General features: G+C 38.7%; 1 protein-coding gene across 2 annotated transcripts; it reads right to left on the bottom strand.

Annotated features, from left to right (window-relative positions):
• Positions 1-53,306: 53,306 nt before the first annotated feature.
• On the bottom strand, positions 53,307-130,051 carry TMEM245 (transmembrane protein 245). 2 transcript variants are annotated; one of them, XM_040086389.1, is made up of 18 exons: positions 129,536-130,051; positions 120,075-120,192; positions 118,794-118,895; positions 117,794-117,901; positions 112,503-112,724; positions 108,333-108,502; positions 103,625-103,648; positions 98,039-98,143; positions 96,642-96,724; positions 94,597-94,687; positions 93,668-93,766; positions 91,680-91,811; positions 84,394-84,516; positions 80,475-80,620; positions 64,396-64,496; positions 62,906-63,080; positions 61,257-61,451; positions 53,307-60,234 (listed from the first exon to the last, which is right to left on the bottom strand). In XM_040086389.1, the coding sequence occupies exons 1-18, from the start codon at positions 130,034-130,036 to the stop codon at positions 60,189-60,191; spliced, it is 2,541 nt and encodes an 846-aa protein (XP_039942323.1). In that variant the 5' UTR covers positions 130,037-130,051; the 3' UTR covers positions 53,307-60,188. The 2 variants fall into 2 exon arrangements, with proteins under 2 accessions (XP_039942323.1, XP_039942314.1); XM_040086380.2 differs by lacking the exon at positions 103,625-103,648 and having other exon boundaries at positions 129,536-130,006.
• Between the last annotated feature and the right edge of the window lie 568 nt (positions 130,052-130,619).

Genomic DNA, 130,619 nt, shown 5'->3' with positions numbered 1-130,619 from the left:
GGCATAAACAGAAGAGTTCACTGCCATGTTGCCAGACCTGGGAGTTCAACTAGTTGGCCTGTTCAGACTCCAGTATGATTACCAGCTTCACAGATATCTTCCCAATATTTTCAAGTATCTTTTGCCTTCTTTTTCAATTTCTGTCCTTAACTATTAAGTAGCAATTATGATTTACTCTGGTAGCAACTGAGTATCCATGCTATCCATGCTATCAGTAAATATATATACTTCTATATTATTACATATTACTATGCATTACTCCATTTCCTCCAAAGGAGCTTCTGTGAACCAAGACATGAATTCTTATGAATAAATGCTGATGGATTTTGGGGGTATGTGTGCCCTATATAGAAACGCATGTTTGCATGTACATGTTTCTACATAGGCAGATATACAGATATACACAATGCATATGTCACAAAAAAGTAAATGGGAATAAGCTAGAAAAATTCATCAAGGAAATAAATACTCTGTGAAACACAGAGCTGATACTGCGATAAACAAAAAGAATATCGGGCCTTAACTATCTCTGGTAACCAGGGATTTAACAGTCTCTGTCAACAGGCCACAAAATGTGTGTGAACTCTTGTCACTCCACTTAGTCCATGACTCCATCATATCCCAAGCGAAGGGCACCACATCAAACAAAGCTTCCTTATTTCTGTGTGTTTCAGTGAAATGACTACAGAGAAAAATTCCATACAGGGTGGAGCTTGGGGGACTTGGCAGGAAGCCTGGCTTGCAGTCCATTTTTCCCTGCAGTCAACAAGCTTAAAGCACTTGCACAAAAGGGACTCTTAGTTTTTTCAGCAGCTGTTGCTCCCTAAAATGTTACAGACCTAAAATAAAATACCATTTACTGTTCAGGGAATGAAATTATTAAAAAAAAAACCCTTTTCAGACATTGAGAGAAACCCACTGTGGTGAGGAAAGCATTTTGTTCAAGTGGAACAGGACAACACAAACATTACTGGCTCTCCCATTACAGTTCTGATTTTTGGATATAAGGTTTGAAAACTTATCTTCTAGTTTTCAGCTATTCTTTGTTCACTTGTATGGCAACAGCATGCACTGGCCTTTATTTTGCCATGGAAGAAGACAAGTTGACATTGCTTAAAACAACATTTACCTACACTGTAGGCACCTAAAAGCACCAAAATATACAGACAGACTGAGCTTTAATGGAGCTAAACTGGATATGGATTTAAATTTTAAATTATGTTCTAAGTTGAATCTTGTTTCATAAATTACTTACTGCAGGAAAACTTTTTACATGAGAAGCCTTTCAAGAGAACAGGTTTTCAGTACTTGTGCAAGAAAAAAATGATACCTAGAATAGTTTAGTGGGAATCCAAACAATAAAAAAGATTACAAACATCAAGAGGAGATTATGCTTAATTTGAACTGCCATATGATGAATAAGCTTTCAAGATTTTCAACCACTCAAAGGCTAATTTAATGTATTTTTCTCTGATAAAAAAGAAAATATCTGGTAAAACACTTAAAAATTCTAAACTGCATAAGCAGAGCTTCCTGCAGATTTGACATAACAGAAAAGAGGTTCATTATGTGTGTTTTGTACCACTAAATCAACATGCCACCGAGTATTTTAGACAAGTGAAATAAGGAAACAAAACATAGAAAAAATAAATGGTAAATACTAACACACACAAATTTTGCCTCTTGGATTTGCGTCACTTCCATTACAGAAGTGATAGGCATTGTTCTAGTTTTAACACATCTATATAAATAAAGGGAAATCATGAGAAAAAAAAATCAGTATTGTTATAACATGGGTCAGGTTTCAGTGATCTTTTTAATTAAGTTTAGCAAATGTTTCTCAGTAACTGAAAGATTGTTGGCTCTAAGGTCAATTGTAATGGAGTTTTTAAGGTCAGTTCTCCTCCTTTAGAATTAATCCTAATTTTCACCCACTGAAAAATCATCAGGAAGAAAGCCATTTCCAAACACTTAAGTATATTTATTACTCTCATTTCCACCCTGATTATGCAGATAACTGTCTAGAATAAACCAATTCACTGCATCTTCTAACAAGGGTGCTGTTATTGGCATTCCACTTCAATAGAATGACCTACACTGGCAACCAGCCTGCAAACATCATAAAAGCCAAAAGATTGCTGTGGTCACCTTTTTAGCACAAGGACACGGCCTATGAAAGGTACCAGCCTCAGAATTCATAGCCTAGGAGCCAAATCTCTTTGCAACATTTGGTCCAGGCTTGGCTTGCCAAACACACGTGTTCATTTCCTCTGATTTGTCAACCCCAGTAAGCGCTAAGATTGAACACAGAATCACAGAATAGTTTAGGCTGGAAAAGACCTTTAAGACCATTGAGTACAACTGTTAGCCCAGCACTGCCAAGTTCACGTCTAAACCGTGTCACCAGGTGCCCCACCTACACTTCCCTGGCTAACCTGCGCCAACCCTTTCCACGAAGAAATTGTCCCTGGTATCCTAGCTAAACCCTCATTGGCACAATTTGAGGCTATATTCTCTTGTCCTATCACTTGTTGTATTGGAGAAGAGAGTGACCCCCACCTGGCTACAGCCTCCTTTCAGGGAGTTATAGAGAGGGATAAGGTCCACCCTGGGCCTGCTTCTCTCCAGGGTAAACAACCCTAGCTCCCTCAGCCACTCCTCACCAGGATTGTGCTCCAGACCCTTCACCAGATCCGTTGCCCTTCACTGAAGCACCTCAATGTCTTTCTTGTATTGAGGGACCACAAACTGAACACAGGATTCCAGGTGCAGCCTTATCTCTGCTGAGTACAGCCCATGACATGTGCCCTGGTCCTGCCGGCCACACTATTTCTGATACAGGCCAGGATGCCACTGGCCTCCTTGGCCACCTGGGTACATTCTGGCTTTTCCCTTTGCATGATGAAGGCTCCATTCTTCTCTCTGTCTCTGTCTTCCATCTCAAGAGGAGTGGGTACCCAGACAACAGTTGGTCTTACTGTTAAAGGCTAAGGCAAAAAGGCATTAAGTTCATCAGCTTTTGTCACTGTTTCCCACCACATCCAGGAAAGGATGGGGATTCCCTTTAGTCCTCATTTTGTTGCTGAAGTGTTTAAATAAAAAAAAAGTATTGCCTTTTACAGCAGTAGCCAGATTTTTGTTCTAATAGGGCTTTAGCTCTTCTAATTTTCTCTCTGCATTACTTCACAACATCCATGTAGTCCTCCTGAGTTGCCTGCCCCTTCTTTGAAGAATTTTAAACTCTGCTTTTTTTCCTGAGTTCCATTCAGAAAGAGCACCCAGTTCTTTTCTGCTGCAAAAGTGGGGTTTTCTCTCTGGTTGGTTGGCTTGATCTCAGAACCTTCATTGTGTCACAAGCAGCGAAGAATTAGTTTGACTCAGAAGAAAAAAAGTAATTAGGCAGGTCAGTTCAGAAAACCAAATTATCAAATTCTATTTCAGTGGGATTTGCTGCTTGAAGTAATCATCCCTTCAAGATCTGAACTGGTGCACCCTAATGCATTCAAATTACACCACCTGAGAACCAAGAAAGAAAACTTTACATTTCTTTACTAGAATGATTCAAAAATACTCAAGGTCAGTGACACCTGAAAATGAAGGAAACAAAATTGCATCCATACCTTGCACCTCTAAACATCTCTTATCTTACAAACCAAAGGCTTTTACTAATTATGCACTAAACATAATACCTGTATAAGTTATCAGGGTAAATAGCTAAATAATTCATGTTAGCATAAGCCAAGCCTTCCCAGTCACTGGCGCTGTTACACAAATGGAAGAAGTCAGGAGGGACACTTCATGAAAACACATTGTGATTCTGGGATTCAGCCTCAAACAAAACAGGGAAATGAAAAGCCACTTCAAACTTAATCTCACAACAAGTGTTCCTGGCAATAATTATTTCTACGGTATGTCATGGCAATAGAGCCAGGGAAAAAGTAAATTAAAATGTAGAAATTGTTTGTTCCTGTATGAGGTATGAGAGAATAAAATATTGCACATTTAATGCACATTATTTGTTCAGAATGATTGTTAGAGAAAGCATTAATCAGATCTCTTTCCAGTCCCATCCCATATGAAGTGTTTTATGCACAATTATCATATATTCAAAAGCCAGACACTCCAATAGGACTTTCAAATTTTTAAATTTGCTGTACATCATGATGCAGTATGACAAACTAGTGTATGAATGCTACAAACAGAAATGTTGTATTCACGATCAGCAGCATTATTAGGTAACTGAAACATAAAAACCAGATGAATTCAGAGATTTTGAAGATGAAAAGGGATTGTAACAACATCTAGTCTTAATCATGTACCATTACATGACAAAAATCAAGGTTTTTAGGGTATTAAACAGTTTGACAACATGATTGAAAGGCAACACACATTACACTATAAATAAAGCAGCAGATACTTGTAGAACTTACTAAATTATAAATAAAAGCTACAATAAACTAAAAATAAAATAAGAGATGGTGTGTCACTCATCAAGACAGCCACCTCTTTAAACTAATGGATTTCACTAAAGGTCATCAAAACTAATGAAGCAGAAAGCAAGGCAAAAGTTGATAAAAATAAATAAGAAATCCAGAATAAAGAGTGACAGTACCCAATTTCAACACAATCATAATTGCTTTTGTGTGTGCAACAATTCACTCACAAATGGAAAAATTGAAAAAAAAAAAATAATTTGAAACTAATGGTAAACTCTTTTATGCCTTAATCAGAATGGTGTTTTGGAGCAAAAGATGCAAAAGGATGGAAAAAAAATTTGGGAGTACAATTGCAGAAGAAAAATCTACTGGCCCCCATTTATTCACAAACACTAATGCAACCCATGTGTCGTTCTGATGATTTGCTGCTATCTAGAAAAGGAGCTTCATCTATGCTATCACTACTTGGCTGGTCAAAGACTTCAATTTCCAAGCAAATCAATCCATCTCTTTTTATTAGTCCTAAGGTCTTTAGTCAATAAAGTTGAAATGTTCAACATGTTTTTAAAAAATATCAGCCAAAAAAATTCAGGTATAAGTTAAATTCACCTAGAATATCATGTCAGTAACAACCCCTAGGCTTTCCACAATGTTTATAACTGACTCACTTGCTTAAGTGCGTCTTGCGACCGCTGAATGGCTTCGTTGCACCTCCTCATATTTCAGAGGACCTTGAAGATCCCTGCTCAAGCACACAGGTTGTTTGGGTGCTAGCTGCTGAACCTGGCTCACATGTGCAATTTCAAAGTGAAACAGAACTTACTTCTTAGGTAACCATCGTACATGGGAAACGTAGAAATGAATGACTGTATAGAAAGTAGCTCCAGAGCCCCCCAGAGACAAGTAAATAAGCCAGTGGATTAGCACACTCTTAGTTTTTTCCTTGAAAGCAAAACTCAGATTGTACATTAGTAGTGGAGTTTTCAGCACAACACAAAAGGAGTAACATGATGCTTTGAGGACTGTGTTGTATCGAAAACCCAAAGGTAATTTTCTCCCCTTGCTGTAGAGTGCCCTCCCTTCTAACATGGGTCTTTTTAAGGGAATGGATTTGGCTTGCTCTCTGCTGCCAAAGCAGAGTAATTCCAGTGCAACTGTTTCTCATTCATGGTGTTTTGTGGGGGTTAGAAACAGGCTTTTAATGTTTATTAAGCAATGAAGAATGGCATTACTTGGAGACAGCGCTGTGATATAAATCAGCCCAATTTATGATCTAGAAGCCAGGCTGTTCCAAATCAGAAATTATCTCTGTTCTTGGTCGCAGCTGTGAGAGTCTTACAAGCATAGCGCTTCACAGTAAAGGCTTTTCTTTAACCCATCCTTACTGGAAGGAAATGGTTTCTTCAGAAAGAAGAAGTAACTGCATTCAGCTTCTTCTGAGGCAGAAAGAGGGATTCAGTCCATCTAACATAAACAGCTAAAAGACATGAAAGCATGGACTCTTCCCAAGCCACACCTTGAAGTCAAAGTAGATAAAAAGCCATCTAAAGAAGGATGGTAATTTCATCCTGAAACTGCTTTCAGGAACACCTCTCTGGAGCTTCCAGTTTCTCTCCAATGACAGTAAATGCAGGCCAGGGTAGCTAGAGGCTTACTTGCCACATAGTTTTCAACTATCTAAAGGCAGAAGATATAAATACCACCATAAGTGTCTGAAAGAAAGCCATAAAACTTCTGAGAATAACCACTGAACCACATTACTTTGTAAAGATCAGACAGTGATGGCACCATGCAGAAACAAAGAGCCTGAACAGAAGGATTCTTCTTGCAAGTGCTACTACTTCACAGCATCTCAAAAGATTTCCCTCATAAGGTTTCCATCAAAAGATTTCCATTTTCCCACTATTTTTTCCAACTCTGCTTCAAGGTCTCCACTATGATAAGAGCAGCCAGTTGCTCAAAGCAAATTACATTGATTTTATCATGATGAAAGTCAGTTTTTGTAAGGCTGTTTCTTTTTAAATGTTTTTACATAAAAGTAAAAAAAAAAAATTATATATAGTGCTTCAGAGTCCAGGTGAAGGAGGAAAAATAAGAATGCTCAGCTCAAAACATTCAAACAATGTCTAGTGCTTTAAATGTCTAGTCTAAAAGAAACTTCAACAGTTAGGAAGACTGCTCTTTAACCTTATCACTAAAATATTTTTTTTCTTATTTATTAGAGCACTAGACAAAATATGCCTTAGTTTCAAAGGGAAGATTTGTAAGAAAATAAAATCCTCAACTTGCACTTTGCTATAAAGATTATTTCTCTTTATTTATAATGTCTTCTAATGAGTTTCAAAATATTTCAAAACCAGTAACAGACATAAGGAATGTGCAACATCAGTATTGTATATAATTCCTTTGAAATGTTTATTTTCCTCTTGGTCCTCCACAGCACATTCATGAGTTACACAAGTTCCTATCACTTGGTCTGCTTAGCTGTACACTGTCCTTCCTCTGCCAACTGCAACCCACATGAGACTTAAAACAGAGCCAAAACCAAACAAGTTCAATTTCACAGAAACTAAGCAGGGCATCTAATGCTAATAGGGAATCTTGAGACTAGACCATTTCTAATTTTACCACAATGTTTTAATGGGATTAGGCAGGCCCTTGACAATGCCTACTGCATTTTCTCTACCTAGAAAATTTTGTCTTTTACCTGTACCATTCCCAATCTTCAGCGAAATAAACTAGGTAACAAGGCTGATTAAATAGCATTTCCAGCTCTCATGATGGGCTTTGAGTATTTTTAAATCATCCTCCCTATTAGCTTCTGTACTGTGGCTATTTCTAGAGAATCACATTCCACTTCAGGGCTACAGAGGCCTGGAAAATGTAGTTTTAAAGCTTGTACATGTTCGTGAATATAATTTTTTTTTTTCGTAAGCCTCAAGAAACTGGTTAGATTTTCTGATAGGCTTGCAGCAAAGACTAAAGTGAGTTGTTTAAAATCACATCACAAATCCATGCAAAGTTCTAAAGGCATCTTACTAGTGCTCTAAAAGGAAAATCACTCCAAGATAGGGAACTCAATCTGAATAGTAGTAAGAGTATGAAATTCTGGTCAAAGGATCAACAGAAAGAGGAGACTCTACATTGGATATGTTTTAGGAAGAAAATTTTGAAAAAATGATGGTAGCCCTGGGTCTTTCCATCACAACATGCTCTGTTGAAAATTTGTGACGCTGCTTTTCCCGGTGCCACACGTTGAAGTAGTTTCACAAATAATTAAGTGTACCCTCAACAGCCCTCCTCACAGGCACCTGGATCTATTTATAATTGCCACTTCAAAGAGCATACATTATTATGGCTATACCTAGGCAAGAAAAAAAAAAATTTTGAAAAAGCTAAAACAAATTAGGCATAATGCTGCTAAGCTGTCCCACCAATCGCAAATGATTCCTACAGGATTCCATGAGAACTGACTGACTATATTTCTTCAAAAATTCCCTTTTCATCCTTGTTTTCTTTTTTTTTTTCTGCTGTCTGCAAAAAGACCTTTTAAGAAACAACTTTAAAAATCCCTAACCAATAGACAGAAGATATTCAACCACTTAATATCTACTATGCATTTCTACAGTGATGCAAAAGCATTTTGTCCTATGTTTAAATAGCTAAACACAGAAATGCAAAGACAGAGCTTCACAGTCCCAGATCTTCCTTTTACTTTACGTTCCAACAGTGACCAGCAAGCACTGCCTATAAAAAATGCCTCCAATGACCACTACCTTCTGAGAGGTAGAATGAGCACTTAAGAGAGCTGGAAAGAGGCATCAAGATCTAAAGAGGAGACCATGGTTTGAGTGTCAGTAAGCCGTGTCCTTCACAGCTGTAAACAGTCAGCCAGACTTGTATTTGCCACTGGTTACATGTGCCCTTAAGCAGAATTTTGCAGCTCTTGACCCCCTGATCAGGAAACAAAGAAAATTATGTTCCATTATGTGTATTTAATCTCAGAAACTGCATTTTTTAGTAAAATGAAAGGACAGGCCACAAAATACATCCATAAGAGATGGCAGCCTGTGTGCTTTTATGTGGGGGAGAGAAAGTATAGCAACAACAACCATTCGTGGTGCAATTTTACAAAGACGGCATAAAAATCTCAAAGTCCTGTCTGCCATAACGAGGAGCAATTCAAGTTCGAGAGAGCAGGAATCTCTTCAAGCAAGGATTATTTCTGCTGGTTGATACTGAAGGCAGAAAAGGGCAGTTCATTAGGTCCTGGCATTCCAGTGCAATTATCTAATAGAACCTTAAGGTAGACCCTTCAGAATATTCAAGTCCCATAGATCACATTTAGAGATTGTTTCTTTTACAGCTAACTTGGCAAGTTCTGCTGATCTCTCTGTGATGATGCAGTAGACTTTCTGGAATACTTAACTGATCCAAAAGCCCTGGAACTCAAACCTGCTACGTGCATGTTTTAAAGTTTAAAATGGCTCTCTGTTGTAAAAATTTTGACAATAACTACACTGCCAAAACAACTACTGAAACAAGCCAACATCAGTCCAATACATATTATCCTTTTGTAAACAGAAAAAAAAGCCAGGGGGTTAGGGACTGTAAAATAAAATTAAATCTTGTACCATTCCTTCATTAAATGGTTTCTGAAGTGATCAACTGACTAAGGCAAATAAAAACAATAACCAAACGAACTTTTCCAAAAATCGAACTGACAGAAGTGGAGATAGTGCTCTCAGCACATAAGAACTCTTCCTCAATGCAAGGAAGAATTACTGGTGTCAAATAAGGTTGCTGAAGGTACATGCAACTGAACATAACAAGACTGGATTTCTAGAAATTATGCAGCATGTTTGACTGTAGATGTCAGAGGTTGATCAAGTTGATAAAAAAGGCACTCAGAATATGGTTCCTCCTAAAATATCAGGAATAATTTTATTTATAAATCAATCCCGTTTGAGCCAAGCCCCTTTAAATACGATGACTGAAACCACATAAACTCTAAACAGCCAAATTGACCCAAGACTACAGCAGCCCCAGAAGGACCAGCCCTGTTCTACCCCAGACTGAGGCAAATGCCCCCAACAAACTAATACCAGAAGTTCAGGTTTTGGGGCCTCTGCTCAGAAGTTAATCTCACTGAAAATTAAATTTTTAATTTTTTCTTCTTGTTGTTTGGTTTGTTTGTGGTTGTTGTTTTTTTTTTTTTTTTTTTTTTTTTTTTTTTTTTTTTTTTTTTTTGGTAGGGCTACTTTTTCAACAACATCTACTATCTTTTGCAGGCAGTATTACTGCCAGCTGTGTTTCACTGACAGCCAGACAGGAAACTCCACTGTGTTTCAGAGGAACCACATAAGATAATACCCATACCTGTTAAAACTTCATGACTGCTAAGGAGAAGGGTGGGAATGGGCACTTACCTTTGGCTGAGATGAATTTTACTCTGAAAATTGCTCTTTTCCATTTGCTACAAAAAGATGAGAATGAGCAGCTTAAAAGGTGCTAGCTTAACTTTGAAACCTGTTTGGCAAATGAATAGACAGTGGGATGGTATGTCTCTTTTCTCACAGAATTCTGCTTTGTTGTGCTTCCCAGTTATATTTCAAATACTTTCAGGTTGGATCTATCCATACCTACCTTTTTTATGTGCCCACACTGGGCAGAAGTAAAACATCTGAACAGTTAACATCCAATATGCAAGTTTAAGCTGTTCACCCTCCAACTCCTTTTACAGAAAGTGGAAGGTCTTTACTAAGAAGAAAATAAACCCTCAAAATATATTCAAGCAACCACATGTTTCTTAAAATAAAGGTTGTCATAATGCAAAAACACCCAAAAATAAAAGATCAAAATTACTACTTTGTTCTGATATATAGGAATCAAAAGTGCTCTTTCTAGAGGCTGGGAAAGATTGTCCACAAATGGAAATTGTGATGTAGGTATTTGGTGGGAATTTTTCTAAGGGATGAATGTAAAAGATAAAATGTTTAACAGATTGGGGGACTTCATATTAATGCTAAAATAATAAATATTTGCAGCAAAAATACTCCCCCTGGCTATGGAAAGTAAAATAAAACTGAATTTGACTTGTTAGCCAGATTATGACCAAGCAAGGTCAGATAAAAATAAGCTGTGTTGAATGCAATGGTAGATTCACACAGCTCAAATGCAGGTCAGGCAGTTAAACTACTGGAAATTATCAGTGAAATTTTCAAGGGCACTTTTGAAGCAGACACATGTTCTTCAGTCATTTGCGTGCTTTCATGGCCTGAATATGATGCAGCAACTTTAGGTAGAGACAAGAAAAGCACAAGCCAAAGAGTATTCGGTATAATAAAGACAATACACAAGCCAGCCTACTGTTTCTTTAGAGTAGGCAGGTTTTTGTGAGATGTGCCTAAGGAATTGCTGCAGGACCTGAATTAACCTAGTATTGGAGAGTTTTCAATCAATGTACCCTCTCCAAGTATTCCAAAGCAAACTGTAGAGACCTTTTTAATGTGTTCCTCTGGCATGCCGAAGGAAAGAGAAACCCCAGAGAACTGAAACTAACTGTGAGGCTGCAGAAAATAACAAAATAAATCACAGAATCTCTTTCCTAGAACCTGGAAAATCTCTACAAAACCAACTGCTGATGACTGGAAATAAGAGCAATATAGTTGTTGTGACTCTGTAATGCTGCATTGTTTAGAAAAGACACAGAACCACTGGAAGATGAGGGGAATCCTGAGGGCCAGAGGAACACTGCAGCACTGATAGTGTTGGAGCAGCAAGGCGTGCCTTTGGAGCTCAGAGGCAGAGTAACATCTCTAATCAAATTTACCCTTGACTAGCCATAATTAGATTCTCAATCAGAGACCTGGCTGAGGACAGAAGATGCTGACAAGGAGAAAAATGTTTTGGAAACTTAGACAAAACAGCTATACACATCCATAATCTGAAGGCTGGATCTGATAGAAGCTGACTAGAAGCTGCAATCACCAGCTTCCAGTGCCTGGCTCCCAAAGGGAGAATGAGAGCAGGATGCAGTCTGACAATGGGACTTTACAGCAATCTAAAATCACAGTTCTACACATCCTACCCAGTCTCACAAAATAATTAGTGAACCTGTGACTGCAGTCATATAAAAATTCATTCCCACCACCATCTCATTCGATTTCCAAGCAAAACAGGAAGGCAATGCTACTAACCCCGCACATCATTGTCACTAATTGCACAGACAGAAAGGAGAAAGCAAAAACCTACCAGGACAGAAAGTCAGGAAGCAGAAAACTTTACCACTCTCCAAGCCAAGGGTGTCTCCAGCACAGGAAGCATCATCACCAGCCAGGGCCACAGTCCTATACAGTCCTGTACCTGAGTGCAGCAGGCAGATCCAGATGTTGAACAAGCTCCACTGGCAGCCCCAGGTATGGTGAGGGAGCAAACCAGGTGCGAGGTCTGTCCAGGGGTACAGCCAAAGGCAAAAGATGAAGCAGAGCCAGTTCCCCTCAAGGTAAGAGTGGAAGCCTCCAAGGCAGCTGCCTGCATCCCATGCCTCCTCCTGCTCCTCATTTTTCCTGCATGTGGGCCGAGGGCAGTAACATGGCAGCGGCTCAGGGCAGCCAGGGCCAGGCCTCAGTGCCCCACGGCACAGGCTGCCACCGCTCCCCTGCCCACAGAGCTCACAGGACACCGGGAATCACCAAACCATCGTGCCCAGCAAGATGAAGGATCCACGGGGGCTGGAGAAGAGAGGCCAGGCACACCCCAGGCGCAGGCTCCGCGGAGCAAATCCGCTCTGCCGCAGCACCTGACAGCCTGGAGGAGAAGGAGCCCCAGCAGCAGGAGGCGGAGGAGCAGCTTGCCTCCCTGACATGGCCTTGGTTGCTCAGTGACCAACTCAGGGACAGGATGGCATGGCATGGGACAGGACAGGTTACACAGGAAAGCAGCCAGGTGTATCTGGAATGTCTGCAGAGAGGGAGACTCTATGACCTCATGGCACAGTCCCTTCCAGAGTTCTGCCACCCTCAGTGTGAAGAAGTTTTTCCTCAAGACTTGAAGAACTTCTACAGAAACCCCCCTCTCTTTTCTCATTTGCCAGGTGGACTCATTTCTCAGCCTTGGACAGCCAGAGCTGGCAGGCCTGGAGAGGCTGGAGGCCATCCTGAGCACGTAGAAGGTACTGGAGAGGCTTAAAGTCCCGTGTCCCTGTGAGCCAGGGACCTTGGCCAAGGAGTAGGACCGGAAACAAAATATTGACAAAGGTCTGATCCAAAGAGCTGTTCAAGGAATGTGGAAAGACAGCCTAAAATCTCCAGGGCCCTTGGAGATGTGGGAAGAAAGGCTGGTTTGGATGGAACTCTGAACAACCTGGTCTAGCGAAAGGTATCCCTGGCCATGCAAGGGGACTCAGAACTTGGTAATCTCTAAAGTCCCTTCCAACCCAAACTCTTCTAAGGTTCTGTGATCTACAACAACATTCCCACTCCTTTAATTTATTTTTCTATTTAAAGGAGATGTCCAGGTTTTATAAAATTACTTCCTTTCCAGAAATAACTTGCTTGGAGTGGTTTTATAATATTTATAAATACTTATATTTATATATTTCTCTTTTTCTCCTAGTCTTTTTTCCTTTCTGATTTTTTTGGGTGGTTTTCATTGTTTTCTTTTTAAAAAACTCATGTTTATTAAGAGATCAATGTACAGATTGCCTTTATGTATACATATATGTATAAGGTATATGCAACCGATTCTTGAAAAGAAAAGTAGCGTCGCAAAAGAAAACTGAAGGCATAAATGAATCTGATGGCTGATCTGTATGCACACGCTCCTGAGCAGAAACACACAAATTGTGATCAATAAAACAACAGCTCTCAAAAACACATAATTTAACTCCTGAGAAAATTCTACTGAGTAAAAAATGGAAAAAAGTTTTCTTAATGTGCTTTAGTGAAGGGAGATACATTTAGAAATCACTTTCTTGTTTGTGGATTAAGATTGGAGCTCTCACATTCCAGAGGGGTTTATATCTTATCCTTAAAACTTTTCAGCAGTACAACATTTTGTGTCAAATTACTCCAGACTTCCTTCCCTCCTCCTCTTTAATGCATTTTAGTGCTTTTCTCTGTTGGTTCTGTACTCTGTACATTGTTGTTCCCAGACCTATCGTGTACCAGCGATGGTGAGGTTACTCGCTTCCACCGCTAATTTGTATACGTGAAGAATATCCACAGGATCACCCTTTCTCTGAACCCCACAAGCAGACATGTTTTGCACAGGTACAATCAAAACTAGAGTTGGAGATTTCACAAATCAAGTTTAAATCCACTCCTGTAACTTCCAACATATTTATTCTTTTAGTGGGGTAAGAAACTATAAAGAGGTCCCTCCTGAAAAATAAGCATGACAGCAAAATGCATGTACATTCATATTTTTTTCTCTGTTTAGTGTTAAAAAACTTGCCTGAAGGATGGACTGCACAGTATTATTTCTCTGATATACTCCAATAAAATAAAATAAAATAAAATAAAATAAAATAAAATAAAATAAAATAAAATAAAATAAAATAAAATAATCAAGATGGGTTTTCATGCAGACAGATGACATAAATAATGAACATGGGGATTTAAAACTGGAGAGCGGCACCTTGACCTGGTCAGCAGCATCACATGCAAGCACTGATCATTTTTCCTGAAGAATTGCAACCCATGGAAAGACTAGTGTTGGAGCCAGGGACCAATATGAAGAGGGAGCATCAGACAAATTGTTACGCACTGAGCATAATGCCCCTACCTCTCGAGTTCCCTGCACTATTCAGAGTTGAGGGGAGAGGAGTCGGAAATGCATTGTTGAAATTGAGCCTGTGAAAAAGAAATGGAGAAGGTGTTGTTTTAATGTTTTGATTTTGTTTTTCACTACTCAAATCTGTTTTAATGGGAATTAACGAAAGTAATTTTCCCCAGCTTGAGTCTGTTTTGCCTCCAGCTGTAATCGTAAGCAATCTCCCTTGTCTTTATCTTGACCCCTTAACTTTCTCATCCTATCTTTTCCCCCAGTCTGCTGAGAATGGAGCAGGGAGAGAGCAGATGGATGGACATTTGGCTGCCAGTCAATGCTAGCTCACCATAATACCAAAATTCAACTGCCTCCTTACCTCCTAATGCTTTCTGAATTTACCAGACCTTTTCCCTACATATTACTGTTTATGCAAAGAGCTCAAAGGAGCTAGCTTACACAAAATGATGAGCAAAAGGATGACTCCCTAGGGAAATGGAAAACTAAGTAAAATAAATTTCAATTAATTGAAATAATTATGTAATAACATCTAAAGTATTAATTATAATGAAATTAAGCAACAGGATTAAGAGCTGTGAGTAATGTCTCCTCAAACTAAAGTCTCAAATCCTTTCCTGCAAATGAGATATAGCTACAAGTCAAGAATAAAAGAAAAGAACATTGAGCAAGGATCTTCTTTGGAGAAGTGAGAGAAAGGTGTCACAGTGGGCTACCTTTAATGATTTCCTTCTTAAAACAGTAAGCCCACAAATAGGAGACCTGAGGTCAATGCTTAACTGAGCCTGGCAGGATTCAAATTTATGGTTTTTGCCTCCTCAACACCCACCTTACACGCTTGTTAAGTACAGCTAAATGGGAGAACCTTTCTGGGTACTCTGGGCCAGAGTGCGGAGGAGAGGGTGATAATCAGCCCCTTAAGTCTTGCTGGTGGTCATGAGTTCCGCTTCCTCCTTCTGTGAAGTCACTGAAGCAAAAAAAAGCATAATCCAAATCACAGAGAAGGCCTTAATCACTGCAGTAATGCCCTTCCTTGTGCTCTCTCTCTTTTGATCAAAGAAATGTTCAGTTTTTATACTAGCCCTGTTTACTGGAAGGCAGCCTGACTCAGGCTAGGAAAACGGCTGCCACTCAGCACTTCCTCTACTCTCATAGGTGAGTAACAAAAGGTAAAACTCCTTCAGGCTGACAAAGGAGTTTATCTTGGTCACACATTCTCTCAGATGTGTTCTAGCCAATTAGGCTGTAATACAAAAGATGTGTAGCTGGACCATCACATCATTTTTGCAGCTTTGGAAAGGATTTGTTTCTTATGAAAGATTCTCTACAAGCAAGCATTAACTGAAATCTATTTGATCTGATTAAACTCCTGAAAGCTGCAAGAATGACTGCCCCCTTTATGAACCTTTATTAGAGTCAGCGGACTTTGGTGCTAAGTCAACTAGCTTGGGGAGAGCAAAGTTCAAAACCAAATCTAGGTCCCGAAACCTGTCACATCAATGGAGAACTACCTGTAGGGAAAGGTGCTTAAACTTCTAGCTCTGATGGGCTGTATGTTTGAAAGGACTTTGCCCTTATGATCTGTGCTTCTCCAGCACTGAACTGGATGATCCTGCTCAGTTTTCAGGCTGAAAAAACACAGCTTCACCTCCTTGCCTAGTTTATCAACTAACTTGCTTGCCATTTTATCCAAGCATAGTGATTGCTTATCAGTTTTATTTTCTGTCGTGGACTAACCTTTCTGCCAGGCAGTTTGACTTCCAAAGGTCTTTAAAAAAATGCATAGTTTTCATTCTGAAATTAAATTACACCACAGGAGCATTGATGATAAGCAGTATGCAGACCTGCATGTAAAAAATCCCAGGGTTAAATGAACAGCTCTTTTATGCAAAGGAAAGAAAGAGCAAGGGAAACTTGGAAGGTCCAAATAATGAATCAGATACTTCACTGGCAGGCCAGGCCCCGGCCTTTCCCTCAACATCTGGAAGTCGCTGCTAAGGCCAGAAGGAGCAATTATTTAAATGGCTTCTTTCCTAATTCTATCCCATTGGCCAGGCTTGAAAGAGTCAAATTGCAGGTGGGCCTGTCCCTTGACACAGAATAAGCCCAAACTTTTAAGTATTCTACTACCTATCCCACAGAAGCAGTCACCGCTCTGACTCTGAACAAGACCCTTGTCTGCAGGATGTTCCTAATGATGCAGCAGGATCAAGGACTTCACAGTTACACCAGTCCCCTCATGTCACCCTCCAATTAAAACCCTCTCACTACAGCTTATCAACCACTAAAACACCCTTTTTTAAGGGACACAGGCTTTTAGGCATGCAGAATTACTAGGGATTTTAAATGGTTGTCTCAAAATCTAGGAAAGAAGCATTCCTTAGGTATTTCCAGCAGGTTTTGACCTCTGTCCGTATCCACATAGCACATCATGATGAGACCAGGATGCATATCCTTCCCTCCCACTCCCTGCTATCCCTTGAAAGCCCTCAATTGCATAAGCAAAGAATGTGCCACGTATTCTCCAAGATCTCTCCCCTGATCCCCCGAAGGATGTCTGGGGGTCTGTGTTCATCAACACTCGTACAGTAGAAGACAGTCCAGCACAGTGCATGTAACATGCCTACTGACTTTCAAAGCAAATTCAACCCACTACTTTGGCCTGCGGAAGAACAGAGATCTCTCTACTTAGGTTAGTAATCAAATCCCAGACTTCTACAAACTTCGCTTCCTAAATCAAATAAAGTTTTAACAAGAGTACTCCAAATATTTTCATCCATCGGAATCCTAAGGGACGCCTGGTCCACTCCCACTGCTCCACCAGCTGCTGCTTTCACCTAGTTTCATCTGGAAATCCCATTTATTCTTGTCCATACTCACCATCAAATCTTAATGCTGTTCCCCATAATTTTTCTACTTATATTTTTAAGAAACATTACAGCCAAGTCAATGTATGCTGAGGCTCTTTTTGTCCATATATTTGTCATTATATCCCTTGGAACAGCTGCTGTTCTCTGCACAAGAATTTAGCTTAAACTACCTAGTAGGTTTGCACGTGTCCATGGTCTAGCAAACTAAGGCCAAGTTGCTTGTGAACTAAACTGCTAATTAAAGGTCAGAGCTGGGGTGAATGATGATGTTTCCAGTTTTACCTCACTTCAAGACAGCAAAAATACCTGGAGAGGCTGAGTAATGGGAAACACCAAGAAAAACATGGCACAGACACTTACAGTGGTTGTACACAAAGCCACCTTGTGTTCAAGCCAGTTTGAGCTGGGCATTGACCCTCTTAGACCTGGACTGTCTCCACGAGCCGCAGGGTTGTCTCTGCCCCAGGCTGTTTAGCAGGACCCATTAGTCTATGAATGGTAGCGAATGAGGCCCTTAGCTAACAGGCAAACAAGACAGCCCAGAAGGAAGAAAGATGAGCTCTCTTTTAAGAGACTATGCAAGTAATAAGCAGTTAACCTGGAAAGTAACTCACAAAAATTTTTGGTGGCTTCTGACAGCTGAAGAGATATATCTTGTCTTTTTGCTTTTTATTGTCCCTGGGCTTCCTCTTTTCAATAAATAATTCACTGCTTGGACAGCAGAAATTAGTCTTTAATTAGAGTTTAACAAAATACATTCCTTAAGCTGGCTGGCTGGCCTTCCCTCACCAGTCTAATTATCCTTCCTTAATGGAGTAAACAGCACATCTACAATCTTCAGGAGCAATTTAATATTTTTGCTTTTACTACTAAAGGTGCCTTTATATTCATTTCCGAGCGTGGAATCAAGGCCTGCACCATGAAGACAATGCAACCCTCCTGTAATAAGGTTAGCTGTGCCTGTGATGAAGTACTTTTGGGTCTTAATGATTCTCAGCATGGGGTGTCTTTTCCTCCTGCCTCAATTCTTGGAACATTTGAGTAATTTTTTTCCCTTTCAGCTGATGTCAAATATCACTGGTTTGGATCTTAATTAAAGCACTTATTTGTTGAGCTGATTTTGTTTCATGCTAAGGTGGGACAAGATACTGTTTGCCTATATTATTTTTCTCTTTCTATCTTACATCTTTTAAGAAAGAGCTTTCTCACTGCATTCATTTAACAAGAGCTTTTTCCTACTAGAGGTGAGTTTCTCTTTCTATCACAGACGTTTTTCAGTAATTCCAAACATAATGCCACTAATCTACTATCTGGCACATCTCAATCCTCTCTTCAAATCACTTCAAGTGGGATTCCAAGCAGAATATTCAATTAGGAAGACATGCTGAAAAACAAAAATGAAAAATTAATGATTTAGTTAAAGTCCATGGCTACTTCAGCTAGGTTATCTACAGTTCTGCTTTCGTGAGCCCAGACTGTATTCAATCAAAGCTGTTCTGGTTGTCTTCTATTCATTAGCAAACGCCCCCACCTCCCCCAACAAAAAATCCCACAAAAAACAACAAAACCAAAAGAACAGACACAAAAAAAAATTTCTACAGAAAAAAGAAACAAGAAGAGGGCAAATAAAAAGTGAGATGTCTGATCATTGATCTAGAAGAATATCTCCTGTAGAATCAGCAGATCCAAACGTAAGAAATGACAACGACATGGGGAAGGGGACTTCACATTGATTAGTGCTTATGAGATAAATGAGAGTTAACTCCTCACTTTTCACCGTAGTGGCTCTTCTAAATCAGCTCAAATGAATTGCTCAATAGTCCCCGTCCTAACATGAGTTACTGCATGGATTCCAGCTATGCTTAAGAACACAGGGGACAGAAGCAGATAATCAAAATTAAAACCGATGGACCCCATCTCACAAATTGTTTCTATTTTTTAACCAGCAGCCTCAGAAGATGTAGCACACAGACAAGATGACTGGCTTATCATACAGACAGTAGACTTTCATCTTGCAAGGTGGTTATGATTATCTACTAAATTATACCCTGGCAAGAAATTGGAATGCAGAGCTGTACACCTACAGGGCTTCTGGCAACAGTTCACAATGGGATCACTAGGGCAAATAAAAGCACACAAAACTGGAAGAAGAGAACTTTCTCCCATGAGTAATTACATATTTTATAAATGCCCAGCTGCCATTAGTAGCTATAAATACTACTACCCCAAAAAATAACAGAAAGGTCCAATCCATATAAGAAAAAAATCTTTTCAATATGTTGGTAATTAGAAGACAGACCAAGTCACAAAATTTAATATGAGGGTAAGGGAAAATGCATTAAATGCCTGAGACAGAAAAATCATCAAGGCTGTGCTATGCTTCTGAGGTTTCATGGACAAGGTGGAAAAAATCTTAGCTAAAATAGAGTACCACCAGGGCCTCCCGCCAAATACAACAAACAGTGAAGGCAACAGTGGGAAAATCACTCCTCAACAACAGGATACACGCAAAATGTCCAGGGCATGATACCAAAAAGGCTACAGGCGATCAGGAAAACCACAGGAAGTAAGACAATCTACCTTGCTAGAAGATGTTAAAATATCAGCCTTGACAGAAACTGAAGGACAATTATCATTAAGGCCACAAGAAATTGCCTGACACCAGCTTTCCCACAGTACAAGGAAATTACCTAGCTTACCTTGCTTCTGCATTTTAATCACAGGGGTTATTAAAATGTTATTTAAGGCATTGAAAAGATAAGGGTTAGAGGGTACAACATCGGTACCTATGCCAAGTCCAAAACATCCAATGCATTGCTAGAAGGGCTGTGGGGCCACAATGGGAAGCACTGAAGGTGTAATAGGTAGTGAGAAAGTACAAGTGTATGCCATAAGCACTACGAGTCCTCACGACAGCTCTGGATTATGTAGGCTCACATGAACTCACAGGCAGTTTACATCGAGGAGATGAACTCAATACTGAAAGAGGAATTAGAAAATTAGGCTACAGCAAGCAAGATTTCCTGGAAATCTCTGATTTTAGGACTGCACTGGCAGTTCATAATATATGTGTTACAGCAGAAACAGTTTATAAACTTAGGGACTTATGGATATGATGAAAGCAAAAAGAACCTGACAAAATAAACTCCAAACCTCCATTTTGCTGAGGTGTGATAATGGTGTGATGGACTTCATTAAAAACAAAACAAAACAAAACAAAACAAAAAAAAACCCACAACCAATTAACAACAACAAAAAAAAATGCACACCCAAAAGAAACAATCCAAAACCACAAAACAAAAAGCAACAACAACAAAAAAACAACCAAATAGACAACAATGAGAAGACACACACCCCCCCCCCCCCGCCAAAAAGAAACAAAAAAGACAAACCAAATTATATTTGAATGCTTTATGACTTTTCCATGGGTTTGTGTACATGGACGTAAGACGGCTACATCACTAAATTATAAGAGAGAAATAAAAAAGAATTTGAAGGCTCTGGCACACACCAAAGAAGTCATTTGGGGTCATACATGTTTCTACCAGAATATTACCCATGTTGCAGATAATTTAGTAATTTCTATCTTAAAGTAGAATAGCCAGTCACTGAGTGGGACTATTCCCCAGCAGCTTCAGGCTGCAGCATGAAACAGTGTTTACTATGAATTTGTAATCTTTTGCTACACATATTTTGCCCATTTGGGGTTTTAACCCAAAAAGTGTTATTTAGAAGAGGAAAGCAAAATGGTTTTAAAGCATTCCTTCTGATTGTGGGATGTAGGTTTGGCTGGGAGAGGGGAAGAACTACAGTCTGAGCTCAGTTTCCATGGTGACTTTAAGAACCACAACACAGACAAAACTTGTCCAGGATGATTATAGTTTTGCCTCCCAGCAAGATTTTGTGTTTTCTACCTTAGTAACACTCTGAAATCAGTCATGCCTACAGAGATAAGCCTTTATCATGTAAAGATCTGGAGTAATTCTACTTCCATTAAAACAGATAACTTGAAATATACATTTGACTTTTCTGATTGCAAATTCTGGTTCCGGCTCCTTTTTCCATCTTGCTGCAGACCAAGGAAAGAAAAGTTTCAGCCTGGGTGGAAAAATTCTTCTGATTTCTCTACTTGTGTTCAGAGGGGAGAGGTCATACTGTAATGATAAAAATGTAGGGAGCCAGCTATGCTAGAATTAAATTTGAATTTATTCTCATCCTCTCTGGAACAACCTGACAGCTTTGCTTTTCCTTCATTAGCAGAAGGAGGCTGAGCGGGGAATGTAAGTATGAAATAGAATGATTTAAACAGCAAATCTGAAGAGGAGGGAATGTGATAACCACATGTAATCATAACCAAATGTGACTACATGGAAAATACCAGCACGCAGACATTTTGCTTTCATACATTTCCCTTAAGGAAAACAATATAAAAATTAGATGTTCAGAGATTTTGCAGCCATAGGAAACAAAAGGCCTCTTGGAGTAGTCACTGTGAACAAGTATCACATGACAGCAAAAGTATTCCGACATTAGGTTTCAACTTTTACTCTGCCTGCACTTAAGGAAAATCTGGAAAAATACCAGCAAACTTCCTTCTAACTCACCTACTTAAGAAACCAAGACATACAACACCAGACATCTAAGGAACAGTACCACACATCTATCTAATGGGACCTTATCCATAAGGAAAAGGGTGCATTTCTAGATTATATTTTATTGTGAATGTTGGGCATCTCTGATCCATTTCAGTGCATGATAAGTTGTTTTCTGGGAAAACAGAAGGTTGCTTTCAAATGGAGAAAAATGAGTTTGCACACAGCTCTTAGCATAAAATGGTGAAGCCCAACGAGGAACATATCCTGAAGAAATATTTGGGAGTCTATTAAGAAGGCAACCCACTCAGGCTCCTCACAACCTTCTGGTTCTTCTCTGTAGGGAACTCAGATAGCTGCTGACAAATACAGCCAATCTCACAGATGGAAGCTGAAGGCTTCCTACAAGGCCACTGGAATTTGACCCTCAACTTGCTAAGTGCTGCACAAAAGGCCTTCAGGTCTCTACCCAGCATATGGGCAACAGGGGCTTCTCATTTTGGGATGAGAAGAATAAAATTAAATTTTAAAATGTGACCTGCCACGAGGCTTTTAGGGAAGCAGCTTGTCTGAGGCGAAAATCAGAAATAAAAGGGCAGCCCTTATATGTCCTCCTGCTGTATATGGTCTCTGAGAGGGCAGACCTGTAACTTGTGAAAGGAATAGGGAGAGCTTTCTAAGGTATTATCAGTGTATTCCCATCTGTCACAAGTTTTCAGCACCAGTGATCTAAGGCTAACCAGAGGGATGAGCTACTTCACCAGGGATATTTCCATACACTTTTCAGGTATAAGAATGGATCATTTCCCACTGGAAGCATGGCTACTTCTTTCAGAAATGTCATGGATGTGCAATGTATTGAAACCTCTACTGTAAAAGCTGAATAGCTCTGTTGTGCTCTCTCTCCCTCTCCACAGCCTATGTATACACATACTATACATATATATATATATATACACTACATATTTTTTTATATCATATCTATATATCTTGCTTTGTTGTTGAATAGCTGCAGTTGCTTTAGCCTCATAGTTCTGGACAGCTGACAGGATCATTTTCTGTGTTTTACAATCAAGCTAAACATCTGCTCAGTCTGTGACAGGGCTGAGAACTGAACTCCACACATAATATCATTTTCCTGTTGAAAACAGGAACATTCATTTTTCTAACTCTTAGTGAAGAATAAGTGTTTGACTGATGTAATTTTGATAGATAAGTCTGTGCCATGAATTACATGAAGATTCAGATCCAGGCCAGGACAAATCATGTCCTCTCTGTAACTGTCAGGGTGACAGCAGTCACCTCTGCATTTTAGCAGCAGAGGACCTATGGTAACTCCAAACTCTTTCCTTCAGGAAGTACTTCTCTGCTGGCCTACAGTCACACTGTGATACACTCACTGATCCTGCTCTAAAGTCACTAAGCATGTCCAAATAATGGCAACACTGTTGGAAAACAATTCACAGACCCAACAGCATAGCTCAAATATCCTGCAAACATCTTGGCTGATGCTAAGTACTACATGCATATTTGGGCAGAAACATGTGGGAGTGCCTTTACTGGTAGGAAAGCCTCTGGTCCTTTCCTATGTATGAAATGCCAAGGAAGTTGACAGAAAAGTTACAAGGCTAGTACCCTCTGTAGTCAAAGAAGAGAGACAGTTAGAGTGTCATTTGGAAGTGAGGGCAGACCCTGATGAAATGGAAAAAAAAATTAAAATGTGTAGCAGCACCAGGATATAAAGAGAAGCCATTCCCCAGAGTAACAATATAGATCTAGTACCATTACCAAATCTCCCAGCTCTTTGGATCAAAAGACTACAGCCTTGATGTCTTTCCAAGCTTTATTCTCCTAAAAGACATGGGACAATTTGATAGAAAAACAGAGCCTCAGGTAAATGTGAGGACAGAGGATGGTGGTCGGGACACATCACTAAGTGGTGACTAAGGGGTGCACCATTTCCTCAAAGGATCTCCTTGACCCTGGATCTTGGAGTGCAGATACCTAGTCCAGGAACTGCCCTGTGGTCCATTTCTCATCCCATTACCAGGCACAGCTGCCCAGCAGAGCACAGATCTAAGAGCAACTAGCACAGAGCTGATCTACAATACTGCTCTTGACCTTGCATCAAGGATAAAACAAGACCAGGGCTAACTGTGGGATGCTGATGCTTGTGCACAGCACCTGCCTTATCCAAACCACAGGGTATGGGAGAGGCCTACACCACTGATAGGACAGTTCAGAAAACAGATTTTTAATAATAAACTTTTGTTTCTGACATATTTTTTATTAATAAACTGTTGTATCTGACATTCTCTGACACCCATACAGAGAGGCAGGACTGTGAAAGTACTGCAGAGTAACAGTGATGTTCAAGGCCTGTTATTCTCTAAAAGGAAGTATTTTCCTCTTTTTTTTTTTTTTCTTTTTAAACTAACTGCATTTTTTTCAGCATGGACTTAAAATTCATTTCACTTCTGTTTGACACTTACTGTCAACATAGGGTCAGTCCTTTGTGCACTGGGTTTTCACACAGTTCAGGGAAATGCCTGCATTTGTTTATTTTAAAAAGAGAATATTTTTTCCCCTATCAGGCATAGTATTTTTTACAGCTTATTTACACAAGATGTTAACAATGGGTGAGATTTAAGCTGACAATGTCTCCTTAAGTTAAGGCTAGTTAATTCTACAGTCTAATAAATTTCAACGTTCCTATAAATATATGAACTTCTCCTTCACGCCAGGCCTAGCTTGTCTTTGACAGTCTTTGAGAGAAGGTTATCAGGTCCCTTTATAAAGCTGGTACAAGAATGGGGAGCGACCCAAAAGCTGGACCACATTTTGAAGGGCATCTCACTAATATGGTGAAAAGGAGCTGCTTTCCACCTAGTATCACTATAGCTGTCTCCTTCTCTCTTGCCAATATATTGGCAGTAATACTAATAAAATACAGTTCTTTAAATTGAGATAGTTCAGCTGGTGCACAGGAAAACAATGCTAAACCAGTAAATTAGAAAGTGCCTTAAGAGCAAGTGAAAATATGACTGATTAGGCACACCAAATTACTAAGATACAGTTACTGTTTAAATGTGCCTGGAGAAGAGGGAATAGCTTTTTGTCACTCTAAAGTTAACAGACTCTCTTAGTTTTTTGCCATCATCACTAGGAACTATTGCATTCATCCTTCATCCATGGATCCCTCACAGAGGGAGAATCTTGGACTGATAGGTCATACAAGGCCAGCATCAGCAACATAACCAGCCCAAGTACCTTGCCTCCCCACTCTGTTCTCCATCTGCCTGGTACACTTCATGCCTCAGGTAAGAGCTAAGAGGGGCCTGAATTGGTTACAGGGCAGATTGCCTTTCTTTGCATCCAGTCACGCACAGCAAAAAACTATCACTGCCTGTTACTTCTTGCCAGGTAGATATTGAAACACTATCTGTGGTTATTTGGGCATAAACTCTTTGGGTGATAGTGCCCTTTGGCTGAGTCCTAATGTTTTTTTTGCATTCAAACATGTCATTTCAGTCCAAACCTTATGTGCAGCTGCCTACATCATTATGAATTAATTATTTTAACTTTCCAAAAATAAGTATTCACATCCTTTAAAAACATCTAAGCTGTTTGCACTGCCAAGGTCTTTCCCTGTCTCCTTGACATCTCTTCCTGCATTGGGATGTAAAACAAAATCTTCTGCTCATTAGAAAAATCTGAAAAGGGCTAAAATGCAAGGAGAGGAAAGAGAGTTGCTTCTTGCAGCTTTAAAGGAGTGCCCCCCAAGTGTCTGTAATTTGTCCTCATGTCTGTCCTTGCTCTTTGCTTCCAGTCCCCTCTGGCTTTAGCCAAGCTCAGCTGGAGAGCTTCCAGTCATTTACAGGAATGAAAAGTTTAAAAATAAAATAGGAGCTTTGATCAAGAAAGAAGTTCAGCTAGGAAGGAAAAAGGGAAACACAAGCACTGACAACTCAGGCGAAAACCAAGGCAAAAGCAGGTTCATTATGAGCTGACAGACGTTTCTGTGTCTGCTTGCAAAGCCAAAACCTTCCCTGCTGCTCTTTCTTCTTCAAAATGGTCTGTATTAACAATGAAAATAATGTTCTGTTTTAGCCTCTGGCTTCCCCCCGTGTGCCAGCATTCTTTGCTTTTTCAATTGCAAAGTTATTTTGCAGAAGACGTCAACTGTACTGACCTCTGTGCTTGTGCAAGCGCACGTACGTGTATCCACACAGGTACCCACAATCATCTCTTCTGGGATTCCTATTTATTCGTAGCCAATTTCCCCTTCCCTTCCTTCATTTATTTGTGTCTTAACTTGAAATGTCCGTGTCAGCTGCTGTTAATGGAGAGATCTCCTCACTACTTTTCTGTCATAAAGAAAGCAATAAAGCTGACATGGAAAGTAGCAGGCTCCTCCCAAATTTTTCATTGTAGACACAACCTAGCACATTTTGTACCATATTGCAAAGTCCTCCCCTGAAATTCTAAATATCCAAAGCACCCTCCGCACAAACACCTGCCTTGCTTTAGTGAAAAAGATTGAAAAAAACCTGTTCTGTACATGCAGTCTGCATTGTTTGGGCTTCCAAAACCACCACGGCTCGAGGTGTGCCCTAAAATGCAGACAGGATGAAGAACAAGCCAATTCTGGAGAGTACATTTCCAGTAACTGGGGTAGTTATACTGCATTCGTGACACTGGGGAGCCAATTGGCTGCTGCCAGAAAATTGGTAAATGTCTGCAGAACAGGTCTGATGGTGAAACCTTTGGACAACAGGTAACAGCACTCTGACCAGTATATATTGTTAACAGCGAAAGCAATATCAGGTTATTGCAATCCTAATATTCCTAGTTTCTCAGCTTAAACCAAAAATCTGCAAATGAAGTCTGGGTGCTCCATCTTGAGCTCTTACTTTGTTGTTTTGGGTTTTTTTAAGACTAGAAAATAAAGTAATTGTCACACTAATTAAAACAAAAGTGAGCCAGAGAAAGATTATCCTCAAAGTCATAAAACTACAGGGCTTATTTGACTAATTCTTTTGTTTATTACACTTTGAGATCGTGTTTTGATATTGAAAGGAAAACAAAGGACACATAATCCAAAATGAATACACTCTCTGCCCTTCAGAGTTCCAGTGTTGAGACACTGGAAAAATGCCCTTTCTTCAAACTCAAATACAGGTTTTGACTTGTGATTAATTTTTTTGCTTGACTTTGTTTTGTACTTTATCATGAGAAGCCTAACTTATGATAAAGAAAAATCACAGCAGAAATGTCTAAGTAACTTCAAGTGCTGGAAACCCAGGTGTTTTTGAGTAATATCACATTTCCATTTTGACAATCACCTTTATACCCCAAAGTAATTTTTTTTAATTATTTGTGTAAATTAAATCAATAAAAATTACATGTGTCTGCTTTGTACTATGGATTTTGGAAAAGATGTTAAATATTGTAGAAGTAAAATCTACCTGTACAGTTCAATATTTATTATTTTAAAATTACTGCATGCATACATATGGATGAAGAGACCTGTTATGTGCACAGAATTCTGTGTTTTAAAATCAGAAATTACTGCTAGATAATTTACTTCAATCTGCCGTACAATAAAAACCCGTGAAGCCTGCTTCAACCCAGACATTTATATTTGTCTACAGTATATCTTGCAACAAGCCATCACATTCTTTGTGGAAAACTTCAAGGGCTCATTGGTTTATCCCAACAGTTAACCACTCTCCCTGTTAAAATCATGTCCATTGTCCCTCAAACTCAACAGTTTCCCTTTCAAATTGATTGTGTCTGGCTTTAACTCCTAGCTGTTGTTTCTTGTTGTGCTTCTTTCTGCAAGATAAAAGGGCTTTTTAAGAACCCAGCATTTTCTTCTCATAACAGTACTTGCAAAATTCACTCATCTAGTCACCTTTCTGTGCAATGAAGCTAAACAAATGGAGTTCTGTAAGTCCTTCACTGGAAGATATATCTTACAGTTTCCCAGTCATGCTTTGCAAACCTATCTCCACTTTTTCAATGTCATTCTCAAAGTGTATGCAGGGATCCAAGCATGCCATAACAATCTTCTGAGTACGAAGTCATTACAATCCTCCACAAGGCAATAAACTCCCACCTATATCAAAATTAACAAAATCCAGGCGGTGAAAAGGATTGGCTCAGCCCTTCAAAGAGAAAGTATTAAATCAGGATAAAAATACAAGAATAATTTTGTCACAGACCTGATTCTCATGCTTTATGTCAAGACTAAAATTCTTGCCTCTACTATAGCAGTTCCTGGGTAATGTGCTACGCTGACTCCATTATGTTCAAAAAGGGCCAGTGTCAGACTCTGGGGAACAGAATCTGTTCTCTGTTGGAGAGAACCACCACAGTAAGGGACCTGGAGGTCCTGGTCAATGGCAAATTGAACACGAGCCAGCAGTGCCAGTGAACACGAGGGCAGCCAGGAGGGCCAAGCATGTCCTGGGGTGCATCAGGCACAGCATCGCCAGCTGGGCAAGGGAGGGGATTGTCCTGCTCTGCTCTGAGCTGGGACAGCCTCACCTCCAGGGCTGGGGGCAGTTTGGGTGCCACAATATAAAAAATATATCAAATCATTAGAGAGCATCCAAAGGAGGGCCACATGAGGAGTGACTGAGGTAATTTGGTCTGTTTGGCCTGGAGAAGAGGAGATTGAACAGAGACCTCATTGTGGTCTTCAACATCCTCATGAGGGGAGGTGGAGGAACCAATCGCTTCACTCTTGTGACCAAGGACAGGACTCCAGGAAACGGCATGAAGCTGAATCAAGGGAGATTTGGGCTGGATGTCAGGAAAAAGTTTTTCACCCAGAGGGTGGCTCTTGGGGTATGGCCCTGTGCAGGTCTAAGAGTCGCACTTAATCTTTGTGGGTCCTTTCCAGCTCAGGATAGTCTATGATTTCATGGGCTTCATTATGGACAGTAGTAGAAAAATCACAAAACTCCAAAGTGAATTACTTTCTCTCCTCCTTGCTAAGCTGCCCAAGAGAAAATTGAGAGACTAGGTACAATGGGCTGGAGTTCAGTTAAGCGGTTAAGGTGGTTAATAACAGGAGCTCATTCCGGCCTCCAGCAGGTGCCAGCCCCCAGCCTTCTGCTTTGTTTGCACTGCCGAGAGCCTCAGCACCTCCACCTTTCATGCTCTCCAAAGCAGCACAAGATACAGCAACCTGTCTCACTCTACTTCAGGCCTAGACCCCACCAGTTTCAGTTATCTTTATCTCATCAAGAGACAACCTCAAAATACAGTAAGAACACATCACTTCCAAGAAGATTTAAATGGCAATGATTCAAATTTCACCCTTAACTAGATTTACACAGAGTACCGAGGAAGTTTTCCTAATTAAAAAAAAAAACAACAAAAACAAACCAACAAACAAACAAACAAACAAACAAAAAAAACCCCCACAAACCTCGAACTTCTTAAAATTCAAATATCAGAAAAATACCAATTAGAAGGATGAAATTGTGAATGGGAAACTCCAGCCTAACTAATTATCCATTGTAGATAAAAGTGAAATAGTAATAAAACGCCTCACAGGCTGTCATTAGATTCAACTTGGTCGTGTTTAATTAAGGTTAAGGTTTCAAGGAAACTGCACACATATAGACAGCTGCTTGTAACCCTGTTTACTGCCTGTGTGTCACCATACGAGGCCTGGTGACATTCTTTTTCTATTCAGATTGGACGATTTCCACAGGAGACTGGAGAGCTGCCAGAGGAAGCTCTCTCACAGCTGAGGGATGGCATCCAGCACCTGCACAGAGTTATGGAGAATGGCAGGAGTGCCCCGGTGCAGGAATAGCCAGTATCCACCCACAGCACTGCTGTTATCCGACCATCAAAGAGAGATGCTTACACTGAACAGATATTAGTGGGCAGCTATGTACATATGTGCCAGTTATAATCTATTAATTCCTCAAGATGAACAATCTGAATACTGGGGGTTTGTTCAGTGTTTGATTAATTCCTAAAAGAAAACCAACGCTTGGCCAAGTTTTCATTCCATAACCAACAAAACAAGAATGTACATAATATTCTCACTACCTTTCTGCTACAGGCACACAGCCTGCATTGGTAGTTGTGGTTGTAGTCCAGAAATTGCTTCTACAGTTTAATAACCATCCAGCTCCACGGAGAACCGATAGTCCTTTTTGGTTTAGCCCACCCTGTCCAATTCTTTATTTATAGTGAGAGTAATTGCTGTTCCAAATTGAGAATGAATCTTATCTTCCCTAGATATCTACTCTACCCTTTTCTCCCCAGCCCCCACTCTGGCACACAAACAACATGGTTGAACTCTGCAATTCAGAAAAGCTTATGAAATGGGCTCCAGGGTTTTTTTTGTGGAAGTGGATCTAAAGGATGGAGAAAAGGACATTTAGAAAATCATTAGCTTCCTCTTCCTTTCAGAAGTCACAGGCCCATAAAAAGATACTTGACAGCTCACTGCTTACAACCCAGTGATAGGACCAGTGCTCCAGGACAATGATACACATCTCTGTAAGGCAGGACAAGCCACAGGAAATCCAGACCAGACCTACATGGACCACAGAGATTAAACTAATTTTTCTTTCTAAGAAAATTCCGTAAACTTCCACCTCTCACCAGCTTAGGCATGGTTGCACATTTATGTACAACAGTCACTTTTTCTAGTTAATCTTCTTCCACAGCACTATCAAAATGGCATCTCTTACCAGCACTGTGTCTACACTGTTAAATAGAAAGGGACAAGTGGTGTGTGAGAGAATTATCATTAGTGCAAGAAGGGTATCATCATCTGGTTTTTAGACCATTTCACTCGCTGAGCTGCACAATAGCTGGCAGCCAAATCAATCCAGGAGTGTTACTTGAGGGCTTTCAGTTAAATAAAGAGGTCCTCAAGAGTTTTGAAGGTCTCCCCCAGCATCATCAGAGAAGTGCTGAAGAGATCTGAGCAGCCAGAACCAAAGAAGAAAGGCCATAAGAGGATACAACAGTCAGAAAATATGTCACCTAGTAAAGAAATAATGCTGCAGGTTCACCTTAGCTGCAAAATCACTGCAGACAGCTTTTTAAAAAAACACAGAACCACCCAAACCATGTCATGTGCTGTTTCTTCCATAAGATCAATAAAAGACATGTCACAGCATTGCACATAAAATCGTCTTTCTTTCCAGAAAGTAAGATTTAATAGGGTAAAAAAAAAAAAAAAAAAAAAAAAAAAAAAAAAAAAAAAAAAAAAAAAAAAAAAAAAAAAGATAAACTACAGATTTTAGAAACCATTTCTAAGACCTGTCACATTTTAACTGAATTTATTTATGTGGTCCTTAACTATAAGTTAGACTATCAGCCATCCCAGCAATGATCTTTATTTAGCTTGAAATATTCCTGGAAGACAGGAATATATGGTGGTAGATTTGCATTCAGTTTTAATCTATCAATTAAGCCGCAAGATGGCTGTGAAAACTGAGAAGTTACATCTTGACTTACAAATTGCTTAAACATGTCACAACACTTCCAGTACAATCATAAGTGCTCTCAGGTAGACATCATTTAGAAATCAAGTTCATTCTCTGATTTCCCTTCAAACAAAAGCACGAATGTGGGAAAAAGTAGTGTCCTCATGGATGACTGGTGAATGGTTGTGCAAGGGTTGTTTCAGTTGAATTGCAAAAGCCTAGACTTGAATTTACACATGATAATTGAGAAAGTAAACAATATTGATTGTAGTTCAGTATCTTCTTTCCATCGAAGGCCAGAGAGACGCGGCTTGAAACATTCTAACCAAATCAATTTCATGTAATTACCCTTGAGACATGACTTTACCATCACGATTCCATCATGATAGTGGAAAAATAAGAAATAACCCAAATAAGGAAAATAACCCAAGGCATATTATATAAATAAGGTAGCCATACAATACAGATATTTCCACCACCTCTAGTTACAGCACTCATTCATGCAATTTTTAACAGCCACATTATCCCATCAACCCCCCAATCCTTCCCAGAAGTGTCACAAATAATTTTAGACACAGTACAAAAATATCTACAGAAAACATTTCCAAAAATTGATGCCCCACCTGTCAGATTTGTCAAGCCTCAGAAATATATACTTTTTTACATGCCTTAAAATATGTATATTAAGTCAGAAATCTGTGTCCCTCATTCTGGCCTTGGGAGGAAGCCATTAGTGTCACAGAGCATTATTATTTTTAGGGCAATTAAGCCCTAAATAAATGTGTGTAAGTGACATTCTGGTGGAGCAAGTATTTTTGTCTTTTTCTTTATTCTAAGGAAAACAAAACAAAACAAAACAAAACAAAACAAAACAAACAAAAAAAACCCCACCAACAAAACAAAACAAAAAACACCCAGAAAATTTAAGCCAAACTTGTCAGAGAAAGTTGAAACAAATTATTCCCTGATCATGCCAGATTTTTTGTCTAAATAAAATAGTACCCTAATCTAAACAAAGCGTGAAAAAAAAAAAATAAACAGCTTTTGTATTATCCACCATGTAAGAAGATATACAAGAGTGATGTTTGTGAAGGTGAATTGAGATGGATTTATTTAGTGTTCCTGAAACCTTTTGATAATGATTCTCACAGAAGCTTTATTTGGAAAACTCAGTCAGTCAGACCTCCTCTTATTAGCTCAAAGTAGGGCAAAAAAGCAGGAGACTAACAGAAACCAAACAAGTAAAACTGAACTGGAGCCAAGTCATACAAAGCACAACAGGGTGCTTGCAGGAACAAGTAGTTCATATACTCATTAATGTCTCACAACACCAAAATACATTTTTGGTGACATTAATGTTTTCTAGCTGTTAAACACTGTAAGAAGCTTTGGGAAAAAAAATCTCCCGTGTTAAATTAAAGAACATTTATAATAAATAGAACACTAACAAAGAGCATGCATTCTTCTCACATGTGTTGGTACACTTGGAATTATACGGCAATATTCAAGAGTTGACTGAGACAGCAGTGGTAGGTCAAGAAGAACATTTCAGTAAGAACTGTGGAAAAATTTGCAGCAACTGAACACAAACTCAGTCTGAAAGCCACTGGGATGCTTGGGTTGGATAAATGCACAGTATCAGAAACAGCAACGTTAGCAAGGAAAGGATTGTTACAAATGGTGTTTGGAGGGTTTGTCACATTGAGCTAACCCTCACTAAGAGAATGAGGCAAAACATGGGGTAAATGGCAAAAGTGAACAAGTGCTGGTTTTAACAGTAATGGGCTTACTGAATTAGAACGGGTCCATACCTACATGGTGCACACAGGGCAGGGGCAATGAACAGTCTGAGCAAGTATGTCAGGAGAAAATGAAGCCCCTGACTGAGCGCTGTAAGGTCTGAACATCAGGAAGGATGCTTGCATTGGGACCTGCTGGTGTTGTGTTCAACAGGAAATGTTGTGAGGGACACATTAGGGCTCTACTAATATTCAAGACAAAACAAACAAGCAAGAGAAAATCAAGACACTATAATCTGGAGTCCCAAGAGTTGCCACCAAGTCAGGTAAATGATAAATTATACTCTGTACAACTTGCAGAGGAAACAGCAGTTATTAAAAGAAATTAAAAAAAAAAAAAAAAAAAAAAATCCAGACAACTAGAGTACCCTGTAAAATTGCCATTAAAAGAGACGCGTCTGGAGAATCAGGTGACAGCCCAATATGGGAAACAGAGTATCCTAAGGCTCTAAAAGGTCTTAAAAAAAAAAAAAAAAAAAAAAAAAAAAAAAAAAAAAAAAAAAAAGCAGCAGCCTGATCTTTTGACTTTGTAATCAAAGAGAAGAAAAGAAAGCCTAAATGTTTCATGAAAAAGCATACAAGCTATGTACAGACTAGCTGTCATATGATGGTTAATTTAAGAACTGCTCCCTATAATACAAGATTATATTAATTTCAATGTTTGTAAATTCTCGTTATTATCACTTCTAAGCATAGTTTCAAAACTTTCTTTTCTTTTGAGTTGATGTTTAAAAAAACCCAACAACTGTCACATAACAGTCACAAGAATGGGTAACAACGTCTGCCACAGGAATGGAAGAAGGGCAATTTCTTGTGCTGTTTCTTTCCTTATTGACTTTTTACTTTTACCTTCTATCTGTTACATTCTACTTCCATGACTATCTCTATTTCTGTCAACCCTATTACAGGGCTTTTGTACATACCAGATATTTTTTATTATAAGGTCACAAAATCAATCTGCTTGTGTGACCTCAAAGAACAGATTCACAAACCCTCAAAGGTTTCACTCATCCCAAGCAACTGCTACCTTTGAAAAGGTGTATAAAATGTCATGTCAAAGCATTCCTGTCCTGTGTAAAAATCCAAGGCATCCAAGTCCTGTGTAAAAATGAAAAACTGAGGCACTGACCACATGTGATCGTGGATACAATCCTGCAGCCAAGGACTAACCCAAACTCACGTGACCTTTTCTTCTCCTTCTCCTGTCAGCATCTTTTGTATATTCCAAGTTGGACTGAGTGCTTGTTATTGAATCCACAATACCTTCTCTCCCCTCTTTTTCCCAGCATTGACACAGCTGCATCCAGTCCTCTGTGCTTACTAAAATGCACTTAAATAGAAGAACTGCAAAAGGCAAGTTATTTTTATCAAGATACTTTCTAGTAATGGTCAATTATGTTGTTGACAAAGATATGAGAGAGGTGTATGCCAATCTTATTAGGGAGGCTCCTGTCTCATATCTTTGCCAATAAGATTGGCATATGCCTCTACCCAGACTATTCATGCTTAACTCCTATTTGAAGGCTGACATTTATTATTTCCCTCCAAAACATCAAAGGTAACTGATTTGAAACACGTGGTTCATCTTCCTCTTTTCTCTGTCTTCCTCCTGAAATATTCAGGAACCTGAAAGCTGAGAGATTCACCATTCTGAAACTTGCTGTACACAAAATCTAGTTTTCACTTTATTCAAAAAACATCTGCATGTCACATATGTATCTTTAAAAAATGAAACATTCTATTCTGAAGGACACAAACTTTCCCACAAACTTTCTCTCTGTTTTTCAATTCTAAAGGTAACTCAAAATCTGTATGGAATTACAAAATCCACTTCTTCTCTACTTTTCTACCTCTAACTTCCTTATTTGTGACTTGCCCTGTGTCTGTTTCCTCCTTTCCAGTCTCCACACTGTTCCATTTCTTTCTCATCTGGCTGACACGCTGAAAATAATCACAAATTGTCCCCTGTCACTGCTGCCATATCACCTAATCCCTGAACTCCATTATCAGAGTGCCTCTACAATATGCTGGGCTTTACCTGCTCATTCAAGGCTCTCCAGTTACACCAACAGTGTACCAAAACTCATCTCTCAGAAATCTTCTTACACTCCACTGCATTCACATTTTACTTTCCCCTTTCTGTCACAATTCCCTGGGGTTCTCCTGTCTGTGCTGTTGGGCATTGCTCCCACCAAGCTCCATTTCCCTCAGATCCTACACACTCAGACTCTTTTAACTCATCTTGATCTGAATAGGGGCTCTCTCAGCACCTGGCGCATCAGTAGGTTTGGAATGCAAAGCAAAGGGGAGGAGGGGTGTGGAATTTACCCAAAGAGCCCATGTTCAGGGAACTGAGTATCAGCAAATGAGTACTGAAAGTGGGTGAACTAAAGGAATGCTCCCAGCATAGCTCCATCTCTGCCCTCAGTGACACCATCCTCATCCTTCCCAAATAGAGCATCACCTTATTCCAGCAGCACAGGGAAGACTGCACAGGCCTCATGGACGATGGTTATCATGCATCTGAAAAATGTCAAGCAGGTCTGGACTGCAGCAAAAAGTGGGAGGGGACAAAAAAAAGTTCTATTTTTATTTAGCTCTAATTTAAGTATCACTAGATCAAACTAAAACACTAGTCCAAATAAACACGCATGATAACTTGAGAAGTCACTCTTTTCCATAAGAGAAGTCTGTCTCCGGTCTCTTGTCTTCCTCTCCCTTTGCTAGTACCTCTCCCCCCAGCACACATTTCAAACACGCTTGCTATAGTATTCTGGCATAAATGTAGTGTGCAATGAACCTGATCTCAGTGGCTGATGTGGCAGAATCTGGGGCGCTGAATAAATCTAAACTTGAGCCAAGGTCTGTCCATAACGATTCCTAATTTTTGCCACACATCATCAGAGCAGTGGCAGAGTGGACCTTCAGACTGGAAGGTCTGGAGGTTCTGGAAGAACCTGGCACAGAGCTCCTGTCTCTGGGCATGTCGTCCTGCAGAGCAGCATCCTTGCAGCCCCCACTCCTAGAGGCAGAGTCCTTCTGGGGAGCAGCCTTTGCAGCCCTGGCTTTATACCTGGGCTAACACACCCTGCTTCTTCTCCCAGGGGAGCTCAGGAAGTTCACACACAAACAGCAGCATCTTTCCTCCTGTCAAGGGCAGAATCACCCTGAGAGCAGCAGCGCTTCCAGGCTCCAGGGGAAGTACCCAAACACTTCAGACGTGGCAGCACAAAAAGTCAGAAACACAGCCCATCACAGAAATTGCTGTTTGGCTAAATATCCTCTTTCTTCACATTCACTGCCATGCAAAATCACTTCCCCTGGCTTTAAGCTCTTTTATCAAGTGTTTCCCTAAGGAAATATTTCTTATTATCCAAATCAATATCCACTGAAGTGGATTTAAGAACCTTAAAGGCTGGGATGCCTGCTATTAACATCAACTTAGATAGCTACTCTGTTAAACACTGGCTTTCAGTGGTGATTCATTTGCTAACGTCTATGTGCCATGGGCAGTGAAATGTTTTTTCTGTACCAGCTTCTGGAAGGCATCACTGGATTGCCACACCTTGTGGCAGTGATTTTTTTTATTAGAAAGGAAAATGTTTGCCTGAAAACACTAGGATTCTTCCTCCCATCCTATACCACTACCCCGAGACTCCTATTTACTTGTGAGATGTTGCCATGAGCAAATCATCCCCACTGCCTATTGGATGATCATGAAGCATTCAGAATAGAGAAGAAAGTCACAAATGCTTTACATAAGGTAAATTTCACATTTCGTCACATTTCAAATGAAGAAATACCTCACAGTTTTATGAAAATGCTCAGTTATTTTCTTGGGAACCTTCTGTTCACCAAACAAACTATTTGTGCCTGCATTTTCTCAAAGAGTAAACAACTATGCACACTTACGTAATAACACCCAACATGACCCATACCTACTTCTTAAATGGTTTTGCATCATGTGCATACTCCTTCAACCCATTCATGCCTCTTTCTTCGCTGCTGAGAAGGCCTAGTCAGAGAGGGCTTGACCTCCCGAAAGGAAAACACTCCTGGCTGCTATTGATTGCTCACAGTTGCAGGTGCTCAGCATTTCCCAGGACTGAGAGCTTAAAGCTGTCAGCTTGAATCAATTCCAAGGAAAATATTATCAAAATCAAATCTTATTTCCACCTTCATATATACCTTCTCCTTCATAATGTATAGGGAATCAAGGCTTTAAGACAGTAATTAACCTCACTTCACCTATTTGTTCTGATAAACTAAGTGGTCTGCCATGCTGAATGTATTTAAGTTGATGGACCGCCTCTCTGGTTTTAATCTTTTAGAACTTGCTAAGTAGATGGATTATTTACTTCAATCTTTATACAAATTCTTGTCTGACAAGTACACGTATAGAAGAAACTGAAGTTTCAAAATCAAGGAATCTGATAATCTATCCTACATGAAACATTCCAGATGTGGAACGTGTTCACTGTGTGCCACAGGTGCTGATGCAAGGGAGTTTCTAACTTAGTTAAAAGATGCAGAATTTCACATCCTTATGTTTTACAATAGGGTGGCTGATGGCTTTTTTTGAGGGTGGGAGAGAAGTTTAAATATTTTTTTACATTATTACTTACATCACCTAAATCTCTCAAACTTGTATTTAATGTTTCCTTATTTCCTGAACATTTTAAAATCAAATATGAAATAGTAATTGCACTGTATTTAATTAGGGAAAATGCACCAAATTCTTCTACACTAGAAGAAAAAAATGCCCTTAAAAAGAAAATCTAGTATTTACATAGCCTTAACGATACCTTGCACTTGCATAAAAAACAACCCCTGAAGAAAGTTTAACTCTTCATGAAAGTCATATTTAACAGACTTTTTCTTCTACACCAACTTGTAAAAAATACATTCAATCTATTCACAAAAGTGTGACATGGAATGTTTTCAGATACTTTTATTAGTTTCTTGTTTGGTTTGGTTTTGGGGTCGGGGGTTTTTTTATTACAGTACAGCTTTTGCACAATTTTTCAGACTTAAGAACCTTATGGTTGACATTTCATCAGGCAGCATGTGACTCTGCTATTTCCACTATAGCAAACTGCATTCTTCTGCTCTAAAAACCTCAGCTCTTCATGACACTGATTCAGAGGGATGGTTACAAATAACCGGTGGGAGGCACTAGCTGTGTTCACCGAAATGGAAAAATTTGCAGATGTTTGATAAACACACAGATGTAATTACCACTTCAGATTTTTCAGCTAAAGCTAAATAAATTCTTTACTGTCTCTGCAACGCAGGCACAAATATACAACAACTATGGTAATTTTTGCACACAACCCTCCAGCTGCTTGCTCATCCAATACAAAAAATTACTTTCATCATTATTTTGGATAATCATAATTCATATTTATAGAATGTTTTTGTATTTATTTCACTGCAAAGAATGTAAAAAAAAAAAAAAATCATCTGATAATTGTTGTACTTAGGTCTCTTACAGTAGGAAAGGCAAGAGGAAGCCAAGACAAATTAACATGTAATTCAATTGGGCTCCCCTTTGTCCTGCACCTCAGAACACCCCCTTATAGAAGGACAGGCTGAATTCCATCTTTTCTGAAGCACTGTTGAGGCCTCAAGATTATCCTAGACAAAGGATATACATTATCAGCTCCAAGGCAGATCTCACAGGACGTACCACACAGTTTCTAGATAACAGCATCTAGCCTTCATGGGCTACACTGAAAATAGTATTTAAGCAAGTCAGACTCTGAAACTTCTACACTTTTAAAATATAGCTATTACAAAGTAAATCCAGTGGTTTCTTGGCTTTTCCTGTTAAAACTGAAATTAGATGTCAAGTTTTTCATAAAACATTTATATTTCTGTGCTTTACTACCCATGAAAAAGTTATTTTCCCCCTATATTTTCCAGAGGTGACACGTTAGGGCTTGAACATGCAATTAAGTTACCTGGATCCTATGACCACTAAAAACAGCTGATGGACATGCTCTAATATCAGGGAAAAGACAAAGGTAAGGCAACCCTGCTGAGACTCACCTGATTAAATTAACTTCTCTTGCGTTTTCCCTGGGCTAAGAGCACAAACAGAGACAGCCAGAACTGTTGTAGCTCAGCCCTGAGCCTGAAAGTTTGCCTTGACAGTACGACAGTACGACTATCAGAGAGCTCCGAGTGAGAGACTGAGAATGGCAAATAGCTCTGTCCCTGCACCCTCCACCTAAAACCTCATCATCTGCTGCAACTAGAGCATTTCTCTGCAGCATAAAGTAATTGCTACAGACAAAATCAGAAATCTATAGCCTATGTCTACAGCAAAGGGCCTCACCACCCACCTGCAGAACTAGTCCCCACTACTGCAAAGCTCAAGCCCAGGCCAGGGCTGGGAAAAGCAATGGCTGAAGAGCACTGTTGTCTCACAGGGATCTTTCTTCAAGGATACATATAAACGCACAATCAGCGCTGTCTTTTATATTTCCTTTTCATAAATCCAAATGAATCACATTTAGATGTGTGCAATCATGCTCTGACTTATTTATAGTCTCTGGATTCCTCACTTGTCTTCTTCACGATGCAGCTACGTTCTCCAAAGGTGACCAGGTACTCAAAATGAGACTTTCTTGTACCATTTCAAAAAATGCCTACAAGCAGTGTGTGCCTGCTGTCCTTTCTTTTGGCCAGAGACAAGATAGATGGTATAAAACAAAGGAGTAAAAAGTTACAGCAGCACCTGAAAATCCAGTGAAAACTTCAACAGCAAAGTACCCTTTCCTTGACAGACTTCAGAATGAAACTGGCAGCAGTGTTGTTTTCTATGAAAAATGTGTTCTTGTGGTAGAAATGTTCAGCTGTCTAGGGAATATTTATGTAAAGCTGTATAAGAGTTGCCTAAATATCTGTGAGGTCTATTATATACACAAAAGCTATTAGATTTTAAAAATATTTCAAGGCAAGAAATGAAAAAAAAAATATTGAAATTTTGCATGCCAGCACTATCTGTTAAATGCTGTAGCTTTTCAGTGACTTTTGCTTTCAGATTAATTATGCATCAGACAACACAGCCTTCCAAATTCCTGCTAAGATAAAGCCAATCCACAGATACTTTCCCCAAGAAAAAACAGCCTTACTGTACAACAGTGTAAATCTCTTGACAACACTGCATACAAAATTCTGAAATAATCCACTGGAAGTAGCCATTTCTCCAGAACTGTTAGCTTAAGAATTAGCCAGTAATTGCACCTGATACTAAGCTGTTCCCAGGATGAAACTATTTGCTGACTCTGATGTTGATGGCGTTATTATTATTTATCAAGTGTCAACAAGATAAAACTGTATTATATGCAAATACCACACAACTCTCCCAAGGTATTTACAATACATATTAGAAAGATAATACAATTTATCACACTACAGCGAGTAATTAGATAAATTCCCTGCAAATCAGGATCTCTTCCCTGGGAGCGACTTTTCAACGATGCAGTTGGACCAGGTTTGCAAACCACACTTCTCCTGAACCAAGGAAACTACCTTTATTTTCTAAGGTCACCGCTGAGTGCCTGTTTTACAAAAGCGTTTCGATTATAGAAGGATATCGAGTATATAGTAGACTTGGAAATTTCTAGTTTGGTAAACTACTGCTACAACAAAGACCACATTCTTTCACACTCTAGCCTCCTTTCTTTTCCCAATAATCTATTTCAAAGCTAAGGATAAGATCAGTAGCAATGTCTTTATGCAAACCCACTCCTATTTACAAAGTTTAAAGCTTATTGGTCACTCTGCTGGCTTAATATCTTTTCCCTTCCAAGGATGCTGGTCTCCCCAGCAGCATTGTTCTTTTAAGAAGAAAAATACACCACAGCTGTAAACTCAGGAACAATTTGCCCAGAAAGTGATAATATTGACTGGCAGTAATGATTGTGCAGATTAAACACAAGCCTTCTGAGGATTCTTGTGACATCACTTGTATCTGTTTTTATTTACTGAAGTCTGTGCCTATTTCCCAAACACACATTTCTATAACCAAACACTCTTTCCTATCAACCATTGCACTCAACACCTCGCAAATTTAAAGTAACACATGTAACTATTCATATCTAACTTCTAATTATTGTTTTTAGCTGTTTGCCTGAATGTCTATTTCAGCTGCTGTTCCAGGCTGGTCTAAAAAGGGAGATAGTCTTGAATGAATTTGTGGGTTCACGATAGGTAGGTGTTACTTCCTACTGCTCGCCACATTCCAGACCAGCACATTTTAACTCTTTCTTGACTTGACCACACAGTCCGAATCAAATTTATCCTGGTGGAGTAAAGGAAGCTTAGAGACTTGAAACTTCCTTCTTTCTCCAGAGTCTGCTTTAGACTGCCATTTAATTATGAAACTGCCTGCAGAGCATCTGTCTCTCCCATGGTCCCCAGCCACTGCAGCAATGCTCAGCAAAGCCCTGGGATGGCATTAGGTTTTCAGGAGCGTTCCACAAATGGAATCATTGGAAGAGCACACAAAGTATCTGAAGGTCAACAGACCCAGTGTAATCCCTAGAGTTTCCTTACCAGAAAGGACTTTTCAGAGCAGAATCAATGAGAGTTTTGAATTGCTGCCTCATGAAATGTGAAACAAGAAGCATACTGAAAAACATTCTTCCGCATCTTTTGGCTGTTTTTGAAGATAAAATGAAATTTATATTTTATTCTGGTTTGTCCCAAAACATGACAGCAGTAAATTTTTCTCTGCTGGACTTTTATGGCTATCCTCCCATATCCTCTGAACCTGGGACAACCAAAAATTTTCCATAAGAAATTCACCTCTTAAAAGTTTGTTAACAGATTTTTTTTTTTTTTTTCCTTACAGGAACATGACAATTCTCAGCAAACATTTCAATTAATTGATGATAAATATTCCAATGAAATTTATGGAATCAATGTAAATATTGCCCAGTATTCACCTTGGGTAAGTAATTTGAAATTTGGTCAATGACAATTGAAAGAGACTCTAAATTCAGTTTTCAGGAAAAACACATTTTAAATTTGCCATTTTAGGTGGGGAATGCTTGCATTTCCATTTTGTGCTATTTTCCTACGGTTTCACTTCCTGTTTTAATTACATCTTCATTCTGAAACATCAAAATTCTTTGCAAGATAATAATTTTTCTAAAAAACTGCAGCTCCTAGAAAGAGCATGGTCATCAACACAGCTGCAAAACCTGCTAAACATAAAGATCTTGAGAAATTTCTATAATGTAAGCTGACAAGCAGTTCTTCATTTTTAACTGTGTAGTCTCACCCCAGTCTAGGATGGTTTACTGCTCCATGAAAATGTGGCATAGTACACAGCCAATGCTATGATGTCTTCACTTTTTAGCGAAATGCTTTTCCTTTGAAGAGCAGAGTCTGCATTTCATGAAGTTCTGACCCCAATCGGGAACCTACCAAGCAGATGTTCTGGAAAAGGCAAGTTAAATGGACAAGTCCTACAGAACTCAGAATTGTACCCTTGGGGTTTTTTCCTTCCATTCTCCTCCAACACAGACAGCCATACTCTGAGCGCTGCTTACTGAACATTTATGGCAAAGATGTTTTACATTCATCTGCACTGGTACCTCCGTTGGCATTGTTGGGGCAACATTTTTTGGCTTAGGACTAAAAGCTAAGGACCTTCTGCTAAAAGTATCTTTCTGATGAACAAGAGTAGGGTATCATTCTTTTCTTAACAAGCAGCAAAAGCAGAGACGGTTTCATCCAGCCTGTGTTTTACCCAACTGCTCTGTGTTTGCAAACATGCCTGAGAGGATTCAATACTCTTTTCTGCCTAAGACACTAAAACATTACTCTTCCCTCCTAACTGCTTTCCCCATCTAGAGCTGGAAGGCTGGTGTCTTTGCTTAGTTAAAGCTGTTCAGTTGCACACAGAATATTTAAAAACCTATTAAAACGGAGTGAGCAATAGCCTCTAGACTATATATAAAAATAAATTCACCTACTTAACATGAAGTTGTTACCGTAGCAGCAGCCAGGAATTAGCATCCCATTCCACGCAGACTGCTTTCACGAAGAGGAGTAAGCTGATCTTCCATCCCCAATTAGTGTTTAAACCACCAAGCTAACTTAAAAAAATCCCATATATAATGCTTATGTTGGCCCTGCTTTACTATACAGCATCAGTCACTTCCCTGTTGTGCCAAGAGCACAAATTAAAACATGCAAAATAGGTCAGCTGAGAGTATGTGCAGCTGCTGGAAGCAGAGGAACCACACCTAGTTACAGGTGTGGGAGAGCTCAGGTGTCTGTCTGTTTCTGAACCGCTCAGCTCTGTCAAACTCTGCCAAGATTCATCTAAAAACAGCTTTTGTGGAACACAATAATAAAAACAGTAATCCTACAAACTTTAGTTTCCTTGAGGATTAAGATGAACTCAATCACACAGCAATTGTGATACTGGGCATACAAATCCCAATTCCATTTCCCCGACTTTGTGTCTCTGAATGGATATTGAGCAACATTCAAGTAACAGCTTCCCTTGCTTGTCTATATTTTATACTAGCTGGCAAAGAGAAGAAATGGGTTGCCTGGAAAGAAAAAGAAGAATGAAACTCAAAAAACACTGACACTGTCAGTGGTCAGAATGAGAGTTCAAGACTTTAACTCTGACACAGCCTGAGGAAACCCTGACACAGCAACACTGCCAGAACCATAAGCAGAGCCATGATTGCTTTTTAGTCTTGCAGCAGTGAAAAGGCAGCTGTAAATCCTCAGCAGGGAAAAGGCAGCTGTAAATCCAATCTGCAGAGGGCAACAAGAAGATTCAATAGTTTACAACTGGAGTGAACTTTAAACAAGTTCACAGAAGTTAATAAGGGTGCCCACTGAGCCAAAAGAAGGCTTCTGACCAGGTCCAGGAGCGGGGGTGCCCACTTCCCACAGGTTGCTCCTGCCTCAAAGGGCAGAATGCCAATAGGAAACAGGCAGCCAGGAGGCAGCCACATGCCCTCAGCCCACAGGCAGCCTCACCCCTTCCTTTGGACCCCAGCTGGGGCACTGGCTCTTCTAGTTACACCTGAAGGGCTCTTTCCCCTTTGCAACCCCTCTACCCACATCACTCAGCTTCACCTTTACAAAACCCCATGTTGGCTCCTGGTGAGGTAGCAAGCCCAAATCTGTTTCAGATAAAGCAGCTTTGGTGGTAGCAGCCACGTGGTGTAGTCTGTATACAGGTAGGACACATAGGAAAACAGAATCCTGATCTCTTCTACTGCTGTCCCCCTGGCTTTCTCCATCTTCAAAGTGAATTCTGCAGAGTGGGATTTTTCAAAATCACTCAGTGCATGGGTTTAACTCTGGTGCCTCTGAAGTGTCTGATTAAACTCCTGCTGTTTGTAATGAAAGCAGTGACATCAACATTGTTTATCCCACAAAGAATTTCCCACTACCTCATTTTATCTGTGAATAATAAACATTTAAAAACAGCCTCCTGCTTCTCAGTAGGCTGAGATCTGCTGTTAACAAGTTACCCAAATACCCTAATCTGGAAAGAGCTAAAGAAAAAAGAGCTGTCTGGCAGTAGGAATATCCATTCTTTTTCCACAAAGGACTCCATGTATCAGCAAAAATGTTCCACTAGTTTTTTGCTTTGGGTTTTTGGTTTGGTTTTTTTTTTTTTTTTGATTATGAGGGGAAAAATGGTTTTAAAGATAAAACTTAGTCATGAGCAAACAGTACATGAAAAGGGTCTGTCTCTTTACAAAACTTGCACCACTGCCTCAGTATCACTTAACTGTGATAAAGAGGCTGCCGCCAACAACAGTTTGCCCAGTTCATCTTCTGAATTGGATTTCATAAGGATTAAAAAGCAAAGCCAATGGAAAAAACAGTGTAGTAGTACTTTTCTATACTTTTACCAACTCAGCAAACCTACAAGGTCGTTCCTGTGTACCCTAGGGCACTATGGATTATGGATATGCTCCTCCACTAGGGAGCAATTAATACTTGGAGGATAAGTAGTAACTCCAGGCCATTCCAGAAAACATACTGACTCTGAGGAAAATGAGGCAGTGCCTAAGCAAACCAGAAAACTTGACAATGTTTTCCAGCACCTCAAGCAGCAAATGTTGCTGTTAAGAGAGATCAAGGCAAGGCATCATTTTTTGAAAATGACAGAAAATACAGAATGTTTTTTCATTCAACATCACAGGTATTTATTTGGAAAACATGAAAGTCAACAAGCTAACATCAAAGTAGTACTATACAGAGCTGAAAAATTTATCTGGCTTCAGCATGACTCATGAAACCATTTCCATTCCTAAATCCCCAGTAAAAATGCCCTTGTGCAGCCACCATTTTTGTGCTATAGTAAAAAACTTTCAGATGCTGATCTTGCAGCTGCCAAGGCAGCAAGCCTCGCTTATCTCTTCAGACAAATATGGATGCTTTAAATACAAGAGGGAATTTAACTGAATGAAACATTCCCTATTCTAAGCATTCACAGAATTCTGTGAAAAAGAGATTCTTCTAGGCTTTCTTTTTCAGCCTACAAAACAGAGGCAATAGGACTTTGTTAATTCAGAAACTGAGTTGTCCTAGACAGTGCAATGAACGATTTTAAATCCTCAGGGATGATTAATACCTTCATCAGTGAGACTTTTCCATTGGTTAATTAGTGTTAAAACATGTGCCTTAACTCGAGTCCATATTTGTTTGGAATCAACTTCCAGCTGATAGTGACATTTTTTCCTACTTGAAAGGAGGCCCCTTTGATTTTTCAATTTGCTTTTCCTGAGACTTTGATCAATCCAATGTCAATGACCTCTTTCTTTGCAAAACACCAAAATGAAGTTTTTTTAATCTCACATTAGAAGAAAAAATTGTCAGGACCGAATCACCTTTTTCTGATTTCAGAACTTTTTTACAGTCCAACATCCTTTCCAGTGCATGAGCATCATGACTAGCCTGAATATTTTCTTAGTTCCATTATTGCCAAAGACAGATACAGTGCTATCTTTTTTACACATCCAAGGATCGTATTTCACACACTCAATTAGGTTGGACAAGCCCTTTGAGATCATTGAGTCCATCATATGATCCAACATCACCATATCCACTAGACCATGGCACTGAGTGCCGTGTCCAGTCTTTCCTCAAACACCTGCAGGGATGGTGACTCCACCATGTCCCTGGGCAGTCCATTCCAATGTCTAATCAACTCTTCTGTGCAGCAATTCTTCCTCATACTCAACTTTAACCTCCCCTGGTGCAGTTAAAGACTGTGTCCTCTTGTCCTGTTCTTTCTTACTGAGAGAAGAGGCTGATGCCCACCGGGCTACACCCTCCCTTCAGGCAGTTGTGGAGAGCAGTAAGTTCTCCTCTTGTCCAGCCCCCTCAGCTGCTCTGGGCCTGGTCATCCAGCCTGTTCCTAACCCAGCAAATGTCCCACCTGTCCAAGCCATGGGCTGCCAGTTTTTCCAGGAATGCTGTGGGAGATGGTGTTGAAGGCTTTGCTGAAGCCCAGGTAGACACATCCACAGCCTGTCCCTCATCCACCAGGTGGGTCACCTGCTCATAAAGGGAGATCAGGCTGGTCAGGCAGGACCTGCCTTTCCTGAACCTGTGCTGGCTGGATCTCGTTCCTTGGTTGTCCTGTACGTGCTGTGTGATCACACCCAAGGTGATCTCTTCCATGACTTTGCTGGGCACCACGGTCAGGCTCACAGGCCTGTAGTTCCCTGGATCCTCCTTCTGGCCCTTCTTCTGGATGGCTGTCACGCTGGCCAACCTCCAGTCATCTGGGACGCCTCCAGTGGGCCAGGACTGATGGCAAATGATGGAGAGCAGCTTGGAGAGTCCTTCCACCAGCTCCCTCATCCCCCTGGGATGGATCCCATCTGGTCCCATGGACTTGTGAGCATCTAAGTGGCTCAGCAGGTCACTAACTGCTCCCTCCTGGATTACAGGGGTTCCTTTCCTCTTCCTGTCCCTGTCCACCAGCTCAGGAGGCCAATGGTCCTGGGGATAACACGTCTTACTGCTGAGGACAGAGGCAAATAGGTCATCCTCAGCCTTCTCAACTTTGATCACTGTATTCCCCTCTGATACCCAATAAAGAATGAGGTTTCCTTTGCCTCTCCTTCTGTTACTAATGTATTTATAAAAACAGGTTTTTTTATTATCCTTTACAGAAGTGGGTAGGTTAAGCTCTAAATGACCTTTCTCCTCCCTAACTTTCTTTCTTCATGACATCCTTAAACACTTCCTGAGCTACCTGTCCCTTTTCCTAAGGTGATATGGCTTTTTTTTTTCCCCCATGTTACTGCAAAAGCTCCCCACTCAGCTAGGCTTGTCTTCTTCCCTGCCAGCTCATCTTCCAGCACAGAGACAACCTGCTCCTGTGCCTTCAAGACTTCTTTCTTGAAGTAAATCCAGCCTTCCTGAGCCCCTTTGTTTTTAAGGGCCGCTTCCCAAGGGACTTTCCAAATCAGTGACCTCAATAAGCCAAAGTCACCCACCGGATGTCCAGAGAGTTTTCTTTACTCCTGCGCCCTTACTTCTCCACATATTGAAAATTCCATCATTTTGTGGTCACTGTTCCCAAGACAGCCTCTGACCATTGCATCTCCTACCAACTTTTCTCTGTCTGTAAACCACAGTCAACTGGGGCATTGCCCCTGTAGGCTCATTTTCTGCCAGCTGAGTGAGAAATTTCTCTTCCACACACTCCAGGAACCTCCTAGACTGCCTCCTTACTGCCGTGTTGAGCTTACAGGAGACATCAGCAGGTTAAAGTCTCCCACAAGAACAGGGGCTGGAGATGGTGAAACATCAGCCAGCCACCTGATGTTTATAGAGTGACTTGTTTCAGTATATGATGGTTTGTTTTAATCATCATCCAACACCACTAATTTTCACCCTGTTAGATATCTAAGCTGAACCCTGAATGCTTTAGGAGGATTAGCTTCCAAAACATAATCCTCATAAAAGATGTGCAATTCTGAATGCACCACCTTGCATCTGGCTCTATTAATGAGATAAATTTGACTGGTAATCAAGATTTCTCAGAAAGAATTTTTACCTATCATTGCAAATCCTGAATTAACGCACTTAACGTTCAAGTAGTTACAATGTTTCCTCCTACATCAGTGTTTTCTAGACAAAGTATTCCTGTTTATTATTTCTGCAGACACTACTTTATAATTAAGTTTTCACGTGTGTTACCAACTTTTTAATCCAGATCTTACTTTGACATGGTGTTTGTCAGGTCTCCCAGGAGTCCATGAGGTCAACAAAACTCTTCAGAGTCAATCCAAATAGAAGCATTCCCCTGGGCAAGACACGCCATGCAAATGACTGCCCAGAAGACAGGAAGCCCCTTTATCACTGAAATTTAGTCAAATAATTGTTTTATTTTATCAAATTCTGTTTAATTTATATGAACATTCAGAGCACTTCTACTTTGAAAGATAGGGCTTAGGTGTAGAAAACCAGCTGCTGTATCTAGGAAGAGGCTGGTGTCTTTGCTCTACAGCCTTGGTGAATTTCTTACAGCTGGGAGAACTAAAACTCAGAATCATTTTCTTCAAATATTTATTCCTGAGAGATAAGGAGAACAGCAACATTTGCAAATGCACAGGCAAATCAGATATTCTCGTACAGATACTGAGAAAATTCTGTTTAGCTACTTAGTAGCTACCACTGGAAGGTAGTTCATTCCAGCTAGAAAATTAAATATATTGCAAGATTTTGTCACCACAGGACATTTTTGCTCTCATAAAAAAGCAGAAGTGCATTGAAGGCAAGCTTTCAAATGCTTGTAAACCTGTGGTGATGGTAAGCAGAGGGCTCAAATTAGATGACAATTTCCCAGATAAATATGGCTAGGAAAACATATTGGATTCTATCAATTCACAGTAACTGGCAACACTTCAAAGGGAAAATCAAATTTATTTCCTCTTTAAGGCAAAAAAAAAAAAAAAAAATCAGTTTAAATCTTCATGAAGAAATTGGCTTTACCGTGTACAGGCAACTTATGTTTGTCAGTATGTATCAAAAAATGGGAGCAGAAAAATCACTATTGCAATAGTGCAGCAATGACAGTCTGGCTACACCTACCCACTAACTGTGTTTCATAAAGCAAAGAAATAACTTATTACATGTCATTTACAGACCACCGAGAAGCACAAGAAAAGGTTTGGCATTCCCAAAGTGCAAGTTTCTGAATTGCCCTCTCACTGACTCACTTCTTCAAAGTCTCCAGTAAAACCAGCATTTGACAAAAGCCAGCCACCTTTGCTCTACACAGAACAGAATTTGTTCAAAAAACTCTGCAGAAGAGTAACTAAAAAAAAAAAATAAAATAAAACAAAACAAAAAACTCCCACAAACAACAACAAACCCTAAAGAAAACCTATCATTGCTGCTTCTGAAGGGTATATAATCTGGTTTTAGGCTTTCTATCAGACATCTGAACAGGATGTTGTGACTTTTACCAAGTTGAATTGAAATTAGTAGAATTGAACTGTCTTGGCCAAGAAAAAGTTCTGGCATGTCTCAGGGAAAGATGACCTTTTCCAGACCTTTCTTTGAGAGGCATCTAAGCAACCATTTGCTTTGATAAAAATCAGATCTAGATTCCCTTTCTGAAATGCACAGACTGGTTGTTTGGACTGGTTGGTTGTGTTTTGATTAGTGGGCTCTTTTTTTTTTTTTTTTTTTTTTTTTTTTTTTTTTTTTTTTTTTTTTTTTAAATGCATCACATTTAGGCAAAATCTTACAATGGAAGTCCACACCACAAAGTCCTCTTGGAGCCTCAGTGTTCTCACTCCAAGACTGATATCCCCATTGTTACAAAAACCCTGCAGCCACCTTTCAACCAGCAAACATAAAATAATGAAGTTATCTTTTAACTGTCAATCAATATTATTCAATTGTTCTGTTCTAATTTTTGGGCTTGTAACTTGTATGTGGACACCTACTGAACATGAACATGTGTCATCTTGACTTTACCATGTAAAGCCTCCAAATCACCAGTCCAGTGTCAAAATCACTAGAATGATTCTGGGTTGGAAGGACTGCCATTTCCCAAGTTTGCCATCATCAGTTTGAGCTCTAAAGCTAATGAGAGTAGGTCTTGAAAATACCTCTAGTTTGATAAACATACCTGGATATCCTCCCTTGTATAGTAATTATAAACATATTCATCATCACAAGTCATTGACTGCACTGCTTAGAAAAGATGAATTATTTAAACTCTGACAGGGTGTTACTTCTGTTGGTAAAATTGAAGTAGAAGGGAATTATATGGAAGTGTTTCTTTGCCATAGTGTTTATTGTTAATCTGGTTATCATTAACCTGTTTGTACCAGGTCACTGATTAATTGGTCACTGATTAATTACTAACTCTTCATATCAAATGCTCCCAGCCTATCAATCCATAACCCCAGATGGGAGGCAGCAAATTAACTCAAAAATTTAACTCACCAGCATAAGGGTGAACGTCCAAAGAAACTGAGGAACTGGTGAAGGGTCTTAAGGGGAAGCTGTATAAGGAGCAGCTGAGGACACTTGGTCTGTTCAGCCTGAAGGAGACTGAGGTGAGACCTCATCACAGTTACAAATTCCTCCTGAGGGGAAGAGGAGGGGCAGGCACTGATCTCTTCTCTGTGGTGACCAGTCACAGGACCCAAGGGAATGTCCTGAAGTTGTGTCAGAGGAGATTTAGGTTGGACATTAGAAGAATGTTCTTCACCCAGAGAGTGGTTGGGCACTGGAACAGCTCTGCAGGGGAATGGTCACAGCACCAACCTGACAGTTTAGGAAGTGTTTGGACACTGCTCTCGGGCACATGGTGTGACTCTTGGGGTGTCCTGCACAGGGGGAGGAGTTGGACTCAACGATCCTGATGGCTCCCTTCCAACTCAGCATATCCTATAATTCTATGGTAAATTCAAACAAGCCCAAATTTATCAAAGTATACCTTTTCTAAAGACCAATTACATTTGTGACCCTGAGGTTTTTTTGTTGTTGTTGTTTTTTTTCCTTTGGAAAACTGAGAAGCATGAGGTGCAAACTTTCAACCTGACTTCTCTCCGGTTCTCTGAGCAATCCAAGTGTGCAGCCAGCAGTGCTTTAAAAAGGATGTGCTGTGTTAAGTCATGCAAAGCTTCTAAATTAAACATTTTTTCTCTTTCATAAAACAAAAGGAGGCCTTAAGTCAGGCCAGTCAAGATTATGTGTGATTTTCCCTAAAATTGTCAGACAACTTCAGCTGAAAGATACTTATGAACAAATTATGAAAGCACCAAAACTTCTCAAAGTTTTATCACAATGGTCTTCTCTCTGCTGTTTGTCTTCTAAAATTTAAAAAAAAAAAAAAAAAAAAAAAAAAAAAAAGCAGGTATTTGGCCAAGATAATATTGTTTTTATTTTTTTTAATTAAAAAAATATCTGATTCTGGTAAGAAAGGCAAAATCAAAAGAGCCTAGTTATCTAAGGCACAAGGATTTGATTCCATCTGTGAATCAAGAATGCAAGAGTGTGCACAGCTGCAAGTTTGCAAGGGAAAAAAAGAAAGAGAACCCAAGAAAACCACCCCACACAGCTGTTGGTGCATTCTTTGAGCCCTGCTTTCACCTGCATGTGTTATAAGTACCCTCAGGGTTTAAAACCAAGTTATGCTGAAGGAACAAGTGGAGATTTTTATATTTATTATTACAACACCAAGAATGGTGTAGAAACAGTGGAGGAGTCTAGCGTGCCTAACCTGCCTCTTCCTTAAACTATCCTCCATCTGCCAGCTTTTCCAAAACACTTGCAAGGGTGAATGCTCAGGACTTCAGGGAACCAGCTCCTCAAAGAAGTTGCCAGGGCCCATCACAGCACAGGTAATGGCAGCATTAACAGTCTAATTTCAATGATTACCTTATATAAAACAAAACAAAAATAGGAACTACTTGTGATGATGTGAAATGTGAACTCCCTTGTGAAAAAAAAGTCTGCACAGCATAATTTCTGGCTGGGGAAAGTGGAAGAAAGCTATTAATTGTTTGATATAAAGCTATGCAAACTGATACAAACATCCTTCAGACAAAAGTATGGAAGTTGAATTCTTCTTGCACTTGATATGATTACACACTATAATTCAGAGGCAGCATGAAATTTTATACACAGCATGAGATACCATCTCAGTGCCTTTCTGAATGGCCTTCAGTTTTCTTTATCATTCACCATGTGTCTGGATGTCAACTAGATGTATTTGAATGTCTAGGGTATATCTTTTTCCTCAGAATGCCAATTGCTATTTTCTAAGTGGTAAAGCCAAAAGACTGCAATCTTTTAAATTGTATCTCTGGTCAAACTCAAAAGCACATTTTTGCTTGTTATCTGCCTGATAACTCCTTCATAATCTTTATCTTCCCACTCCCAAAATGTTTATGAACTATACAATGTTTAGGACATTTAACTCTTAAACTATTCTGAAGAAACAGTTGAGACTGAGGGAATAGGTTGGTGCTGCATCACTATAAATCTTTATCTGAGATGGGTGTTAAACAGAACACCTTATTTTCTTTAATAAAAACACAATTAAGTGCACAATAAAATGACTAAAAAAGCCATGCAAGACCTAAGTAGTTCTCACAGCAGTAGATATGCTTTGGCTTACCTGATTACAGATGGCATTTGGTTTGGTTCTAACTTAAAAGGAATTCTGAGCATTCTGAAAACTTGCCTCAACTAAAAATTAAATCATAATTATGTTACTAGTGTCAATTTTTAACCCCTCTCTGCTGTATATGCACTAAAGTAGTTTGACCCCTTCAGAGAACTAAGGAGGTACCAGCTAAAACTGATTGTCCTGTAGGAAATACTTCAAGGCGACTGCTCCCAGAAGAGTGAGAGGGAGGGAAAGTGGAACATCAGCCATATCTCATTTCAAAAGGTGAGCAGTCATGCAGGGAGGATTTGATCACTTTTGCTTTATAGTCAATATAATGATCTAAAACTCTGCTGAGGCACTAAACCACCATTTCCAGTTCAGAGAGCAGGCCATAATGGAAGTTATTTGAATTACCCACAGGTGCTGAATGGGAGCTTTTGTAGGCTCTGATGTGTGGTTGTGGTACTGCAGGCAGAGCAGCAAATTGCCAGGTGCCAGCTGAGCTGTGGTTACCCCGGGGGCTGTGTCCTCCCTTTCCCATAGAAAATGTAAAGAAAAGTGAAGCATGGCTTCTCTCAGTGACTTCACTCACACACGGGGACTGCAGATCCAGCTTTGCCTCCAGCACACCTGTTATCTCACCAGATTAACTGCTGCCTGTGTGGCTGATTCCAAAGAGCCCATCACTCAAATCAAACTCAGTTCTCTTTATGTTAACGGCATTTTATTTCAAAATATATTAACCATTCTGTGCTTACAAAGGACCGCAGTGTGAATACAATATCAAGTTAAAAGCTTCTTAAACCTGCTACAAACCCCATTTTTATTAGGATGAGGACTGGTGCATACAATCAAAATTATTTAGTTTAAATACCTCTGCAGTCTACACAAGTAGTTCTCAACCTCAGCTTACACATTTTATTGGGCCACAGATGGACATAGGGGTCATATTGTCAATATTATACATGCAAAACCAGGTACTGTACCAAACCCAATTATGAAAACATCAGTGTTGAAAACAGTTCCATTCTGAAGATGTATCACATGTACAGACAAAATTTGTGTCAACAGACAATGGAAGTTATTGCTCCAAATCCCCATGGGGCCTGGTAGGAACACACACTTTAGAACAACCTGTGCTCTGTAATGCAAAACATCTGCTGTTAGGCTTGAGTAGGGTGCAGCCAATCTTAGGATAGGACGTCAAAAGTTTCTTTGGATTTAGTTTGGTGAAATTTCCCCAGGAGGGAAAAAAAAACCCCAACCCTCCCATGTCTTTTGACCAAAACATCAAATGCTAGCTAGCATATATATATATACACATATATATGTATATAGGTAAGCAGCCAATGACTGGTATAAAAAGTTGGTTTCCAACCATCACTGAAGCACAGAAAATCTGTTTTTAAAGGAAACAATCTGAACAAACGGATTGCTTGCGGAATATATTCGTGACGACAGATGACAAGCTGAGAACACTGATCTACACAGACAGTAGGTTATGAACAACACAAAAGTAGTTTTTATTGATACTTGAGAGAGAGTCAGGTATAGGCTGAGACTGGCAGGAAGAATAGTAAATACTGGGATTTTGTTTTTCCAACCTTATGGCCCATATGCCAGTTCTTAAGCCTAATGAACTTTTTCAGCATGACTACTTTTTGGCTTTCTGATGTTTCTTACATTTAATCTACACAAATACCATGAAACATTTTTGTCTTTAGGTCCTCACTGGATCACTGTACATGACAGTCTAGTGGGTAAAAAGTGAGGCTAGGAGAATAAATCAACTTTTCGTTTTAAAATCACCACTCTGAAAATTCTTTGTATGTATATATATTTATAGATGCTAGAGCACTCACTCTGCTTTAGTAGCTTGCAGATTCACTGTGCTGCAAGCAAATCTGCCCTGCTTCTCACTCAAACCTGGCTTTGGTATCACCGAACTATTTATATTAAAAAAAAATTAATCAACAATTCAATGCAACATGAATTATATTTGTCCAAGTCCGTCCATATGCAGAGCAGATCAAGGATGCATTTACTTCCAATTAGCACTTCCTTCCTGAACTGGACATATTATTTCAGTATGGACATTCAAAGCATGCCTTCAGGTCCTGGAATCAATTTCCAAAAGGGGATGGAAGCAATAGTCTCATGTACTAAACCATATTCCATACAAGATACCAGAGGAGGTGTGGATGAATCTAAAAGTCTGGGGAACTGAAGATGTATTTCATGACCTATTAATTTTGGCAGCTTTTTAGACGACGTGTACAAACACTTCCAGGAACAGCAATCTCTCAGCAATGCATTACTAGCAGCTTTCCTCTACTTCATATGAACTACAATAAAACAGTGGTAGTCACACTACCAGGATTTGCTTGGCTCTTCCTCAACCTGTATCAAGTAAACATGAATTGTAGAAAATGTTGCTTGTTTTCATTATATACAGGCACTATTTTGTTCTCAGGTATCTTAAAAAAAAATTTTCAGTTAAAGTCTGAATAGGACAAAGGCTCCCAATATTTATATAACACTGCATATCAATATATACATTTACAAACCCAACGTAGAATCCCTGAATATGTTTGTGACTTCTGGCATTGTTTCTTGTTTTAAAACATCAAATTTATTTTCCACATTGGTTTTTTTCTTATTTTCAATTTTATCACTTAAAAGCAATTTTGGATAATTTTACCATAAAGCATTAAGGTACCTTAGTAAAACTGACAGATAGATAGTATCAGGTCAAAGATCAAGCCTCCCTAACATTTGTTAAGAGTTTTAAGTGATTCTAGTTTTGTACAAATAGGAATAATAAGGAAATTGTCAAAGTTGGCTTTAGCAAGAAGTGTAGGAAATAATACTACACTTTGGAATACAAGTCAATACAGAGTTTATAAAGATGATGCATCCATGGATTTTAGAGATGTCAGCTGGCACTCAATAAACATTATCTGGCAAATCAATTTTCTCTTGTAAAATTGCAAACTTCAAGGCAAGCAGCTGCATCTCTAGAAGAATGTCACCTCTGCTATTAAACCTTCAACTCCAACAACCTTCAGTACCTTCAAAGGCAATCGTAGACACTTCCAGAGGCAGCATCCATTAAGATGGCACTATCTACAGTGACAAATTTAAGTCAATAGAATAGAAACACAATGTTTGAATCAAGGCAGCTGCGGAAACAACCACTACCAACGGTGCAAAGCTATGGAATCTCAGTAGAATAACGGTATTTTTCCATCCTCAGTGTATCAGGTCCACAGGAAAGGCAACATGCTGCGGTATTCCTAGTACTAGGGATCAGGAGCATAGCAATTCAGCTGCTGCTTTTACTAAAGAACAGTTTCATAAAATTTTGTTTTTTGAGGCTTTCTGAAAAACAATGTTTAACACTGCAGTCATACACCTATTTCAAAAGTTATGCTTATACCCACAATGGATAATTCTGGAGACAGCATCCAATTTTCATTGAACAATGGTTTTACTTATTTTAATTAATCAGATTATGGATTTCCTATTCCAATAATCACTGACAAAATACACATCCACTATATCCTCCTCCCCTGTGTCTTTAAGAGAAGCCACACAGAGCCTGAAATCAGACAAGCCTAAGTGTACCATAGATAACCTGCACACACAAACAGCCCTGTGCATGGAAAGATCATGCGGGTATCCACTTAACTTCTGAAAAATACGCATCATATCTATCATTATAATGTTAAACTGTTCTTTTTAAAAGCAGCCTTTTGAAGTAAGTAATTTCTGCTCCCAATTGGTCACAGTGCACCTGTGTTGAAAGCCACCATATTGTAGTAAGGCTGGCAGAATGAATGTGTGCCAGATTCCTGCCCATTGCAGTTCGCTCCTTCATGGATCCAATTACGCCAGTATTTTCAGTGACCTGAAGCTAACATGCTGGGCTGTGAACTGGCACACAGTCACCTCTGCCAGCTCTGCTATAGCAGTGTTCAGCCAAGGTACAGGAAGGAAAGGCTAACTCAGACCTGAGTGCCAGAAACAGCACCAGCCCTTTGGCACTACACTTAATTCCAACAAGCCTGATTTCCTCAAGGAGAATAATAAAAACCTGAACACTTGAATTTCACAATACCATAAGACATTGTCTTGCATTGCTACAAGCACTCCCTTCTGCACTCTAAAATATTCAACAGTAAATATACTAAATACACTTAGTAAGTACCTGCTCCTGGAATGACTGAGTATTTAAGGTAAAGCTAAAGGCCATCAACTTCTTGCCTACAAGCATTACAGAAAAGATGGTCTCTCCCAAGAAAACTGCACTGCAGAGTGCTGGGGCTTTTTCTGTTGGTTGGTTGTTGTGGGATCTTGGAGGGGGGACAGGGTTGAGCTGGTTTTTTTGAAAGCTACAACCCATGTACTAAAAACTTATCCCACCGAACTGCTGGTTGTTTCTGCAGATGAGGCAACATAACCATGAGATATCATTTTCAAAGACGAGAAGTCAAAATGACCAGTTTGATTATTTTCACATTAATGTGAGACTGATCTAAACTAAACCATTCTTACAAAGGCTGAACCTGCTCAGAAAATAATACAGATTGCTAAATACCCAACAACAAGGTCTTCGGTATCTGCTGCTAATTTGATACTTGCTAAACACAAAACCCAAACAAAGTATGCCCTTTCATAAGGTGGTATTTTGTGGTTTGGAGGTTTTTTGTGGGTCCTCTTTTCTAAACAGGGTGAAAATCAGTAAATAGCTCCTAGTCCCAGAAGGTGTTATTGCAAGTTTTGTTCCTTATTTTTCTTTTCTTTTTGGCAGTATATGTTACTGCAACATTACTGAACCACACAGTTGGCTCCTCAATCAGGTACATCACACATCATGAGCTCCTGAAGCTACATATACTGAGTAAGCATGTAATATGGATGGTACTTCATGGCAAGTTTGAGCTGAATTTGGAACAGAAAGCATAAAAATGAAGCCTCATTTCAACGGAGGACAAACCAAACAAGACCCCATCAGATGTGAATTTGATATATAAAATGATTTCACATTGAAAAAGGAACATTTCAAAACAGCAATGTATCTTCTCAGGCGATTTTACTCATTTGCATTATTGACGTTAACGGTGTCTCAATCATCGTTTTAATCTTCATAGCAGAGGACCTTCTTTGATCTAAGGCAATCGGTTGAAGGGGAAGAAGAAAAATTAAAACCAAACAAAATAACGCTTTTGAATGACTCTTTAAAATTACTAAGCTGAGTACCACAGAAGCATGAAAAGACTGTCTCAGAAAATGGGATAGCAGATGTGGACAATAAACATGTCTTGACCAGTGAGCAAAGAGGTTGCTTTAAATGCTGTCTACAAGAAGTTACAACAAGAACACAACAATTCAGTGCAAAAGTGTGAACTAAAAAAAAAGGCAATACAATGAAGAAGTTGCCTAAATATAATGGTGGTCTCATTCCAGCTGGTTAGAAAGTTGAAGGAGTATTTTGGGAAAGCCTCAGGTTTTCCCAGATCCTCCACCCTAGCCAGCAACAATTACAAAAATGTGTTTCATTTAAACTTTTTCATAAGCCACAAAACCAAGGAGATAAACCAGATACTTCAATCAACAATTCTTCTTATTCAGTTAGTTCAAAATGATGTGTAGATCTTTCAGAATTTAAAATATTAAATGGGATGTTTCCATATTTTGATAAACCTGAGTCAACCTACTAAATTAAGTCCAAGTCTGTCCCTTAAGCACATACCTCCAAGTGTGCACAAACAAGCATACTCAACACCTCTCACTCAAAACATACAATTTCATCAGTAAAATTGCAGCAGCTTGTTTTGAGAAACTGAGGAACAGACTATTTGTGTCTTGTTAGGCAGCCTGGTTTTTGTGAGCCCACAGCAGGACTTTCTTCTTTACTCAGTATCAGAATACCTTCCAATCACTTTCCATGGCAATATATTTTTCAAAACAACGTAAAAATACATACAATATCATGGAAAGAACGTTCCAAATCTGTCAGCACTCCTAGAACTCAAGTAAAACATCTTGGTTATTGCAAGCTGTTTGTGCACACATCTTAGATATCCTTATCCCTGGATAAGATCCCTTTGTTTCAAGCATTGAATTACTGTCAACAATAAATACAAGGCATGTCTCTATTTTGTACAACTCATTATAATCAAACTCTGAAATCAATTCAAGTTCCTGGAAACTGAATGGTGGTTCTTTGGTTAAGCAAGTGTATCTGCTACTTTGTACCTAGGGCCTCACTGGATTTGTGGAAAAGCTGTGCAAGTATGAAACATTTACCAAAAAACCCCACACCCCATTTACAAAAAGATCCATTTATAAAGATCCATTGCGTCAAAATGTTTTGACAATCAATACAAAAGGCCTTAAATATCATCAAAGCTGCATTTTAAGCAAAATGAAAGAAATGGAAGAAAAACACTAGAGGACTTCATGCTGTGACCTAGGCAATACATAATTTCAGAAATTCAGGATATTTGTTTATTAATAAGATATGCCTTAATATATTAAGAGATATCCTTTATCTCAGCAAGATATTTGGCTGGACGCTTACAGGGTTAAAAAAGCCCCAACTAAACTACACCAAAATCCATGCTCTCTCCCCTTTCTTTCCAACAGTAAAATTTGCTTAAAAAGTGAATTGAACTCAGCCACAGCATTTGGAAAACAACATTAAACTATCCCCATTAAACTTCTTCCAACTATTGGAAGGAGATGCGACCATCCCACATTCCTACTGTCTGAAAACACTTAAGGCCTTTGATTAAATTTAGCTGACAAGATGACTCCACTGGGAAGGTGGATAAACAGCAAAATATTATCAGATTTTGCTGCAAATGGGGGCAAGATTTAAACTATTTAAACAAGTCCTATGTCAGTAAGAAGAAAACCCACATTTAACAGTTTGCATTTCTATTAATACCAGGAAAGTATTAAAAATACCAGTCTCCAACAACATTAAATTTCAGTGCGTGTAAGAGATAATAAATAATATTTAAGTGTTATTATGAGTTACAGCTGATGGTTGAAGCTTATAAAGAAACACCTTGAGGAGGAGCAAACTATTATATTATACTTTCATGTCACAATGAGTGGTTTGCCCTTCTTTTGCCACCAGACTGCCTAAAAATAAATATTTTGGAATTACAGCTTTCTTTAAAGCTACTACAGCAGTTTAGTAAGACAAATAACCAAATAAATAAAAGCCAAGTTAGTAATTTCAGGAGATAAGAGAATGACTCCAGTGGATGTACTTGACCTCTTAACTATTCTTTTGATAAGACAGAAGGTCTTCAAAGGCTTCAACAAGGCAGCTGACTGTGTGTCGGTATGCAAAGCCATGGGAAGTAGACATTCTCTCTCAAAGAGGCAAAGTGCACAATAATGTAAGGCCAGCAGATGTTCTAGCGCTTTCTTCTAAACCCCAGTCTGTGCTTCCCTGTGAGCTGCTCCCAGGCACAGCTGGGAAGGGACAGAAGGCCATGGCTGTTGTGAAACCAAGACAGAAGAGAGCAACTCCCTCATGTCGCAGCGGTGCACCCAGCACCTCCATCACTCTGCAGACATTTTCATCTCCTCAGGACTCTCTCTAGGTGACCTGGGAGGTTGGGGGAGGAAAAGAAAAGTGAAAAGTAAGACACAAATCTGCCCAGTGATTCCAAACAATTGTTTCCTACAAAATAAATGAGAACCAAACACACATGAATTTTTTTTTTTGTATTTGGAAGCTCTATCTGTGTCATACAAGGCAAATGGAATCTAAGTTTTACAAGACTACAGACAGGTCCAATTAGCGGGTTTTCTCCTAAATTACTCAGATGAAAGAAGACAGCACTATTTATGTGAATAAAGTAAAGAATTATTTCTGACAAGCAGGGAATCTTCTTCAAAATACATGTATAATGAGCTAACCCATACCATTTAACAAGACAGTAGAAACATTAAAATAGCTACTGTTGTTACTATTGTCACAATGGCATTTACAATTCTAAGTAGTTATTCAATCATGAGTTTATTCCTAACTGTATTTTCATTATCCCATTCCTAACTGTACAGTTTAAAGATACATTTCTATATTCCATAGTTTTGTAACTTCAATGACATTACTAAGGACCATACTTTTAATGGAAAAATGGCATATAATCATTTCTCATTTTTTAAAATCTAAGTATGTTTAGTATGTTTATATTTTTCAGTATTGTACATTCGGATATAAAAATGAAGTATTTTGGGGCAGACCCCTTTTTAAGGGCAATGAACTCTTAGATAGCCATGAATGAGAGTTTAAAAATTATGTCCAATCATCTCCTAGCACAACAGCAACATGTAAACTGTAGGACACAAAGGTATTATCAGCAAATTTTTTAAATTAGCCTACCGTAAGAGGCTGAGAGACAATAAACAAACACTTCCAGTATACATATTCCAATGAGTTTCACTCAGTCATACTTTTTATTTCTAGGATATGGAACAGCTGAATCCTCTTCAAATACGACAATATTCATGCAGATGTGAGTTCACACTCATATGAAGCCCAGGCAAATATTCCCTACATGTGTGCATACGTAGACTGACGTGTGTGAAAACCTAATTCATACAAGTAAGACATTTGTAACTCACCGGTAAATCTGTAATGGCCATGTTGCTTGAGAGGGAGTGGGCACAGAATTTGTTGGACTCACCAACATGGCACTATATATATTGGAAGCAACCACAAGTATACAAAGTAGAATTGGTCCTATGATGGCCCCTTCCAGTCCCAGGTAATATGCTCCACCAGCTACTGCGAGACCTGTCAGGTAAGGGTGACCACCTCTGCCACAAGAACAGTGAGATCAAATTAAGAACAACAAACACAGCATTAGCAATTACAAAATGTGAATTAACACTGAAATTTTATTAAGCTTAGGAAGTGACACAGCTAGCTATAGCTACCCATATTTACACTATAAGCTGCTGTCTGAATGGCTGCACAAAAGCTCCAAGCTGTATTCTGTGCTATAGTCACACAACAGATCAAACACTGCTGTAGCATGGAACGCTACATATATATATCTGGTTTCCACCGTGGGCCTGATTTCTATAAAGTCCCAAATTTTAAGTCTCTGCCTTCATCACAACTGTGCGCAAAATGAGGCCATGAAACACAACCTATTAAATCATACACCTCAATCACATCTGAACTAGATCAAACTTAACCTACTGGCAGGACCAGACTGCACTCCCAAGAGGACAAATGTGACAAAGTTTTATGTTTCTCCAACAACAGACACTATTAATTTCTAAAGCTTTAAAAACTTCATTTATTCCCCAACGTTTGTGTCAGTTTAAACATTATTTTGGCTAGTTTTCTAAATTAAGCAACAGATGACCTGATGAAATCGGAGTACTAAAAAGTTAAGCCATTTAGAAAACCCTGCATAACCTAATAATGGCTATTTCAAATAGGTTTAATCTAATCTGGAAGCTGTCATGATGCTTACTGTTCAATATATTGGGAAAAATACAATTTTCCTCCACTGTCAGAAAATCTATTCCTGTCCCATATATTTTCTGGACAGTAAACAAAGCTTGCATCCTCTACAGTCCAAAAAAATGTATTCTAGTAAGCAGAAGAATTATTGGCTATGTAAATAGCTAGTAGCCTTAAATTTATCCGTGATTTATTGTTGGGAAAAAACCCGAAATTTGATTATACTTTACTTGTTAGCTTTAATTAATGCAAAATGACTAGTCACAGTCTATGAAAATTAGTATTAATGTTGGGCATATTAATATTGGGCATATTATCATTAGGTACTTGCTGTTCAGTGTAATTATGTTTAGTAAAAACACTAATTTCCAACAACACAGAACTGAACCACTTTATGTCCTTATTCTACATTAACTGCATTATTTTCTGGTGCCTAAATAGCTCATGGTTTTATCTGCTCTGCAGCATCATCTGGCATTAGGACATAAAAAGGAAATGCTACACAGCTTTAGTCAATAATTAGATAAATAGAAAACATAAACCAATTCTAACAATCCCAACTGAAACAGTTCATTCTGCTGATGTTGAGTTCAAGATTTCTGAAGTGTCAAAGTTCACAGAAAAGAGGCCCAGGAAAACGAAAGCACTTAAGTCAGTAAAACTGCTTACTATGAGGTTACTCCTGTGCTTGAAGATACTGTTTTGCATGCTTCAGAAAAATTAGTTTAATTAAAGGCATCAGTGATTGTCAATCATTTTTTCAATGCTCATTTTAAAAAGTGTTCAATGTACTTACCCTGATATATCTGAATAAATTGCTGTATCTACAAAATAGGTTGGCAAGAGGTGAAAAACCAAGAGCAAAAGGGCTTTGCATCCCTGTCCTTGCACAAGCCACAAATCTAGGACTGCAGGGACCGCTGCCCAGTACGTCCCCAGAAATGGCACTGCTCCAAGGATTGCTGCTAATGCTAGAGCACACAGAAGCAGAAGTGAAAAACAGATCACAGAAACATATTTCACAAATATATTTACAGTTACAATCTGACACTTTTGCCACACCAGTAAGTCCCACTTCCATCAGCTGTTATAAACAAAGCATTGAAGAAGTGCCACATGAGGCTCTTGGTGTTTTATAGCTGTGGTTTAGGAAAAAAGAAAATCACACCATCTCCATACAGAAGAGCTTCAGCAACAGACAGTCATAAGGAGTTAAGAGGCACCAGTTCAAAAAAACCTTGAAGTTATACCAATCATGTACATTTCTTACTGTGTAAGAAAGCAAAGGAACCCAAGTCTCACTCTAACTTGCTGCATCTCCTGCAGTCATCCATAATAGGAGAAAGCAGGCAAACATGAGATTTATGACTTACACATTTCTGTATGCAAACGTGTGCACACAGGTGCACACTCCTCTGCTTATAACAAAGACCTGCTGTAATCTAAAGGAATACAGATCTGCTGCCACTGTAATTTAATGCACCAGGAATAAACATATACAAAGCAGAATTAGGTGGGGTTGGTTTTTTTTTTGGTCTCATTAACCAGAAAGCAGAAACTTTTAAGATTCTGCATGTAGTTGGAAAAAATAAGACTCATTACTTTCTAAGTAGGTGTAGTGACGATCAATGCCTTTAAGGTAGTTGCACTTTACAATACAGCCACTTCCCATTTTATTGGGGTTTGATGCTTCATAGCTTCTCCTTATGCTTCTTTGTACACAAGCAGTTTGCAATTACTATTATTTATTGTTTTTAGAAAAAGAGGGGCAAAGAGGAACAGGGGAGAAGGTTTTTTCCTGAGAAACCGCCCACCCATTTCCAAAACTAAGATTAAATAATAAAAGAAAACCAGAGGCTGGTAACACAGTGAGATGACACTGAGAATAAGAAGAATTCCTCTATCATGCATTTCCATGATACCATATCTTCCTGCATTTAGGTATCTTGAAAAATCAGCACCTGTCAACTGTGAAAGAAACAGAAGCCAAGACACATAGAATAGTCAAAATCTGAAAACACTTGGACTGAATACAAAGGAGAAGGAATTGGATCCAGCAAACAAAACAAAAAGAAGAGGTAAAACAGCTGGCAGGGAATGTGTTGTGAAAACAGAAAAAGGCAAGGCTCAGAGGTAAGACAGCAATCAGGGTCTTCTCTCCACCCTTCCCACAGCCATGTTCTCAAAGATCAGACCTAAGCTTGTCAGGAACATTTAATATTTCTGGTTTTGTACTGTAAATAATTAGATGATATTATCTATAAACATAATTGCTCAAATTCTTACCAGATGGTATGAAGACTATGTTAATCCCAAATATAGTGTGAGTCAGCCAAGTGTAGAGTCCATAGAAGCCAGCCATTTTGAGGGAAGCATCAAACACACCTCTAAAACGATCAAAGAAACTCTGTTAACTTTTATTAGCAAGAAGATTCCAAGAACTATGAAGATACACAGACAGGTTGCTTTGAATAACTGAAAAGCCATCAATGCCACAAATAACACATCTCAAAATCTAAGACTGAACCCTTTATACATCTGTTCCCTCTGAGAAGAATAAATATTCACCACACGTGTAATTTAAAAGCATTTAGACACAAATAACAATGGGTTCCAGGGATAAATTCCTTGAAAGAAACTGCTCAAGTATCAGACCACATTCTCTATCAAAATTAACCTTTTTTCTATGAGAAGCAGTACCATTCTACATACAAACTACTTTTTCTTTCCTCTTTTCCACTTCTAGGTGTTCATCCATTTTCTTTATCTGCTTACATTTCTATACTTGCTCTTTTTCACTGGATCCCCCCCAGCTTCTAGGTTGCTCACAAGGCTACGTTACTAAAAACCGAATAGCAAATCTGGTAAAATAATTCAATCCCACTGGATCTACATCCAAAGTTCTCCTCTCTTAAGCGTGACCATGGCTGCAAGAGACAGCAAACAGGCAGCTAAGTGCTGTGACATTTTTACAGCACCAGGGCAGGTACACATGTGGAATATCCCATAACTGAACTGGAAACCCATGCCTTAGGTCTACAGTCACAGAAACATTATATAATCTCAAACTGCTAAATCTCATTATTGTATTATGTCAGTTTTTCACCCATATTTGAGAAGTGAAGTTTCCTGAAATCCCTATTTCAGCTTGGATCCAGGTAACCAAGTCCCCCAGCTCAGAACAGGTACATCATTGCAGAAGTGGTGGCAGATACACTCTTTTAGCAAAGAAAAATGTGAAGTTTCCTGATGTTAGGTTCCCATTTATAACTCATGGTGATTGTGTCTTGGCAGTTTTGGGAACTCTTGCAGCAGGGCAAGAAGACAGGAAGACATAGAACAGGAATCTTTGTAGGGCATAAAGAAACAGCCCTTTCTGGATCTAAAGTCTATAACAGCACAATTTCCTTCCTCCATTGAGTCTATAAAGCCTTGTAGCAAAGAAACCTTCTGTGATATTAAACTACTAGGTAGAATCTTTTCTGAGGTACCCAAAATAATTCCAAGACTCCCAGTTTCTGCTTTTTGGCCACTATCTTCTTACTTCTTTAGGCAGTGTGAATATTCTTGCCCTTGTTTCCTACCTGAGGGCTCACTTTTAGATTTCTACATGACTTCAAAATCAAAATTAACTTATTTAAAATTCATTCACTGGAAGATATGAGTGCATAATAAACCTCACTCATCAACACTACTGTTCAAAATGTGAGATTCTCTTAAAAGACTCACCAGAAACAAATGTTGTCAGCCATTTTCCCCTCCAAAAGAGAGAAAGGGAAAATAAAGAAAAAAAGCAAGCTTTAAAGAATGACCTGAAGTAACAAGTCTAATCTTTGACAGGCAAGAATTACACGGTGCAAAAAGAAAGGCAGGGAACATTTACAAATATATGGTGGCCTCAGTAAAAAAAAAAAAATCCTCAATACTTCTCAGCTTAGATGAACTTTTATTCTATTAAAATGGAAAGTCAGACCAAAATAATATGAAATCTACAAATTTTGAAGAGTGACATACTCACTTGTATTTGAGTTATAAGAAAAGAAGTTTCAGACATTAAAAAAAAATTGGCAAGGAGGCAAGAAAATCCCCAAACCCAAGGCCACAATAACAATGCTAAATGTGAATTCGCATTAAAACTTCAAGATACTTTCATACTTTAGATACTCAAAAGTCTTAATTTTCTGCATTTTTGTGACATTTAACTCATGTCTATTCTTTCTGAGGATATCATAGCAGCATAACAACTTTCTAAGAAGAACCAGTGTGCAGTAATCTTCAAGCAAGTAATTTTCTTATCCAACGGGAACTGTGGCACAAATACATCAAAGCTGTCAAAAAATATTTTATAACAGTCTTTGAGTATCTCCTCATTTTTTTTTCCAAAAAGGTGTTTTCTATACTGTAGTAAAATTAACAAGGTCTTAACAATTTCTTTATGTATGCACCAAAACTACATTTCAGTGTACAAGAGGTGAGACAGGCCTCTAGCTTGAGAAAACTGAAGTATCAACTTCACTTGAAATTAAAATATCCATCTACAAGCAGTCATTTTAGATTTTCCCAGAGAGACTGCAAACGACGGGAAGAAAGTGCTATTATGGTACCCAAAGGAGAGACAGCAACCAAGGGAAAAAAAAAAACAAAACACTGAAGGCATCTATAAAACAAGTTGTTTTCTTAGTCTCAGCTCGAGGATTAAGCAGTCAGATGCACTGGTAGAACAACAGAAAAACTAGTCCAGGACTAACAGGTAGTCCTGGCCTGATGTCATTCTGCAAGCTGACATATAACTTCAACGGCCAAAGAGTGCATATGTCTGATAGACTCAGTACAGCATCTCTCTGGCTCCGTGCTTCTAATGCTCACAACTGAGAGAAGCCATCACACTGTGCTGGGATGTTGGGAAGCACCAGTGGTCAAGCAGGAAGCGAGAGGAGGATGCACCTAGTGTCGCTCTCCTCCTCTCCTTCCCCTTGGTTGGTGTCTGCCACAACTGAAGTCATAAAACATCACTATAAAGGCACAGGGGATACTACTTTGTGGCAGGTATGGACCAGAAGAATCTTAATCTCTCTGAAAACTCATACTTGTTGCTTTCTAGTAACTGTCAAAAATCCCTTCAAACTGTATCTTAAAGTCTGGAAATTCATATCTATTTTGCGTCACGGTTAAGGCAGAAAAAAAAAAAAAAAAAAAAAAAAAAAAAAAAAAAAAAAAAAAAAAAAAATCTGAAAACAACAACCAGAATCTTGTCAGTTCAGCTTCAGCTACTCGGCACCTGAGATACCAGACCTTAAAGATGATGTAGGTGTGCTAGTGCCAGTGCTGCATAAATTTATTACCATCTGTAAAATGCAGACCTTCCTGGTGTAATTATGACAGTAAGTAAGTTTCATCTCTTAATACATTACTGGCACACATACAGCTCCCTTTTGTATACAAGAATAATTGAATGATTCAGAAATCAGACAATCCAATTGCTGCTCACGTCTCACTTTGGCACTGTATCTGGATGAACCACTTTACCTGCAAGAGCTGTCATCTGCAAATGTGGAATTTATGAGCACTTCATGCCAATTTGGCATAAGGCATACTCAGACATACATATTCCATTTTACTGAGCTTTGAAAAGCATGTAAAATAAAAAAAAAAGTAGTCAGAGGACATGGGTCATGCTGCACATTATTCAGTTTTAAAATGAAGAAACTTCTGTGAAATGCCTCTGCACAGTTGGCCTACTTTTTTTTCTGTGTGTGTAAAAGGTCCTTCCACTAAGTTCTGTCCCTAAACTAGGGAATTTGCTTGTAGACTCCACAAGGGAAAGGGCCACCTTTGCAGTTTATGGGTTTTGTGGATTTTTTTTCTCTTTTACTGACTGAGCTTCCTTTTTATTACTACTGTAGTTTATATCAAATGTATGTCCACTTGAATTCAGGTTCACTTCACAGAGCCTGCAGGTAAAGTCTGTTCACTGTTATTGACACAATGAGATTTCAGAAATTTCAACCTAATGCTGCAATAACCCCAGCTGAAAAGAGCCCTTCAGCTCAGATCATGGATTTTTTCACCTTGGAGTTAAATATGGCTTTCTAGATCTCTCTGTTCCCAGAGCACTGGAGGAAAGAAGAGCATATGAGCTGAAATAATGAGAATTTGAGTTACCAGAAAGATTAGAGTAAGCATATAATAGGCTCAGAGGAGGGATTTTCTGGTCATTATACTAAATTTATATGAACAGGCATATGAATCCCGGCTTGTGAATGGGCATAAGAGTAAAAACTAGACAAAAATGGTATTCATCTTTGGAAAAGTTTGCAAGAAGTAGCATTTCTCTAAATTCCTTACAAAACACATTACAATCCATACAACGGTTTACAATCCAATTAAAATGCAAGCTTGGTACACCCTCAGCCAGAAATACTGTTAGAATAAGACAATTTCATTCTTTTGTCATCTTCCTCATACCACTGATGTTTGGTATTTTCCCACATTCTCTAAGTAAACACTAAAAGGATTGTGCTGCATCTTTGTTGTAAACCTTGCTGTACAGAGAACCAACAAATTCAAAATTATGCTTTAAGAGGCCTCAGCTATCCAGTTTCTTTTGAGAATACAACCACCATATTTTAAAAGTGAATTCAAGGTATAAGTGAAATGCATTCAAAACTTCACAGCATGGTTTCACAATTTATCTTCAGAGCAGGTTAGCTCAGAAGTGTCCCAGGAAAGGAGCCTGCCCATTCCTCTGTTCCAAAGATTCACTTCTGTCCCAGATGGCCCGTCTACCTGCCAGCACAGTCTTCATTATGTGCCATGACACTTTCTACAATGGATTCAGCTCTTTCATTTTAACGATGAATTCATAGCAATGGTTACATGATGGGTTAGTTTTAACAAAATAGCTCAGGTTTCCACTCCCTGGACAACTCATAAGCAGTGGCTTAAATAGTTGCATTCCCCCCAGGAAAGAAGCTAGTACACTTGTGGCTGGAGAGCAAGAACACATCAGTGCTTAGCCCAGCTGAAATTAACACTCATTGTCACCATAACTTCAAAACCAAAGAACTCTTGGGGTGTGTGAAGGATTTTCTTTCTTCACACCACCAAGATCTGTTGGAAGTTACTATTATCTTTAAAAAGACCAATGTATTTTTCTCCTACAATGATCCCCTAAATTTCAAGTGATCACCTGGTGAACATTGAAGAATGAACTGATTCAAAGACATCCTTTTGAAAAAAGCCTCTTAAGCTGTTCTTTGACTCTCTTCTAAGGTTCTGTTCTTTTAGGGATAAAAAGTGACCTTTTTTATATTTCAGTTTCAAATTTAACATGAAAGTAAGCTAAGTGCACTAAGATAGATGCCAGCTATGAATAAAGCAGAAGTGGCAAGAAGTGTTTCTTGACAGAGTAAGATTATCTCAGGAGCAATATAAATATGCAAATTGCTTTCAGAGATGACTCCATGACAAGATTTCAACAGTTTTGCTGCTGAAATTAATTTCTCCTCATGAATGATACAACTGAACAAAACAGTTCCAACATATGCAGGCTAGTAATGACACTAATCAGATAAAGCAATATAGTCTTCTATCAAAGCATCATTCCTCCAAATGGTAAAACTGATGCAAATATTGCATACACCTCCCAAGGCAGGACAAGGCTCCAATGACTTTATCAAAACATCATTAAAGAGCAGCAACCAGCCTGAAGGACACAGTGGCACAAAGACTTTCTACCCTAACTGAGAAACATCAACATTCTGTGAAAAATAACAATGAACCCGTAAGAAATTCTACACCTGAGTATTTCTTTAAAATGCCTTTGTATTTGTATTAATTTTTTTAATTACTACTTTGGCCTGTAATTGTAAGCTTACAATTATTCTTCTGAGCAGCACATTTGAAAGGACCAGTATTTCTGAATCAACTAGCTCCAACATTTCCAGATTTTTATAATGAGTAGATGATGTTTACTAAGTGCAATACCACATTCATCTTAAAATTCATCTTGGAACATAACATATAAAAAGGCAAACCAAAGATCTGTCTAGCCAGCATCCCATCTCCAGCAGAGTCCAGAAGCAGATGCTAAGGGAACAAAAGAAACAGACAAACCTCTTCAACAATTCCCCCAAGCATTCTTCCAACCTCTGCTTCCACCTCAGGGGGTATCACAACCCTCATGCAGGTTTTCTACTTAATTAATCTTCAATTAATATATATTCTTAATCCTCCTGTTCAATCCTGCAAGTTGCTGCAACTCCAGTGTTCTTTTGCAAGATCATACCTATGCCCTACTGCCTGCTGCTTGAACCAATGCATTTTTTGGAAGTGCCTGGCTGCTTTTTGGTGACGCTAAGATTTTATCCTAGAAGAGACCACAGACAGTCTCAGCTCAGTCATCCTTTTTACACTGGTTCTGATTTTAGAAACTTCAATTGTGTAGCATCTTTTTTTCCAGGCTGAAGAGTCCTAACCTGCTCAGTCATTCCTCACAGAGAAACTGATGCATGCATTTATTTCTCTAACCAGTCCTGTAGCAGTCCTAGCTTTTTGAGATGCAGGAACCAGAACAGCACACAGTAACTCAGGGTACAGGAAAATCATAGTTTCATACAATGAGAATACTATTCTGTGTTTCTGTTGTCTAGGTCTGTGGTAACAAATCTTAATGTTTGACATGCCTGGCAGATGATTTTTAAGTACTACCAAGTAGTGAGCTAGCCTGTGTACCAGAAAATATAGCTCCCAAGTGATAAGAGTCAGCACAGAAGTAATCAGTTTATGTGTGAAGTTAGGACTGGGTCTCCCCCACATGCATCACTTTCATCTACACCACATTTCAACAGTCATTTTATTTCCCAGAAACTGCTGCCTTCTAACTGAGTTTGTCTGCAATCCTGCTGCATCCACAACTTCTTTGGGAAACCTGTTCCAGTATCTCACGACTCTCACAGTAAAGAATTTCTTCCTTACATCTAATTTAAACCTACCCTCTTCCTGTATAAAGACAATACCCCTTATCTCCGAAAGTCTCAGGAAACAAATACTGTAAAAAGCCTTTATGAAACTTTGGCAGAACATAGCAGACAGATGAAATTATAAAGGCTCTTGCTTGCCCACACTTCAAAAAACATGAGGAATGAGGCAGAACTTCCTTCTGTGAAAACTCCACTGATTCTATGCAACTAAATCATATTCACCAGGTGCTGGTATGTCCTGAAGTTCCTACTAAGCCTTACAGTACCAATATCCATCTAGCTTACAAGTTTGTACTTCCTGGGTTTCCTGGAACATTTTTTACTATTATTATTATTTTGCCCTTGAGATTTCTATAGTGAGTTACCATCAGTCACTCCCTACAATTTGCTATTGCTCATTTATTCTGTTTTTTTTCTAGAAGCTCTTGTACAGTCACTGTAATTTCTGTGATATTCTGCTTTAGCTCATCCATAAGAAGGGTTTTAAAACGTGACTCCCTCCACTTACCTTCACAGCAACAAGCAAAACAGCATCAATTTACCTCCCCACTGCAACAGCCTCGTGGTTGCTGAGTGCCCCTTGTCATCCCTCAGCCCTCTGACTGCTTGTTGCTCCTGCTGCATGTGAAAAATTATACTTTGGTGTAATAGCATTTTGTGGAGCTTTGAGTAAATGAACCCAACTCAGCACCACCCTCATAATTTAGGCCTATTTCTACCGGCTGAAGTTTATGATCCTTTCATTTATTTAGCAAAAACTTAAGTTTTTAAGAGGATAGTTTCTCATTTCCATGGCCTTTAATATTTTGCTGTTCAGATATGCACTCTCTTCCCCCTTCAGCCTTACTCACTTGTTACCATGCACTAGCATTAATATTTCCTGTTCTCCACACAACTTGTAGGGATGTAAATTCTTTAAGATTCCCATTTTAGCCTGAAAAGTTCATGAACGAGAGCAACAGCTGGCTTGAGTCAATACTGCTTGAGATCCATTGCAGTCTTATAATAAGAAAATCCTAGAGTGTTCAGATTATTCCTACTATAACATTATGAAACACAAGCATAAAGAAGGGAGTATTTTCATTGCTTATGTTGGTGGATTTCAACAATGGATTGACCTCATAACTCGAAAGAGTAAAAAGCTAAAGCTGTGATGTTAAATCTTTGAAATATCAGGAAATCCTGAGGTTTTACATAAGACAGCGTGCTATCTTCTTATACTACAACAGATCTGTATTTTAGATAGCAGAAATCTAACCAAGGTTATAATAACATATACTGCAACATTAAATCACACATAAAGAATTATTAGATATGCAAACAGAGAAACATGCAACATTATAATAAAAATAATTTTAATACTATATTTCTATTCTTAAAAATACCTGATGAAATATCTTTTCCCTAAATATTTAATGAAATCTTTCAGCAACCCTTTTCTTTCCATCCCTTCCAATTAGCCTGCCTTAGAAACAAAGAGAAAAATTAAGTGATCTAAATTCCAGATGTAACTTAAGCACCATTCTCTTTACTAGTACAGTTTATGTCATTATGAGTTAACCTTTCATTCAAGTAAGTTTTGACTTTTTAAAAGTTGGTACTGAAGTAAGGAGAAGTAGTGTGTGTGTGTGTGTATATATATATACACACATATATATGTGTGTGTGTGTGTGTGTATATATATATGTATATATATATATATATATATAAAAGTAGTGTATATATATAAAAGCCTAAGTGCAACACATAATTAAGGGACTAGTACCTAAGATGCAGCGTAGTTAAATTATTCTTAAAGATGGCAGGGAAATCTGCTTATGTGTTTAAATGTGCTCCCGCTCACACATGCACTAACCCACATCTTCTGCATGTTTACAGATACTTTCAATCTTAAAAATCACTGGAGAACCAGAGAATTACCCACTAGAAATATGCACTAAGACAAACTGCTGTTAGAACATACAGAACATGCCGTCTGGAATGTGAAAAAAGCCAATAGCAAAATATCAGCACTGTCCTTCATAAAGCAAGGAGTCCTCAGTAGCCTCAATGTGTTTGATATCAGCCTGCAGGGCAGAGAGAACAGAACTCTCTGTTTCAGCATCAGGTTATGCACTTAGATAAGCTTGTGAATTAGGAGTAGTAAACTGTAAAATTCAGATTAAATTTGCAGACTGTAACATGCTTCATCAAAATTATATGTGTATAATAATGAACATTTTTTCATAGTTTCAGGTAAATTTTGGAGTAAAGAGTAAGTAAGAGCAATTAAATTATTTCCTGAAATTTTCTTTGAAGATCTGTTTTACTTTGAAATATTTTTTTAGTAACTGATTGAAATCACGTGTACATAAAGCAATACACAGACAGCTTTTGTATTTAAGGACAAGTACTTTCTATATAAAAAGACGTAGAAGTAAAGACAAATCCTAGGGTGATACTTCTGGCAAATACGAGAATATTTAAGACTAAAAAAGTGGCGTGAGCAAGTCATGTGTTTATTGCTACTAAAATAGGCAGCTTAAAAATACTACTATATACCCCACTAAGATAATCGGGTTATGGTTACAGTCAGTTTGGTTCAGCATATGTACTGAAACAATGCGGCATCTCCTACAGATTTACAGACCACATTCTACTCTTTCCTCTTTTTCCAATAACTCAATTGAAGCTTTCCTTTCTTCAGTGTAATTAAAAACAAAATGTGTCTGTTATTCCAAGTTTTAGACTAGGCAATTATTTCATCAGAGAATCTTACAAGCATTTAGGTCGGAAAAGACCTCCAAGATCATCAAGCCCAACCTTTGACCCATCACCACCTTGTAAACTAAACCATAGCACTAAATGGCACATCTGGTTGTTGCTTAAATACTTCCAGAAATGGTGATTTCACCACCTCCCTGGACAGTCCACTCCAATGCTTGACAACCTCTTCTGTGAAGAAATTCTTCCTGATGTGCAACTTGAATCTTCCCTGGTGCAGCTTGAGGCCATTTCTGCTCACGCCTTGGAGAAGAGGCTGACTCCCACCTTTCAGGAGTTGTAGAGTGATTAGGTCTCTCTTGAGCCTCCTTTTTTTCTCCAGGACAAACAACCCCAGCTCCCTCAGCTGCTCCTCACAGGACTTGTGCTCCTCACCCTTTACCAGCTCCGTTGCCCTCCTCTGGACACACTCCAGCACCTCAGTGTCCTTCTTATACTGAGGGGCCCAGAACTGGACACAGCACTCGAGGTGTGGCCTGAGCAGTGCCAAGTACAGGGGGACAATCCCTGCGCTGGTCCCACTGGCCACACTGTTGCTGTGGCCAGCAGGATACAAGCTAGGAAGCCACTGGCTTCACGATTGAGAGAGAATCACGAAGACAATTGTTCAGTTCTTTTCCCATCTCATAACATATACCCTAAATAAAGCTTGAAAAATTTCAGTAAGGTCCTATTAAATGCATTCCTTTGACAAAAGATTTCAGCAAGAATTAACTCCTACTAAAGAACATTCACTGCATGCAAAAATTCTGTCAAGACATAATCAGTTAACAGTTATCTTTGAAAAATTAATCTGAAAGAAATTATTAACGTTGCAGTAAAATAAACAAGATCAAACAATTTGCTTTTTCTAAGCGTTAGCTTAACATGCTGGAAGATTATTGTTTTCTGTGGGAATTGTATCATTGTCTCATTTTCTCCATATCACTGCCAAGATGCCACAGCAAACCAGTTAGATGTTTAAACAGCTGAGATTTTTGTTTTGTTTGTTTGTTTGATGTTAATAAATAAAAGTCAAAATTTCATGATGGACCTATTTCATCCATCAAGACATTGTAAGTTTTTTTCCCATCAAATCTATCTTTTGATTTCCCAACCAATTTCAGCTAAGGATAACTATTTCCTCTTTAGAAATACATAATATTTTAAGTAGCTTTTCTATAACCAGTAAACATCTGATCAAATTTGAGGTGTGCACGGCAAATGAAGAAAATGAAGCAAATAATGATAACCCTTCTCAAACTGAAAACAAACAGTACCCATCTTCCTGGCATTACAGAAAAAACTTCCACTAACACGTCTCAAGGCATCACTCAGAACACTGATCTGGGTTTAGGACCATTGCACAACGTTAATTAGGCCCCACCAAAACTGAAAGCTGCAGTAACTTTAAGCCACAGCCATACCCGTGTGCATGCACTCATGTGAAAGTATCGCACACACTAAATTGCACTGAGGCCGTGAGAACATGCAACTTAGTAATGTGCAATATCTCCACCAGAGCAAGCAGAATGGGAGCTTCAGGGAAGAAGGGTATGGTGCATTCAGGAAGAGAACAACATGCTGCTCAGGGAAAGGAAAATGGTTCAGGCAAAGGTGTGCATGCTACTACTTGGAAACCTGTGATTTGGAGAATTACGGCGTCATCCATTCAGGACAAAAACAAAACAAAAATAAAAATCCAGACAAGAGCACCCCCTCCCTATTTCAGGGTTAAAGAATATAATTTTCCTACTTAAGCAGTAAAGCAGGTGACCCAGGAACCAACTGTATTTTACAGAATCCTTCTGAACCAAGCAAATCTCTCCACCTGTTATGGACAGAAAATGACTCCCCTCAACCTTCAAAATGCTGCATTATTAATTTCAGTTACAACAAAAAAAATCACTAACTACTATTAAGAATTAAAATTATCTAAATACAGCAAACTGGTCCAAGTGGCCCGAACGTTTCTAAAGCAAGTAATCTTCCTAAACCTGACAGAGTGCTGCCAAAAGAACTCCTGCAGTTCAACCTCTGCCACAGTTGTCAGGCACCTTCCTGTTTCCCTTCCTTGGTTCCTATGGCTGACTTTAAGTGGTTGCAGTGAAAGTAAATCATGTGTTTACTCTATTTACAGGCAACTAACCACCACTGTCAGTCAAGGGAGACTCTCACACATGATGAAATATTACCTTCATAATTCATTACATTTTTATCCTGATACCCACTTATGCAAGATGGGAAACAGGCAAACAAACAAACAAAACCCCAAAACTAAACAAAACAAAAAAAAAAAAAAACAAAAGGGGGTGGGGGGGAAGGAAAAACAAGAGACAGAACTGTGGAGTGATGAAATGCAAAGGACAAATGAAGAATGTATCAAGAAAAAAAGAGTAATGAACTGGGCCACACCAAGAAAGTTAGAATCAGACTGAGAAAGACCTGAGATTGCAAAACAAAGAAAAACAGATACACCAAATGGGCTTGAAGGACTATAACTACTAGAGAACAGAAGCTCTTTTACTGCTAGGCACAAGCAGTATTTGGGATTATTATAACTTTCCTAAATTTTTATTTCCCACCTCATTTACAGGCAATGGCACATGAAATTCCAGCATGGAATTTTGAATTAGTTGGTTGATTTGAAAGAGATCCAGTACTTCACACATCAGTCAGAAATCCCTGTGGCCACATATGCCTTTGGTAGTAATAGTCTTCCCAGGTTTTTTACTGTGTTTTAGAGAATCACCACGTAACTACTAACCTTTCCCCTTCCCTGTAGACTAAATGCTGCCTTCCACAAGACGCAAACAACGAGGAGAAGCAAATGCAATATATGTCAACAAAGTACACACAAGCGTTTAGTCTAAAATCATAGGAACATTTTCATGAAGAAAGTTACTCAAAATTGGGAAAACTGGTTTATGACCAATTTGCAAATCTGTGTTCCATAGTCCAAACACCGCCAGTTCCCATCTGGAGGGCTGCTTGGAGGCAGGCACTGCAGCAGTGCCTGTGAGAACTGGGAACTCAGTCAAAGGCAGGTATCTGGGGTAAAGGCAAATGCCCAGCTTACAGTCACATTCACAACATGGGAAAAGACCAAACTGGCAGCAGATCATCCCTTAGGTTGCCATTTGCCTTCCAGCCCCAAAAGAGACCTAAAAAAGAGTTCTTTTGTTGACTGTCAAGGGTTGCCCCTTCCTTCCCATTTTGAAAAAATGCCCCTCATGAAAAAGTGCCATCTCTTCAGCACTGAGGCCTAAAGGACTGAGGAGAGGACGACCTTCCTTCCATCAAACTGCTGCCTTCCCCACGTGGCAAGGGACATTCCCATCAGCTGTCCTGCCTTCTACAGATGGGAAGGGACACCCATGATCACACAGAAGGTGACTCTCACCATCCCCCAAGCCCGCACTCCAGACCATAACCAGCATCAGCCCCATCACTGCCCTGAGTCACACTACCACCAGCAGCAGCCTCAGAGCTGGAATTGTCCTGCTGAGCCCATAGCAGCGTTCCTACAGCCATCCCTTTCTCCTGCCCATGCTCACCCAGTTGGTTTCTGTGGGAGGCTGTCATGAGCCTTGATGAAGTCAGAGCAAGTGGCAGTCACTGCTGTCCCCTGGTCCCGCTAGGACAGTCACACCTCCTCAAAGCAAGGCTCATGCTTTTCCCAGCACTACTTGTCCTTGGTGGAGCTGTGCTGGCTGCTGCCTCCAAGTGATCTTGCGTCTCTCATGGCTGTGCCTTTGTACCACTAGGTTTGCCAAACAAACTCTTGGCTCAGGCACAGGACGATGCTCTTGTCAAAGCCCTGTTCAATCCTACCACCTCATACATGCTGCTGGTATTTTGCTTCTCTGGCATCCTGGATGAATAAATTTCCTATCAAGAGTGCAATTCATCCCATGGTGTGCAGCCAGCAGTTCTTGGATTACACTTAGGTTCTTCAAAACTCCTATAGTGTCCCCACTGCTGCATCTATTTTTTCCCACTACTCCAGTTCAAATTTATAATCTGTAGTATTTTGACAAATAGTGAGATTCAACACTTGGCTCAAAGCAGCCTGGAAAGCTGCTTTTACCCCTATACAGCTCATAATTCTATTTGTGTGAACAGAGAACTGTCACTATATTTGCAAACTGATCATCAAAGGAGTTAGAAAAGTATTTATAAAACTTATAGATATTTATAGTCTGTAAAATAGAAAAACACAGCACAGTTCTGATGAGAGAAACTGAAATGGGAAAAGGTCTTTGTTTAAGAGCTTGCTGGGTAACATCTTTAAATTAAGGGATTTCTTGAGCTACAGAAATGAGCTGCCAGTTGCCCTCCTCTTCTTTCCCCCTTGCTCTTTTCCTCTGAAGTAAGTGGCAAAGCACACAAGGGAACAGACTTCCTTGATTACATTCAGGTTTCCTAGTGCTTTTCACAAACACATTTTAAGTAAAAGAGCACAGAAGCAACTGACAACACAGAGGATGATTATTTTTATGTCATTTGGTTTATGAGCAATAGAGAGATTAGGTCTATCTTTTGCCAGGAAGATCCCTGCCCTCTAGACAGGACTGGTTAGATGCTGTCTTAGCTTTGTGCAAGTGGTATGTCCTGCATGCCATTTACAGATGAGGTAAAGAAGCCATTTTTAGGTTACTACCCCTGAAACAACACCTCATCTCAAGAAAAACAAAACAAAACAAAAAAACAACAACAACAACAAAAAACCCACAAAAAAAAAAAGAAAAAGTTGTTACTTTGGGACAAAAGAAAGGGCTTGAAGTAGCAATTATTTTCCATACGGCAACAAATTGGGAATGCAAAAATTCATGAGAAATTGTTATTACACTCACCATATTTACATACTCAAGATCACAGAAAGTTTTGAGTGGAATGCAAGTTAACTGAGAATTATTAGGATAAATCCTCAGGTACAACTAAGAAGTGAGGAACTTCTGAAAATCTCAGAAGAATCATTCCAAAGAATTCAAACAGGGCACCAAGTACAGGCTACTCCAATCGAATATGAGTGACTGATCCAGGCTACCTTAGTGAATACACACCAAGGTCCCTTGTATATGACAAGCTGCTTCCCATTCCACATTCTTCAGATTCTCCAGACATTGGCTTTTTTTCATCATATTTGCAGTTACTGATGCATGCTACCTCTTTCCTACTCATTTTCCTGTGGCTTCTCTAAAATGATTTTCTTTCTTTCTTTCTTTCCTCCATTCCAATTCTGAGAAATACCTCGGGTCACCCGTGTCACATACCTGTAAACTTGTAACTACATTTAATACAATCCTCCTCACATAGTATCCATGCCCAGATAAACCATATCCTACTTTTTCACCCTGCTCCCCCCTACCAAGGGCTAAAGAGAACAATTTGTGAGACAAGTATTGGTTTCTAAATCCACTCACACTATTCAGAAAAGATAGAACTGAGATACTAACCATGTGATCAATGAAAACTCAATAGCAGTCACTCAAGAGAAAGACTATTAACTTTTTGGCAGAATTCCCAATCTGTTGCTTTCTACCTGAATTGCCCCTTCATTTTAAATGACTACCACAGTTAGCACTCTTGTTCAAGATCCTACACCACACAATGTAACCTTGCCATTGTTAAAATTGCTTAGCAATGAGTTTGGAAAGCAGCTTTAATACCTCTCCAGTTTAAAGCCTACTCATGTATCATATGTAGGCACATGATAAGACAGAAAGCAGGGGTGTAAGAGGCAATGGCTATACAGAATTCAGCGTGATGTCTGTTCAGTCAGCCCAGACCATCAACTTTTTTGAAAAAGTACACTGTGACTTAAATACCTTATTTTTTCTACATTAGCAGCATGTTAGTGTTTCAAGCTAACAGGTGAAAGCTGATGATTTCATTCATCTGTGATGAATGAACTTTACTGCACCACCTCAAAAATAGCTTTACTGTGAAATCTCTGTGAACCGTATTCAAAAACATTAAAAATTCTCCTTTAATTACCAAACTGGTTGAGAGCCAACACACAACAACGGTGACTATGCATGAAACACTGTGGATGCACTCTGTAGGCACAGCACAGTAGTGTTCCAAGTGTGATAAGGAGAGAGCTCCCCTGGTGTTCCCCTTGATGTAATTTGGTTTACAGAGATCATGAACTAGATTCCTTTCAAGTGAAACTGAACTGGAAAATATACTCCAGAAGCATATCTAATACATTCCAGGTACTTATTCTCCAATATTAGACAAAATACTTCAAACTAAATAATTCTGAAATGTGCACAGCACTGATGTCAGGTCCTCCATTTCTACTGGTTTGCTACATCTGCTCCTACTGAGCTGCACCAGCTGTTACTGCCAACACAACTGCAAACACTGCTTTCTGATGAGTTAGGGATGTCACGGGTGTGGCAGTTTTACAAAACACTAGTATTCATGACAGCACAGACCTCCGAAAAATTTTTAGCCAAGTCCAATCAAATTGCTTTATTAACAATCAAAGTGGAAAAATTCACCAGTGTTAGGTTCTTAGAATCTTTTTCGCAACTCATCTTTGAAACACAAGCTGTTGCAATTGTTAATTATTTGCAGCTGAACACCGAATTTAAATCATTTCCAACAAAGGGCAAGAAATCAGCAATATACCTTATTGCTTCCTCCACTGATTGGCCAACTATATTTGAGGAGGCACCTGGCTGAGACAAAGGTGTCAGGCTTATCACCCACTTTACTGGCTTGTAATACTCATCACTGGAGCTCAACAGGTAGAACAGTGTGGTCAGAAAAATCACCTGCAAAACAAATTGAAGTTTTAAATTACAAGGCAGTAAATACTTAACAGAATTAGAGTATACAGCTATGCTCCAGATATTGAATTTTACTGGAAAGGAACAAGATACTCTTCCACAAGCCTGGATTTAGAAAAACAGAGCCAAAAGAATTCTTCTCTCCCCTCCTCCAAAAAGGACTTAACATTTACAGCTAGACATTATAAAACTTCTGCCCCTGTTCAGCCTCTTTCCAAAGTCACATCTAGACCATTTTAGCATGTTTAACAGATCAAAAAATTGCTGAATAGTTACATCTATTCTCAAAACAAGCAAACAAAACTGCCAAATAAATTTGGGCTGCCTCAAGAGTCATTATGCAGCTGGGTATCAGATATGAATTACACAAAAATTCACAACCATAAATTTTATGTTAAGCTGGCAATCCTAAGTGAATATTCCTCCTGTGAGTTTGATGATGAGTCTCAGCAGAAGTGATGGCAGTTGCATTGTTTCAGTTAAAAGACAAAAAAATTACAATCAGATTGGATCAGCTTCTTCTATGTTGCAGTCAACTATGTTACTCTTATTTTCCTGTTAGTGGACTCAGGAACTTCTTGGGTAAGAATAAATCACAGAACTGTGTCCATCCTGAAGCAGAATACTTAAAACATGAAAAATCCATTCTGTATGCTTAAAAAGTAAACTGGTTTATATTTTCTTCATGTACAAGACTCGCATATTTTTTCTTTCCTCTCAAGATTAAAAAGAATTCTTTCACTTTCCTTGTTTCCAATCTACTTGTATTCTAGAATAAACCACATCTTAATCTTTTTTTAATAAGCCATATAGCCTGATCTCCATAAATCTCTTACTTTCAAACATTTTATCCAGTTTGCAGACACCTATTGCTCTTTTCTTTCATTCCCTCTGAAGATGCTCACAAAAACAAAATGCAGACAGCATTGCAATATTCCATTACCAATCTCAAAAATCATATCTGTCTCTGTTCCTAATTCCTTTATACGCAGTAAAATGCTACTACCACTTTCCCCCAACTATGCCCTCGCAGACTTTAACTTGAAAGTCACATTCAACTATTGACCTATAATGACCCCATCCAAAACTTCATATATTGATTTAGGCTATATTCCATCTCCCCAGGTGTTTAGCTTCTGCCTTGGGAAATAAAACAATCTAGCTAATAAAACAAGTCATTATATTAGCAGATTTTAATAGCATGCTGCTAACATTCATTTTGAGCTTAAAAAAATAATACCAATAATTAAGCCTTGCTTTAGTGGGAAATAGGTCTAGTGCCAATAGCAGTATTAGCTATGTTTTGTTACAGCTTCAAGTAAAAGAATCTTAAATCACATTTTAACAGCCTTTGTAATTCTGCAGTTATGGTTATTTTTCTTCCTTGATGGGCTCTGCCATGTCTAAGCTACTATAATATTTCCTGATTTTACTGAAAAATGCTATACTGAAGCAGGCACCCAGATGATGTTGTGTCTTCCTTCCACTGACCTCAGCCTACAGATCCTTCTGCACGTGCTGTTTTCAACAGAGAGCAGCACTTTGTTTTAAGCACAGTAAGTATAATATCTGCTTATCCTGACTGTTCTTCCCCAGTGTTTAGAGAAGAAAACTTGCTTTCTTAAGAAGACACAAGACAGACATACCCACCTGAAGGGTAAATGCAAAAGCAATGGCTGGGAATGAACAGCAGTGGAATAAAATGTGGAATAAAAGCCAGGAAAACATACAGACCCTACTCAATTTCTGCTAAAAGAAGATGGATATAACAGCAGCTCCATACAAAATTAACTGAAATTTGGAATAGCTGCCTTTTAGGAAATTAGTGTATTTCCTTTAGCACAATAGGTGTAGAAATGCAAAAAGAAGCTGTAGTCACAGAATTTAATAATGTATCATCAAATGGCGTGCTGACTCCTCCAGTAAGTAGAATAGCCTCAATACTTCATTCAGCAGTAAAAGATACATACTATCTTAGAGCAGCTGGAGGCTAAAAGCTTTCAGACCTCTTTTACAGGATATCTGAGATACCTAAAATGTTTCCAAAGCAACAATTCAAGATCCTGCCAACGACTATGAGGAAGAATTTACCAAAGACAAAACACTAAGACCTTTCCATAGTTAAACAATTGATGGATTACTATTTCGTCCTGTAGAATTTGTCCTGTAGCTGAAAACATTGAAGAGGGATACACTGAATTCAAGGAGAAAACTTGGGGTAAACACTCTCTACCAAAATGGTAATTTCCAGAGGTATCAAGAAACACACAGCCTAACTGCTTGTGCACTGGGTCCACTGATTCAGTAAATATTTTTATATCTGCTTTTCATACTCTATTTTTTTGCTGAAAAACTCCAGGGTTTTTGTTTGTTGGGAGTTTTTTTGCTTGTTTTGAGTTTCCTGGTTGTTTGTCGTGTGTTTAATAGCATCCAAAATCTGTGCATTTCCTACGGGACTGTAGATGCCCATCAGCCAAATGGAGCTTTTTCTCTTCCAATCTTTGTAACAGAATATGAGCAGAGTGAGTGTGCAGACATGTGAGTATACACATGTGCGTAATTATACATCACACAAAGGCATATACATACGGCCATGTGTGCAGACAGCAACTTGTATTCAGAAGCGAAATACAAGTCACACTTCTGTAACTAATGGTCAGTTTTCAAAAATCTGTTGAAGATCTGAACACAGTCTTACTGGATCATGGATGGATGTGCTGCACAGATTGACGTTCCTACTTAATATTTTGATGGAAGACGTATTTTTCAAAATTGAGGTTTTGAACAAAGTGTCCGTTATTTCCATGCTTTAAGGAACAAAGGTCTAAAATAAAGTGCAGTATTTTAATTTCTATTCAAGATGACTAAAACTGGACCGAAATGTAATCAGTAGAAAAGATAACCACTTTGAGCATTATCTTGTCGGAAAACTTAAGTTTGCTTGTGCCACCCCAGACTAGTAAAAACTTTTCTGTTGCAACTAGGAAACCTGAAAAATAAAAAGATGGAAGTACAGTTCAAGCATCTAATCTTTAAAAGAATTCCAACACAGCAAGATCCCAACTACGTCTGCTAACCAGCTGACTGCACGGTACCCCACCAGCAAGAGGCAGGAGCCTGCTAGCAGACAAAAAGTCAGGATCATGCATCACAGCTACAGCATGCAGTGAACTCGATGTAAGTCATTAGGCAGCTAAAGATAAATTTTGTATCTGAGCCTAAGTCCCTTGAAATCACTGACAATTAGTTCCCAAGCTTGCAAATTTTGTATGCTAACTTTTTGGACACAGTTTTAAATGCGCCATCTTGGCTGAAGTTGTGGACTAAGGAAGAAACAAAATACTCCTTTTTTTTTTTTAATGGAAGACAGCTAGAGACCAAAACTGGTGATTTCCCTGCAAAAATTTTTTCCATCTCCTGAAAGCAATGGCTTGTACAGGGATAGGCTTATGCAGACATGCTGTAAGATTTCAGCAGTTATGCAGAATATTACAAGCTACGGCTTAGTACCTTCAAGGCCTGAAACAAGAATTTTCCACTAACAGAATGACAGGAAGACTTACTACCTCCTAATCTTGCCCTCTTGTCTAGAAGGCCCCCAAACAGACAGCAAATTTGCAAAATCTTAAAGGATTCTGGTATTAGAAAAGTTTAGAAGATGCTTTTAGTGCTTCAGGTTTGAGTTTCCATTGTTACAATATGTGCAATTAGGTTACTCCAGTAAAACGGACCATGGAAATCAATGACACACTACTTACCACTGAAAGCACAAAATTGAGAAGAGCTGTCCCACTGTGGAAGAGGATTGTCACTAATGCTGTAACCGTAGTAAACAAGAGGCTCACATTGCGACTCATCACTATCCACAGAGACTCCAGGATCTGAAAAAGCAGAAAGAGAAGACAGAGTTAGATATTGGATGCTATTAGCAAGGATAGAGAATTACTTGCTGAGTGATTTCATCTCCATCAACCTATACAAAGATGACCTAAAAAAAAAAAAAAAAGAACAAGTCAGCTTCCCTCACTCCTACACTACAGCAGATTCCACTTCACCAAAGATAAGTTTCTATGTAGCTGATTATAAGGTTTTGGAATTCTCTCTCAGTATTCAAAATTATTTCATTACACAAAATTGAAAAAAACCTCGATGTGGTGACACATGTTTATTGTGACTAACATTGCTGTCAAGCAGATCTTGTCTTGGGAGAAAATACGTGCCTTTTCAAAAGCAGAAATGCTATGACACATAGAACAAGGCGTAACATCACGAGGTAGAAAAAAATATCTGACAAAAAAAAATCTGAAAAAAATGTTCCCAATCGCATAATAAAATTCTTATTTCAATAAATTTGTTGTTAAAAGCTTTCATGGTAATGAAATGCATGTTTTTAATAATGTTTGCAGAGAAATGCAAAAGTTATGATTTTGAGTAAGGCTGCATCAGTTCATCAAATATTTATTAAAAATAAACAATATTAGATAATCTATTAAAATTTGTATTGGCTTGGGGAACTGCTTGCTTATGGTTACATATAGTAAAGACTAGTTTTGATGCATCAAATGAAGGCACATAGAAGCATCCTAAATGCAATGCACACTGGTTTCAAACAAATATTTCATCCAGAAGGAATAGTATAAGAACTGTATAAGCCAAAGTGATTCTAACATATAAAAGAAGCAAGATCACAAACAAATCTTTTAGACTAACTAATGTAACTGGAAAAATTGTAAAAGCTCTGACACGAAAGCCCTTCAGGTTCATAGCTGTTAAATAAAGACTTCAAGCCTAGCAACTAGTCTTGATTTAACAAATAGCAATTAGACTGAATTAAAACAAAACCAACCAACCAAAAACCCCCCAAACCAACCAACCAAAAAAAAAAAAAAAGTATATATATATATATATATATATTTCCTTTCTCAGAAGTCAGTATTTGTAGAGTAGACAAAGGAATGTAAGCCATGTGATCACCTCTCCTTTAGAAGTCAGAGAATCACACTAAACATAATTTATTAAGCATGAACTTGAGAGGGAATAAGTGCCAGGGGAAATGGCAGGGAATTACAACACTGAAAGACCTACTTAGTTCATGCTTCCTACTATTTAATGGGAATGATGAATGTTAAAGCTCATCTTTTGTACAGATTTTTTTAGTGTCTCTTGAAAATTCGTGTGAGGTTAGGAGTGAAGAGGACACTGCTGAAAAATGTTCTCCCACTGGTACCTGCCCCTTTGCTTCTTCTATGGACTACAGATTCATTCTGGGGGTGCAGCAGTGCTACAAATTCATGCACCCCCAGGTAAAATTCTCATGCGGACATTATGTTATGAGGACTGTAGACACAGAGGACAGTGAATTCTGAGGAAATGGTTTGCAGCTAAAGCAGAGGTCTTCCAGTAGCTACAGGAAGGATAGTGCTACCACTGCTAATAGCAGGCCTGAAGTTGTATGCAAGGCTCCCCTCCCAGATATTTAAGCTTGTTACTAGAACTTGGTGTATGAACAGGAGCCTCTGTGCCACAAGTCTTCTGTTATAATGCAGAGTTTAATCACTAAACAGCAGCAAAGGCCTTGAAAATAGAGACACATGTTGAAAACAAAGGCCACTAAAACATGAGCAGTACTTTGAATAAGAAGGCATTGAAGATCCGCAACTTTTATGAGTTAGGAAGATTATTTTTCCTTCAAGAAAATGAGGTAAGAACTAAGAAAGGGGGGAAAAAACCACAACAGGCTAACAACAGAACAAGGCACCCAGCATGACCTGGAAAAGTCATGCTTTTCCCAAGTATCACAGCATAGAGTGTAGGACAGAGGGGCCTGTCAAGGGGCAGGAGCTGTCCAGAATAAAAGTATCTTATGAAAAGACAAGCTCCTTAATTTGAGGGAAGACGATGTCCATTAAATTCCAGCCCAGCATACCTAAGAGCTCTTGAGCCAGCTCATTTAGACTCGTGTGACTCAGGCCATTAAGACAGCCTCTATTGGTGCCAACTACACAGCACCATCATGATGGTTTTTCAGCCTCCCAGCTCACGTGGGACATGATTGTAAAGGACTGACCACATTCAGTATATAATGATAAGGATTAGGAGACTGTAAAGCAAATCACTGGCATGAAGCATGTTGCTAATGAAAATTGGTCTGGTAAAGTTTTGCTCTGAAGCGTAAAACAAGCCTGATTTAAAAGCCTTCTAACTAGTAATCACAGCAATTGTTAAGACTCTCACTTGCAACGCATAAGCTGAGCTGACACCAGAGAGAGTTCACAAGGAGAGGAGCTTGTTCCATCTGCCAGAGGAGAGCACAGAACTGGTGGGACTGTGAAAGTTACTTCAAAATAGCATGTTTCTCCAGTATAGGCAGGATTTATTGCACACTTTCCCTAGAAGCTTTAGCCTGAGGCTGATAACCAGGAGTATACAACTGCAGGTAGTTTGAATGTAGGTATCAGGTTGTTCAATGAACATCAGGAACGATTCTCCTACATGAACATCCTTGTTTGGTGGAGTCATTGATTGGAACTAGTTATCACCAGCATCTGCTTTAGACTAACTGCAGATAGTGCCTTTCTACAGCTTTGGTATGTCTTATGAAAGCAACTGCATTTTTTAAGGACTCGATTCCAACTACAGAGTAATTCCTTGTTATGCATATGTATCATTAAAATTTCAAGATACAAGCTCTTCATAGCTAAGGTGAGAAGACAGACATAGCAGACATTAATCATTACTGAATACAGTATCAGAACACGCTCAAAAACTTCCCTAGCACTCACAAAATCAAATTACAGGCAGCTGTAACGAAGAGTTCATAATGCTGTTTGATTCCCAGAGCCTACTGCAGCTGAGTTGATGAGCTCACCTACTACACCTAAAGAATTGTTAACACCTTGCCAGCTGAGTTCTCCAAAACACAACAAAGTGCAAATATTTATACAATAATGTTACATTACTTTTAGGTCCTTTTTCACTATTAAATAACAGAAATCCACACCTCTTTCCCCAAACCACTGCTCTGCAAGCTGCCCTAAGGTATCAGTGTCTTAGAAGAGCTACAGAGCTGTTCAGAATTGAGGACTCTCTTACACATCACACTGAGCTGTGCCACCATCAGCATCAGTTACTGTGCCTTTCCAATCTGTAACAGGCAAGAAAGCAAAATTGCATGCAATGTTTTCAGGCATCTAGAGTGTCCTCTTAGCCACTTTTAAACTGGTCAACACATGAAAATTAGGGTTAAAAGGCACTTAACCAAAACAGTAATTTGTTGAGAACTTCAAGTCAGCAAACTCATGGAAGCCAGACAAAACTTATGTACCTAACTCGATTCAGTATAAAGGGAATAAGACTGGACACAAAGATGTAAAAAAACAAAACAGGGAAAAAAAACATGGTAGTCGATATATTACTGAAAAATGGACTGAAATAGCTATAAACCTATGAGATTACTTGAAGAAATTACTGGAGCCAGAAAAAATATTAGGATATGTAGTACCTCAGCGAAATATTTGAGAAACTGACTTAAAATATACAGATCAGTCATGCTAAAAGCACGGAAAGGGAAACCTAACTAAGCTGAAGCTTGCTGCGTCTCTCTGTGGAAGGTCTTGCGTCTTCCCGTCTGGGAGATCTCTGAATGATACCACCTGCTGGTGGAATGATGAGTATTCTTGTGCAAGGAGCCAAAAGATCAAATTAAGAAGACATTAGCCATGTCTCATGTAACATCAAGGGAGCTCTGAGTCATCATTCACAGATTTAGCCAGCAGCAATTCACTTTCTCAAAGCTACAGGCATACAAGAAATGGAGAAAAAGGGTTATGAATGGAAAAGGAGATGAATGAGGAAAGAATGATCTTTTTTATTTTTCAAAAATTAAATCTTATTAGTCCAGCTACATGTTACCTATTTCATCCATCTGATGAACTACCTTAGAGGGGAGTATCGGGCGCAAAATAGAAAGCATAAGTCAGGCCCCACTCTTGCTCTCTATGTCAAGAATGAGATTAAATAAACCTCACTTCAGAAACACATCACTGATTATATTATGCTGGTTTTTAACACTACTGCTTCGAATACTGGAAAAAGGCAGCAGGGCTGCTAACACCAAAGCTTTTAGAAAAAAACAAACTGATGACTTGGAAAACCTTATCTTCATATTAAATCTTCAAGGAATTTACATGCTTATATAATAAATTACTTTAAAATAATTAAAGTCTGTCTATATCAATCTACAGCTAAGCATAACTGCTACAATGAACAGCACATTTTGAGTGGGGTACAGAAGTCTTCCAAGCTTTACCTGATACTCAAAGTTGCAAAGCTGAATCCATGCATCTTGTTACAAATTAAGTAAATGCCAGCAACTCCCCAACACTCCTAAATCAGTGATTTAATTATATGCTTTCAACTCTAAAATGAAAATTTCTTCCATTAGGGGAAAAGCCTGAAGTGAAGCACTAGCATCTGTCTTCTCTTAACATTTTTCTTACAGCAAACACTCCTTTTCATATTAAGGAGGAAGAACACTTCCTATGAGTTCCATCAATGGAGAAGAGTTTATCTGCTTGTGGCTGTAGTATGACATTGTCAAATAGCTGTATTTTCAAAGAAAACTGTCATCTGTTCTATTCTGAAATACTTCAGAATGCCAAGGGGCTAGCAGGACAGTTATTCTTTGGTTAACTCAATCTATACATAAATATTTGTTACATGCAAGTAGGGTAATCATACACACTTCTTTTCCAAAAGTGGAGGAAATCGCATTAAAGCTGTATATCTGCTTCTTTACTGCTATCTCATTGTCTTTAAATTATCTCTAAGTTAAAAAAACCTGTCAACACAGCTTTGGTACTGTACTATGTCTTGCTATATTCTTAAGAACTCAAACTAGCATTGATTTCAAGTGTTCAACCCTCACTCTCCCCACAAACAACACAATCAACCAAAAAATAAAAGGACAGAACAGTTTGGGTTGGAAGAGACCTTAATGATCATCTGGTCCCAATCCCCTGGCCATAGGCAGGGTCACCCTTCCTTTGACCAGGCTGCTTAAAGCCCCATCTATTCTGGTCTAAATCCCACCCAAAATTCCATAAAATATGAAAAAAAACCAAAAAAACCCACCCAAACAAAAAAACAAAACTAAAGAATCTATGCAAAAGAAAAATTAAATCCCCAGAACACACACTTCCAAAAGCACTCACGTAATTTACAATATTAACCCTTCCCAATTCAGTATGCCATTCTAATGGCATTGTTCCACTTCAAAATACCAGGAGAAAGGTTTTCATGCTCTAGTAAGAACATTAATCCTAAATACAGTAAGGCTGCTTTGTATCTTAGGATAGGTAAGAAACTTGCTTAAACATACCATACTTAAGCAAAAGGTATTCTTATTTTCATAATCTCCAAGTTTTAATGACCTAAACAAGAACAGAGACTGTATTTTCATCAGTTTTAACTTAAAATATTAGTGTGAGTAATATTTATGCAATGCACTGTAGATGAGCAAGCCAGGAAAGAAAATGCTGCCCAGTAAGGATGTGAAATCAGGATTTAGAGCTTTCTACTAAGCTGGCTTGTTTAGAGTCTGCTATTAAGGACATGAGTATATGGAGAAAAAAGACAGGTGTTTCCCCACAGCTGATGAGTAATGAGTTCCTGGAAAAAAACAGGAAAGCAAGTCAATTGCTGGCACTTTTTTCTTGAACTTCTAAACCAGGTTTTAGAAGTAAAGCAAGCATGTCAGCTAGATGAAAATTTTAATATTAATGCTTTTCATTCTTAAATATTTATTCTCTTTACACTTTTCTTTGCCTCTTTCTAGCCTGCTTAGGTTACTGAAGCACGCTTTACATCATGGTTTCTGAGCACTGCACAGAAATGCTGCAAATGACACACTCTTATCAGGTAGTTTCTCCTCCTTCGGTGCCTCTTGCCTAGAAGGAAACTCCACATTGATTTTAAATCATGATGTGCTGTGCATGTTTAAACCCTTTGCCTCAAGCATCCATGGCCAACCTTGAGAAAGTATTCAGCAAATTTCATAATTAATTGAAAAAGGTTTACTGCAATAAAGTTTTTTTCAACTCTTTCTTGTCTCACATCTTCTTCTATGGTAGAAGCTGTTAACAATTTAAGCAGCAATTAGGGAAGGACAGAAAAAGCACATGTGCCTATCAGTCTAGATCAAGGAACAGCAGTTCCTTGGAGGCAAATATCAGCTTTGACTGCATCCACAGATCTGTTATAGTGCCAGTTAGGTATAAATAATAGTCTTCCAAAATTGAAGATACTTCTAGTAATGACAACAGCTCAAATCAAAGATGAACTAATGAACTATATTGGGGATTGACTCTCTGTATCAAGCATTTTGGACTTAACATGATTTTTTAGTGAAACACTTCAATTTGGATTGCTTTCAATGCTTCCTCTTTTCTCCTCACAAGGTGAAATGTTTCTATTCAGGAATTCATACTGTGTAAAACATTAATTTCATTCTCTACAGAACTTTCATAAAAGAAGAGAAAAATAAGCTGCTTTCAACCTAACAAACAATAATAATTTGAGGCCAAAAAAAAAAAAAAAAAAAAAAAAAAAAAAAAAAAAAAGACAACCTCCCAGTGCTTTTATTGCTTGGTTTTGTTTTCACAACCTCTTAGTCAATAGCTTCTTCAGTTATAATCTAAACCAACTGGTCTCTTCTTTAAAGAGAAAAGACTACATAAAATAATGCACTGAAAATCAGCTTGCAGGTGACACAGGTAAACAATCTGCCTTGGGAAGACATCTGGGAAGCTGGAGTCCATGATGATGCTAAAAGCATAACAGCTTCTTTATCATAAGACTTTCTGTTTGTTTTACAGTTATATCTTAAATGGGCTTGCAATAATTGCTTAGATAATTATAAATAACACTAACAGCATTTCCATCATTTTCCACTTACTTGAATCCATAACCTCAGTTCTACTCCACAGAGAAATTGCTATCAGTTAAAAATTAGACCATTTTCATTGTAAGTGCGAAGAATACATACCGACAGAAATGTTTCAATGTTGTCGTGAACAAATGATGCAACATCTTGCCAGTCCAGAATATCTCCTAGCCAGCTGTTTTGACGGTTTATGTGCCACTTGTGCCCTTTGTGTCTTCCAGAATGCGTCACATTCTTAAAGAAAATAGACATTCAAATAAAATTTAGACATATGAGAAAGTCAGAAGTTAATGCTTTAGACTGATGTTTTCTTAATGAGGACTAGATCCAACATGCATCTAAATACTTAAGAGTTGCTTTAACTGGCATCCCCAAAAAATACCTGGAAGTACTCTGTACACTGGAAAAGTTAAAATCTGGCAGAAAACTGTAGTTAATTATCCCATTTAATTACATTTGTGTATACTGTATTGATTCACCCCTGTAAAAATTTACTGCTTGACTGATACAATGGTATCTATTTTGCTCTTAATGAAAGCACATAAGAAAGAGGTAATGATTCCAGTTATTGCCTACATAATTTACTGTTCGCAACACACAAGTTTTCCCAGTATAGCCCATAAAGAAAAATGCAAGCAAAAGTCCAAGCAAGTAGTTTCTTCACTAATAGTGTCAACCTCTCCACAGGTAATGGTCAATCACACAAAACCTAAAAGCTAAATTGTATACGGGAGGATTTCTTCTGACTGCAATCCTTTGTAACTGCAACACAAGACAACAGGACATGGCTATGAAAACAACAGCTAATTCCTTAAGTGGCTCCTCCCTCATTATGAAGTTGCCTATTGCCCATTGAATCGTACCTGATTACCATCTTGAATGAGGTTATTTGACTCGGTCTGGGACTGTAACAAGTGCTTCAGAGAAGGATGCCAAAATTCTCTGTACGCAAGCTCAAGCAAACCCGCTGACTACAACATTCTAGTCCTCAACAGAAGAACACTTCTCAAGTTCTTAACTCTGATTTTTAAAATAAACATTCCACTACTTGTTAAAATTTTCTACACACTTTTAGCCTCAAGAGCCTGCAGTCAAAACAACTGTATATTCTTCTGCCACACATGGCAAATAACATTCCAAGAGTGGTCCCTGCACTCATTCATCTAAGCATTAATTTTTCTGCTTATTACCAGTTCTCTCTAGATCCACTGTTACACTTTGTGATGAACAATTATAAACCTTCTATAACAATCCACTTCCAACACACAAAGATCTTTCTTCTGAGCTAGCAATTTATTTAGAGTAGAAACATATGAGTAGTCAAAAATCTCCCTCCAACAAGCCTTCTGTATTTGTAAACTGTGTGGAGACCTATCATCTGTTCATCTAGTTCTATATAAAAACTGTTATTTCTTTAATGCAGAGATCTGCTTGGAACTTTAGAGGTACTTGAATAACTGCATAAAGAAAAATGTTATTATAATTGCAATCATTTAAATATACAGAAATATTTCAGGAATATGACTTCTGGACTTGGTATTTCCATTACACAATGGCTAATGAATTGCTTTTTCCTTTAAAAGGCAAACAGCATTGGCAGCGTAACAATGACTTAACTCTTAGGAAGTTTTCAGGATTCAGTGTACAGAACCCATTATAAAATGGCTGCAAAAATGCACTATAAGAAATTTAATAAGAAGACAACCATTTTCTCACAATTTCAAATTAATAAAAGTTACAAAAATCATGCAGAAGACAAGCTGTCTTTTCCCAAGACCTCACCAACACAAAAATTCAGCAGAAAGTGCTAAACTATGAAATATTAATTATAAAAAGTGAGAAAACTGTAAAATGGCACACACAAAACCACAATAAACTACTTAAGTCTAAGACACAGCTCTGGCTGTATTAAAACTGTGCCTCTAGAATGATGTGTCATGCACACTTGAAATTATTACCTTCTTTTTACTGACCTTTACTCAAACTTCCAACTTTCTGCTAATCTCTTCCTCAGAAATTCATACTTAGCATAATTATCTCAGAGCACTAAGTGATAGTTTATATGAATACCATTTAAATAAGTTACCCACCTTCACAAACCAAGAGTGATAAAGCCTGTCCCAAAGCTCCAGCACTTGTTTTTCAATCACAGCAGTGTTATTTACTTTTTCTCCTAAAATCTTATGGAGCTAAAACACATAAAAATCTTTTATTATACAGAACAGAACAAAGCAGGAATCCACTGATGAACTTCAAGCTTGATGAACAACGTAAGATTGTCTGTAAAGGCACGTTTCAAACCAAGTTATCGTAAAAATTAGTATCAATATGAAACACACACTTCAGAAAAAATGTTTCACAATACAGAGACTTTCTTAAAATATCATCTGTTGACTAAGGCCTTCTTTTTGCACTGAAAAACATAAGCTGTCTCTGAAATGCTTAATCCAAAACCCTTAATCATATCTTTAGAGTAAATATTTCAAACAATTTAAGATGTGTGTTTGATATCAAACATATAAATAAAAATCTTGGCAAATTCTTCTGAAGAAAGTTAGCTTAACTATACACATCATGATCAAAAAAAATGTCCAGTGCACCACACCCAGCCCACACAGAAATTAGGGGAGAGGGAGGGGCAGTGGTCACAATAAAAGTCTACATTGTCTATAACAGCACAGCTAAAGCCAGTTAAAAAAAAAAAAAAAAAAAATTACTCAATTTTATTTGATTTATTTTCACCAGAAATCATTAGAATGAAGACAGATTCTTCAGTTCTTAAAAAGAAACAATCCTCTGAACAGAAAAGACTACTGAAATCACTCCCACTCTTCCTTCAAAAGTCCCAAACCAGAGGGGAAAGGATAGATCTGTCAACAAAATGGTTAAACATGTGGAAGAGAACGACTGACAAATGTATATATATATATATATATATATATTTTTTTTTTTTTCTTTTATGGAATATAAGAATTGAAAAAACCCAAAGAATTGGAGTTTTTTCACAGCTCACTCTTACCTTGTGTGTGATCCATTCTCGGCCATACTGGTAGACGTTGTTAGCTGCAGAATTCAGCGCCTTCTGAATGACCTGGGCTTCTGGGAGCCAGCTGGGGGGGGGTGGTTAAAGAGGGGAAACAAAGTTAACTGCTATATATTATACACACTTCATTAGACCCAAAACACACTGCAAATTAACATTCTGAAACAACAAATCATTATGGCTATATACATATAAAACTTATTACAACTCGAATGTTTCCTTCTACATATCAAGGAATAGATTTTTCCCCTAAGCAAAGCAAAATTAAATCTAGGGCATGTCATTGCATTTAAAATCTTCCAGGGTTCCTGAAACCTTAATTAAATTGCTATCTCAACTTTTTTTAAGTAGATCTGCTCTTCGATCTGTGTATGCCCTCACCAAACCACCTGCTTGTGAATTTCTTCAGGGACTCACATGACTTTCAAGTAATGTACCCTACCGAGTTGCCAGCAATTTCACCACTTGTGAATACACAACCTCTGCTTTGACTTTCTTTTTACATCTTGATTCAATGGCACTTGCTGGAGCCCTTCCAAAACAAAATGAAAGCATTCAGGAAATAGAACTGCAGTATTTGTTCACCTGACTGAGGATCAACATGGAAGCTCTTCTGTCTGTATAATGCTTCAGAAATGTTCCAGATTGGAATTCCAAGATATTTCAGTCACTCACCTCTAAATGTAATACAAGCATCAAGCTCTGAAAGCTGGTAAAGTTTCATGGATTTGGCACGAGGTGTTCTTACTCTTAATGAACTAAAATATAGTGTTATGGATACTTCAAATTTGGATGCAAACACTGGAAGTAAAAAATTATGCCAGAATTCAAATTACTTAACTAGTACTCCACTGCTAGTAAATAAGCTTCTGACAGTCACATTTCTATTTTCATTAGTCCCATTTATTTCCATCTTATGGCAAAACAGAAAGGCCAAACAACACAGGAGATGCCATGAAGGAATAAAACCAAGTATTTTAAGTGCTTTCTGTTCTCATGATTGTTATTATCAGTAGTGCCAAAGCATGTATTACACTACAGTTGTTACTATCTATATCCTTCTAGTTCTGTTTTTGAAAAATTGTTTTGCTCTTATAATACAGCATCTGCTTTCTTTCAGTCTTAAGTCACCATCACTTTTATTTAAAATGTGCCTTTGAAAGAGTCAACCATTCTTATTCTGGCGAGATCTTTTTTTGGTGGCATTAAATTGGTATCTCACATTTGCCCAATGTCTGTTTAGCTGAAGCAGAATGAAAGCCACCTGGAACACACCCGCCCTTAAAATCATACTTTCCAGTCTCACCTATTCCCCCCTCTGATGTTCATGCAATGACTCCTTTGCTCACCAGTGTGCCCATGTTTTTCTCTAGATGAATTACTCTCAAAAGCTTCTCTTACTACTTGTCTTGATGCTTACTTTAGCCATTACACAGCTAAACCTTACAAACTTCCCACGGTACTCACTACACACAACTACTCTTAACAGAAATGGCCCTGTCCAACTGATCCACACCAAGCTCCCCCACCCATCACTCTGTCCCCCCTTGAACTCTTCTTCTGTTCACTCCAGGAACAATGTCTTCAACTCCTATTCCTTCAAATGCACTCCACATCCATCTCTCTACATTTAAAAATTAATTTAGCTCTATCTTGAAACTTTCTAGAGATAGCATTCTTTTCTAACACTTTTCTTTCATAGGAAAAAGGGAAAAAAACAGATCTCTTTATTCTCTGCGCTACACAAGTTTCCTCTCCATAACTGAAGCTATAAAAGTTCACACAGCTCTCCTTCACCACCAAATCGCACCCAGTCCTCAAATGAGATCCCACACTGACAGTCCTCCAGAGTGATGCACAAACATCCCTGCTGTCTGAGAGTTTAGCTTTTACATCTGCCTGTGACAGACAGCCACATTTCTGTTCACTTAGGGGAGTTTTTAAATTAAAAACAATGCATAAGAGCACCTGGAAGCTTGTTAATCCACCCTACACTATTGGCTTAACTTCAGCATTCTTACTTTGCCCATTCTGGGTGACTGGCTACTGTCTCATTGATCAAGCTGCTTGTGACTTGAATCATGTGAACGCTCTCCTGATGAACCTAAATTAAAGAGAGAGAGGAGAAATGTTACACAATGCAAACTACAACTCTTCCTACACTCAGAAACACTTCTTTATTTGTGTGGGGGAGGGGGGAGTGTGATTGGGAGGAAAAGGGTGGGGAGGTGAGGGGAAGATGAGAAGGGGGACTGTGACCAATTTGTACATTTAAAAAAATAATTCTTCCAGTGCAAATGACCCACTATGAAGAAACAAGTTCCATTAACCCAAGAAACACCTAGTCAAGACAATAATAAATTCTGGTCACTAGTAATAGCAAAAGGAAATTTAAATATTGTCACATCAGTGGAAAAAATTCAACAATAACAGCAGTGCTGTCAGGAGAAGCACTAAAATACAAAGCAAATTTTCAGATATGCCTTTTTAAGTTACAGATCAAAGATGTCTAAAAATTAAGAAATACTTAGCTCTAACATGACCAGCCCTGCTAAGAAGTGTCTGACCAAATAAATTATTCAGCAAGAATGATAAAATACACCTTTTATAAATATCTTAATAGTCCTTTTATGAATATAAGGGAGCTTTAGGCAGGAATGTTTGCACAACTTCTAAAGACTTCAATTTTAAACACTCAACATTACATATGACTACATTTTGGAAAAAGGAGATTGACATCAGAACCCACTGATCTTTGTTCCATAACTGTATTGAAGTCAAACATTCAATCTCCATTGACCGTTTCAAGTATGAACACAGCTCCATTAAGGAAAAGGGAAAAAAAGTACATGAGTGACCTCTTCTGGTGAGCAAAATAAAATCCACCCAACTCAACCATAAACCAAAAATCAATTTCAGAGAACACCTGATCATGAACCTCAGTACATTTAACTCAGAAAAGGATACCATGAGGCTATTACAGGCAATTACACAAAAAAAATTGACAAACACGTCCTTAATTATTTTGCAAATGTTTCTGGTGTGAGGTAAATTAAAGAGAAAAAATTCTAAGTGGTTCTTCTGTTGACAAGGAAAGTGTCAACAGGATGCAAAACAAATCTGTTCCTGTAATACATAAGCTAGTAATTGTTTTACAAGAATAAATTTTGTATTTCCAAATGTCTGTATATTAGTCTTATCATATAGGAAAAAACAATACAAATACATATAAATAATGAGATTTTGATATATTTTTGTATATTTTATAGTCTTGGAATGGTGACAAATTCAACTACAGAGCAATTAGTTCCTAGACATTTTGAAAATTTCTTTAAGCTACACAATCCTATATAAATATCAAAAATTTTCATCAGCAATGAAAATGAGCTCTATGATTATATTCGTTAGCACACTGTACCTTTGCAGTAAGGAGAAGGGCTAGCAGAAGGGTTCCTATCACCAGGACAAATATTATGAAAATGCTGATTATTTTATCTAGCATTTTCTCCAACCACACGATAATCTGCGCAAAAAAAAAAAAAAAGAACAAATTATAGCACATAATTCAATCTTTAATGAAAACAATGCTGTATGTCTGTGTGTTATGTGACAGTATTGTTACTTTTATTTACAATCACAGTACAAAATCAGGCTCTAATCAAACAGCATTTATGCCCAAGCTTGGAAATGAACAATTAACAAGCGATGTTAGCATGATTAAAGTCATGGTACGACATGATTTTGCAAAAAACATGTACACATTACCACACAACACGGCAAGCTCTCTGCAAAGCAAGCAGTAATTCAGCAATTACTTACTAGACCTAGAGAAGCACCTAAAGAAGACATTCACATCAACTAGAACCCAGAAATTTTTGTTTCTTGTCCATCAGCAGCTTGGAAACTTACAGATACTGTCTCCACAGGACTTCAACGCTATCAAGGCATACTTTAAAGCACAACCAGACCTTTCAGATTTGAATCGCTGAGAACCATCTAAATGACAAATTAGGTATTTTTGTAAGTAATAAAAATTTTAAAGCTGCCTCATCACCTTCCAAACTGAAATGGAACAGGTAGGGTTCTACATTCTTGAGTATCAGGCCAATTATTCAGCACCAACTATTTCTATCCACTTCCAGTCTCAGAAGGATGCTCAGCATTAAGCATGCATCAGCTAAACTGACCGAAACAGGCATGTTTGTTGTTCTGTCAGTTTACAAAAAAGCCCATTCTATACATGTCCCTAAGCAAATGGTGTTACCATATTTGAGTAGAGAAATTCTGATAATGTCATTCAAAACAACAAAACTGCTCAGTCACATGACTTTGCAGAGCGCTCTGGAACAGTGCAAGCTGAGCTTCATCTCATACACAAATTGACTGTTTACATAAAAAGCTGTAAAAGCACATGCAAGCATGACCAAATACATTTTTCTAGCTCCTATGGTTCAAACACCAGGTCTATTTCTACTCCATTTAGCATTACTACAGCAAAAAGCAACAGCACAATTGTAAAATTTGTGATTTACGAGAACTGAGGTCAAAGCCAATGTGTAGTAAGCAGAAGTACTTCCGAGTACAGGTTACATACTCAACAATTAAGTTGGTAATTTTTTAGTTAGAGAACTTATAAAACTACTAATATGCATGCTAATGGTTTACATTAGTTCTTTCTTCGTTATTTACCCTATCTCTACACACGAAAGTGACCCTGGAACAAACTTCTCAGACTGCTGTGTGATGATTGAACTGGTCAACACTGAAGTTAGGTCTCTTATTTGAAAAAAGTAAGGATTTTTTTTGTGTGTGTTCATCCAGTAGCATCTGAGCAGTTTATGTACTTCAAGTAATCATTTTTAAACTTCAAGTTTTTACAACCAGCTCCTTGTTTGATCTAAGTTAACACAAGTTCTTGTAACAAACTGCACTACATTATGTACTGCAGAAAGGAATTCAGAAAGCATGAGAGTGTGAAAAATCTTTTGTCTTAGGTATTTTTAATCTAAGTTTGGTTTTCAGCATTGCTAAAATATTTCAGCCATCAGAAATGCATTGCCAGTGCCGGAGGGAGGTGACCTGCCTGCAGTGGTACTGCAGCTCTCTGAAAAACTTTATATGGTGTGTATATATATATAGGGGTTATCTCCTTGGAAATAACACTGAAATGGGATTTGCATCCTTCCAAGACTCACGTACATCTAATGATTACACAAGAGAAGCAAGAAATAAAAGTCCTCATTTCAAAGGACAGAAATAAAAAAAATACTCCCAAGAAAAACACCACTGGATAGACAGGGAAAGAAAATTTTGTAGCGTGGACTTCAAAATGAAGCTATTAAAAATTAAAACTGCCCTTGTAATTTCAGACAAAGTTCAAATTATTTACTTTCTAAGTCAAGAGTTTAAAGAAATCCAGTAGTCTTACATTACAGCACCTTCATTAGATTCACTAAATCCATGTAAATGGAAGTTCTGTCAGAGATTCCCAAAAATGCTAGGCTCAATGATTGTGTGAGGGGTATCCAGCAGGTGAAATCTCAGTGGAGACGAGGTTGAATGCTTTAGGTGTTTTGCCACACAGCACCTACTGGAAGGCCAAGCTCCAGAAGACCAGGATGGGGACTCTCCAAGATGGCACAGGACAGACAAGGTTTCCTGGACACTCCTAATACCAGGAGCTCAAATACGCCTGGTCTGCCATTAAGGTGCAGCTGCAGCACATGTAAATTCTGGATTACCTTTAATCTAGTTAGCACAGTCACGGCAGCACTGGTGATGTGCTGACACCAGCAGCAGCCTCAGCCATGCAAACCCACCTCGTCTCCAGTTACTCGGGCAGGTAGCCCAAGGCAGCCTGATGAAAGCCAGCTTTGGCAAGCCCACAGGTACTGCAACTAACATCTCTCAACACAGACTTAAGGGGATCCAAGTTATCTAAGTGGTACAGACATATCACAGTAGAAGACTGAACTGGACTGAGTATCATACAAGTAAAAGCAGATGGACAACATTCACTTAAGGCTATATTTACTTTTTTTTTTTCCTTCTATTAAGACATACTTTCTTCCTCTACATTAACCCACAACACTTCCTTAGCAATACCTCACCTTTTCACACTCATGGTAAATAATGCATAGGTGCAGGTAAGCTACTCCCTGCCGGGAAGCTGCACGGCTAAATGCCTGTGCAGTTGTACTTTTCACCGAATCAGGTCCAGACTTCACTCTTACCCCAACTCTGCCAGTCCTTCTTTCTCACCCTTCCTGTAAACCATGGGCATGCACACAGAGACAGACATGTACTGACTAAACACACTCATTAGCCAGAAGTCATGAAGCTTTATACTCGGTTCCAAGCTTCTAATCTAAGCGTTAGTCAACAGCGGAAAGCTGAGGCTGCCACAACATCTGAGATTATGCAAAAGTAAAGGAAAGCCAGGCTCCATAGCTACAGAAGGTCACACTTGTAAAACCAAACTGAAATGTTACTGATTTGTGATACTGTTCACAAAAAGCCATCTTGAATTGTCACAGTTTTGAAACGAAAAGTTATCAAGGTTTTTATTTTAATTTAGCTCACTGAAAAAACGTTTTTTTTTTTTTCATGATTCAGTTACATTCTTTTAGAAAGCTCCTCAATAATTTGCAAGTACTACCTCTTTTAACTTTTGGATGATGACACAAACCATAAGACGTTAAGCTGTAACAGAACTACAGTCCATACTAAAAATCAGAAATCCTACTATCTAGACAGGTTCTCCATGTTATGCAGTATGATACATCATCTATGAATTCATATTTGCAGGTTTCACACTACATACCCTTCAAAGCAGTAGTTTTTCTAGTATGTTTAATCTACTACATTACCCAAACTGTGAAGCACACCTAGGCATCTACTTCATTTCTGACTAACTCCACAGAAAATTAGCAACTTGAACTTTTTTTTTTCTGCTGTTTATGAGGATTTTTTTCCAAGATGTTCCCTTAGAGTCTCACTTCCCTTTAGTTAGTTAACACTTGAAGATACCATCTCATGAATATCATCTGCAGAGTATGAGGGGAAGTCTGTAACCAGAACACATCTTAAGGTTATGCTGAAATGAGTCAGCTGAGTAGTTAAGCTAGAAAAGGTAGAGAACAGTCTGTGTGAGGTCTCAAGTCTACCTACACCAGTATCCCTCCAAAAGCAGCAGCAGAATTCAGCAATTACTTCTAAAGACTCCTGTCACAGACAATGTTATTCAAAACAAATTATGCCAGACTGACTGAATCTATTCTATATTTTGGGCTATATATACCACGCACAGGAATTAAAAGCCAAGCTTTATCCCTAGCAGTCATAATTCACCATCATTTCAAACTCTGCCATAGCCATATGATTTTTAATTTCCTGCTGGATTATCAGAAATTTATCTTTGTGGCCTCTGAAGTACTTCCCTTCAAAGACAGGCAAAAAGGAGAAAGGCACAAAAGGAATCACCTTTTAACTGCAACCAGTGTTCTGTATTACAAATTTGCTTCTTTTTTTTGCCTCTGGTAGAGCGTGACTTCTTTTTTTAATTTTTAAAAAAATCACCAAAACACTACAAACAACAAAATGAACCCACAGGTTGCACATTTTTTTCACTTTTTAAAAAATCTTGATTATAATATTATTACAGTGTGTTCATGCACAGAAGCCAACACTGTAAGTAATACTATGGGACTTTCAGGATTCCTATTTATGACACTGTAAAGTAAACCAACAGTTTTCAAAGATAACTCCAAGGAACTAAAAAACCATACTCTGTTAAGAAACTATATCCACAAGGATTTGCTAAATAATTCAGATTTCTAAACTAAAAATAAAATCCAGACATTTTAGCATTTAAAACTATTACAGTTAAATTGTTTTTGCAACCTACCAGTGTTAAGGAAAAAAACCCCATCTACTCTCATGAATTTTGCACAAAAAATGACAAATTCTAAGCCAGAAAAAAAAAGCAGTTGAGATTATCCTTTCTCTTCTCAAACTCAGCTCTTCATCTGAACTCTGCTAACAAACCAGTATCTAATTTAAAAAAAAATTATAACAAGTAACGGTTGAACATATTTACTGACCACAAGTGACTCACTAAGATAAACGTTTCAAAGTTGGGACATAAAAATGTAATTTTTAAACAGGAGAAATACAGTCAAGGGCAAAAGAACATTAAAATTCCCCTCTTCATAGACAATTATAGCTGAAACATGAAAACATATCACACACTTTTAAAAGCCACACAATAAGAAAAAAAATACTTTAGCTATACCAACTACTTAGTTGGGGGGTTGTTGTTGTTGTTTTGGGGGGGGGTTGTTGTTGTTTGGTTTTTTTTTCAAACTAACCTTTTTCTTCCCTTCAGACTTGATAAGATTCAGCAGTTCTGAGGCCATGCAAAGTCTCATTTTGTATGCATTCACTCCTGGTACACTACATACTATGCCTGTGTACACAGGCAAGTTTGGCACTTCAAAAGTACAAGATCGACAGCACTCAGAGAAACCAGTCCATGCACTGTTTGCAAGCACTTACAGCTTCGCAACTGTGCTTTGCACCCTCACCACTCCCCTGGTAATTCAGTTAACTGATGCTCTCTCTGAGCAGAGAACAGCTCTCCAGCCTGGGAGAGAACTGGTTCTGTTAGGTGCACAAGTGGGGATCAGGTAGAGATTGACTATTCTTAAATTAAAGTGTCCCTAAATCACTCTACCCCTTGAAAGGCTAACACAATACTCTGCTGTGCTAGACATTTAACTTTGTGCATTCACTGGAGTAGAAGAGATCAGACAGAATTATATGACCTTCAGTAGCTTATACCAAGAGCTGGAAAAGAGGCATTTGAGAGAGAAATCTGTATGAAGCAAGGCGTGTTAAGGAGTGTTCATGCTGCAAAATAAAAAAATAAATTAGAAAAAAAAAATCAAACTCCCCAAAACCACAGAATCCATTAGTTGGAATCACAATTCTTCTGTTTATTTACCTTCTTATTAAGCCAGTGCCACAGCTTGTCAGTGGCAGGGGGAGACGGAAGAAAAGGGAAAAAAACATAACACAGTGGAAAATTACTGAAAAATGCAGTAACAGGGAGTGAAAAGCAATGAGAGGCAGGCAAAGTCATCCACAGAATGAAAATAAAATTGTTCTATATACAAAGGTAAATAGGCAACAGGAAGAAAAGATCATAACAAATTCTAGTACAAGAACCTGGGTTTTACTATTAACATGCACTTCTGAAACAAAGAGAGACATAATAAATATGAACAACTTTAATGGTATTAACAGAGCTATCAGCAGAATCTGGGCAATTCAGTTTAATTATACTGAGAGCTACCATCAGATTTCAGGGCAAGACTTGTACTCTGAGAAGGGCATTTCAGCAAAACACCAAATCTTAACACGAGGTACTCATTTAGGGTATTAATACTCTCATTCAGGCATTGAAATACTCCCATTCTATGCATTTCAAAACACTCATGGTAATTACTGTTGAATAGATTTCATAGGGTTTTTTGGTACCACATTCATATTAAATCATTTGTAATCAATGGCACAACATCAAATACATAATGAAGTCTGATATACACGCAACAGCACATTGTAGATCATATAAATGTACAGATTTCATGTAATTCTCCCTGCACTTCTCAACAGTCAATTTCTCCTTCTGCACTGAAGTTATTTCTCTTTACTGATGCTCATCCACGTGCTAAAGCATACCTGTTTCAGGACTCAGTTTATGTAGGACTGTACTCTTAATTCTAACCGTTACTAATCAATTAGTAGCATAATCACAACAGTGAAGAGCTTTAACGATGCTGTTCATCTGTGTTAGAGATTAAGATCATGTAACTGAAGTTTGTTTCTCCCTGAAAACAAGACCACTGAGTTCTAAGTGAATCTCGCATGCTCGCCAATTGCCAGAAATTACATTAGCTCCCAACGGAAACAACAGTTAAGAATATCTCAAGCTAATAACAATCTCATACTGTTGATTTAAGTTAGAAGCAGATTTACAAAGAAACATGAACATTAGGAAACATGAAAATAAAAGATGTCACAAAGCACCCACGTTTAATGGCTTTTGCTACTCGTGGAAAAAGTCAAAGAAATCAATTACAAAGCTTCAAAAGCCTCAAACTGACACTGCAGAACTTGTTTCTACTTTACCTCTTCACCTATGGAATGATTCATCTGTAAAAAAGGGAAAGTGGTTTTCTGATTTAATTACATACTTTTAACTTTACTCCTACACTTTAAACCCTACTATTTGTAGATGAGGTTCGTTTTGGAAAAAATGTGGATCTCATGGCGGTATTGCTCCACTTTGCAATTCCATACAAAATACAACCGAAGAGCCCTAAGATTTTAGCAGAATGTGAAAGGAAGTCTTCGGTATTTTTTCTATAATTTCAGCCTCTGGGAACTAGATGATAAATACAGTAATTAGGAAATAACATTATATGTCCAATTTTTACTAATGTTTATGACAATACCTGGGAGGCTCTACCTGCCTGCTAGCTTACCAATACTGATGTTTAAGTAGTTCTAAAATGTAATCAACCTACATTAGAAAATAGGCTACAGCTTAATTCTAATCTTTAAGCCATCCAAAATTAGTAAGTCTATAGCCACTTTTCCAGTACTTTATTGGAAAACCAGTAAACTAAGATCTTACATGTCTATGACAGTATTTTCTATAATAATGTAAGTACTGGCAGAGATTCTGTTCATTTTCAATGCTGGGTTAAGCTATGCGTTGAACTTGGCACCAAAAGAAATAGAAGTTTCAAATCAAAAATCTAAATAATCCACGTATAAAATTCTAGTGTACTATGCATAGAAAAAGTATGTAACAACTATATGATTCCCTCAAGTACATCAGAAAGCATGCATGTAAAATATTAGTATATTCCAACGAGTAAAAGTCTAGTGCATGCAGCTGAGCCACTGCCAATGCTGCTAAACTCCCTCACAAATTCTACAGTCAAACTGCACTCATCATACTGCAAGACAATAGCCTTCTTTAAAATTAAAAATAATCAGTAAAAAAAATAAAGTCTCTCACATCTGAACTGCGGTCTGTTGACTCTCCATGAGGCAAACGCATAGCCAAGGACTAAAGAACACAGTAATGACATCCTCTTTTCATAGTCCATATTTAAAGGAGACATATTCAGACAGAGACTGACCTACTGCCGAAAAAAACAATAAAATGCAATTTCTCTTCTCTTGACCAGAGTTTCACATAATTTCAAATTTCTCTGCACTGCCAGGATATCCAGGGGTAAATGTGAATTGTGAAAGAAGAGAAGCAGTTCTTTTCTTGATGATTTTGTTTAAAACACAGATATAATCAGTAAAGCTCAGATTTGCATGTGTGAGCAGTACTCACCCATTTCTCACAACGGGTTATTTTCCAAATTATCTACACTAGCCTCCTAAAATTTGTTTGGGAAAAAAGACATGCCACTCTTAAGATAAGTTCCTCATTCTCACTACATTTCATTCAAATCTGGAACTATATCCAAATTGGCCATACCATGTTTGCCAGCCCAAGTAGTACCACTAAGTATTTGTGAGAAACAGACCTTGTCAATGGCTTGTTGTACTTAGCTAAGAGTCCCATACATCTTGTTGCTAAGATTCAGTTTCCAATTAGCATATCAACAAAAACCAAACCAAACAAAAACCCTAAGCAGATCCAGCTCCCATAAAAATAAGCTAAAAACAAAATATTAAAAATAAAGCTTCTAATTGCAAAGGAAATGATCCCTCTGTCTTGGTTTCTCACACACACCCATAAAAGGCAAGCTGTAACAATTTACTCCCCAGATTTTGTGTTTGCATATTTTTTACTTTCTCTTCAAGAGTGCCTACTGAAGGTAAAACATTCAGTAAACCAACTTAAAAAAATCTTTCAAGGATGTAATTTTCACTCCTCTCGTTTCCCAGTCCCTACAAAAAATGTAACCGCCAATAGTCTGTGGCATTCCTTCCCAAATTCTGAGCTACCATGCATCCATCATCCTACAACACACAGAACAAGCACAGCCACTAGAACTTAAAAGAAATGGAAGTATTAGTGCGATAAGCATTGGAAGACTACATATATATCCCAGTCAGCCACGATAAACGCTGGCTGAAACAGAATTAGAATAGGCACAAATGAGGACAACAGAATCGTGCAGATTATCAAGTACCCCTCTTGTAATGTCTGGGAAAGCTTAAACTGCTTTAATACAGGGAGTGCAGACTCAGGAGGGATACAGCTGTCATTTAAACAATGGAGTGGTGAAGGGAGATGGGGAAATGAGTTGGCCAACACTGTTCTTTTGCTTAGACAAAAACAACATGTAAATAAACTGACCTTAAGTACATTTAAGCTGAAGAGTGAGAGGTTCTGCTGCACATTAAAGCCCTACCTTCTTTAAGGAGAAAAGACTCGCTGGAATTAGGAAGGATACTGTATCATACAGTTATGCAATACAAGGATACCAAACTTGACAACTCGTGAAACAACAATACATTTGACATTGCGTCTAGAGAGTCTTCTTACTTACAGAACAAAATCTTTTTATGAAAAGCTTTGCATAATGTAGCTTTTATCCCCACATTAGTAATTTTCACTACCTTTGGAAAACCGCTTTATTGTGTTTATAGCTGTATTTTGAAAGGCTTTTCAATTTTCAACTTCTCCCTCAATGAACCCTGTGAAATCATTACTTTTTTCCTAGAGCCATTTTAATGCTTTTGTTGACCTTATGTCATCCATTCATTCATTAGATCCAGGCTTAAGCTCCTCCTTCTCCTGTAGGAATTCAGTTCAATCTGCCAAGGTACAGATGCTCTGACAAATGTACTTACAGGGTTCAGCGCCTCAGTTACAGACATCCTAAGATAATGATTTCTTCAAGAGCAGAGAATACTTCGACAACACAGTTAAAGAAAGCACATTCTTACGCAGTGCCATAACTATTACAAACAAAACAATCCGTTTATGTGATAACTTACAATCCATAATGAAACTTTATAAATTTTATGGAGCTTTCAAACTATACAATTTGCAATGCATATGTAGGCATATTCTGCATGGGGAAGAAGGGAGTGGAACAGAGAAGCCTGATTCTATGGCATTTCCCAAATATTTTACACCATGTATTTCTTCACTTACAGAGGAAAGGCTCATTTCTGTACCACCATACTACTGTGTGCAACAAATCTGCTTCCACACAGTACAGACAAATATGTCTGAACTAACTTGGGCCCTACTTACCAAACCTAACGGTCTGCTTTTTAATTAAATTTTCACATAAGAAGTAGGAACATCTTATCCTTCAGACTAAAGCTCATTAGGTTTAAATTCAAAATCTTTGTAGCCAGGTAAGGTGATTAAACCATGAGAACTTTGCCTTACTTAGAGAAGGAATTTCATAAAGCTGATTCAAGATCTTAAAAGTGAGTTCTGTCAAGGTTTGCATGCAACCATTTAACAAATTTAAATGTGCACTTAAATGTGAATAGCGATAGAAGAGACATAATTTAAAATACACCATAAAACAGATACAGTTTTACATGACAGACATATCCATTACTGACAGACATTTATTTTAGAATTAAAGCATCTCAGAATATGGTGAATAGAGAATAAAGCAAACTTTCATGTTGCTTAAGGAAGTAAGTAGAAATACCTTACTGTCAAGCTTTAGCATAACACTTCCAAGTCCTCTGATGGGCCGTGGAGCAAGAGCTTCCTGACGTTCCTTCACAAAATTTTCAACAAGTTGCCACCAACTTTTGCAGTGGTTTGACATGAAGTTCAAAACTCCAAAATGAACCACGAATTTTTTAAGTGCCCAAACTGTAACCACAAAAAGGAAATTAAGTATCAGAGATTTCAGAGGAGCACCACTTATCTACTTATCTATTCTATTCTGGAAGATAGATCAAAAAGAAAGGAAGACTCTTGAGTTGTATTTCCCATTAAACACTTCTGGAATTTTCCAGTGTTCTCAGTACTAGTCTCCTCACTGGCTTGCAGCTGTGCCCATCCACATGGAACTTAGATGACAGCACAAGAAAAATGACTGCACCCAATAATGCAGCTAACAGAATTGAGCAAAGCCTGGGATAAGAAGGTGCCACTTCTTGATTCCAGTACAGCGGATTTCCTACAAATTCACACACACACCAGGCCAAATGACTCCACATGAAGTACCACAATCAGAACTTAACAGCACTTTACACATAAAAGAAAATTTTCAGCCTAAATTCTTATATTTTAGGCCTTCTAAGTTGTTAAAGTGTACCTTTCCTTAGAGAACTGACACAACATCATGTGGAATTTCACAGTAAAGAAGCATCCATTTAAATCTTCTTTTGAAATATTACTGATAGTTTTTGCTTTTAAAGATTAAAAAAGCTATTTGAGATTAGCATTTTATCTTGGCAACACAGGATACTGAACTTCCTATCACTACATGTAACTTCACTTTTAATAAGTTTTTATTGTGACATTTCTCCAAACCAGGTTCATCCTTTACTGCCATACATGAGCTCCACAACAGTTGTAAGCACACCATTGCCATCATCAAAAATTCACAGCGTGCGTCTACTTGGAGACGTGTAAAATGGCATACATAGCTGAAAAGGTTAACTTTTACTGCCTACAGGGCATTTAGCCAAGTTGCACAAGAGCCTGTTTTCTGCAAGTCACACGTGCAATAGTTTATGTTCTCGTTCTTGTATTGGAGAGCCAGCGCAACAGCTTGCTGATGTTCATTTTGCTTACCTTCTGGCACCACCGTGTGGCAAATAGGGGATTTATTCACTTGAAGAAACAATAATCCAGTAATTTCTCTAATAAAATGAGTGGCAAACATACAGAAAAGGAGAAAACCCGTTGCAAATGCCAGCACTGAACTTAGAGGCTTAAGTTTTGTATGATGAAATGCAGCTCATGGTCACAACACAAACTGCTGCTCGGCAAAGCCAGACAAGCTTGTATTTTACATGGTGAACAACATACCTCAAATGGCTTTCTAATCCTCCACTATTATTTAAGAATAAGTGTGTAAACACACAGTAGCTTCTAAAATAAATGACCATACACTCATTGCAAAGGAGGTGATACAGTCAATCAAACAACTGTAATTACATTAAGTTGAAAAGAGACATGAGAGGAAAAGCTGAAGGACTGTAATTAGAAAGCAGTGAGCAAAACCAGAAAAAGTCTGCATAATAACAAGTTTTAAACATCTGCAGGAAGTAAAAAACTACCTGAAGAAAATAAAAAAAAAAAAAAAAGGGGATACAACAGAACAAGCAAGGAAGCAAATTAAAGATCTTAAAAAGACACAATAGTAAGATTTCTAGGCTCTAATCACTGAACAAAATGCTGCAAGTGTTACACAACATGGCTCATTGCTTAGCTTTTCAACTCACAGCAGTTCTTTCACCTTTTCATTTCATGGTATAACTATGATAGCATTTTACCACCCTCTACCCTAAGCAATTTTAAAAACCATTTCATTCCAACAGAAGTACAAATGTATTCAAGGAAAATTGTTAATGGTACCAAGACAGTTCTAATAATCTGAACGCTACTTTGTATGAGTCCTCTTTATTTTCCAATATAAGGAACTCTGGTGAAAATAACACCTTTCTATTTAATGTTTCAGGGAGGTTTTTGAGGGTATTTTTACATACTAGAAGCATCCTCTTTCAGGTCTCAGAAATGCCTCAAGTTATAATTAATCTCTTTAAACTCGAATCATTGCAAGGAAACTCGCTTTATTAGCCTTCCTATTTTCCTAGTAGTTTTACTATTACCTCTCTTCTAGCCATGAAGATTATCATCACTCACCTTCTGACATTTACTGTAATCCACTGTTCTATATTTGGCTCTGTTCATCATTGTACTGCCTATGTGTAATATTTTTCTGATGATTCAGTTATATGCCACGAAAAAGCACTTCATGGCCCAGTGTCACTGCTACGGCAACAAGTCACAAATATTCCCAAAAGTAATTTCTCTTTTGCCACGAGTTTATTGTTTGGGTAGTTATTTTAGACCTAATGACTGCCAGAAGCAGTATTCATCTGTTTAATTTATAGACGTGCACCTTAATCCAGACTTGTGTGGCTCAAACTTAGAACCATTCACTGCTGTCCAACGGCAGAACTGCTGCTTCCCCTCTTCCTCACACATAGGTGTTTCTGAACAGTGGTTAAGTGACTCCTTGACTTCTCAATTAACTAGTCACATAAGCTCTGCTTCTAGTAAGTCTGAAATTTATTTTCCAATTCCTTTTTCACTTGTGATTGCCATCTCCCATGACACCCAGACACCAAAACTGGCAAGTTCCTTCTGCAGTAACTATACTAGAACAAAACAAAGGTCAACCCCCTCTCTGCTCTTACCCTGCATTCAGCTGTTTATATGTCTTGCCATCACATTACCCTTTAGCTGCTGCTATGGTGCCACAGCCAAGGGTGCAGCTGCTCTTTACTCCATGCCTTGGAGTTCGCAGCCCTTCAAATGTGTAAGTACGACCCCAAGTCACAATCTCCAGGTGGTTCACAGTAGCTTTGTGTACTGTGCACAGATCTCAAGGGTTTGGTAGCAGGGTGGCCTCCATGGGAAGAGACCAGGGGTTCCCTTGTACCAGCCACAGCTCCAGGCAGCTCCACAACAGATCCATCACTGGGCAAAGCTGAGCCCATCAGGCACCGGTGCGGTGCTTCAGTGGAAATGTATCTAAGGAAGGGCAGAAACCCCTGGGCAGGGAGAAGAGGAAGGAACACTGAAAAAGTGACTAGAGAGGAGAAAGGAACAGAGGCATGAAGAGAGGTAATGAAAAGGCCAGGGAAGCAGAAGTGGCCAGCAGTGGAGCACACACACCACTCAGAGGGACCATGGCCTACAGAGCATCCATGCTGGGGCAGCTACACCCCTTGAAGGGACTGTGTCCCAGGGATAAGGAAAATGCCGAGATCATACTGTAAAAGGATTGCAGCTCATGGATAAGTTCACATTAAAACACTGGAAGAATGACTGGTTTTGAGAGTATTTGGCCACTAGCTGGGACCAACCCACCATACTTAGTAAAAAAAGAAAATAAGCTACATCAAGTGTTAAATGCATTTTAAAATGATAAAAACTAGCATTTTAACTGAAGTTTAGAGAAAATCCAAGCAAACTAGGAAACTCACTTTGCAACAGGGGCATGGGAAGAAATGTCTTACAATTCATAGTAGCTCCCATTTTCCCTCCCCCAAGAGTAGAGGAAAAAGTGGGAATCAGTTTTAAAATAATATCTTTCAATAGCTATCACAACTACTCCAATTCTTGCCTAATACATAGGAGAACAGATGCATGTGGATGTGAAGCAACAAAGCTAATTAACCTCAGAACTAAAATTGGAACAAAATTTATCTCATGGACTTGTCCACAGAGCCTAGCAACCCATTTTTTACAGAAATTAAAAGTTAACATGAGCTCTACTTCACTACTGAGTAACAGCTAAAATATTCTTCATTTATAGGTGCAAAAATATGAAAGAATTGGCATCAGGAGGATGAAAAACTAAATAGTCTAAACCAGAAGTATTCTTACTACGTAATGTATGGTACTATATTACTTCAGGTAACTACAACAGTCAATAGACAAAGCAATTTAATGGAGTTGTCCACTACATGGTAATAGAGAAGTGCACATCAATCCTCCTTTTTGAAGCTACAGCTCATTTTGTTGTGACAAGACTTGAAAATGTTTTAAATAAAACTCATACAAGCCTACAAGCCTTTTCTCCTATTTTATTTAACATGATGCCAAACATTTCTAGTAATTGGATTATTACCTGCAAAAGGCACTGGCAATAGCTGCACAATCCAAAAATTTAGCCAGATCTGAACAATGACAATAGCCCACACAAGAGTAACAAAGTAAATATCACTAGTTTTCTTTCTTCTAAGAAAAGATGCTATCTCAGGTCTTTGTCTGTTCCCAGAAGATGTTGAAGAGGAAGAGCTGAAAGACGATGAAGCTCGCGGAGGAGGCTGATCACCTTCTGCTGTTGCTCCTAAAACAAACACATGCAAACAAATGGAAATTATCACTTTAATATTCACCAAAAAATAGAGTATGTTCCCTATTCCCAAATTACTGCTTTTTTTTTGGAAGGTGGGGGTGAAGGAGGGGACAGCAGCAGAAGGCTGAGGTTTTGTCATTTGTTTTGGGGTTGTTTTTTTTTCTTTTAATTTCTCTAAAAGACTGAGGCAGCCTTGGCACTGATCTGCATTTTGAAAAGCTAGAACAAGGCTGTATAAACTCTCCCACACCCTCCATCATCATGCCAAACAATACTGAGAGGAGGAGAAATGAAGAGTTGCTACAGCCTCTAAGAAGGCTCCTGTCACTGCAGTTAAATTACAAGCCAAATATGTTTTGTCAAAGAACCATAGAACCAAGAAGAACACAAAATATAATTAACTTCTAGGAGAAATCTGAAGTCTTAAATCTTTCACTTCCCTTTAATTCAAGTGCTCAAAAAGGAATCTGAGATTTGCTCAAAACTCATTTAAACAGAACAAAAAATATAGACTATACATCGAAGAGAAAGCTTGTATCCTGCAGTTGTCTCACTACTACTTTGCCAGATCACTCACAACACAAACACGGGAGCACTAACACTGTCATCCTAAATTCCTTGCTCTGTGTAACAAGTATTAGTAACATCAAGCAAAAGTTAGTGGATAAGAAATTTTGTCAGCCCCTCACTCATAAGTTAGCACACAAGAAACTAAATTCAAAAATGTAAATGTGATGTGTAAAAGACCCTATACATAAACAATAGTCTTTTCATGTAAAAATATTATGTTCAAATTAAAATTCTTGGATGCAGAACACGGCTATTTATTTATTTATTTAATCTTTTCTGTTGCTGTATGGCACTAAATCCATCTTCAGCCACTCCATGTCAAATCTCTCCCTGAGAACCCCAGTATTAACTTATACTGAGGCTCTGTGCTGCTGTCAAAATGCACACATTTCACAGACATCACTACTTGAGAAAAGTCTGCAGCCATAGTGGAGGAACGCGCACGCACAGGAAAACCTGAGAAATTACTCCGTGCTGAAGCATAAAAGGCAATTTAATACACTGGTACATACCCCACACCTGGAAAATGATGAACACAACTCTTTCACTGGACTTGTGTCACAGACACATCTTCTCCCACGAAGAAAAACTGCATGAAAACTGTACTATAACATACTACACGCACAGCAGTCCAACACCTCGTGTTCCACACACATGTTTTTAGCTGCAGTGTGTCACTAAAGCCATTTCTGGCCTAAAGCATGACAGCTAAAATGTTCAAAAAGGCAAGACTCATTTGTCAAACAGTCGCAGTAAGGGACAAACTGCATCCTCACACAGCAGATAACACTCCTCTTTTGTTGCAGACATCTGCACTGGTGCTCTACAGGTAAGTGGAACTACTTTGACAGATTACGGACACATCCCCACCACACCAAGACAACAATGCCAACCAATGGATTCACCCAGCTGGGGCTGACACTGGGATGATGATAGAAACATCAGCTGGTTACTGATTATGTATTTGGCGGAACTTCAGAATATTCACAAAGGAACTATGGCATGCAACCTGGAAGAAGGAATTCTGCAACCAGCTGAGCACAGCATAAGCTTCAGGAGGGAAGGTTCTTGGCAAATCACTGTGCAATATCAATGGGATGATGGCCAGCCCTACTACACAAACCACAAACTTTTTTTGTAAGGGGAGAGAAAAAGTTACCTGCAAACAGAAATTCTCCTAAAAAGACAAGGTATGTTTGTCATATGGAAGAGGATCTATGATACCCCTGTACTTCTCAGTCTATACGTAATAAAGCAGAAGAGTACTAACAGAAAGAAATGGATGCACAAAGGAACACAAATTTGAAAGCAGTGTACCCATAATAAAGAATTCTCCCCTTCAATTTATTCAACACTTCTCACTGTTTTGCTCCAAAATTAATATAATCAATGTAAGAAGTAACGATACAACAAGCAGAAACTCAAATATTTATCAAACAAAAGGAAGCACTAAAAGCAAAACCAGAATAGTTAGCTGAAGTCTATGCCTAAGTTTTTAAATATTTTTTGCCCAAAAACTCCTTAGTAGAGTCACCTTTAGGAAATAAAAGAGAACATTCCTTCTTTTAGTAATGAAAAATTTGATTGACATATTTTTGCAACAAAGAAATATTTGATTAAATAACAGTAACGTTAAAAGCAGTAACAATTAAACAGCATTATTTCTTAGAGTTTCCCTGTAAGCAGACTGTACATAGAACACAAAACAGATGGAGAAAGACGAGGGTGTAAAAAAGAAAAAAAAAAAAGAAAAACTGGGGAAAAAGGGAAGAAAAAAGGAAAAAAAAGGAAAAAAAAAGGAGGAAATACAGGAAAAACTTCTAAGGGATTTCAAGGCAAAAAAAGCTTTTTCAGAATACAGTTCCCCAGCACTTTTAAGCAAAACTAAATTGTCACTACCAATGACCCAGTATTCTCTTGACAAACACAGGCCTGCATCAGAACTGCCATTTAGATGACTCTCATAAACCAGTTCATAAAGCTGATCCACCCAGAAAAGAACCAAAATTGCAAATGAAAACAGTCACCTTCTGCTGGCAAGATATGCTCTGCAAACCAAGGCGTGACTGCCTTGTCAACACACACAGAAAAAAAGAACTGTCAGTACAGTGATTCTGAGTAACTTTGGTTTCTGTAAAATCCCATTTAGTGTGCCTCATAACATTTTAAGAGATGAAACCTGAAATCACCTTTCTTTCTATCTTCCAGCTAAGGAAAGCATGACAGTCTATAAACAGCACAATACAGGAAAAAATTCTAGCAAAATCAGAATGAATGTTACTTCTTTGAACAGAAAAAATTTTAAAAAAAGCAAATTTTCCAGGCTGTCTTATTAAGACCTGTTCTTTTCATTACACAATATGTTCTCTGTCATGTCAATTTCTTGCTGACACAGAAGCTTGAATTATTCTACTCCCCAGGGAGAAGACAAAGAAATAGTAACACAAACAGAAAGGCAGGTGTCTGTATCTCTAAGCGGGGCATAAATTAGAAACACAGTAATTTTATTACTATTAACGAAGAAGTGCTCAGAACATCAGGATGACGGTATCCCGTCATGAAGAACCACATCTTTCTGTAATTTCATGCAAAAATTATTTCTTACACTTATTTTCTTAGAAAACAAAGAAGTGAAGGCAAAAGCGAGTCTGAGAGCCTTGACTTCACTTAAGGATTTTAGTATCTATCATATCCAAAGCCAGTAAGACAACAGAATCTTGCCTACAAAGTACTGCAGTGGTATCTGCTTCTGAAATTGCAGACTTCTTTGCTGTGTACACTGGAAACTGTTGAAAACCAGAAAGAACCACTTAGACACCTGAAATGGTATCCTTAAACTCCTCACCCCCAGTACTAAATACCAGTATTCAACAACAAAATATGGAAAAACATGAGTGTTCAGAAAAAAATACCTAATATCAACAAAGCTTATACCCCCTCATGGTCTTTAAATAAACAATTTTAAGCCCGGTTGTTCTGTAATGGATTCAGTACAGTATCAAGAAAACCAAAAAAGCTGTAAGTTTTTAAGCCTGTAGGTAAAACTGCTGTATAAGAAAAATGTTTAATCATCATTCACAAAAGATCCAAACCAAAGATGGACAAAATTGTTTAATATATTACAGAATAGAATACTAATTTTTACCAGATTGTTGGAAAATTATTTTAACTGTTATTAGGAGTTAAAGAAAACTCCATATTTGGGTGGGGTGTTTTTCTGCTGTGAAGAAAAACAACACAATTCACAAGACAAAAAAACCCTCATCCTGTTAGCTGTTTCAAGAGAAGTCAAAAAACCATGAAAGATATAAAAGACCTTTGAAAAACTGCTATAGTTATCTCTTCTTGAAAACAGAAGGAAAACTGTCTTAAAGAAGTGAAAAAATAAGAACTAGTAAATCAAAATAATATCAACAAAAGAATACAGCCACTTACATAGCCCATTTGTGGGCATCTGTTACTTTTCCAGATTACAAAACTCAGCTCAAAAAAAAAAAAAAATCTCATTTCCAAAATAAAGATTAGACACAGAAGTACAAGAGAACTGTCACCATAATGCCCTGATCTCAAATTTCAGGACATAATTCCATAGGTTTCTATGTTTATATTGATGATAGTAATGTAAAATGCTGAAAAACAAGGTTGTCTAAAGCTGCTGGTTTTAGATTCAGAAGTTTTAAAGTAGATTTTTTAGTTTTAGAAGCTCATATTCTGTCAAGGTCACGTTCTGTCAAATCTCTTTAGTTTGGTTTGCAGGAAATGCACGTAATTTAATAATAGCTTAATTTTCTAATATCACATTTCATCAAAGACCTACCAAAAAAAAAAAATTATGGTCAAGTTCAAAATCACGATGGATGTCTAAACACTTTGTCAGAACTCTTTTAAGCCAATTGTGTTGTTCCAACTGAAAGTACCATGCGACTCAAGCTACAAACTCAAGTAAAGTCTCTACAGGAAGGACTTTGAGCATGCCATATTTAAAGAGGTGGGCTTTTTTCTCACTGCAATGCACACAAAAATTCCTCCAGTTTGTCTATACCTGCTCCAGAAATCCACCTATATAACATGTAACTGCCAACAAATCAAAACACTAGGAAAATTAAAATAATTAATAATGAAGAAGGGGGTGGGGGGGGGAAATCACACCTTCATTCTAAAAAAAAAAAAAAACCCAAACCACCACAAAAAAACAAAAAAACCAACACCACCAAAAAACAAAAACAAACAACAACAAAAACCCCACAACCCTGAACAATAAACCCTTCTAGTCAAGCCTTCAATAGTGACATAAACGATCCTTTCCTACACAGCTTTTATACTGCATCTTCTTGACATTTTTTTTAAACAGATAAACCTGATTCACAATTTGGACACTATTTTGGACAAAATGAAGGGGTTACAGACTACTTTGATTTTTTTTTCTGAATTCCCTCCAGTTTCATGCCTTTAGAGCAAATTCAAATGTTTCTTACAGAGTATTCAGTCACCTGAGGGTTGGGAGGAATGTTCATTATTGGCCTCATCTTCTGTCATTGAAATTGCCATGGCAATTGTTGAAGCAGCAATGGAAATCATCTGACCAGGAAGCTCTGCCCCTGTAAAATATATATGTGTATGTAAGGAACAAAAAGCTTAAGTCTTAAAATGTTTCATTTGGTGTTAGATATTCACTGGAGCTGTCAGGCAGCAGAAATTATATGGATAGACACTGTTAGCATTTATATATTATATGTAGTCAATACGATGAAACAGGAATGAGTGCTATTCATTTCAGTATTACAATACACCTGCAGCCAAAACTCAAAATCATTTATTTGCTTAGTGTTTTTCTTGATAATGAACTGCTGCCAACCAAGACATTCACAGTTGCTGGCAGTCTGATTATTTAAAAAAATTTATACCAGTTAATCAACTTTACTAACCAACCAAACAGCCAGACAGGAAAAAGGTTTCCTTCATCAGGATTATATGATGCCTTTGCTATCTTCAAAACTAATTTGAAACAGAAAAAAACTATTCTCAAAAACTAAACCCAAAACATATTTTTAAGAAACTACTTTAAAAACAAATGACTGGATATCAGAAACTTGCTGGATGGAGTTGTCTTGGTTTTTCTCATACTCAGTGTTATAGGATCCACTAAAACCCATTTCTTACAAAATTAGCCTGTGACTTCAAACATCCTTGGCTACCTTCATGCCTGAAATTACATCTTGAAATCCACAAACTCAAGGATTTGGCTTAATAATGACTCGCTCCTTTACCATGGAAAAGAAACATCAGTTCACAGTAATCATTTTCTGAATGATTCTGAATCCAAGATTCACTCCATCATGAGTAAACCACTTTGAAACTCACTAAACATCCCATAGCAAATTCTTGTAATCCATATGCAATTGAATTTACAGGGATACAGCCCACATTGTTTTATGTGACTTAAGTGAATTTTTGCCTCCAGCAATAAAAGAAACAGTGACTTTTCCTTACCAGAAGACTCCTTTCCATTCTGCTGTTCATGCAACATGCCTACTGTCATCAGAACAACTATAACCAGAAATACAGGAATTCTCCAGGAACCTGCCACAGAAGCTGAAAGACAGTGTTGGGATTTTTTTTTTTTTAAATAAGAAAAATTACACCATTAATAAATGCTATATTTAGGAAAACCAAGAAAGGCAGCACACCAACCAAAAAACAAAGAAGTCATAAAAAGAAACAGGCTTTCTTTTTATGAAAAAGAAAAGAAAAAACAGAAAACAAACATGAACAAGTTTCTCAATGAACAAAACAAGTTGTTACCGTTCCTAACTTCAGTGACATTATGTTGATACAGAGAACAATTTTAAAAACAACATTCAAAATCACATGAAAATACACACAAAATCAAAACATTTCTGATATCAGAAAAGTCATGTTCCCCCCCCAAAAAATATGTATTTATGTTAGCTCTCCAAAGAATGGGATTTTTCTTGGATTTTGCCTATTCAGCCTGCACTTCCAGTAAATACAAGACTGTCAAAATTTAAGCAAGTGCAAAGCCATTCCATATAGCTTAAACCTCAGGGAAGCACCCCCACATAGTCAGAAAAACCCTTGAAACCTGGTGCTAAAGTAAAGTAAATCATTAAGTACATGTGAAACCTTCTGTCATGTTTGCCCTCTATTAATTGCATGATCCTTCCACCATAAACTCTGATATGAGAACATAAGGTGATAATCTATTATATATTAAATGTGTGACATAAGTCTAAAAGATTATTACAAACTTTTATTTGTATAAACAGATTATATGGATTACTGGCAAACGTATCCTATACTTCTGATGTCATCCTGATGTGCTTGTTGACTACTGAATTTTTTTTTTTTTTTTTTTTTGCTTCTGCTACTACTATTAAACATATTTTGCAGCTGCAGCCTCGGTTAACAGCAGACTTTCAGTAAAATATCACAAATTAAATTCTAAAGCCAGCCTCATGTGACCCCAGCCCTTCCTCATTGTCACAAAGTACCCTGTCTGCAAAGCAAATAAGGAAAAACCACGGGAAGGACAAATTAGGCAAGAGGAGCAGAAGGTGTTGCTCAGCATCTTGATGGCTTCCCATTCCTTCCTCCAATGATCCCTTCTGGACACATCCAGCCAGAATTACTGAGCAGACAGAACAGCTTGCATTTCAGCTCAGACTATTTCACAGATTTAGCAGAAGAGCATGGGAGGAGCTTTGTTGACAGAACCCTCAGTTATCAGGATAATAACTTCTTGTTACTCACCTAAGTGAAAGAGCAGCATAATCCAGACGGGAACAGACACTGCTTTTAAGTAGCGTTCAGTGCTTATATTCCACTTGAATGAAACCATCAGCAGGTAACCAACTACCAGTGTCCATATCTTTAAGAAAAAGATACACATAGGTATGTATACATACATCAAAAGAGAGCTCTACCGTACTCATGTATGTGTGTCCACTCATGCAGAAACCCATAACTGCCTGAAGCCAGCTTGTAAGTCTCTAAGAAGCCCACATTTCAATTAGTATGAGAGTTCGGCAGCAGCACCTACGTGGCCTCGGGGAGACAGAGCTGGCCAGCACAGCAGCGCTCATTCCAGCACGGAGCAGCTTGCCAGCTCCTGTGTGTCAGTCCAAAGAAGACAAAAGCGAGCTTAAGCCAAAGAAGCCATTAGGAAGCACAATGAAAACTGCTGATCCTCAGTGGTGTTGGTTCACAAAACAGATGCCTTTTTGCGACATGTGACATGTAATTTTTTTCAGTTTTTTAGCTAAAAAAAACAAGGACAGGAAGATGTCAGTGACAACTTGGGTTTGCTGCTTCTAACTCCTTTCTACTACTCTACTCATCAGACAAATAGCAATACAGATATGGAGTTAAGAATCTTGAGATGATGGATTTGAGCTCGAAAACCCTGAAAAGAAAGAAGAAGGAAGCAGGAACCAGAAGAGACAACAGGAAGTGAAAAGTTGGTAGTCAGGACAGGGTGTGAAATAAAAGAAGTACTAAAACCTGTAAAAAAATTAAAACCCAGCATTTCATTCTTAAAGTAAGTGACTGAAGACATTTCTGGCTCAAATTCAATGAACATTCCGTATCCATTACCAGTTAAGTACACCTTCAAATTTACACTTATAAATCCATGAATCCCAATGAAGTTTGAATAGAATTTCTATTAACAGCATTTACTGAATCAGACGTCACTGTAAGAAGAAAGAATGCACAGGCAGAGACATGGAAGAAGTAATTAGGCAGAACACACCAGAAGAGTTTTCATCTTTACTCTGCACTATACAACTCACGCTGAAAATGCAAGTCTTTGTGAAAAGCAGGTTTGTGTGACTACTGCTACCTATCTGATTGGTGGAGAGGAAATCTTAGCTGTACTGAACTGAGCAAACAAGCAGTGAGTGACGGTCCTTAATAACTTCAGAGGGAACGACTGCATATGCAAGGTAATTTAAAATCACTTACAATATGTGAACAAAGGTATACCTACCCTTTGCACACTAATACTTCTCATCCAAGCAGATGACTCCAACTTTTCACTTATCTCTACTTTTGCCTCAACAGAGTTCCAAAATGCTTACGGCCAAGCGTGGACTCAAATGTTTAACACAACCCATGGACATCAAGTGAACAAAAATTTTCACCAGAAATGCACACTAGCACTCCTTTAACAGAATAGGTTTGAAACATAAATTCACTCATAAGGCACTTTACAGTGCAGCTCTAACTGCAAGAGATAACTCATCACAAAGACACTATCCTACTCCCTAACATCAGCCACACAGCATCTTTTTATGATGAATGTTCCAGTTACAAGATGATTTTCCCTTCAGCTTTTAAATTTAATGATAAATTACAAACAGGAGACTTGGCACATTCAGTAATGGAAACTTTCTGTTAAAAACAAGCCAAAATTCAGAGGCTAACAGGGTATAAGCCTATGTTTAACAGCCAACAAAGCAAAACAGATTGCACTGCTTTTAGTCAGGCATGAAGCCGAATATTATAGGGTTTATGTATTTAACAATTTTTTTGTGCTTGAAGTTAAAATAATTTATCAGTTCTCATTTCTAAAAGCTTAGCAAATGACCCAAGTATTTATTTCTACTGAACATAGAGAAATATCTTACTTTTAAATCAGTCACCCTCTTTCAAACAATAACCTTCCTGAAGCTCTGTAAAGAGACCTGTGTAGTCAACTGACTGGGGCAAGAAGTTTAATTTCAGTGATACAAGGAATAATCAGCTCTTTATTGGTTAATGTTATGGCTAAGCACATCCTTACACTGCAAGGACCAGCACACCGGAATTAGGGTAGCCTATGTCCAGCAGTTCACAGCTGAAAGCAAGTGACAAACCAAATTAACTTTGACTGACATGGATCAGGATTTCATCCCATACTAACTTGGCAACAGCATATCTTTTTTTTTTTCCCCCCTTTAACCCTTTAAAAGCATGTTACATAATCCTTCCCATTGTTCTTCTGGATGGTCTCCAAAGGTTTTGGCTTGAAAAGCTTGGAGAATATTAATAGTCTCTCTACTATTATATGTCATTCTCAAGAACTGACATAATTAAAGAATGAAAGACCGCCTACTTTCACTGAAATTAAACTACTGCAATTACTGCACTGAAACTGTAATTGGTAATATCCCATGCTAAGCCAAAATGCCTATAAATTTGATTTGGAAGAGTGTACAGTTAACCAGGTAACTAATACATACACTTCAGATTTTGCAGAATGCATTAGTTATCATCAACTATTGTATCAAGCTGAAATCAATTGCAGATGCCTAACTTTCACCACATACTCTGAGATTTTAAATCACCACTCAATCACAATTATTATTCACAGACATGTACAACTTCCATATAAAATGACTTTGGGATAGTTTAATCCTGCTAGCTGCTCTTCTTCCCTCCCTCACCTATCTTCGCTGTCTTAACAGACAGAAAAGACCTTATTTTTCACATCTCCTCATTTTGGAACATCTCTCACAAACTGAACAGAGTGTTGCTTTCCCTTTAGACACGTAAAGCTTTTCTGAATAAATAGTGCTAAGACTGCTGAGTAACTTCTTGGATTTTAGCATCCATTTCTATAGTAAAGTGGTAAATTTAAGAGGATGATTTAGAGGTGTTTAAGGTAACTACAAAGGGCTTCAGTTCTCCATAAATTGCCAACTGGACACAAAATTACACCATAGAAAGATGTAGCTTTTATGTTAAACTCAAGCATCCGCTTCAGTGGTTTTCTTTGAAATTTCAGTGCTGGAAAGTCTAGGGCTTATCAGCATGAACTATCATCAACATCACTGAAAGTTTGGTTTCTCTTCCTACTAAAGCTGAACAGTTTGAAAATCTGAGCCACTCTTTTTGGCTTTGGCCTCATTTTTCAAGAACAAGCTCTTATTACTCAACTTTTGACAACATTTATACTGATGTATATTGGAGAGTACAATTCTTTGTATTTACACTGTTCTCTCCCTTTTTTCCTATCAACAAGCTAATCTCTAAGGGGAAGGTTTTGCAGATGAGCACATTCAATAGTTCACTGCTACTGAAAGTGGCAATTCATGGTCTCCTACTGCCAGCTGGGCAGTCCCACCTCTTCTGCACAACAGCTTCGACATTCATCCAGCCAGCTCAAGCTCCCTCAGCTCACAAAAAAATTACCTGCAATTCAGTTATAGCAAAACAGGCTCACAGAAATATGACAGGCACCAACAACAGGGCAACAGAAGCATATGTCAGAAGTGGAAAAAGCAAGAAGAGCTTCCCACTGTAGAAGATAGCAAAGCTGTTAGAATGATTTAGTCTTCCTTGGAATGCTGCCCCGACACCTCAACATCCAGCAGCAAACACACTTCCCACTTCCTTCATGTGCCTTCTGAGGCACATGGTGTGATTCTTGGGGTGGTCCTGTGTAGGGCCAGGAGTGGGACTTCAGTGATCCTTCCAACTCAGGATGTTCCATGAACCACCCCACAAGTAAACACAACAGTGAAGACTCAGAGGATGAACCAACAGCTACTTATTTTGATATACGCCCTGCCAACATCTTTCAGTTTTTAACAAGTCAGCACCTACAAAACTGAGCGTCTGAACTCCTTCCTTTTCTAATAGTAGCTCTACCCCCTCCCCTGACCACTTTGATATGATGTTTTTTCTCTGGCTGCTCTTTCCCACTTAGAAATCATCCAGCAATATTTTTCAGAGTTTGGTTTATGTTTTGGTTTGTTTGGGGGATTTTAACTGAGCTTTAAATTTAAAACTGTTTGATGGAACTACAGATCTAATTCAAATTGCTTTCTATTTTCCAGTCTCAGTGTTTCGAACAAACAAACAAAAAAACCCAACAAAACTACCTCATCAGCTCCCTTTAATATTTTAAAACAAAATTTTCATTTGGAAAGACAGATTTTTCATTAGTTTTTCTCAAAATAAAAAATCACTGAAAACACTGACCAAGCATTTACACAGCACTTTTGCAAACTTTTAAAACAGCACCGCAGAGCGAAGATGGTTTAAAGAGTGATCTTATGACACCAAGTTCACTATTTCTACATCTCCCTCCTCAGTGGTAATGCAGGCTGACAAAGGAAAATGAACCTACCACAAACGCCGAGCAGAAGAATGTTGGACTTGAAAAATGAAGCAACACAAGGCATTACATGCATAGCTAAAAACCAAACTATGTTTTTGTCATTTGCCTCTTCATTTGAAAATGGTTTTCTAAACAATATAAAAGATGTTAATGAGGAGGCAGGTGATAAATTGTGAAAATGTCATTTTGACTCCAGTTTCCAGTACCAAAATTAATTTAATGTACCTTTAGTGCATTTTCATTAGTACACAAGAGGAAACATTCCATAATGTGCAGAATAAGTTGTGCAACTGCCTGTCCTTTAGCATGGAGACAGCCTTTATCAAACATGTGAGAAAATACCCAAACTCCAACTAATCACACATGTAAAACTATTCTTCACCTCAGAGCACAGACAACCACCTCCTCCCTTTACTTCAGAAGCCTTCATTTACCTAAAGCAGGTTCTAAGTGAACACAAGTAAGTTATTCCTTGTCCCAAGTCCAAAGGCCTAGAACAGTCTGCCCATTTTGCTTCTTCTAGAACCCCCAAATGTGACATATATCCATGTTGGTACTTTTGGCTTTAAAAACACAGACTTCTAAACCACATGAAACAGAAACATGGTGTTGAGTGAGATCAGCCCTTTTTGAAGGGATGAAAGTATGAACTTCTAACTAGAACCCTGGGGCAGGAAGGAACTGACCATCAAAATCAACACAGCCACACATGGGCCAAAACTTATTTTCAATGTATCCTGCGACATGTCTGACACTGAATTTAAGAAAAAAAAATTAAAATCTAAGATATCCAGAAGACTGCAGCAATAGATATTGAGAATACTTCTCCTTTAGTTCACTTTTCTGTCTTAATACAAAAGCTGCTTATGAAAAACTCGTAATAAAAACGCTATTCAGAAATCAAATTTATCAAGATTCTCTTGCAAAAAGATGTTTCCCAGAGCATATCAAATTCTTTCCCTGCAGACAGAGCACCATTCCTCTGACATACTTCATGGTAACACTTTTGCAAGAGATGGCTCCCCAACACACACAATTTCTTCACCTTCTACTCTTATTATATAGAGCACAGTTAAAATTTTGCTGGACAGTTCCATAATGATCATCCCTTTAAGAGGCGCTGGAAAAAGAAACACCATAGTGTTGAACCAATACATGTAAATACCAATAAATAACTAATATTATGGAGCATATATCACTAGGCTTTAGGTTAGTGCCAGCTTTGAGCCTGTAGTTCCTCCATAGAAACCAGAACAAGCTCCTCAGTTTCTACAAGAAAAGCATCTCACTGCAGGCTCTTCCACAACTGAGGGTGGGTGTGGAAGGGAAAAACAACAGTAGAAAAGAAAACACTATCAGCACCCCAGACTTTCCCTGCCTCTCCCCATCTTGTTTTCAAATAGGCCACACATGGTTTCTATACAGTTTATCTCTACCCAAGCAAAGCTGTGAAAACAAACCAAAATCTGTGGTTTTGGTAAGATGTATTTACAGTCAATACTTGGCTTTATGATTTATAAGCCAGGATACCATAATAATAAAGGATTACAGACAGGAGAAAGAATACTTAAGAGCTTGTTCAGGTGTTCATTTTGGTTTTGGGGTTTTTTTTATGGTGGGCAAGTTTTAAAAACCTGCAAGCCCGCTCTAAGAAGAAAGGGAAGAAAAAAAAAAGCCCACCTACCCTAAATTCTTAAAGAAACAGAAATTGTAAGCTCATTAAAAATCGGAACAGTGCCCTTTCCTTTACTAGAAGGGAAATTGCCCCATCAGGTGAACTGAACAAAACATTTTGCCCCCACAGGTGATATTCAGTAGGACTGTGGAAGGTGAACACCTCAGAGCATGGGACCCAAAGCGTTTGCCATGAAGGATGCTTGGAGAACTTCAGTTTGCAAGGGCTGCTTGGGGACTCCGGACATTTAATGCCAACACAGAGGTTTTCCTTTCACAGAATCCCTGATGGGGAGCAGACAGTACACCAATCAAAACAGATAACATGTACTCTGACAATACTGCAGTACAGCAATCACGGCAAGGGTGGGCACTGGCATTTCCAGATCTGCCCAGCACCCTGGGATAAAGTTGATTAAGTGCTCTAACCACATGGAAACCCCCAGAACAACACGAATTGTACCCCGTACAGTCAGAGATATAAAAATACACTGACACACATGTGACTATACAGTTGTGAGCCTGACCAATAACCTGAGACAAACCAAGGAAGACAGACCGGCCAGAGAGAAGGATTTTGACAGCCCTGTAATCAAGTTCAGTACTGAAAATCCTGCTCATTATGATTACATCAAATTTAATTTACTAAGACGAACCTCACAGCCAACATAGAGCAGCCGTATAATTCTTTACATCTGTGGGGATCTACAAACTATCTGTTTTGCAAATAAATACGAGCATGTAAATTCTTCTTCTAAATAAAAAAGATGAATAGCTGGCATTGGATATATATTAACCTAAGTGTAAAACATCAGCCTAAAGTAGTTTGAACTCTTGCCACAAAGCAAAAAAGAGTTTGGTTTTTAGATGCAGTGCTGGTCACAGGCATGGTTCCTGCAAAACTAGTGAAACTGCTGCAGCCCAAAAGCATGTAGGACAAATTTCCATCCTTTCCAATAAAAAAACTATAGAGAAAAACACTCCCCTTCCCTATAATATGAAACTGTTGTTTGTGCAGGGCCCTCTGCATAAGAATTCTGCAAATAACCAAGAGAAGGCTGGAGTCAGAACAAGGAACTCCATCTGGAATTTTTAACCAGCCTGTAATTTAAGGCCCAGCAGCCCACTACACTTTTTGAGCAAGCTTCTTCAAAGATTATAAAGCCTGGAGGGAAAGAAAAGGAGACCGTGGGAACACGATGTTTGTAGACTAGCCTAAGATCTTGAACTTGTTCTCCAAATGCTGTGTTTTGCAATCAGCTATCAAACAATCCAGTCAAGGAGGTACCCAAATTCCTGAACAGCAAGTGTGACTCAAGAACCAGGGATGGGAACATAGGCACTTCTGAATCTTGACTCATCAATGCCAGGGAATGGCTTTGCCAGATTTGAGGACAGCAGGACAGGAAAGCTCCTTAATATACTGGTGCCAAGATACACCTTATCATGTCATTGTCACACACAATTACTGCATTTAAAGAACTTTCTTTTTTTCTAGAACTTAAGAGAAGTATTTCTGTCTCAGTATCACGACCTAGTAGATACCATCAAAATACCTTTAGTTAGAGAATAACAAATCATTATTCCAAATCCCTGTAATTCTAATGATAGGCATCCACTCACTTCTCTAGTACAGGAGAGGGAATCAGAAAGGGAGAAGACAATCGTGCATACAGAAGGAACCATGGAGGATTCAGAGGCCAGAGAAGAACAGTACAATGGAGAAACCAACTTGTAATACCCAAATTCCTGTGCAGCTAACAAGCAGAACATATGCATGCAAATAGAGTCCTGCAATATAACACAGCAATTAAAGGGCTTTAAAGTGCTTAACTGAAGTTAAAACTGACACTATTAACTGATCCAGCTCAGGGCTCCTCAGCAGCATGGATAAAATTAAATTATCCTGCTACAGCTCTGAGAAATTACACATCAAACAACTGCAAAATTAAAAAAAAACTGGACTAAAAAACACTGCTAAGTGTACGGACGATGCCAGGCTGAGTTGCAGTTATTTACAAAGGAAAGCCCACAATTTTTTTTCTCCTATAAGGCCCCAAAAGGAGACACAGACAGCTTGCTTAGAAAGCAGCTGGTTTGCTTAAGGAACTCTCTATCAGCTACCTCGACACGATCGCAAAATCTACCCAAGGAACTCAAGTCTGAAGAGTTGTGGGAGCTTACCGTGTTTTGTGCAGTTAAAATCCTACCACAGGTCAATGAACACAAGTGTTAAACCAGAAACACCAGAGCCAACTAGAAGGATCAGACTGCTAAACAAGGCTGCACTGGGCAGACACAGACATCCAGCAGTGCCATTACAGCCATAGTTATAAGCTTTAATAATTGCAATTTCCTTCAGTACCTTTACATTTACAGTGTTAAGTGTGGCTTAATTAACAAACTTTAAATAAAAGCCTCGACTTAGACATGTGAGTTAGTGCAGCAATATTACAGATTTGTTAAAAATAAAACAAAGAAGTCAGTGCAAAGTTCTTAAAAAAACCCCTTAAGCTTACCAAGCAAATCTGTGCGGCAACAAGTCGAAGCTCCCCACTAGCACCAGACCATGCTCTATTTCTACTACTCAGCTGAATGTAAACACAAGGTAGTATCTTGCTTCTTAATAAAGAGAAAAATCTATCTCTGTCTACTCAGTCCTAATTATACTTCTGAGGACAAAACAGACCAGAAACACATTTCCGCTGACATCTTCCAGCACCAAATAAAGTCAAGAAAATCTTTTCCTCCAGTGTTTACTTCCAAGAGGCTAAACACATTCTCCTGTCCATTCTATTCACACTAGAGGCAGTCTGTCAAAATATTCTCTGTCAGCCCGTACAGGAACACTATTACCTAGGGAAAGGGCATACTTAGTTTAAAAAATAGAACAGCTTTTGAAAAGTCTTTGACATTAAGAAATCTTAATTTCTGCATGCCAGCTGTACATCAGTATTTAACAAGAGTACAACTTACTGATCTGCTGATCTTTCACGTACCCATTTGCTTCTGCTATGTAGTACTTTTTATATTTTCAGCTATAACTAACAAAGTGTAAAAGAGTTCTGCCAGAAGTTTTAACTATCCTACCTACCGAACAGAACACAGGGAAAAGCAGTCAGTCTCAGGATTCCTTACCATCAGCAACGTTAATAAGCTACGCAGCTCTACTTAACACTCAAATTGAGCTCGCACTGTTTGATACTCTCAAGAAGAAAAAGAAAACCCTACACAGGACACTGAGGAAAAAGCCTTAAGGCGCCTTCCCGCACTCCGGGTCACTTGTGGAACCATGCTGCTCTTTCACAACACTTTAATACACACCTTACACCTCAACAAGCCTCTACGTTTGGACAAGAACTCGCCTGAATCACCTCCAGAAGTGGGGCATGACTAAAGCGCGGCCGCGGAGCACCGACACTCACTCACTCACCCACTGGCTGCTGAAGTAGTCGAGCCCCTGGCAGATGATGCGGGCGGCCTGTGCCAGCAGCAGCTGCACGCCCAGGGAGCTGCCCAGGCAGTAGAGCCCGTAGAGCAGCGGGCCCCCGGCACCCAGCAGCAGCAGGAGCCGCCGCCGCCGCAGCACCTGCTCGCCCAGCGCCTCCACGCCGTAGTTGGCGAAGCAGATGGGCAGGAGGAGGGCGGCCAGCAGCACCGGGGTGCGAGAGCGATGCAGGCGGCCGAGCCAGCGCCGCCCCAGCGCCGTCAGCGAGGTCTTGAAGGGGTGCAGGAAGGTGCCGCAGAGCACGGCCCAGAGCAGCGGCCGCAGGAACGCCTCCAGGATGAAGTACACGAGCACGGCGGCGCCGCAGCACAGCCCCGCGAACAGCAGCGCCCCGGTGTTGTAGAAGGCCTGCTTGATCGGTTTCTCCAGCCGCGGCAGCGACATCCCGGCCGCCCCGCCCGGGCCGCCCAGCGGCAGCCGCGGCATGGCCGCGCCCGAGCCGGGGGAGCCGCCCGCCCGCCGCTCCCGCGCCGGCGAGCCCGGAGGGGCCGCGGCGGGACCCGCGTCCGGAGCCGCGGCGGGAGCGGCGGCGGGAGCAGGGGCAGGACCCGCGTCGGGAGCCGCGGGCTCTGCGCTGTCAGCCATGGCGGGCACGGGCGCTGCCGCCGGCGGGCGCGGAGCGCGGCCGGGGCGGTCGTGCCCGAGGGCGCGCAGGGGCCCCGGGCTGTGGTGCCTCCGCCGCCGCGCGGCTCCGGGCGTGCGCCCGGCCCGGCGGGAAAGGGGCGGTGCCGGCCGGGAAGCGAGCTGGGAAATGTAGTTCTGCTCCGGGAGAGCGGCGGCCGCGCTCTCCCCACCCCCGGCAGGACCTGCTGGGCTGTGCGGGGGCCCTGACCCCGCCCGGTCCCCGCCGAGCGCGGGCCGAGGCTCCCCAGCGCCTCCATGACCTTCGCTGAAGAAGGCGGCCAACGGCTGGAGCAGGGAAGAGCCCAGCGGCTCTCGGCGCAACCTCATCCCCATCCCAGAAATGCAGCCCCGTCCCGCTTCGCTGAACACTCTCCTCTCCCTACGG

The sequence above is a fragment of the Hirundo rustica genome, chromosome 1, assembly GCF_015227805.2.
Source record: "Hirundo rustica isolate bHirRus1 chromosome 1, bHirRus1.pri.v3, whole genome shotgun sequence".
NCBI classification, from domain to species: domain Eukaryota; kingdom Metazoa; phylum Chordata; class Aves; order Passeriformes; family Hirundinidae; genus Hirundo; species Hirundo rustica.
Note: the sequence above shows the minus strand (reverse complement) of the source record. Positions and strands in the feature narration are given on the sequence as shown.

Coding starts and splice junctions, on each gene's coding strand:
- TMEM245 (XM_040086389.1), bottom strand. CDS start 130,036: ATGCCGCGGCTGCCGCTGGGCGGCCCGGGCGGGGCGGCCGGGATGTCG. Junction 96,725..98,038: donor CCCTTCTCCTTACTGCAAAG/GTACAGTGTGCT, acceptor TCTTTAATTTAG/GTTCATCAGGAGAGCGTTCA. Junction 61,452..62,905: donor ATTTATTCAGATATATCAGG/GTAAGTACATTG, acceptor TTCTTGTGGCAG/AGGTGGTCACCCTTACCTGA.